The sequence below is a fragment of the Vitis vinifera genome, chromosome 17, assembly GCF_030704535.1.
Source record: "Vitis vinifera cultivar Pinot Noir 40024 chromosome 17, ASM3070453v1".
NCBI classification, from domain to species: Eukaryota; Viridiplantae; Streptophyta; class Magnoliopsida; order Vitales; family Vitaceae; genus Vitis; species Vitis vinifera.
Window position 1 is genome coordinate 5,882,732 of NC_081821.1, and position 121,896 is coordinate 6,004,627.

At 34.3% G+C, this 121,896-nt stretch overlaps 10 protein-coding genes, 1 long non-coding RNA gene, 3 other non-coding genes and 1 pseudogene across 34 annotated transcripts in view; 9 read left to right on the plus strand and 6 right to left on the minus strand.

The window, feature by feature from the left end:
- The window catches only part of LOC104882323 (F-box protein At5g49610), an 11,901-nt gene extending 3,816 nt beyond the window's left edge, over window positions 1–8,085 (minus strand). For 3 of the 14 annotated variants that reach the window (XM_010665176.3, XM_010665175.3, XM_010665170.3), the window contains exons 1-2: window positions 7,857–8,065; window positions 3,355–3,549 (exon numbers count right to left, since the gene is read on the minus strand). In XM_010665176.3, coding sequence (XP_010663478.1) covers window positions 3,355–3,358 — 4 coding nt within the window. In that variant the 5' untranslated portion in view covers window positions 3,359–3,549; window positions 7,857–8,065. The other 11 variants (XM_010665179.3, XM_059734095.1, XR_009464587.1 and 8 more) reach the window with 10 other exon arrangements.
- A 10,864-nt stretch (window positions 8,086–18,949) lies between these two features.
- On the plus strand, window positions 18,950–26,912 carry LOC100260293 (squamosa promoter-binding-like protein 6). Of its 3 annotated transcripts, none has more exons than XM_010665168.3 (5): window positions 18,950–19,107; window positions 19,483–20,469; window positions 21,028–21,164; window positions 24,827–25,694; window positions 26,440–26,912. In XM_010665168.3, exons 2-5 carry the CDS (start codon window positions 19,805–19,807, stop codon window positions 26,441–26,443), a joined length of 1,674 nt encoding a protein of 557 aa, XP_010663470.1. In that variant the 5' UTR covers window positions 18,950–19,107; window positions 19,483–19,804; the 3' UTR covers window positions 26,444–26,912. The 3 variants fall into 3 exon arrangements, with proteins under 3 accessions (XP_010663470.1, XP_010663469.1, XP_010663471.1); XM_010665167.3 differs by lacking the exon at window positions 18,950–19,107 and adding an exon at window positions 19,114–19,264; XM_010665169.3 differs by lacking the exon at window positions 18,950–19,107 and adding an exon at window positions 19,114–19,264 and having other exon boundaries at window positions 24,836–25,694.
- Window positions 26,913–27,536: 624 nt separating this feature from the next.
- On the minus strand, window positions 27,537–30,454 carry LOC100246811 (UDP-arabinopyranose mutase 1). Its single transcript, XM_002263454.5, has 4 exons — window positions 29,929–30,454; window positions 28,486–28,736; window positions 28,228–28,396; window positions 27,537–28,066 (listed from the first exon to the last, which is right to left on the minus strand). Exons 1-4 carry the CDS (start codon window positions 30,244–30,246, stop codon window positions 27,728–27,730), a joined length of 1,077 nt encoding a protein of 358 aa, XP_002263490.1. The 5' UTR covers window positions 30,247–30,454; the 3' UTR covers window positions 27,537–27,727.
- A 4,552-nt stretch (window positions 30,455–35,006) lies between these two features.
- On the plus strand, window positions 35,007–35,118 carry MIR3633B (microRNA MIR3633b). Its single transcript, NR_127887.1, has one exon. It is a non-coding gene; the product is annotated as a microRNA MIR3633b (primary transcript).
- Window positions 35,119–35,346: 228 nt separating this feature from the next.
- On the plus strand, window positions 35,347–35,501 carry MIR3633A (microRNA MIR3633a). Its single transcript, NR_127885.1, has one exon. It is a non-coding gene; the product is annotated as a microRNA MIR3633a (primary transcript).
- A 962-nt stretch (window positions 35,502–36,463) lies between these two features.
- On the plus strand, window positions 36,464–36,580 carry MIR482 (microRNA MIR482). Its single transcript, NR_127860.1, has one exon. It is a non-coding gene; the product is annotated as a microRNA MIR482 (primary transcript).
- A 2,210-nt stretch (window positions 36,581–38,790) lies between these two features.
- On the plus strand, window positions 38,791–42,545 carry LOC100241693 (COBRA-like protein 4; annotated as a pseudogene). The gene is made up of 4 exons (XR_009464635.1): window positions 38,791–41,248; window positions 41,348–41,485; window positions 41,563–41,832; window positions 41,916–42,545. The product of XR_009464635.1 is annotated as a COBRA-like protein 4 (transcript).
- A 2,232-nt stretch (window positions 42,546–44,777) lies between these two features.
- LOC100250060 (COBRA-like protein 4) lies at window positions 44,778–47,600 on the plus strand. Of its 2 annotated transcripts, none has more exons than XM_010665165.3 (6): window positions 44,778–45,597; window positions 45,880–45,959; window positions 46,056–46,512; window positions 46,602–46,749; window positions 46,835–47,112; window positions 47,207–47,600. In XM_010665165.3, the coding sequence occupies exons 2-6, from the start codon at window positions 45,933–45,935 to the stop codon at window positions 47,488–47,490; spliced, it is 1,194 nt and encodes a 397-aa protein (XP_010663467.1). In that variant the 5' UTR covers window positions 44,778–45,597; window positions 45,880–45,932; the 3' UTR covers window positions 47,491–47,600. The 2 variants fall into 2 exon arrangements, with proteins under 2 accessions (XP_010663467.1, XP_010663466.1); XM_010665164.3 differs by lacking the exon at window positions 44,778–45,597 and adding an exon at window positions 45,623–45,783.
- Window positions 47,601–50,226: 2,626 nt separating this feature from the next.
- LOC100244921 (uncharacterized) lies at window positions 50,227–53,249 on the plus strand. Of its 2 annotated transcripts, XR_009464637.1 has the most exons (6): window positions 50,227–50,419; window positions 50,548–50,591; window positions 51,917–52,005; window positions 52,165–52,257; window positions 52,340–52,447; window positions 52,547–53,249. XR_009464637.1 is itself a non-coding variant. In XM_002264258.4 (4 exons), the coding sequence occupies exons 1-4, from the start codon at window positions 51,811–51,813 to the stop codon at window positions 53,072–53,074; spliced, it is 924 nt and encodes a 307-aa protein (XP_002264294.2). In that variant the 5' UTR covers window positions 51,541–51,810; the 3' UTR covers window positions 53,075–53,249. The 2 variants fall into 2 exon arrangements, 1 of the variants encoding a protein (XP_002264294.2); XM_002264258.4 differs by lacking the exons at window positions 50,227–50,419; window positions 50,548–50,591 and having other exon boundaries at window positions 51,541–52,005.
- A 1,772-nt stretch (window positions 53,250–55,021) lies between these two features.
- Window positions 55,022–57,650, plus strand: LOC100258803 (COBRA-like protein 4). 2 transcript variants are annotated; one of them, XM_019226581.2, is made up of 6 exons: window positions 55,022–55,262; window positions 55,362–55,441; window positions 55,752–56,208; window positions 56,329–56,476; window positions 56,579–56,847; window positions 56,953–57,650. In XM_019226581.2, exons 1-6 carry the CDS (start codon window positions 55,118–55,120, stop codon window positions 57,237–57,239), a joined length of 1,386 nt encoding a protein of 461 aa, XP_019082126.1. In that variant the 5' UTR covers window positions 55,022–55,117; the 3' UTR covers window positions 57,240–57,650. The 2 variants fall into 2 exon arrangements, with proteins under 2 accessions (XP_019082126.1, XP_002264378.1); XM_002264342.4 differs by having other exon boundaries at window positions 55,032–55,262; window positions 56,576–56,847.
- Window positions 57,651–57,800: 150 nt separating this feature from the next.
- Window positions 57,801–61,560, minus strand: LOC100263971 (protein COBRA). Its single transcript, XM_002264564.5, has 6 exons — window positions 61,301–61,560; window positions 60,197–60,276; window positions 59,594–60,050; window positions 58,986–59,145; window positions 58,564–58,841; window positions 57,801–58,440 (listed from the first exon to the last, which is right to left on the minus strand). Exons 1-6 carry the CDS (start codon window positions 61,401–61,403, stop codon window positions 58,148–58,150), a joined length of 1,371 nt encoding a protein of 456 aa, XP_002264600.1. The 5' UTR covers window positions 61,404–61,560; the 3' UTR covers window positions 57,801–58,147.
- An 11,022-nt stretch (window positions 61,561–72,582) lies between these two features.
- LOC100267233 (cleavage stimulation factor subunit 50) lies at window positions 72,583–89,351 on the plus strand. 2 transcript variants are annotated; one of them, XM_002265313.5, is made up of 14 exons: window positions 72,583–72,756; window positions 73,106–73,189; window positions 73,277–73,407; window positions 78,422–78,494; window positions 78,588–78,671; window positions 78,744–78,836; window positions 82,065–82,135; window positions 83,096–83,147; window positions 83,257–83,314; window positions 86,910–87,010; window positions 87,115–87,269; window positions 88,291–88,399; window positions 88,832–88,888; window positions 88,969–89,351. In XM_002265313.5, the coding sequence occupies exons 1-14, from the start codon at window positions 72,637–72,639 to the stop codon at window positions 89,122–89,124; spliced, it is 1,344 nt and encodes a 447-aa protein (XP_002265349.5). In that variant the 5' UTR covers window positions 72,583–72,636; the 3' UTR covers window positions 89,125–89,351. The 2 variants fall into 2 exon arrangements, with proteins under 2 accessions (XP_002265349.5, XP_010663465.1); XM_010665163.3 differs by lacking the exon at window positions 72,583–72,756 and having other exon boundaries at window positions 73,103–73,189; window positions 73,287–73,407.
- A 2,345-nt stretch (window positions 89,352–91,696) lies between these two features.
- LOC100262070 (small ribosomal subunit protein mL104 (rPPR9)) lies at window positions 91,697–93,727 on the minus strand. The gene has a single exon (XM_019226495.2). It carries the CDS (start codon window positions 93,428–93,430, stop codon window positions 91,832–91,834), a length of 1,599 nt encoding a protein of 532 aa, XP_019082040.1. The 5' UTR covers window positions 93,431–93,727; the 3' UTR covers window positions 91,697–91,831.
- A 6,772-nt stretch (window positions 93,728–100,499) lies between these two features.
- LOC100854971 (uncharacterized) lies at window positions 100,500–105,373 on the minus strand. The gene is made up of 4 exons (XR_139865.4): window positions 105,067–105,373; window positions 104,904–104,977; window positions 104,101–104,206; window positions 100,500–100,795 (listed from the first exon to the last, which is right to left on the minus strand). It is a non-coding gene; the product is annotated as an uncharacterized LOC100854971 (long non-coding RNA).
- An 8,120-nt stretch (window positions 105,374–113,493) lies between these two features.
- Window positions 113,494–115,972, minus strand: LOC100253660 (cytochrome P450 78A5). The gene is made up of 2 exons (XM_002265274.4): window positions 114,867–115,972; window positions 113,494–114,398 (listed from the first exon to the last, which is right to left on the minus strand). The coding sequence occupies exons 1-2, from the start codon at window positions 115,839–115,841 to the stop codon at window positions 113,796–113,798; spliced, it is 1,578 nt and encodes a 525-aa protein (XP_002265310.1). The 5' UTR covers window positions 115,842–115,972; the 3' UTR covers window positions 113,494–113,795.
- Between the last annotated feature and the right edge of the window lie 5,924 nt (window positions 115,973–121,896).

Consider the following 121,896-nt stretch of genomic DNA (forward strand, 5'->3'; position numbering starts at 1 on the left):
TAGAGACAAAGGCAGAATAGGATGAAGATAATTGATGGTAGCTCAAAAAATTATAAATAGGATGAGGGTTACGAGTAGATCGATTACCTTTCCGAAGAGCAATAAGCAAATGGTCAGTAGATGACAGGGTCGGGGTAGGAGAAATAAGTGGGACAGGAGGTGAGTCATCAGGTACCTCAACTGAAGAGAGAGGAGGAGCAACAGCACAATGTCGATGATGATAAACTTGAAGAGGATGAGAGAGCGCATCGAAAGGGGGGGATATATAGGGAAGTGGCAATACTTCAGAAATGGGAAGAGATTTAGAGGATAAGAAGAATGGAGACTCCTCAAAGAAGGTGACATCAGCGGAGAGAAAATAACGATGAGTGTCAAGGGAATAACAACGATAGCCTTTCTGAAGTTGAGAGTATCCCAAGAAGATGCATTTCATAGCCTTGGCGGAGAGCTTGTCCTATCCAGGTGTGAGAGTATGAACAAAACAAGTACAGCCAAAGACACAAAGAGGAATGAAATAAAGAGGTTGAGTAGGAAAAAGAAGGGAATGAGGGATTTGGTCATGTAATATAGATGAAGGCATACGATTAATCAAGTAACAGACTGTAAGAACAGCATCCCCCTAAAAACGAAAAGGAACATTACTATGGAAAAGGAGGGTACGAGCTGTCTCAACTAGATATCGATTTTTACGTTCAACAACCCCATTTTGTTGAGGAGTATGAGCACAAGATGACTGATGGAGGATCCCATGTTGGGACATAAAAAAAGTAAAGGGTGTAGAAAAATATTCCCGAGCATTGTCACTGCATAACACTCAAATAGAAACATTGAATTGTGTTTGGATTTTAGCATAAAATTTATGAAAAATAGAGAATAACTCAGCTCGATTTTTCATTAAAAATTACCAAGTACATCTTGAATAGTCATCAATGAAAGTGACAAAATACTGAAATCGTAAAGTAGACGTGATCCGACACGGACCCCAAACATCAGTGTGGACAAGTTCAAAAGGAGATTTTACCCGATTATTCAAACGCTTTGGGAACGAGACACGAGTATGTTTCCCAAGCTGACACGACTCACACGCAAGCGACGACAAAGTGGAAAAACGAGGGACCATCTTCTGGAACTTGGAGAGACTAGGATGACCCAAACGACTGTGAATGAGAAGAGGAGCATCGATGGAAATACAAGCTGCAGGAGATGAAGGTGATGTGAGGTGATAGAGGCCTTGAGACTCACGCCCTATGCCAATCGTCTTCCCCGTACTCCAGTCCTGCAAGATCATAGATTTATCATAAAAAGTGATAGAACAGTTAAGAGTGCGAGTTATTTTACTGATGGAAATAAGATTAAAAGGACACTCAGGGGCATAAAGGACAGAATGGAGAGGTAGGGAAAGGAGAGGATGAGTCAAACCAATACCTTTAGTCATAATTTGGGAACCATTAGCTAAAGTAACAGTAGGTAAGGCAGAGGTAGTAGTAATAGAGGAGAAAATGTGTTTATTACCAGAAATATGATCAGATGCTCCAGAATCTAGAATCCACGGGCCAAGAGAAGGAGACTGAGTAAAGCAAACTAAGACATTATCGGTCTGGCAACAGAAGCTGATGTAGCTGCCTGATATCGGAGATAGGCATCATAATCACTACCAGTAAGGGTGATACTCTGAGATGTGGAGCTCGCAGCGGAGTCAGGTCGAGATAGCAGAGGATCAAATGACTGAGCAATGTGGGCAATGCGAGGAGGCCGTCCATGTAATTGATAGCAACGATCTCGAGTGCGACCAAGCTTATTACAATAGGTGCACTGAGGACGTTGTCCTCGATTGCCACTACGTCCTCCTCGAGAGTTAATCTGAGAGGCTAACACAGATAAATCTGAAGGACCATCAGTCGACAAGGTCTGAGTATAGGAGAGGCGTAAGAGACGAGCGAACACATCATCTAAAGATGGTACTGATGGACTAGCAAGAATCTGATCTCGGACAGACTCAAGATCTGGACGGAGGCCAATGAGGGTTAACACCATAAAGAACTTATTAGTTTGTATTTGTTGAGCTTCAGCGCCATTAGTGAAGGGAATCAAAGTTAAGAACTCCTTCTTAAGAGACGCAATCCGGCCAATATAAGTAGACAGATCCATGTCCTGCTGTCTCACAGGAACAGTATCAGAAACCACCTTATAAAATCGTTGAATATCATTCGTGTATAATCCTTTAGCCTGAGTCCAAAATTTAAAATAGGTTTTGTAGGCACGAAGATGATGGAAAATTTTGGGATCAACAGATTGCCATAATACACTGCATAATTGTGCATCGATCTTCTTCCATTGCACTTTGTCAACATCAGGTATAGCATCCTCAGGTGTAACAAGATGATCTTCATAACCTTGTCCCATAAACCAGAGTTCCACGGACGCTGACCAGGAGAGATAATTCTCACTACCAATCAATTTTTCCGATGTGATAGTAGGAGATCCAGAGATGACGGATGTAAAAATGGGATTTTTAGTCGCCATATCCACTTCACCTGAGATTGAATCACGTTTGGATCAAAGAGAGCCCTAAAGGGAGGTCGGATCACAGCGGTGGAAGAAGAACCTGGTATGTCGGGACCCAAACAAAGGAGAAAAGTGACTGGGGATGAAGAAGAGGCCTTCCCAAGGCACACACAAGTCTTGGCCAAGGAAGGGAGCTACCATCGGAGGCTGAAAGAAGACCCGCGGAAGCTGAAATGCCAAAAAAAATGGAGAAGCAGGGTTCGGAGAGGACTGACAGAGGCTTAGACGTGCAAGACGGCGTGGGACGAGCCTGCTGGAAGAAGCTCGGCACCGGAAAGTGGGCCACACGCCGGCGCGTGGGATTCAGGCCGTCGGAGAAGAGTGGCGTGTGGGAGGCGCGTGGGTGGTTTTTTGGCTTCGGTGCTTTGAGAAAAGTTACAGATCTCCTCTTTGCGCTCCTGATGATGTGGTCGGTGTCGGAAATTACCACTGGAAAAAAGTCGCCGGAAAAATGTTGACGGTGATGAGGGTTTTCTGACCATGATATGGCTAACCGGAAAACTTTGGGAGATGGAAAAGGTGACTGGAATGAAACATGGTCACTGAACGGATTCCCGGAATTAATTACACGGGTAAACCAGAAAGAATAAAGTTTTCTCCCTTGACTCTGATACCATGTTGAAAGAGAGAGAAAAAAAAAACCTTAATTCTCATTCATATTCTTAACTTCTTACAATAGAGAAATACATATACAAGGCTAGGTTGAACTAACTACCATATGTGACCTATATTAAGAAAGGAAAGAAACTTGTACACTATAAAATACATTATATTCAACAGCAGCCATACTCATTCATGTCATCCACAATGATCTTAGGGTCCCTTTTGACTTCTATATACTTGAGTTCATTTCTGAAGCCAGCAGAGGGCTATCTCAAGGCAAGAACTTCAGCTACAGTTGAGATTGCCAACAGAATTAGTCCCAGCCACCCAGATTGAGCATTTCCATGCTCTAAGTCTCCACAAACACGTTTTCAAGTAGATCTGAAACCAGTCAATTTTATGTTCGTCAATCAGCAATCTCACAATCTTATTTTGAGTTTTACATAAGAGGGTTAGCAACCAAAGTTCAAATTCTAAATGGAAACTGCAAGCTTGGCACTTCTGGTTGTGGTTCTATCTATGACTAGTCATTAGTCTGAAGCATTCCATGTCCAACTAGAAAATTAATAGTGGAATCATTGAGACACCTATCTCCTAATGTCATTTTTCTTAGATTTTTTGGTCTGGTTCTCCCTATTCATTCATAATTGATCATATATTAGAAATCAGATTTTGCTATGGTTTCACCATTTACACTTGATCCCTCCTAGCCCAAAAAGAATGGTGCAGACAATTACAAAACAAAGCAAAAGGACTATGGCACGGAAATAAGAAGAAGAATTAGATTCCAAGCTTTCTTAATCACCACCCCAACAAACTTTGCAGTGTAATTCAAACTTAAGAATCTATCAATTGCTCATGGTCAGAGACGATAGGGAAGTCACATAGAAAGGAAAAAACCCAATGCTGCTACAGCTAGGATGCATGGTTAGTTTCATTTTTTGTTTCTTATAGAAAAAAAATTTTAAAAAAAATTGCACTGTTTAATTTTTAGTTCCTCGTACAATAGTTTCAAGTTGGTCAAACATGTTCACAAATTTGGCAAGAGTAAGGTTCATTTGTCTTGGGTTAAACTAGCCAAGTAAAAGGATATGTATTGAAATGACATGGATTCTTTTGCAAGTAAAATGTGCAAGATGTGTATACGATGAGAAAAGATACGAGAAATATGTACAGTAGTATAGTATATTCCAGCCAAGGGTTGAAGAGTCTAAAAAGCTTCTCCAACTTGAGCCTGTCCTTTCCAGATCCCATCCTAGCTTCTATTAGCTCTTATTCGGTCTCTCTTACCACTGGCTACCCACCTAAAGCATAATTAATCATTTAAAATCAAATTCATTTTCATGGAAAAAGACACTTTTTTCCTTCCACTTATGCCATATGAATTTCCTCAACTGGTACATGATAATCTTATCCACAACTGGAAAACAGATTTCTAGGAGCCACACAGATCCTAAGTGTTGAAAAAGGTGGCAACAGCTCAAACCAACTCTGCCTCAGTTAGGAGTATCCTGATGCAAGCATAGGTAGAAGTGCAACAACAATCAATTAAAATTTACGTGATGATTACAACCATTAACCCAGTTGTTAAAGTTTGTTTAGAATAGTAACCATGTTTACGTATTTGTATCCTTACAATTTCCAAATCCATATAACATAATCCCTATTAATCCAATAGCTTAAATGCATAACAAGGCAACAAAGTTTGCAATTTTAGGTAACTTCCAAAGTCATTTAAAAAGAATCGTACATTCATCAAGATGCATAAGGAAAATGACTTTGAATGATGTATCAATAAATTTACCTCTAGATACATTCATAGGTCAAAAAATTTCTACACATGAAATAAAAATAATGAACCAGAGAGAAGAACCTGTTTAGTGAGGAAGTGAAACCTCCTAATTTCTGGCATTTAAGTGAAATTCAAGCATTCTTTTCAAAAGCAACAAATAGCTTATATCTGTATTTATATTATACATTATTTATCAAATTATTATACTAAAGGAAATCCTTGATGGATGTACATGATGAATAGAATACCCGCGTCAACTTTCAATGGTTCAATAAAAGGAGAGTAAAACAATGATTTGTGAAAAGTAAAAAGTTTTCAACTCACCCACTATTCCCATGACATGGAGAGAGGCACAATAATATCAGGTGAGCAAAGTGCCTTCCTAGTATATGTGTATTACATTAAAGTAGCTCCTCCTATGGATTTTCTTTATAAGAAGTAACTATCCTTATCCATATAACACATGAGTCACTAATAATCCAGTCAAATTTCTTGGTTGAAGAAAACAGTACCAGAATGGTAATTTTAAAAATTCAGATTTTTCTGACAAACCCACCAATCCTACTGAATAAATTTTACTACTATTCAAACTTCCCTAACAAGGTGACCAAAATATAGCTAAATGAAAGATAATAAGGATAATATAACTTGTGAAGCATGCATAACACACATGCCATTGAATCTAAATATTATGAACTTGCATGTGCAGATGTACAATATGAAACTAAAATTTACCTGGAAGTGCAAGTTTTATATCTAAAAGATAAGGAGGATAATGTAATTTGTGGAGCATACATAACATACATGTCAAGGAATCTCAAATATTATTAAGGCAAATTTTATATGAGAATGTACAACAAGGAAATAAATTTAGCTGAGTCTAAGTCTTATATTTAAAGAATGAAGGTGCAGAAGATGTATAAATTTCCCTGGTTCAAGTTTAAGTTCACTGAATAAGTTTTCAACTCTACTCTTCAACCCTAACTAAGAGTTGAGATAATTGGCAATATGGGTTTTTGGCATTGTGACCAAAATCATTGCTCCTGTCAGTTTGATTTGGAAGTTAACTTGAAATTCCAATTTAGTACATTTTTTTATGAATGCTATAAATGTGGAATGCATAATTTCTCGGTAATTTAATGTTTACTATAAATCCTACCCATTTCTCTTAGAGATAGATATTTAGGATGGAAACGGTTATTTCCGTTAAAGGTGACAATGAATCCGGTGATGCTTAGATTGAGTGCCTATGCAACTAAACATGCACAACTAAAATCTTAACCATTATTTCCGCTAAAGATGGCAATGGATCTAGTGGTATGTGAGGTAGATTGAGCCCTTATGTTAGTGTTACATGTGTAACCAGAATCATAACTATTTTCATCAACAATTAGAAAGTCAAACAGAAAACAAAACTCATTTAGTGAACTTAAATATAAACATGATCCATTTAATGCATTTATTTCCACTATTTTTGTTTTCCCACAGATATGATTTAAAAATATGTACGAGATGATTTTAAAATAGTTCACTTATAATTTAAAATAATTTTATGGAACTCTCCCATGAGCATTCTAATTTAAAATAATTTAATGGAACTACTTGAGTTCAATAAAATATTTTACATCTTATACATATTTTAAATCATCCCTATGGACAGTAAAAGTAATGGAAATAAATGAATTAAATGGATTATGTTTAGATTTAAGTACATTAAAAATAAGCTTTATTTCTAGTTTGGTTTCCTAACTAATTGAAAACTGAGTTTTGGATTGATCGATAACAACAATTAAGCTACCCTACACACAACCAAACTCATTGTCATCCCTAACAAAAATAAGAGTTAAGATTCTAGTTGAGCATGTATGGTTGCCATGAGTGCTCAACCCATGCCATAACCAGAACTGTTGCCACCCTTAACCGAATAAGGTCAATATTTTGGTTGTGTGTGGATAGCTGCCATAGGTGCTCAACCTATGCACCACCAAACCTTTTGCCACCCTTGACAAAAATAAGGGTTAGGATTCTGGTTGCACATGGATAGTACCATAGGTGCTCGGCCAACACACCACTTAGACCTATTGTCATCCTTTAACAGAAATAACGGTCAAGATTATAGTTGCATGTGGACGGCTACCATAGGTACTCAACCTAAGCACAACCAAAACCATTATCACCCTTAACGGAATAACTGCTTCCACCTTGATAAATATATCTCCAAGAGAAATGATTAAGATTTATACTAAACAGTGAATTTACCCACAAATTCTGCATGCCACATTTATACCATTCATAACAAAATATACTAAATCAGAATTTGAATTAACTCCCAAATCAAACCCCTTATACAATCATATCTCTATTCCCCAAATCAAACCCTAACGAAAATTCAACAAACACCCAATCCCAATACTCATTCCAATCATAAAAAATCTAACACCATTCATGACCATAACATAGATTTTTTGTCATAGTCCGCAACAAAATCCATCATAGAAACGAATGATCTTTGTATTGATTTTCGAAACCACTTCACAATTTTGGAAGACATTGAACCCATAAAAGTAAAAGCAGCCATGATCAGAATGGCCATAACATAGACAATTCCGTCATGGTCTGGAACAGAATTGACCATAAAAATGAATCATCCTTGGCAGTCATTTTGTAAACCACTTCAGAATTTGGAGAACACCCACAAAAGTAAGAACACACATGGTCGATAAAACAGCTACCTTGAAACAAAATTGCACCAGAAATGATCACGGAACAGTGAAACAATGGTAAAAACATCCAAATTCAGCAAACGCAGATGATCAAACTTCACATAGCTTCAAAAAGTGGAGAGAAATGGAGAGATTACGATAGAAAATTCATAATGGATATAGAAAAATCAAACCTTTTCCTGCGCTTTCAGTCTCTTCCTTAAACCTCCGTACGTTTCTCACTTGTAACGTCCACAGTTCCTATTTGATTCTGTGTGCCACCGCGGATCCCAAATAAGATATGAAACTTGATTAACTCGATATGACAAGTCCGGACTTATGGCAAGTGTAACTGTGTTCTATGCTTTTCAGATTCGGGTGGGCTAAGGAAGATAAGATTTGTAAAGCAGGACTCCACAGGGTTTCTATAAATGCTCCAAATTACTAATATCATTTAATTAATATTGTTATCTTCTTTAAAAGAGCCAACAAGATGTCATAATTCATTGATAATATTTTTCAACACTTACTAGTGATTTTTAATTTATATATATGGGTTAAAATCGTCTCACTTTTATGACTTTTCATAGAAAACTTGAATTTTGAAAATGACGGGCCCTAATATGGACTTGCTTGAAAACCATGAGAAAAAAGACGATTGAGAAATCTTTTGTAGGGTATGAGTAACATCGTTTGACAATCTAGAATTGATAATATTTCTCATATAATTAGATATCTTTTGGTAATAAGTTTTTAATTAGCGTTTGTTTATATATTTAATTAAGATTAAATTCTTTTTATTATTCATTTTATCTAAGATCAATCGAAAAGAAAGACTAATAAATAAAACTTTTAAATTAGGTAAGTCTATAAAAAATCGATCACTTTGAAAGGTTCCTTTTTGTTTTTAGACGACAACTAAATATGGTTATTCCTATAGAGACAACAAGTATTAAGATCTCAACAACTAGAGACCAAAGTGTTTGCAATATCACATTCAATGGTGGGGCAAATTTCCTAGCAAGAAAAGTATCTACGGAATGAAAAGGAAATTACTTCTTCTTTCTCTCTTTTTTTCCATTTCTACATGTGTTAGTGACTCCCCATAAAGTCTTTGGTTGTAACCGGCGCATAGACCTTTAAGGATCTAGAATTCCCCATTTATTCATAATGCTTAGGATATCATGGGCAAGAACTCTTCAATTTTTAACCGTTAGATGGTACCTTCCCCAACCATTCCTCTACCATTTTCCTAAAGATATGGGTGACACATTTAATGGTGAAATTTATCATTTTTTTGTAAGTCTTTTTCACATGTTTTTTTAGTCTACTTATACTTTCACATCCAATAGTCTTCTTCTTCTCCATATTTGATGTGTCTCTTTCTTCACAACTTTCTTCTTTCATGTTCTACAACAAATTTAGAGTCATTACTTTCCTTCAAGTTCTATGTTCCCATTTTTGCAACAAGATGCAGGCTTACTAGTAAGGTCTTGCATTTTGTCTCACTAATCGTATTAAGGGACTTTAGTTGAGTAGCCAAATTACTTTCAGTTCTTTTGGTGAGACCAACACTACTCTCACATCAAACCCTTTTTGTAATGCCTCCATCAACTTTTAGCTTCAAGCATCCTACACAATCATCTTTAAAGTCTAGCTCATTTATGTTGCTTACTTTAAGGACAATAACAAACTCCACTACAAAGTCTATCAAGACTTGAGATTTCATGATCATTTGAGATGCATAATGATTATCAAATTTGCTAAGCTAAATATATCATTTTCACCATTTTACCAAAAGGTTCGATTTATTAAGTTTTTTTATAAATGCTCAATTACCACAAGGATGGCATGAGATTGAAAATAGGGGTACAATTTCTAGGCTAACATTAAAAGTGTTAAGGCTAACTTGTCAATCTTCTATTATTGTGTCTCAATGTCAATGAAGGCTTTATTGATATAATACTTAGGTTATTGGGTGCAATGCTCTCTTTCTCATGAGAAATAATAATAATTCTCCTTTTCTTTCAATTCTTTCAGTACTAATGGGATAACTAGTATCATTTTAGCTCTTAAAAGGTGAAACAACACCCATTCATCCATCCAATTTGTTTGCTCTTGCTCTTTTTGAAGAGACAATAAAAAGGCTAGTGTTAACTAGTATTTCGAGCAATAAATTGTCATAGGGCCTCTATGTGCATGTTGGCTTCTAAATATCCTTAATTTTTCACAAGGTCAACATTTCAAGTATGATTATTGTTTGATCAATAGATGTTAGTTTCTATGTCACAGCGTTATACCATATATCCTCGAGAACTTACCTAAACTCGCCTAAATAAACCTTTGATAGTGTTCAATTTCATTTTGTACTTTATCATGATGACCAAGGCTTTTGAAGGTCAAACTGATGTCATTTTCTCTTGAGTCTTGGAAGAATTGTGGTGTGCACTCATTTGTGGCTCAAAAAATGAATATCTCTACCTTTCCTTATTTTATTTTTTAGAGATCCATATTTAATATTATCTATTAGAATAATTTATAGTTCGCTAAGTTGGTCCAATAAAATGAAATGTACAAGCTTCATATATCAAACAAAAAAAAATAAAAAATAAAAACTCAATCCAATGACTTTAATAGAATTGAACGGGAATCATACGAGGTGAAAATCTCATTTTAGACTCTATAGAGTGGAAGTAAGAATGACTTATCTATCAAACCAAGATAAAAGGAAGAGGCATAATAGAAAACCAAAAAAAAACATAGATAGAGCAATTGTTTATTTAGTTAGAGTGATAGAGGCATAGATAGAGTTAGCAACAAACCTTGCGACAAGGCTATAAGTCAACAATTGTATTGATATAGAAGATCTTGTGCTTGTAGGAGCAGCTTATCCTATAGCATAAAAGTGAAAAACATCAATTGATGTTGATTTGATAATGTCCAATTACAATCAATGTAATAAGATAAAATCTATAACCTCATTATCATGTTTCTCAATTTGATTCTCCACCAACTTTTGAATTTTTTCCCACCAAAACATTTAAGAACTCAACATTCTTCAAGGGTTCTTTAAGAAATTGGTTAACAAAAAAATAAATAAATAAATAAAATGTTTTTAATCTTTTTAACACTTCAATTTTTTATTTTTTCAAATATTAAAAATGTTAAAAACACTTTTTACAATCACTACCAAATGCATACTAAGTGATAGATTTTGATTTAGGATTAGATTTATTATTCAAATTCATATTTTAAAATTTTATTAGATTATTTTGATTCCATGTTTATCAATTTAATCGCTTTTGTACTAATTCATTTTTTAAGATTCATCTTAATCTCATATACAAGCAATCAAACATCAATGGAACAAAAGTAAGCATTAATTGTCTCTTGATTACGAGAAAATCATTCATAGAGACCAATATCATTTCAAGTATAGCGAAACGCCTAATGCCATAGCGTGCTGAAGTGATGAATTATTTTATAAAAATATTTGATTAAAAGCGATGGAAAAATACTCGCATCGAAAAAGAAATTCCATATATAATTTGATTTTGACATTTTTACCCTTAAATCATTTTCTTCAACAAATATTTGATACTTTGATATGAGATATGGATTTAAAAAATCATGGAATGGTATTTTCACCCAAAATAGGTAATTTAAAATAGACATCATTTTTCCAAATTTACAATTTTAGTGTCCTTTTCAATCAAATAACCCTAATTTATAAGCTTCAATATTAGGTGTCAGCAAGTAATATCATTTATGAAGTCCAAAATGTATTGATGGATGTAAAGAATTAGATATGGGGAGCACCAACAATGTTTTATTTAATAAGGGTTCGGCTATTGGGCTGAAAGTTATTGCAAGTTGGGCTGACCCAAGGTCAGGCCCAATACCAACCTCCTCTCCGTATTTCCAAACCCAAACTTAGCCCAAATCTGCAACCATCCTATTCCAAAAATTCTCAATCTTGAATTCATGACTTTATAGTCAAGTCTCATTCATTTATGTTCTTATTTCTTGGTTTTACCTATTTTTATTCATTTATGTTGTTATACATTGATTTTGCCTATTTTTATTTTTTGTAGTCATTAAATGTCCATAAATTTATTTATGCTTTCTTTTGATGACCTAAATTTTACACATGGCTACATAGAAATCAATTTCATGCTTGGCAGATGGCAATAGGGATGACAATGGGGGGGATTTTTTCAGGTACCCGTCCCACCCCATCCCTAATGGGATGAAGTTCAATTTTAATAAACGGATTTGAAATGAATTTATGATTTTTTTTAAAAACCCAAGGCGAGTTTGAATGTTGCCCCCGCCCCACCCCGTCCTATTTAATTTTTTAAATGGGACGAGGATGATAATTATTTTAAATAAACAAAATAGGGTTGAGATGAGGGCAACCCGTTCCGAACATATTCCATTGTCATTCCTAAATGACAATGCATCTGATAGTGGGTTGCAAGGGCAAAAGGGGTGAAAAATAAAATAAAAGGAGTGATGACACATTGACACCCAGCTTGAGAATTTAGACACGTCAAGTAAAGGCATGATGGGACAAGAGGACAATGCATCCTCCCCAGACCCTCACTTCCAACTTCAGACTGGTAGAAAGGAAACAAAAGAAGGGTAGCCCATGGCCCCACCCTCAAGCCCCTCCATGGCCCCATCCCCACACCCACCAGCACACACCCAAAGTGCAACACCATACTGAGGGGTCTGGCACTGCCCTTTTGTGACTCTCAATGAGCCGAGGGTCCCATCTGGTTTAAATGCCTCTGCTTTTTTCTTTCTTTCTTTTTTTTTCTTCCCTTTCCTTTTCCCATCCACAAGATTTACAGTTAAGATCTTTTGAGAGGGACAAACACAATTGCATGGAGGACTCATTTTCACTCAACATAGAAAGGAAAAAAAAAAAAAAGAAAAAAGAAAAAAAAGAAAGCATATTGATGTAGTGGAAGTGTGATTGCTGCCATCTTTCCTAAAAGTGGGACTGCCCCTTGCCCCAGTGGGTGGTGGCATCCACGTCTGTTGTTCCCTCTCCACCCATCAAACACCTACTTGCCTCCAACCTTCCATTTTAAAATTTTCTCAGGAAAGGGGCCATTAGGAAAAAGATCGAAATGAAGAAGATATCTTCACCATTAAAGTGTGGTTGCTACTTGCTATTGCTTTTAAGACCTCACCTCCCACTCTCCCACTTCCCCACCGACTCCTCCAACCATAAACACCCACGTTTTACACAAACCAGAAGTCCAACTTTTCTGCCCTTCTGGCTTCTGCAAGCCCTCCCTCAGCGCCTGTTCTTCACTTCTTTCTACCTGTCTGACTCACCCAGTCACCCCACCTGGGTTGCTCCTAACAAAAACATATCATCCATCAAATCAGATTATTCGAATTCAATCCCTAATCTTATTCATTTATATCTTAATCTTTTTTTCAATTAGGGATTAGATTTTTGTACCGACTTCTGACAGTGAGGATTAGAAGTTTGATGGGTACTGGCATGGACTTTATTTACACAGTGAGTAGAGATTTTTTATTTTTCAACTGGATTTAGAATCTATCTATTTCTGATAAGAAAAACATGCTTCACCATCAACTTTTAGAAACTGCTTTTTCACTTATTTTGTCCGGATAGATCAGTAGGCACAAATTTTTTTAGTGTTGGGAAAAATATGAACATGTCAAATAATTTAGAACCTTTTTAAAGATAGAGACATTCATTGCTTTTATTTTTATAGCTAGAAAACAATTTGCAATAAAAACACATTATATATGTTGTTGGTCTATTAATTATTTAATTTTTTTGTTCGAAAAGAAAAACAGTACTTAAGGATGACAACGAGGTAAGTTAAAGATAGATAGTCCCTCAGCTCTTTCTGTTTCATTTATAAAATTAAATTGGCGAAGGTAGGGCAAACCCCATTATGTTAAATTTTTCTTTTAAAAAAATTGTTTTTAATTTTTTTTGCTACTTAATTTTATTGAAAAGTGATTTTTTTTTATTTTATACATATATTAAAAATATAAATTAAATTAAATTAATTTTATATATGATCTGGATGTGACGAGACAAGATATGACAATACTCAAACTTGTTTCAAAGTATGAAATCCATCCCAAGTTTAAAAAAAATCTCAAACCTATTCTTAACTCATTTTAAAAAAAAATTAAATTTGTTTTATTAAATGTGAATGGGACAAGTACCCGAAAAATCTGGTCATATCTTCATCCCTATTATTACCTCAATTTCTATTCCAAGTCTAGAGGCATTAGAATTTGATAGCCATTCATTTCTTATGACTCATGATTCATTCAAGTTATGTGATATATTTATTGTGTCTATTCACATGTTGCTAATTTGATCAATTTACATAAAATTTTAAACCCATTTTATTAAAGGTGAATGGGATAGGTACCCGAAAAATCCCATCATATCGTCATCCCTATTATTACGTCAATTTCTATTCAAAGTTTAGAGGCATTCAAATTTGATAGTCATTTTTTATGACTCGTGATTCATTCAAGTCATGTGATGTATTTATTGTGTCTATTCACATGTTGCTTATTTGACCAATTTATATAAATATCTCGAAGCAAAATGTTTCAAACGTGTTTTAAAACCTTGAGAGTCCATTAGATCTGCAACAGAGATCTCCGAAAGATGTCAAGTTCACTTGCATTCTTGCATTTTGACATGTCCAATTAAAATTAAATTTTGCCAAGAGCACAAGGCATTGGTTACAAGTTGGTGCAAAAATTAGGTAGTGGGGAAGAGAAATGGTAATGGATGCCAGTGCCCATTAATATAACTTGACAGTTGACAGATACGCCACTCCAAATTAAAATTCACAACTCATATGGATTGAGACACCTCCAGCCCCAATCCCATCAGGAGTTCAAACAACTCAACTAAATGCCACTATTATTAGCAGAGGGAGGGACCCTGGACAACACACATTATTTAATCCTCATCCCACATCGCCTGTGTTAATTGTTCCAAACTTCTTGGAACAGTGGGCAACAAAAAAATGATTTTCATGGGCTTGTTTGGTAGTTGAGAAAAATGAGTGCCTAGGGCAGGAATATTCACTACCACCTAAGTAACTCATGGGTGTTTGGCAAATGGAATAAGAAAAAAAAAATTATAAGTAGAAACAGATATTTTTATAATAATATATGTTTTCTTTTAAATAAAAATTTCTATTTTAAATTTTTTAATAAATTAAAGTTTATTTTTAGTTGATTTATATTAAAATCTAATTTCTTTATTTAATATAGTAAAATTAGATTTTCAAATAAACTATATCTAATTTCTTTAAAAGATCTAATTTTTTATTAAAGGTTTGATTGAAAATGATGATGAAATAGATTACGTAATATATCATTTTTATTTACTATAAAGTATTTATGTGATATAAGATTTTTTTTTTCTATTTTATTGCAATTTTTATTTTATAATTTATTTTTATTGATTTTCTTATTGTATGTTACTTGAAAAAAATACTATATTAAATTATCAAAAAAATTAAAAGGAAATCAAAAGAAAAAAATAAAAGGAAAGAAAACGATAAATAAAACTTCTTTATTTTGTTATCCATAAAAACTTTGAGATAAATAAATTTAAATTATTAACAAATGCAATTTTTCAATTAAAATTTTATTCTTATAATTAAAATCTTGAAGTTAAAACTATAATTACAAAAATCAATTATTCTAAAACTACGTTGATGGAATATGATAGGATAAGATATGATATACATATTTTAAGATATGATTTCTTTCGTTATGATATCTTTGAATATTATATTTCATATAAATAATATTTTAAGGTAATATATCAAATGAGATGTGTTATATTATGTTTATATTTAATTTGTAAAATGAATTAAAAAAAATAAAACATAATATATATATGATTTTTTAATATTTAAAATAAAAATGATACTGTATTTCAATATTTTATATTTTTTAAAAACATAAAAAACATCTTTATATTATATATGTTATTCAATATATAAAAATAAATTATATATTAATATCATTTTATAAGTATTTTTTAATTAAAAATTTAAATTTATCATAAAATTTTTATTTTATAAAATAAATAATATAAAAAAATGACAATAGATAAATTTATGATATATGAGATATGTATATCATATATTTTACTTTAAGATTAACACATCATGTGTAGAAGATATATAAAAAGGAAAGTGGATAATATATATTATCATTCATCCTATTACGGAATCAAATATGAATACGATATATTATTTTCTCTCTTATCGTATCATCTATCATCTTTTCTTTGTGGTCCAATAAAATAGATATTTTTCCTAGTAAATATTTCATACGGGCACGTGTAGTTAGCGGATGATTTTACTAGTAGATATTTCATATGGGCGCGTGTAGAATGAATGTACTACTTTGGCATAAGGTGTAAGGGGGACGTCTGCTAATGGTATGGATCTTCTTAATCGGCAAGTCCATGTGTCAAAAATCGATTGATTGACTCCAATGCAGCTAACATCTGACACATTTATCCTTATTTTCCTTCTTCTTTTCCTCCCATCCATTTGTAACAACTACGGTCATTGACTTGATCATGCGACACCGTTTGTTTTTGGGAAGCCATTAGAGGACTGTGAAACTGGTTGGTGCACCCATGCAATAATCAATGGAGTTATGAAGGGCATATTTGAAGAGAATAATTAATTAAATCTAGCACCCTCGGGTTTTCTTTCTACACACTAATCAATGAATAAGAAATTAAGAAGCTACAAGTTTGATTCACTTCAATCGACAAGAAGTATTTGTTAATTGAACCATCTTCAAACAACTCAGAGAAAATTCCAAATTTGAAATGTCTATATAAAAAGAAATTAGTAAAAAAAAAACTTCACAAGTACTTTTTTTAAATCACAGAGAAGGAAGATTATCTTCTATTAAAATCTCTTATACTAATATAATCTAAGCTTCTTTTATATCTTTTACGACATATTTCTGAATAGAAAGATATATTAAAAGAGCTATGTTTATATTTTTCATTGTCATCCTACTCTTTGAATTATTTGGAGAAAATTTGAGGAAAAAATAAATAAGAAAAATAAGGGAGAAATGAAATTAAGAAAGAGGGACCATGTATAGGGTGGTTGGGCAGAATACAGCTTTTCTTGGAAGAAAGGTGGCTGGCTTTCTTGTTGGTTTCCATGAATTTGATGGGAAGGAGCTTTCAAGGTCTCATCATAAAGATGGGCTCACAGAATTAGTGGGATATGTGCAGGCTCATCCTCATCTTAATCCCCAGCCCCTCTCTCCTTCTCCTCTTAGTGTTGCCACGTGGGCTCACCACCCTTCACTCTCATGAAATTACGTTTGGAAATTGGAATGCATGGCACATTAGCACATTAGCATGTGCCACAATTTCACCCAGTTGTGCTCCCCAACTCACATCACATGTGTCATGTGGCCATAAGCCAACATCATCTTTTTTCTTTATGAATCATCATTATTGATCAAGACTCCAAGAGCCTCCCCATCTTGCCACATGCTCATATCTGGTACTTGTTTTTTAACCATGATTCATCTCCTTTTCCCTGTAATTATGTTTGCTCTGTACTCTGACTCACTAAATCTCTTTCTTTTCAGTAAATTTTGATTCTCTTTTTTTCAGTCAGCTTGGATTTTGGCAATAACAATAAATAAAAGAAAATCAAATTATACTTATTTGAAAAAGTCTTTATACGACAAATTTTGAAGGATTGATCAAACCTTTTTCTCTAACTTCTTTAACATGCTTAACTGTTAAGCAATTCAAAGGTACAGAAGGGTGCTTTCAGAGAAGAGGCTATGGCAGTGGTTCCTCAGTGACACCTTCCTTTAACAATGGTCACACATATATGATAATAGTAATAATAATGTATAGGATATATACGTTGGGAAATAGTTGGCAAAGGATGGCCAAACCACCGACCAACTTCACCGACATTTTCTGAGAAAATCATATGATTTTTAAGGGAGGTATGAAGGCTAAATTCACCTATAAGAAAAATTAGAAAAACTCGTAATCACTTTTCCAAATTGGGCTTAAACATGTGCTTAAACAATAGGTATGGTTGAGCCCCACAATGGTGGATCGCTTTTTCCCAAGAAGCAACCCCCTTGAAATACATAAGGTGAAGATGCCTTGTGTGGTCTCTATCATTTGTGGGGAAACTTCCATTCTCATCAAAGAGATGACCCCACGTTGATAGACTAGTCAATGATGGGTGAGCTAGCTCAAGGCTTCAAAGCCCTCTCATCTTAATTCGTGTGTGTGTGTGTGTGTGTTGGGGCCTTTGGGGCTCCACTGACACCCACAAGGGTGTGGAGGCCAGCCGGCCCAGCCCCAACCGAAAAGGACTGAAAGCAGCTGTATTGTTAGGTGAAGTAGGATATAGTTGTGAGTGGCCTTGGGTGTGGGGCCTGTCTTGCAAGATCCCAACATTATTGGGTCTCTAATTCTGCATACACTGTTCACCCCCTCTGCCTACCTTGGTCATTCACGTTCACATATTTGGCTGGTTTTGTTGGCTCATTCTCACACTCATCTTTTATATTCATTTTTTTTTTCCTTTTTCTTTTGTGGGGTTGCTGACCACTACTGACTTTCCTTGAACCTTCATGGGCTATAATTGATCCTCTCCCCTTTTGGGGTTTATGGTTTTCCTTTGGGAGGGTTTCTTTGTTTTTATTGTTTCTAAGTTGCCTTTTAAGATAATAAATTAGATGTCTCCCTTTGGAAGCAACCAAGCCATTTTCAACAGTGTCACTCCCTTCAATATCTTGGTGACAAATGATTATAATAAGGCCCCTTATATGAAAATGTACAAATAAATCAACAAATAGATACAATGGGTCGATTGATTAATATTTTTCATTTTTATGGCTTGCAAAGGGGTATAAAATTACAATTTTCTAATCTTTATGCCTTCAATAAGCATGGACACACTGGGCTTTTGAAATTGTAGGACCAGGATATTTATATTTAAAAACTTCTATTAAATTTTAAAAAGCCATCCAAACAGGACCTACCAAGATTGGGTTCAAGATTCTACCATGGTTAATATATATGGAAAAGGGAGGACAGTCTAAATTTTGATAGCAAATGATATTGTTGTCAAAGCAATGATTACTATATATACTGTCTACATTCAAGGGAGATTGGGGCTTAGTCTTTTTACTTTAGGCCTTTGGCCATTGTGTATATTTTTGGTTTCAGTAATTCTTTGAACAATGGAAATTTGAATAAAAATATGCTAAAGACTAATAGAAAAAGTTGGATGGAGGGTGAAATCCTTTTAGACTTGGATGCAAGGATTTTCTTGGCAAGGTAGGAATCCTACAAATATCAAAAGTGGAGTGGAGATAGCAATTCCCTCACTGGTAAGTAAGGCAGAAAGTAGCAAAACTTCCATGATTGTTTCTCTTTCACTTTCTCTCTCATACACACTAAAAAAAGAGAGACTACAAGCTCTTCCATGGAGTTGGGGTCTCTTTTGCATTGAATAGTGTCTACTGCAACCCTCTCGCTTTAACTCTGGTAAAGCAAGCACACACACATACACTCTCTCTCACATCATTTGGGCTGCTCTGAATTTTCCTTTTACAGTTACTGAATCACTTTCTCACTCTGTTTTCTGAACTATTCTTTTCTTCTTTTTGCTTCTGTGTTTCCACTCATTGACTGTACATTCAATATATTTTCCCTTACTTGGTTTTTTGAGTGCTTCTTGATTGATTTCACGTGGGGTGTTTCAGACATTAACTGCGGCTCCAGCGCTGTTTGGTGTCTTGTTTAGTGGATTTTCTCAGCAAATGAAATCCTCATGTATTTGGGGTTTCAAAGAAGACAGTTTGTGGGTGGGAGGTTTATTTCTTCCTTCTTTCACTTTGTGATGAACTGGGTTCTTACGAGTTCTGTACTGTGGTTATGAGGATTCTTCACCATGTTCTGTTCTGTGGTCATTTGAGATTTTGGATGTAACTTGGTTTTTGGGCAAAAGTATTTGAGAGGGGTAATTTTCTTTCTTCAGTTTTACTGGGTTTATATGCTTCGTAGCCTGTGATTCTGTCATATGTAATGGGGTCTTGGAGCTACGTTTCACAGGAAAAGGAATTTGTATCTGATGCGACCGATTTGCAGCCCAATTCGTCTGCAAGAAGTAAAAATGTTTTCATGGGTTGGGAATTGAAAACCCCATGTGGTTATGGAAACAGCATTTTAGTGTCAAGTCAACAGGTCATTCAGAATCAGGGTTTTGGGGAATTTGGTATCCCTGAAATGGTCAGAAAACAATTGCCAGACAATTCAATTAGGGATGTTTCATGTGGCAAGGGTGGTGATGGAATAATGGTTAATTCGATTATGGTATCCCCAAATGTCTTTCCCAGAGATGACGAGTCAAGTTCGAAGCTCTCTAGCTCTGTTATGGAATCTAACAGCCAGGACTCTTTGCTCATCGATTTGAAGCTCGGAAGGTTTGCTGATCATAGTGATTCCCAAAATTGTAAACCATCCAAAGCAAACCCCAGTTTGCCATCGGCTGAGTCCTCTACACCAGCAAAGAGAGTTCGAGCTGTGGGGTTGAACTCTCAGACTGCCTTTTGCCAAGTTCATGGTTGTAACAAGGATCTTAGCAGCTCAAAAGACTACCACAAGAGGCACAAAGTTTGTGAAGTTCATTCCAAGACTGCCAAAGTCATTGTGAATGGCATTGAACAAAGGTTTTGTCAGCAATGCAGCAGGTTTGGTTTTCATTCCCTTTGCCTTCACAATTATAGACAGATTGGTTTCCAAGAAGGAATAAGAAAAGAAAGTAAAGGAAAAACTTAGAATCTTACACAAGGGAATCCAATTACAGCCTGTTAAAAGATTCCAAATGTTTTTTTCTTTTCTCTAGTCTTCTCAGCAATCAACTGGGGAATTGAGTGAATTTTGAGTTGCTCAGCTGTAAATTTTGTTAGTTTTCTCAGTGCATAATTTCCTGAAAATTGGATTCTCTTGCTTTGTTTTGTCCTTGTCCGTTCGATTTTAACTTTACTTCTCCACTACTTTTTTCTTTGCGATAGGGCCAGCTGATTCTGATCTCTTTATTTCCAAAATTCTTTAGACATTGCAGTCAGCTTCATGTTTAAATGAAATTCTGAAAATCAGATTCACCTTTTAAGGAAAAACCTACATGTTTAAACCAACTTACTTGTATTCAGTATATGATGGAGATTTAGTCTGCTAGTCTAGTTTTCAAGGTAAAAGTGTCAAGATATTGTCTCAGATATAATATGCATTAGCTTTTGGCTGTCTAGGTTTCATTTGCTGGCTGAGTTTGATGATGGTAAGCGCAGCTGTCGCAAACGCCTTGCAGGCCACAATGAACGTCGGAGGAAACCCCAAGTTGGTATTCACCCTGGCAGGGCAGGGAGGTTGCTTCAATCATATAACGGTATTAAAATTTACCTTCTCTCTAATTTGGAAACTCCTTGAAGAACTATCATTGTGTGTGTGCCTGGGTGTACATTTGCTTAATTGAATTGCTAATTATCAAGTTACTTTATATTGATCCTTAAATCCCTTACTAATATTTCTGAGAGAATGTAATTTTATTGTCCATATTTTTTTTATGAGAAACTACAATGTTATATATTGAATTAGGAGTTAGAAGTACAAAAGAAGGATGGGGAATCCTCCCACAAATAAAAGCTAAACAGAAGGAATACCAAAAACAAAAAGCCATAAGGTAATTACAAAAAGCAACCTCTCCTTACTAACCCGCACCCTTGGAACTACACATCGCTAACCAATTGAGTTGAACCACATTAAGGGGAATCCCCTTAAAGTTGTGGTGCAAGAGGCCCAAAAAGAAGCAAGGAAATGAATGGTATTCCAAAAAACCTTTAAGGTCCTTGCCTTGTCCTCGAAAATCCTAACATTTCTTTCCCATCACACAACCCAAATTTTATTGTTCACATCGACAAGCTAAAATTTAGTAAAAATTTCTGGACAATAACTATTGACTAGAAAGCCTGCTAAAGGTATCTGGATTCCATTATATTGTTGTTAGTTTTGTTGTTGTTGGGGAGTTGGGGGTTTGACTGTATTAGAAATCTTAAAAAATAGAAACATTTTCTTGGCATATCAACATCTCTTAAGAAGCCTCCTTTGAACTTTGAGTAATCTTGTATTGATTTTGTTATTTAAGCAGATGTTCTGATTCTTCCAGGATTTTCTAATTCCTTTTTCTCAAACTTCAATTTGTGAATATTAATGCATTATATTTTTTGTTTCAGTGTCATCTTTTTTCTTTATTTATATAACTTCTTCTCCTTGGAAAAATTTTCAGAACCAAGCCTTGCTGCCTTGGGCCTCAATGGAATTAGGAACACATGCCCAGTAATTATTACATAAGGGAGTCACAATATTTTAAAATTTTGTTATTTTGGATCTTTAGATGTCATGGTCTTCACATTCCTTCTAATATATTCTTGAAGTATGTCATTACTTTGAAAACCTTCCTGTAAAAATCTTAGGCAACATTGTACCAGTCATCTCAAAATTGCAACCTTTAGACTGTAAGGTACTTCTTGTTGATTATTGATGTCACTGGACCTGCATTGACATGATGCACACCTTCACATGCACACATTATGATTTTGTACAATTACCGAAGAGTCCACCTGTTATGTACTTAAAATTTGTGCAGAGGAAGAGGTGTAGCACACCTTCTAGTTCCAGATTCTATTTTAAAGTTGTCACTTTCTTTATTCACCTACTCTCTATGGCTCCCCCATACACTCATTATAGATAGCCTGAAAGGTAGCAGGTTGGAGAAGGCATTCTGCTCAAAATGATGGGTAAGTTGCCTTAGCTCAAGGCATGAATAGGGAATCTTGAGAGAGAGAGAGAGCTGGGATTAGGAAGTGAGAGTGGGATGATGAGTTGCCTTAGGCAGAGGCATGAGTAGGGAAACTCGAGAGGGAGATAGAGTTGGCATTAGATAGTCAGACCATAAATATCAGCAATATAGGTACTCAGTTTAGGAGTTAAGCCAAGGGGGAAAATTCTTTCCAAGGAATGGGTCTTAATGAGCTCTGTATAGATCACCTGGTATCTGTTAAGACTGTGGCTATCATGTAGGCCTGGTTAGATTGAGTTAGATCATCCTGATGATCTATTCTATGGAATGTTTTAGAGGGCTGGATTGGGCTTGGGATGGTACCAAAGGGTTGGGTTTGGGCATATGTTGATTCAGCTGAACCTAACCTAACCCTGAGTCTATAGTGAATTGAATATGGAGTATTTACTTGTGAACACTGGGTATTTTCTATTGCATTAAATAAAAGAAAGACGTAAAAATAATAAAGGATAACAATTCCTTCAGAAAAAGGCTCACAGGTACAGAGCATATATCGGATGGACACAAGCAGTTTAACATTTAAAAATAGTTAGACTGGTCCAAGTAGCAATAAAACCCAAAACAGGATGCTCCAATACAAAAGGGTATGACTGTAGCTGGGAATGAATCTCTTTGCATAGTGTATTGATTTATCAATACATTTCTTTAGAAGAATCCACAAGTACTTCTATTACCCAGGTGGAACTGAAAGCAGCCTGAAGTCAAAGATTATTTCTTTCTTTCAATGAATTGGGTTAGGTTATTGTGTTCTATGGGTTTAGTTTGATTTAGTAGATTGGGTTTTGGTGGACTGGCCTTTGCTCAGGTCAATCCTTATACCATGAGAGAGGTCTCCCATGCTGCAGAGGCTATTTCGTTCAGAATCCACAGAGCCAGCAAGCCAGACTGGGGACATGAGCAAGTCAGGTGTGGGTGAAATGCTGATCCATCCCAAAATGGCAACTGTCTCCTCATTAGTGGAGCAGCTGGAGTTGCACTCCCCCTCAAATGGGTCAAGGCAGAAAGAATTGCTCTCATGTATCAAATGGCACTTATTTGGCTTGATTGTATCCCCCTGCTTTAGCCATGAAGACTGCCATACCATCCATAAGACTGGGGGTGGGGAAGCAACATCTCACCACATTTTCAACGGTGGAAGCTGTTATATTGCTCCCTTCTACTGGCTGCAAGGTAGCTAGTTTTTCTACTATCTTCACCAAGTTTTCTCAGAGCTTCGTAGGACCAACCTCCATCCAAAAGAACTGTCAAGCACCATAGAAGTGACCCTTTGTTGGAGTGCCTAAGGGTTGTGCTTAGAAAATCTGGTGAGTTATGTCACTTGGCATCTTTTCATATGGCATTCATAAGTTGGTCTGCATAGATCACATGGCAATAATTGGTGAGAACCACATGGTAATTGGTTTGGGTATCCAAACAGCTTATTCTGATGAAGGTATCTACAGACACTGACTCGCACAAATAAATATATGTATTCAGTAGTGAATTCATAAAAATACACATCAATTCACCTCATATTTAGAGTTTGGGCAATTGCTGCATCTGGCAACTAGTATCTATGATGCAACATGATGCCTTGTCCGTGTTCATAAGATAGTGCTACAAGCACTAGCCGATCAAGTGTTGGGTCTAAGATCCTAATTCATCAATAATTTTGACTGGCTTGATATAGTCCAAATTTTCCCTCCCCCCTTCCTAGGAATTACATTATCTGTTTAAATCCATAGCATCCATGATCCTTATGCTAATCCTAATTCTGAAACCAAGTTTGCTCAAATTCAGAAATCATAATTAATATCCAGCATTGCTAACCACTTCTCCAAAAAATAAATTAAGATAAATAAAAAGCTATATGAAATATTAACAAACTTTTCATCATTTTTCTGTATGAGGAATGAGAATTCTTTGACACCTATCTTTGATGCCATAATTTTCTGTACTTTTAGTTGTGTATGTATAATTCATGGTTTTGTTGCACTTCACAGATTAAGCTCTTTTGTCAAACATGATAGCTTCTGAACTCCAATTGATTCTTGATTGTTCCTCATTTGATAACGTTATTTTCTAGACTAAATGCAGAATTCAAATAACTTTTAGCAATGTGCAATTCTCACATCCCCATCTTGTCACTGTGATCGCACTTGCAATACATCCTCAGAACTATCTGTTTTACAATTTTCCCTAACATTATGCAGGCTATGCAGGTAATAGATTTCAGGGGACTACACTAACAACCGCATCCTTTATATGTCAAGATATACTCCCCAGTGGTCTATTGCCACCAGAGAAATATGGGATGAGTGACTGGTGCAAGCGGATAAAAGTTGAAGATGGAACTGACTATAGTCCTCAATCAACCATTCCTATAACCAATGGGCACCCACATCCAAAGTCCCTATTCCCTACTTTTGAATTTGAAAAACAATATTCTTCCTTTCAAGACAATGGAGCTAATACAGGAAGTATTTTCAGTGAACACAATAGCCGATATCCACATGATCTTGCAGATGCAAATTCTGGCCCACATTCTTTTTTCCAAGACACCTCATTAGGAAATGAAGACTTGTCTGTTTTTGACGCAGGATCTACTGTTCAGGCCTTATCAGGGATTTCAGACTCTGGTCGTGCTCTCTCTCTTCTGTCATCTCAATCACAGAACTCTTCCAGCCATTCATCAGGAATTCCCATGATTCACCCCCTGATCATGCCTGGCTGTCATGCCCATTATAATATAGCTCAAGTCTCTGAGAAGTTCTTGGGAGTCAGCCCCCAGGTTTCAATGAGTAGGGTGCCAAATAAGTTTCTTTCATCTGGGATGAATTCTGCAGAAGGGAATCACCTAGGTCCTATACTAATTTCTGATTGTAGTGAGCCAGTGAACTTTGAAGTGACAGATGGGATTTTCCAAGGATCAGATTTTGTAAACACTAAGGATTGTCTTCCTTGTGAAACTGGACCCACCATTGATTTGCTTCAATTGTCATCACAACTCCATCGAGTTGAGCATCAGAGGCAATCGATACATGTCAAGCAGGAAAATGATACTTTCTGCCTCCGGATAACGTAAGCACATACCTTGAAAAATTTGCTTCCACATATTTCCATGTTTATCCAGAAACATTGGGGACTTTATTTTATATATATACATGTATTAGAAATTTTGAAATGTGAATGCATTGACAACTGTTTACTCTCATGAAATTACTTGCTATCACTTGGATGGAAAGGCAAGGTTTCCAGGCCTATCATATTGAGCTCAATATCATCTTACATGATTTTGGTCCGATATTGTTGTTTTGAAGCAAAACAACAGTGAGAGCTAATGGCAGAAAAATATATAAGCACATCAGCCATATTGTTGAGTGCCATTGATGCTAAAATTATAAGCACATCGATTGTGAACCCACTTATGTGGTTCCATTGCCTTCTTTTTATTCCCTACTTGGTCACTTGTTTCTTTTGAATAGCAACGGTTGAATAAGGTTCTGTTGGGCTTAATTATTTATGGAATGTGGGTGGAAAAAAGGATTTTGGAGAGAAATTTAATACTGCATCTGTTATTCATGTTATATTATTTGTTTAGAGACCACAACTGTTGTCAGGCTCATGATGTTACATCCAATCCACCACCTCCACTGCTCTGATACCAGGCTCCCAAATGCTACTATTATTCTATGTACTACACCAGGCACCATCTCCACCATCAAAAGAGCAGCTGCATCCCTTGCCATCTCAACTACCATGTAAACAATATTGAACCTCATTTTGTGTGGAAGATTATTGAACTTTTGCACTTGTATTGTAACAGGTGAAAGGTGCTAAGACACGGGGAGATTTGGGAAGTAGCATGGACTGAAGCACTTAGGAGCTGGTTAAAAGAAACTTGGCTTCTATGCTACTGTTTTTCCACCTGATGCTCATCCTCTATGATCCTATCTATACAAGCAGGAAGTCATTCCTTTTCTGACAGTAAATAGCTAATGAATCCAGATTTGCAATCAGATTCACTTGTATACAAACTCATCAGTTTTTTAAGCATCCTGCTCGGAAATGTACACCTCTATATGGTAAGAGACAAAGAGGGTTTATTCCGGTAGTCCTAATAATGTAAGTTGTAGTGTTTTGGTCTTGTGGGTAAACATTCACACTGGTATACAATCTCATCCAAAAGCATGGATGCACAATCTCTTAACTAATTCTGCCTCCCAGGTGGGTGAAGCCCATGTGTTGTATTGTCAACCTGGTAATATGACTAGCATGGCATTTTCCTCTTCTCCATTATCCTAGTTTTAGTTATTGTTCCTAAGCTGTGTAACGTGAAACCTAAATTGATAGTAGTATTTTCAAAGGCTGTAGATCAATGCCCTTTTGACTAGGTGTTGAGCATGATATTATGAACTAGGCAAGAGTGGACCAAACAGCATTTCCATTAGCCTTGTTGACTTGATGGGAAAGTTTTTGAGTCATCAGCTTGACCTCAATCATGAATACTGCTTGAGTAGACTTCTCATTTTCTTCTACATGCACCTTCTTAAATCTGTTTTAATAAAATTGACTTGGGTTAAGATCGAAGTAACTGTGCAAAACATATAACCTAATCTTTGAAATTTGAATCAATGCATTTTGCCCCGTGTTTATCCCCTTTATAGTTCATCGAAGCAAAAAGTCACAAAATGCCAAAAGCCAATATCCATAAACAAACTGGACATTGCAGCTTTGAAAAGTCTGTTTAGGCAGTGGAGATCTCAAGAGGAATATTGATTTCCACAAGGCAAAAGTTCTTCATTATTTCTTCATTCTTTACCTTGACTGACAAGTTGGGGCTTCCCTTAGAATTCAATGCCAAAGAAGGAAGGAAGTCAACAAGACAAAAAAAAGAAACCTAACACTTAACAACCAAACAAATTTTCTTGGCCAGTCATCAAAATGCTCAATATATGTATCAAAACAAAATCCATCATCTTTTATTGTCTCGACTATGACTAAGAAAAATAAATAAGCATACATATCCTTGCATCTGCAAAATAATTACTCTGAAGCTCTGACAAAAGGGAAGTCAAAGATACAAGAGGGCAATCACCATTGTTCAAAATTTTCTATTTTGCAGGACCATTGCGTACTTCAGCAGAAGCTCCAGATGGGTTGAGCTCATCCCATGCCTCAATCCATGTGACCATGGCATCAGCCAGCTTGATAAAGTATTCATCAACTTTCCCTAGCTTTGCCCTAACTTGCTTGGAGAGTTCAATGTAGCATTTTTGAACAGTAGTGCATTCCTTCGGAAGAATAACAGACTGGAAAAATGGGATCAGCTCCTCCTGCCAGTAAATACCTTTGTACTCCTTTTTAAGGTTCACAAAAGGGTTGCTTGCTTTGCTGTGCCAGATGTAGGGCAGACCTGTCTTGATTCCCAACCCCATGTGGTCACATATGATCTACAAGGAAACAAGTCATATGCTCAGCAACAGAAACAACAACAAAAGGGACAAGGAACTTATTGATCTCTAGGGCAGATTTAGAGCAAGTGTGAATAGCTAATTAATATGATGGCTAAAACTAGAGTAAGAAAGAGGTAACAATGGTTGGTTCAACATACCTTGGTGCACCAGCCAGCCCACATATCATCGTAGCGTCCAATTGGCTGACCATCACCCATAAGTCCAAAGTACATAGCAGGGCCAATCAACTCTCGGTTGAAACCCAGATTCATACCACACATGGGGAAAAGAGTCCCCTTTGGTATTGTCATAACGGCATCTACATACCTGAAAGAGTATATGAGAAAAAAATTAGAAACAGGATTAACACAGCATACACCAATGTAGCCCAGTGAAGAAAAAGATAAAGGATGTACCTAGTATTTCTCTCCCGCGGCTTGACAAGCTGGGTGGGGGCATCATAATCTGGGATGTTAAGCCAGAGGCCATGAGAAACAGCTGTTGGGACACCCTCACGGAGACTAAATGGGTATCCACGGACAAAATCTGCACCATCACGGTAAGGATCATACAGGGTGTTGAAGAAAAATGGGGTGGATGGGGCCAGAAGGTTCTTTATGTGCTGCTCAAGTGCATTAATGTCTTTGCCAGATGGATCTTTAGCAACCTGGGGAAAAATAAAGAATTCACAACTTAAGATTAATATAAAACACCTCTACCGCGTGATAAGTTCCAGGTAGCAATAATAATTGAATCAATAAACTACATGCAAAGCTTTCAAATCCTGACAAGAACAATTCACAAGACAGATCAAGCCAAGCAGATAGAACATGCATTTAATCTTAGTATAGTAATATACAATGGCAATGCATCCTAAAAAGAATCAAATATCACACAAATTTCAATGCATCACTGTAAAGCCCAATTAGATATGAAGAAATATGTGGGGATTGAATAACAGAAAAGATCTCTCTGTATGTGTCAATTAGCAGAGGTTTTCAACTTTCACTTCAACAAACAGATCAATTGACCCAAATATGAATTCAGGAAGAACCAACTCACCTGTCAAGTGTCCTTGCCATAGAGTGATTTCAAATTGCATTAGAAACATCCTAAAGTCTATTATGGAAAATGTTATGGGAAGATAACAAAGCCATTATTATTTGGTTGCACAAAATTGGATTTGATTTCAAATTCCAGCTGTGGAATTTGGAAATCTGGCTTTTCAAATGGAACTGTTCCTTAAATTTCAAGCCTACAGATTTCAAATCCAATTGCAAATGCTCAGGTAGATGGAGCAACCAAAAGTGTAAGTATCATGAAGCTTCCAATATCCCAAAAGGCAGAAGCCCTAATTTCACGCAGCCCAATCAAGAGGTTTATCTCCAACAATACCATAACAGATCGACAAAAATCAATAATTCCTAAAGACTACAAATACATATAGCAAAAATTCGCAGTTTAAAATTCATAATCAGGATCAGATCCAAATTCGAAACTTTAAAGGCCAAAACCACAGAAATGGCAATAGAAATACAGATCAAAGTCATGTTAATACTAAGAAAAAATAGAAGAAACAGATCCAAATTCATCCATTTTTCCAAGACCCCAAATTGCCCAAACCACCAAATCAGATTTTCATCAGTCCATCTCAAGAAAACGAAGTACCCACAAATCAAGTCAAGTCAAACCCAAAATCACGTCCCAACAGATCAACACAAAAACTAAATTTCAAAACCCGGAACACGTCAAGATCCAAAATCAAAAACCCAAATCCAGAACAAATTGTAGAACAAACAAAAAGAAAGTAAAAAAACAACCCAAAAGAGTAAAGCAGAAGAAAGGGGAAAAAAACTTACGAAGCAATCGTCATCAATAGTGTAGATGTACTTCTTCTTGGAAACCAAGTAACCGAAGCAGCGACAAGCAGAGTCCTTGAAGGAAATGCAAGAGGCCTTGGGACCCAGAATTCGGTTAATGTCGTTGCGGTTGTAGAGCTCGTAGTCAAAGCCATCAGGAACCCTGATGGTCTTTGAAGGATCACCATCTTGGACGATGATGAGATGGTATTGCTGGAAGAACGGCCTCCACATCTCCAAGAAATCCAAGTTTCTGATCGTGGGTATCACGATATCCAGCTCATCTTTCAGCAGAGGGGTTGCCGGGGTTCCCGCCATCACAGATGCAGAGATAGAGAAATCAAATTCCAGAAACGAAGACAGAGAGAGAAGGTTGGCTTCGCTTCTGTGCTGTGGAATGTGGAGCCTCTTCGCCTCTATTTGTACTCATATTTGGTGACCTCTTCTTTCACTTTTCAACGCTCCTCCGCCCTTTCAAAGAAATTTCTATTTACATTTCCCCCATAATGGAAAAAAAAAAAAAAAATCTCAGTTAATCTCAATATTTATGTCTCGATATTCATATTTTACACCAGATTTTTTTTAAAAATAAATTAACTTATATACTCTAAAATAATAAATTCCACGTATACCCAAAAAAAACTAAATACTATTTCCAATTTTCCATATGATAACAATTTTTCTAAAATCGAACGTTATTTTGAATTTTAATCATTTATAATTTTTCTTTAAAATTCATTTCATTATTTTAACATAATTTTAATAAAAACAATAAAAAATTAGAAGAATAAATTATTTCCCAAATTTTAAATTTGAAAACTGAGTGGAGGGCGGCTCGTAATGGACTCACGTCTTTTCCTGCACCATTTTCTTCGAGCGAGTTAGGCTGCCTAAAATCAAAAAATAAAAAATAAAAAAATAAAAAAAGCAGCCAACGGTGTTGTGGAGCATGAGCTGGAGCCCGGGCGGGACCCAAAACCCCCTGAAATACTCCAATACCCAAAAAAAAACAGGAGAAGAGTCCGGCGGGGTCGGCAGGGGGAGTCGACGTGTAAGAAGGGGGTCCTGGTGGAGGGGTGGGGCGACTCCCTCAAAGTCGTCGGTGGTTTAGGTCTTTGTTCACTTTGTTGCCTTTTTCAAAATTTCAAATTTGAATTGATCCGGACTGCACCAGCACCAGCTTTCATGGGTTCTACTCTTCATGGTCAACACGTTCCGTGTTTACATTGGTGAATCATTCTTGGGCACGTTCTTATTTGACCAATCTGTGATTACTATTTCTTTGAACAAATCCATGTGTCTTGCTAATTCTTCTAGTAAATGCCCGGCCGTTATGCGTCTTTAAAATATCTTCAAGTAGTATTAGTTAAGACATTTCGATGATAGATTATCGTCAAGCATCTTGGTTCTTAAGAATAGGTCATGTGTGCATTTTTATTGAGCAAAAAAGGTTCCATTGTCAAAATATTTGATCCTCGCACTAAAAAAATAATATAAAAGGTCAAGATGGATGAGTCGACTTTGAAACTAGAAAACACATCTCGATAACTTTTGACATAAAACAATTTTTAGGAATTTGTTCCAAAAACATATTATTTTTTAAAAATTATTTTAAAAATTATTTTAAAAATTTTCAGATCATACATACGTATGTATGTAGTGTCTTTATAGACAACAAAGTCAAAAAATACTTGTTTTCATATTTGGAATTGCAACGACACATGCTACACTCCATCAATCCAACCTAGGAATGATAACGGGACGGGTTCGGGACAGGTCGCCCCCATCCCAACCCTACCCCTGTTTAACTTTTTTTTTTTTAAAAAAAAAAAATTACTTTTAAATTTTTTAATTATATTAAAATAAATATATTTTATAAATAATAAAATTATTATATTTTTTGTAACTTATTTTATTAATTTTTTTATTATTATCTATATATTAAAAATAGTAAAATAAAAGTTTAAATTAAATTAATTTTAAAATTTAAATTTAATTTTAATTTTAAAATTAGTTTTATATATAATCGGGGCTGGATGGGGCAATACCCGAACCTGCTCTCGGTTTTAAAAAAAGCCGTCCAAATACAAGTGCTCCTCAAGTCGGCCCAGTCCACTGGTCCATTTCAGCTGCTAAGTTCATCCTCAGGAGAGCTTTTGGGCCTAATGGACAATTTGATTATGGGCTGCATTGGGCCTGACTCAAACCTTTAATATAAGATTTCTAAGCCAGATTCACATGGATGAGATTCTTGGGCTTTAAGCCCACGGCATATTCAAAACAAAACTTCAATACATGTTTTGGGCTCAAATGGGAGAATGGTCTTCCCTTCATTGGGCAAATACAATGTCACACCATTGAATTTGCCATAAAATAATAATAATAATAATAATAATAATAATAATAATGATAATGATAATGATATGGTTCTTTAGCCAAAATTTAAAGGAAAAAGAAAAAAAATCCTAGTTGAATATACTACTAAAACTAGCAAGTGGTTTGAACAAGACTTTTCGCAAGTGATAAGACAAAAATTAATTCAAATTTATGAAAATATTAGACGAAATTCTAAGAAATAATGAAACATATTGAAATTATTTTAAAAAAAATTATTTAGACATAAAAAAATTATTTTATTGAATTTCATTATTTGAACAAATATTTCATTTCGATACCTAAAACACAAATTTAAAATTTAAATTTATAAAAAAATATCTATATTGAAAAGCTAATTTAAAGTATTATATTTAATATTTTTTAATATATATTTAATATTTTAAAATTAAATAAATTTAAACTAAAATTACTTAAATTTTTATAAAATTTCTTTTCACCATTTATATTTATTTATTTGAAAAAAAATTCCTCTCGATGAAACATTAATTTCATTGAAATATTTTTATTATATTTAAAGTAAGAAATTGAATAATTCAACTCATATTAAATATTTATTTTTAGAAGTTATTTTTAAAAGCCTAGTAAAAAAATTATTAAAATTATTGAAACTTATATTTACAATTTCCCTTTTCTAGGCACATAATCAATTCTTGGTGGAAGGTTTAATGGAAATGACTCTCTGGTACCATCGAATCTATTGATATAGAATCCTCTAAGGAAGGTTGGATTTGCATTTGATTATAATCCAACTTGAATTAATAAACATTTAATCTAAACTCGGACCAACTAGACCTTCAATTCAATGTGTTTAACCTAAGGCCAATCCATTCCTAGTTTTTCAAACTCGGGTTAAATTTGGGTTAGACGAATAATCCGATTTCCATAAGTCAAAGTCAAGTTATGTGAAATTGAATCCAGCTATAATAATATTTTTTAACATTATATTTTGTATATTTATAATAAATTTTAAATAAGAAATAATACATCATTTTGAGATTATAAACAAGTTATCTATCTTTATAAAAAAAATAAAATAATATACAATAAAATGAAAAGTATGTTTAATTGTGATTTTAGAAAGTGTTTCTAATTTTTTTAACATTTAAATTTTTTTATCTTTTAAGTATAAAAAAAACTAAAAATACTTCATAAAATCATTATCAAACACACTCTAAATTTGACATAAGATATTTGAATAGGCTCGAAATCTTAAGTTACACTCTTACCATAAGATAAAGATTAAAAACGGTTTGATATGTAATTCTATTCCAAAGAAGATATAAGATGATAGCATGAATACTTTTTTGAAATTATCGATAAAATGTAATGGTGTGATGATCATTCCAATAAATTTCTTAATTCTTCATTTAGAATTACTTACTTTACCTATAAGTATATTAAAAATAAAATAACACATTTTAAATAATAGATAATGATAAAAGACAAATAAAAAATAAAAAGCATATAAATAAATATAAATTAATAATTAAAAAATTATGAAGGATAATCTCTTTTGGAGATATTCATTTGTTGTTTTGTTAAACACCATTTCTTCTATTGTCATTCATTGTTTATTTCGTACACTCGTTAACATGCAATATGCTTGTTTTTATCTCACATTAAACTAAAAATTTAACAATCGACCAATCAGGGAAGAAAGATTAATAAGTTATTGAATTTTTTTTCTAAACATAATAGAATTTGTATATCCTAAATATCATATCCATTACATAGAAAATACATATCTTAAAATATAATTTTTAATTAGATATGATATCCTTAAATATTAAATTTAATAAATATGATGTTATAAAAGTAGTATATCCCCATGAAATATATTATATTATGTTTATTATCTAGTTTTTAAAATAAATAAAAATAAAATGAAATATACTATATAAATAAACATTAAAAATACATATATTAATATTATTTTATAAATACTTTTTGGTTATTTTTTAAATACAAATTTAATTTTATAATAACAAAATTTTATTTTTCAAAATAAAAGATTGATAAAAAAATTAATAAATTTATGACACATAGTAGATATATATCTTACCTCGTAACTTGAAATTAATATATCTTAATAACCATATGATAGAATATGATATCTCATTTCTCTAATGTAAATCCAACCGATCAAACATAGATTAAGAATTTGATTTGAGAAACGGAATCTCTTCAACACAAAAATTTATTTTTCCTAATTTGCATTTTTTAATGTCCCTCCTAATCAAACAACTATATGAACATATATTTATATTTTCACAAGATTATAAGAAAAGTATAATGTTTTTAAGTTATTGTAAAATCAAGTGTAATGGAGGGTGTCAAGGGCCCAAGGCAACACTCCACACAAGGGGTGGTGATTGAATCCCAAATTGAATCAAATCAAACAAACGAATCAAGACGTTGCCAGACACGGAAACAAAATGATGATTCCCATCTACCAAACGAGTCAAGTCACTGAGGAACTGAAAGGGACCACCGCCAGCTCACGAGTGGGTGAAAACCAGAAATACGGAACTGCGGAAACCATGGGCGAAGGTGGTTTCTGGTTTGGAGAAAGGGAAAAACCCAAGAGTGAAGTGGTGAATATAAAAAGGGGAACGGGGGCACCACCGCCGCCTCGTGCTTTGAGCCAGACGCTTAGGGTTCATGAGAAATGGGAGTGGTCCTCCCGGAGGCCCATGGGAATGGGTGGCTGGGATCTAATGTTTCTTCACATCATGTAGATGTGTCAAAAAGCTGAGTTGGTTCCCATGCCATCCATTCCTATCGTTCCCGGGATTTTCTCCCTTTTCTCCTTTTCCCATTTCAAAAAAATTATTTATTTGGTTAAATTCTTGATTTTGAATGACTCGTGGAAACTGGAAAGCTGGCATGGTGGGCCCAATGTTGTGAGTGGTTTTGAAAAACCATGGGCGAAACAAAGGTGGTTTTAGAAAACCACCTCGTCTGCTCCCATATAACGAGTGAGAGAGAATGGGTGGTACTTTAGGTTTTGGCTGCAGGTTTGAAATGGGAGATGAATATTTCGAAAGCAATAGGAATGGATGGTTAGGAGAGAACTCCTCTTATATATTTCTTCATCTTCTCCGCCGGAGATGTGGAAGTGCAGTTGGTTCCTATACCACCCATTCCCTACGGTTTTCGAAATTTTCTCCCTTTTCTCTTGGTGCTCGCTGTTCACAGCTTCCAATTTCTCTTTTCCTTTTTTTTTTTTTTTAATCTAATTTTTTCATTTGATTTTGTTAGGTGTTGAAGTTATGGAGATTTTTTTTAAATTTATTTTTTTGTTGTTTCTGAAAAGAATTTTGACATCTCTGATCTAATACGAATGACGCAAGTGATTTTTTATTTTTATTTTCATGTCAAAGATATAAACTCCTATTAAAAAAAGGAAAAAAAAAAACCAATTTTAGATTGGTTTCATCCGTCGAACGCACACCCCTTCAGGCTTTGACACAAAATAAATAAATAAAATAAAATAAATAAATAAAGGTAAAACTGAAAATTTGAATAACAAGACTGTGGACACGAGCATGCCCAACAAAAAAACAAAAGACTTCCTTCAAACCTTAACCTGGTACTTGGAACCAATAAAATATTTTTATATTTATTTAAATCATAATTATCACAAGTTATAACATAACCAATAAAATATTAAATTAAAGCCGTTGATGATAAATGTTAAATAAGAGTAAGAATTGAAAACCTTTCTGGAAGGAGACATGGCACGTGATGTGCATCACGTGATATTAGGTTTCAAAATTCTGGCATCACGTGTATTAGGTTTCAAAATTCAGACAAAAATGTGATTATAATATTCCACAATTTACAAAAAAGCTCAGCTCACGATGAGTGAAAGGATAAAATCAGTGTATGGATGACAAAAAGAAAAAGAAAAAGACCAAATAAAAGTGAGGCCATGACACGTGAAAAGCAATAGACCCTGAAGCGGTTTTGCAAAACCATGTGCTGTGATCCACACCGAAAGGCGGTTTTGTAAAACCACTACCACCAGGCCTGAAAACAAAGTTTTGTATATAAAAGAGGGGATAAGCAAGCGGGATGATGGTGAGCTCAAGAGACGGATCGTGGGTCTGAAGTGTGAAGTCGTTTGTTTCCTGAGAATGTTTGGGAATTGGAGAGTAGGAAAGCTTAGCCATCTATTCCCTTCATGGTTTCCTCTCCATGGATTGGGGGTCTAGAGCTAGTCTTTCCTACTCCTCCCATTCCTATTGTTTTCGGGGATTTCCGTTTCTCTTCTCTTAACAATTTTTTTTTCTTCTATTACTATTATTATTTGTTTTGATCATGACCCATATGTTTTCTTCTTCATTTCTGTTTTGTAGATCTCGTTCGGGTTTCTAAGAGATTTTTCTGGGCTCATAAACCAAGCAAGATCTACTTGACTGGACAGACCGGCTGTGATATCTTTGTTTCTGTGGACTCAGATCCTATGCCGGTTTTCAGATTGGGTTATGATTTTTATGTACATGTACGATGAGAAATTTAAGGAAGAATGGTGGATTCATTAATAACAACGTATTGAAATTATCTTTGCTGTATGTGTAAATCTGTAGAGTCTTTTGTATAGTAATCGCGCTTTGGCAAAGAAGAAATTAATTAAAGAGGATGAAGATGGATTTCGAACTAAAAGGCACCAGGATGGGATTGAAGATGCAGGCATATGGGATATGGGAGAAATGGGGAGCGCACTACAGCCACCCATATTTGAGGATGAAGAGGGCACTTGGTGGGGGACGCTACCCATTCAATGGCTGGTCACCCCTGCAACCTCACTGCCAAGTGAGGCGGCAGATCCCTATTCGACCATCAAATTATTGTGCCCCATTAGTCGCCTTGAGGCATCTTTTCACCTCCATTCAATTGCCATATACACTCAAAAGAGTCATTTCAAACATTTTTGTCTTTGCCTATACTGAGTCGTTCTTTTGTATCAAGGAGAGTTTAATTCCCTTTTCTGCACTATTCTCTGCACTCAAGATAACTATTCTTTGATGGATCAAGCATTGATGTTGGACCATAGATGCTTTGCACGAAGGATTAGAAGAAATAAATGAACCCCTCTCACAACTTGTGAAACCATGATAGGGCGAACCATGCAAGCTAGTTAGGAAAAATCTTGCAGAAATGTGGTTCATTAGAAGCTTCCAATATCATAGCCCGTCTAAAATGCAACATATGATCATGGGAGTGAGTGCTTTCATTAAATAGATTGAACTTGGGCATGGAAAAGTCTCTTAGGTGCTTCTTGAGTTCTGATTTCCTAAGAGAATGGTGTTTGGATGAGACGAATGAAGTCAGCCATTAGACACAATACCTGTATCTCTAATGGAGCAATGTGTGTCTTTCAACTTGGATTACGTTGACTATGTTTTTTTGACAAGGCTTGCTTAGAGGCTCAATATTGGTGTTGCTCATCAATGATGGTGGTTGATCTTAAGAGTGAGTGGGGTGACCAAATTCTTAGCCAATGCTTTAACCATGATCAAAGATGTTCATTCTAAACATGTAGTTGGTCCATAGTTTAGTGCAATGATTCATATTAGGCAAATTCCCATAAGCAAGGCTAATAGTTTTGAGCAATGACTTTCTAACAAAATCTCTCCCTCCATAGCTTTTGCTCTACAACCTCGCTAACAAATGACACAACTTGGCCCACTAATGAATGAGCTATTGACACGTGGGTTCATCCTTCTTGAGATGTGAAAACTATTAGCAGATGTCTGCTTATAATCTTCAAATGATACCAACATCTTAACTTTCGTGCATACATGCCCTTGTAAAGTGTGGTACCCGCCCTAAACGGAGTCCAATAAAGCGATGGTTACTTTGTCTCAACCCCATCCGAAGCATGGGTACTAAGTGAATGATCAAAGGAGTGGGATTTTTAAAATGCTGTACATCCGAAAATAATTCCATTTCTACTACACTTTTGAACACTAGATGAGTGGAAAAAAATAGTATTTTATATTTGAAAAAAAGTGGAAACCATTTTCACCTAGCCCCTTTTTTTCTTTGCTTTCAAAAACGATGTTTTCAGAATCTGATCATCTAACGGAAAAAATTATCGATTTATGGTTCACTGATCAGATCGGCAGTCAAATCGGTGACATCATAAATATGTAATTTATATATTATTAAAATTAAAAATAATTATAAAAATTTTAAAATATATATGAATAAATTAAAATTTAATAATATTATTTTATATCTTTAATATTATCAAATTAAATCATATTAATATTTTAAATTTTATTAAATGAAATATATATAATATTTAAATGTAAATATATTAAAAATAAAAATTTAAACTAATTTTATAGTTTTTAAAAATATTATAAAAAAAATTAAAATCCAATATATATTATTTTATTTGGCAAATTAGATAATAAAAGGCGTGTAGCCGAGTGGTCCTAGGTTGGTTACAGTATCTGAGGTACAAGTTCAAATCCTTTGGGTGGTGTTAAATTTTTTTCATTGATGAGGTTGGTTAGCAATCCCACATCGGATTCTGACAGGAATAAGGATGCAAAGATGCCTATAAAAGCTATCCTCATTGCGGGCCAAGGCGTCACCTCATGTGGTGGGGTGTGGGCTGTGTCATAATAAGACATGGCCCAAGCTTTTGCCAGAATTTTTCATAATATGGGAGCTTTCCATGCCTGCAAAATGGCCGGTGCTCCCATGCTAAAAACTTATTTTGTCCTCTGCCCGAAAACCCATTTTCTCGCACGTTGATCGGGAAGGAAGTGAAGTGCAGATCTGAGGCGCCATTCACCCCGGTTGTTTTCTGTAAGTTTTGTGGTTATATTTGGTGGTCTGGTTGTGTTTGGTTGGGAAAGTTAAAAAAAATTAAGTTTCGTTTTTTTTTTTTCAATGAAACCGAGTAGACTAAGAGAGTTTTGATTTTTTTTGTGGTTCGGCTTGTTATGATTCTGTTTGGTTGCCAAGAAAGTTTCGGAAAGTTGAAAATTTTGTTTTCGTTTTTTTATCGGCCGGGCTCCGACACAATATTCGTTACCGATTATCGGTCGAAGGAATTTTCGGTAATTTTTGGGAAATTTCCAGATGTTTCCTACCAGTCCAGCCCCCGCGCACAGGATACAAAATCTGTCCATTTTTTTTTATGAAAAAAATAAGATGCTATTTGGTAATCTGATCATGATTTGCAGGGAAAGGTTGTGTGTTTCAGTCTGGCTCAAAAATCGTGGATTTAGGGTTCGTGAAATTTAAATCCAATGGCACAAAAGCAAAGAGACCCCTAGAACAGATCCAGAAAATACAGGGAGCAAAAAAAAAAACGGAAACTTTTTTGGTGTTCCTTGGGGGGCATGGATTTTCTCGGAAATCAAACGAGGATGAATTTTCCCGGAAATCGAATGGGGGATGGATTTTCTTGGGAATCAAACGGGGGTTGCAAAAAAAAATGAAAAATAATAACATGATTAGATTAGTACCTGCGAGGATTGAGAGTGGCAGAGGAAAATAGGGCCTTTTCAGGGATTCTCTCTTCAGGAAACTAACCCAATCGAATATGGGTTAGATTTGGCTTGGGACATAATGGGATGGACATGGGCTAAGAAATAAGTAATCCGGTCAATGGTGGGAGCAGCCACTGACCAGGGATACTGTTTCTTGTTCCATGGAAACATCCCACACTGAGGATTAGTACCTGCGAGGATTGGGAGTGGCAGAGGAAAATAGGGCCTTTTCAGGGATTCTCTCTTCAGGAAACTAGCCCAATCGAATATGGGTTAGATTTGGCTTGGGACATAATGGGATGGACAATGGCTAAGAAATAAGTAATCTGGTCAATGGTGGGAGCAGCCACTGACCAGGGATACTGTTTCTTGTTCCAAGGAAACATCCCACACTGTTGCAGGAGGAATCCAACTGTTATTGACTTTCTCCATGGAGCCCCTTACACCCAACAGATTGCTTGTTGCTGCAAGGGTGGTGTTCTGGCATCACAGGGACATGATTCCAGAGTTGCAGTTTCAGCTTAGCGGTGGGCTTTCGGGCACTTCAAATGAAACAGTGAGACTGCCCAAGAATTTCACTTTGCTGGGTCCAGGGACAGGCTTCACATGCAGCCAAGCAACCATTGAAGCTCCTTCACTTTCCCTCTCCTCTGATGGCCGGCGAAAAACTTACTAAGTTAAGTATTTTTCCTTCCTAAGCTTAAATGCTAAATTCTAGTACCATTTCAACTCATATCTTCTTGCTTTCAATTTTTGTTTGCAATGACGGAGTGTGAAGTGCACCTACTCACAGCTGGTGGCCTTATGGATTCTCTCGTCTGGAGGGCAACTTCAGAAAAGGGCTTCTTGATGCCCGAGGAAAATAGGGCCTTTTTCATGAGGGTAAAATGGGATTCTTCACTGGTTTGCAACCTGGAACCAAATCCAACGAGATTTTGGAGATTATGGATGGTGTAAATGATTGGGTTTGGGAAAATAATGAAACTAACCCAACTGAATATGGATTAGATTTGGCTTGGGACATAATGGGATGGACATGGACTAAGAAAGAAGTAATCTGGTCAATGGTGGTAGCAGCCACTGACCAGGGATACTGTTTCTTGTTCCAAGGAAACATCCCACACTGTTGCAGGAGGAATCCAACTGTTATTGACTTGCTCCATGGAGCTCCTTACACCCAACAGATTGCTGGTTGCTGCAAGGGTGGTGTTCTGGCATTACAGGGACATGATCCCAGAGCTGCAGTCTGACTTAGCGTTGGGCTTTCGGGCACTTCAAACAAAACAATGAGACTGCCCAAGAATTTCACTTTGCTGGGTCCAGGGACAGGCTACACATGCAGCCAAGCAACCATTGAAGCTCCTTCACTTTACCTCTCCTCTGATGGCCGGCGAAAAACCTACTGAGTAAGTTAAGTTTTTTTCCTTCCTAAGCGTAAATGCTAAATTCTAGTACCATTTCAACTCATATCTTCTTGCTTTCAATTTTCCTTTGCAATGACGGAGTGTGAAGTGCACATACTCACAGCTGGCGGCCTCTGCAAAACCAAGATGCTGCGTCTCCTTCTCGTCTTTTTGCAGCGATATCATCACTCCTTGTCCATCTTGTGCTTGTGCTTGCCAGAATGAGAACAACTGTGTCATGTAAGCCTCTTGTAAAGTTTCAATTCAAGGATTAGTTTGTCTTTGTGTGATACGAATACTATGGAGTGTAAATGCAGAAGTGGTTCAAAGATTACGAGTAAGGTGGAAATGAACACAACTATAGAGGACGCCGAGCTGAAGCTGAAATGCACACAGCATATGTGTCCAATCCGGGTGCACTGGCATGTGAAGGCCAACTACGTACAAGGAGTATTGGCGTGTGAAGATTGCCATTACCAATTTCATCTACAAAATGAAGATTGCCCTTCTGCAGCATCCAAATCTCAACAATGTTGCCCAAGTTTACAGCTTTGTGTACAAGCCGCTAGTCCCATACAAATCCATTAGTAAGTGCTTATGACTCAATGTCCTTGATTTTGTTGTTGGTTGAAGCCAATCGAGCCTGATTCTAACTTGTATATATATGCAGATGACACTGGTATATTTTATGGCATAAAGTACTATAATGACATTTTAAGGGAAGCTGGACCCCAGAGGGGAACGTGCAGTCAGAGTTGATTTTTCGAAAGGACATGGGCATATTTACATTGAAGCAGGGGGGTGGGGTGTTTCCGCATAAAGTCTATTTCAAATGGGGATAAAGTCTATTTCAAATGGGGATGAGTGCATGATGCCAGCTCCAGATTCAAATCCACTCCTGCCAAACTCTGCTCGTGTCAATCCAATTTCTTATTCCACTCTGCCTGTGTCCGTGGTACTGATACTGCTACTCATCAGCTGATCATACCACTTGATACGTTAACAAGCAAGAGGGGTTTTACTACCGCCTCGGAACATTAGGTGAAATTGTGCATAAGCCTGTAAATAGAGGGGAACCAAATCTGTACTAGGTAGGAATGGTGAATCTGCAAAGAGAAGCAACTTGGAACACTCGTTTACAAGGCTTCCCATATGAATGCATCGAGTAAGAGAATATCCGTAGGGCCTGTTTGCTTCACCGAACCGAACTAGGCATCAAGAATTGGTCTCGTGTTCACATTCCGTTATCAAACACTGATTAGAAGAGGGATGAAAAGGGAATGGAGGTTTTTCATTTTCATTTTTCATTTTCTAACATACATATAAAAAATTAAAGTTATTTCTCATAAAATTATTATAAAAAATTATAGTATTTATTTATTTACAAATTATATTTATTTTTAAGTTAATTCAAATTAAAATTTTGAAAGTGTGAAAAAATTGAACTTAAACGGGCCAGTATGGGAAATTCTTGTACCCCCCACTTCATTAATTTTAATTTTTTTGAGACCAGAATAAAAATGCCTAAATAATCAGGATGATATTGGGATAGTAATGACTCATCCTAGAAGTCTAGAAAAAGTATAAATTTAGATTTGTTACAAATTATTGTAGACAAAAGTTTATTTAGACTTTTTTAGAATTGTTGTCTAGTTACCAAGGTAACCTTCACTAGATTACTAATTACAATTATAGCGCTACATGATTTGATCATTCATCAAATGGTGGATATAGAAACAACTTTTTAAAATGTAGATTTGAATGAGAAAAGATACAAGGACCAACCTAAATGATTTATAGTGTTTGAAAAGGAAAACAAGAATGTATTAAATTCTTTAATTTATTCCTAATGTAGCCTCCCAAACAATGGTATGAAATTTTATTTCTACATGATTGAAAATGACTATAAACCAAATGAGCGTGACAGATATATCTATTATAAATCATAGGAACATTCACATGTTAGCTTATATGCGGATGATTTTTTGTTTTTTTGACTCAAATTTGCATATTATCAATAAAAAAAAAAAAAAAAAAAAAAAAGGCTTAACATTCATTTTAATATGAAAGATCTTGGTAAAACTAATTTTATTGTGGGTATAGAAATTACAAAGATATGTGATGATATTTTTTTAAATCTTTTGCAATATATTGAAATTATTTTGAAGAAATATAATTGTATTGATTGCAATCATGTATTTACTCATTCTGATTATAGTATCCGATTACTTCCCTATTAAGGGTGAAAATGATATGAAATCAATATGATTATCCTGGCATGATTGGTAACTTTCATTATGCAACTGATTGTAGTAGACGTGACATTGTTTATTTATTGGCACAACCTAAACAAACTTTAGAGTACTCTTTAGTTTTTGAAGGAAGTTGTGGGTTCTTATTTATTGGGCTTGGAATTCCTTTATTATTTATATATGATTCACCTTTTCATGTTCAGGCTTCAGTTGGGAATTTTGGGAAAATAACTATTTGGGCAAATTATTATCGGTAGAAACTAAGAGTTCATTTGGTAGTGATTCTAGAAAACGTTTGTAATATTTTTAATACTTGAAAATTTTTATTATTTAAGTGTTAGAAATGTTAGAAATATTTTTTAGAATCACTCTCAAACACATTTTAAGAGTACGTTTAATAGTAATTTTAGGAAGTATTTTTAATATTTTTAATTTTTACAAGTTAAAAATTTTAAGTATTAAAAATACTAAAAACGCTTCCAAGAATCACTATCAAACATATTCTATGTTTCACAGTGATTCTAAGAAACGCTTTTAATATTTCTAATATTTGAAAATTTTCATCATTCAAAAATTAGAAATGCTAAAAATACTTTCTAGAATCACTCAAAAACGTATTCTAAACATACATAGTGATATTACCATTGTTCTCTTATATGAGTGCATATTCTCCTTTTGCCCCTTCTTCGAGGTGAATGCATGTGACCATGGTTTCTAAAGGCATCTTCTTCTACTTGAGATGCATACTTTTATGAAGCTTCCTTTATAATGTTGGTAACTTGTTAATAATGTTAGCCACAATCAAATTATCTTACTACTAGGAGAAACTAAATATACTTTAGTAGTAATACCATTATTATCTTGTATGAGTGCATATTCGTCTTTTACTCGACGAGTATACTTCAGAAAAACATCAAAGAAAACTTTATGAAAGAAAAATACTAAAGATCCACCCACCAAAGCAAAGGTGTGAGCCAAAAAAATTCAAGTAAGGCTTTGACCGTATCATTTAAAAACTAATTGGTTTTTGGTAAAAAAAAAAAAAAAAGGTTAAATCATTTTATAATATTTGATATCATACTCATGAGGAGACTTGTATTATTTCAAGATATTATATTAGATAATATAATAAATAAAATCAATATTTATATTTTACGAAACAACATCATTGATTATTTTACAAGGATAATTATATATTTTAAGAATAAAAAAATGTTTAATGAATTATTTACACTTTAAAATTAATAAAAAAATATTTAATAAGTTGCCTTCATATTTTTGTATTTTGTAAATGCATGTCTCAATTTAAAAATTCATGTACTAGATTGTGTTGAAAAAAATATTATTTAAATTAATTATTATTTTATTTTTAGTTTTATCATGTATAAACTCTTAACAAAGAGATTTTTAATTTTTTTCCAAATTTTTATGATGTACAAGCACTTGCCTCAGAATTGAACTGGTGGAATCAGGGCTGGTGTTCCTGCATTGTTGGCACAAGTTGCAGGCCAAATAATGCATTTACTCCAGGCACCAACCTTGGAGGATGAAAAATCCCTGTCCAAGTTAGTCAAATGTATGGCTTTCCATTAAAAAAACCCAAAAGTCAGAATCAATGATTCATGTAATGTTAGGCATATTTTTGTGCATTCTTGGAAATTAGTAGCCTGTTTTTCTTCTATATTAATCAGGCCTAATTTCATCCTGTGGAACTCATCATTCAAAATGATTCTCCAGTTGGACATTTATTTGCTTGTATGATTTGGCTCATCAATTCTCCCAGTAGCCAATAGAGAATCCCTGATGGGGTTGTACATGAAGATACAGAGTCTGTCTTTATCATGATCTTATATTTGTACAATTTGCAGGGGGGGTGATGTGCCAACTGCAGAGTAGGTGTTTGCTCTTTGCATATAAACCATATTAACTTAACAGCCTAATAGGGACTAGGGAGGACCTGATCAATGCTAATTTTTTCTGTTGAAGCATTCTGGTCTCTGGCAACTGGTAAAGTGTCTTCATCAGTGGAGAGTTGACCTGTTCCACCTTGCTTCTCAAGATGTCCCAAAGATGGAGATGGACTTTGTGGAAAAGGATTAGGTAACAGTCTTTTTTTAACACCGATTTTTCTACTTTTTGATCACATCTTTTATAGAAATACTTAGCCTATGAAATAGTCTTGAATTTTCCCTTGCTATCTCATTATGCTTCTGAGAATGGAATTCAATAGAGTTGCATACTCAATTGTCTCAGCTGTCTTCTTTAGTATGGTCTTATCTCCTGCAGGTGAGGCACTAACTCAAGAAATCTAAATTAGGAACTTAATTTGACTTCCGTTCTTCTCATATGTTTTTCTTTGGGGGTTCTCTGTTTTGATTCCAGTGGCATATGATCCGCTGGATCCAAATGGGAACATAACGATCAAATGGGATGTTATGTCTTGGACCTCAGATGGTTATGTGGTGAGTACACTCAATTTGGTGACGTTTTCCTTCCTTCTAGCAAGTGATCATCTAGCTCTCATCACATGCAAGCATCACAATTTGATTACTTCTCAGGCAGTGGTGACAATGAGCAACTTCCAAATGTATCGGCACATCATGAGCCCTGGTTGGACCTTAGGATGGATATGGGCTAAGAAAGAAGTAATCTGGTCTATGGTGGGAGCGCAAGCTACTGAACAAGGAGACTGTTCAAAGTTCAAAGGGAACATCCCACACTGTTGTAAGAGGAATCCCACAGTGATCGACTTGCTGCCTGGAGTCCCTTACAACCAACAAATTGCCAATTGTTGCAAGGGAGGCGTTGTAGCATCATGGGGCCAGGACTCGTCTGCTGCAGTCTCATCCTTTCAACTGAGTGTCGGGCTTTCTGGCACGTCAAATAAAACAGTAAGACTGCCCAAGAATTTTACTTTGCTTGGTCCAGGACCTGGCTACACTTGTGGCCAAGCAAAAACTGTGCCATCCTCCATCTTCCTCTCTTCAGATGGCCGGAGAAAAACTCAGGCATTGAGTAAGTCTCATTCTCCAATATTTAACTAAATATTCGTCTCTAGTCCTTAGTCCTTACCATTAATTTTTTTTTTTCTTCTGCTTCCGCAGTGACATGGAATGTTACATGTACTTACTCACAGATGGTGGTCTCCAAGTATCCAAGCTGCTGTGTCTCCTTCTCATCTTTTTACAACTCAACAATCACCCCTTGTACATCCTGTGCCTGTGGTTGCCAGAACAAAAACAACTGCATCATGTAAGCCTTCAATTCAGTAGCATAAATGTAAGAATATGTGCTTGTTTTTACTCATAAATGTTTCTTATTGGGGGGTACAATGCAGGAGTGATACAAAAATTGAGAGCGTGGTGGGACTACACACTCCAACAAAGGATAATATGCCGCTGCTGCAGTGTACTCAACACAATTGCCCAGTCCGGGTGCACTGGCATGTGAAGGTCAATTACAAGGAGTATTGGCGTGTGAAGATTACCATCACTAATTTTAACTACAGAATGAACTACACGCAGTGGACGCTGGTTGCTCAGCATCCCAATCTGAATAATATCACACAAGTTTTCAGCTTTGCTTACAAGCCACTCATTCCATACACGTCCATAAGTAAGTCCATACATTCCCATAACACAGCATTATGCTACATGCCATGTCCAACTGAAATTATGAGGGCATAACTCCTGCTATTTTGATTGGGCAGATGACTCAGGTATGTTTTACGGCATAAAGTTCTATAATGATGTGCTAATGGAAGATGGGCCAGATGGAAACGTCCAGTCTGAAATGATTCTTCAGAAGGACAAGAACACATTCACATTGAAGGAGGGTTGGGCTTTCCCTCAGAGAATTTACTTCAATGGTGATGAATGCATGATGCCCCTTCCTGACTCGTACCCTTTGTTGGCGGGCTCTGCCCCTGCAAATCAAATTGCATTATCAACACTGGCTTCCCTAGTACTTTTGATATTGCTAGCATTTCAGTGATCATTCTACTAGAGTTGGAAGGATTCAAAGAGGGAAATGTTTCCTGAGCTATTTCAGATATGACATTCTCAGTCATGTAATCAGCATATATATATATACATATTGTTCAAGGAGACACTACAAAAAAATAGGTTTTTAGTGACGAATCTTTGGTCACGGCCACAAATATAGTGACCAAAGATATTATTTTGTCACGGCCAGGATAAAGTTGTGACTAAATGTGTTAATGTGGAAAAAAAATATGTTTAGTCACGGTGATTTTATCAACCGTCACCAAAAGTATTGATGAGAGGGTATTTTAGTCACGGATTTTTTTGAAACCGTGACTATTTGTAAATTTATGGAGGGAAATTTTGGCGCCAATAATTTTAGTCACGGTAATTTTATCATCCGTGACAAAAAGTGTAACGAAAAGATGTTTTAGTCACGGTTTTTTGTAAAACCGTGACCATATATATATATTGTGACTTTTAGTCACGCCATTGATTGACCGTGACTGTAGGGGAAGCTATAGTCACGAATTTCTCATGACCGTGACCAAATGCATAGAGGTTTATTTTAAATATTTTGAACCTATGGTCACGGGGTTCACATAATCGTGACCAAAAGTCTATTATTTATTTTAAACATTTTTTGGGTTATCTATTATAAGTTTTTAGAAAATTATATATATATATATATCATAAATAGAAATTATCATTAATAGTAATAATAATAGTTCTTATTAATTATAAAAAGTTTAAAGTTATATTACTATATTTTTTTTAAGTTAAGAAACAAATTAGTGTGTTACCTATTTTTCTTTAGTTAAAATTATTTAATTTCCTTGTTATGATTAATGTTTTAATAAGAAGCAAAATAAAGTTTAATATGTTAGTTTAAAAATATGATGGTTCAATTTGATATTATTTGATAAAAAGTTTAAATGCAAGTGAGTTAGCAAATTAAAAACAATTTTGATTTTATATATGATAAATAATTCTTATTATATTTAAAGTATCAATAGTCGTGATAAATAAATTTTACTACGAACAATTACTAGTAAAATTGTTTATAGTTTTATTTAATTTTCGATCATAAAATATTTTTTAATCTTTATGATTTTTGCAATACAGAAATAGTTTATAACTACAAAAATAACATTCTTTGTTTATGATTAAAAATAAAAGTTCTAAACTTTTATAATTCTTAAATTTGTAAAATTAACAAATTTATAAAGTTAAAATTCATGGAAAAATATTCTTAAACGCACCGTTCTTTGTTTATGTTTATTATATTTAGTACCAAATGGAAGTCTGAAATTATGTTGTCCAAATGTATGATGAAATTAAGCTACAAGCATATGAGATAAGGTAGAAATTAATATCATTAAATATGAAAAAATGATACCATATGATAAAATAATAATAGATTGGTATAAGATATAAAGAGACACGTGACTGAAAATAATGAAGACAGAGTAGGAGTAGAATGCACATGTAACATTTCCTAGCACCTAAGGCCCACAAAAATACTAATAAATTATAGTTTTATTTGTGAAGTATTTTGACATTTTCATAAACAGTTATACAAAAAACAGTTTTTTAAAACATTTTGAAAAATTTGTTAGCGGATGTATTTTAAAATAAAAGTCGATTTAGAAACCTATAATATTTTCAATATATTTTTTATGTTTTTAAATATGTTTAAAAAATAACTTTTATATGTTATATTTTATTTTTGATTATTCTTTGTATTTATATAATTATTTTTGAAAATATCTTTTACTCTAATAAGTGAAAACAATTTAAGATAACTAAAAATATTAATATTTTTTTAAAATATCTTATTTTTTGTTTTTAAGAACAAAAAATTGTTTCCCCTCTATGGTTTACTTATTTATTTATTTATTATTAAGAATAAAAAATTGTTATAATTAAAAGCTCGTTAGCAAACACTGCCTATACCTTTGAATTATTTTAGAAAAAGAACATTTTATATATGATAAATAATAGGTTTTATAATAAGATAAGTTATTATTAGAAGATTTTATTAAATTTTATCATCATTAATATTAACATCACTAAGAGCAGTTATTTCTTTTTTAGTAAACTTAAATTTACTAAACATGTTTAACTATTAAAATTTTAAAATATAGAACTTGATAAATTTCTAATATAAAATTTTAAAATTTTAAAACTTCATAAAACTTTGAAAATAACAATTTAAAAATATAAAACTTGATAATTTTCTCATACATAATTGTAAAATTTAAAATTTTAAAACTTGATAAAAAAATTTAAAATATAATACTTGATAAATTTCTAATATAAAATTTTTAAATTTTAAACTTGATAATTTTAAAAATTGAAAAACTTTATAAAACTTAATAAAAATTTTAAAACAACACTTTGAGTAAAACATTGAACTTTCAAAATTAATTTTAAATTTTAAAATAATTGTAAATTTAAAATTTTAAAATAATTGATAATAACCACGGCCAACATTTTAACTCTTAAAATGTTAAAATGAGATTTGATAATAACCATATATAAAGCCATGAATATAAAGTCTCACATACTTACCAATATAATATATCACTTTCCAATATAATATTTAACTATGTGGGCCTTAACCATTGACTTTCCAATATCAAAGACACAGGCAACGTTTTTTTAACCCATTTAACCATTGAGTAAAAGCCTTCTCCCAAACATTTCCAATATAAAAGCCCCTCTCTTCTGCCAACAAAACTTAGTTTCTCTTCCTCTCCAAAACCCACGGCCATAAAACCCACAAAATCTACCCACAGCCCCCATTGCTTGGAGGAAGCCATTTCCCGAAAAAGCTTATGGAAGCCATGCCGAAGAAGCCCCATGGAAGCTATGGTCCGTAAAGCCAAAGCCACCTCCAAGAAACTCCCGTAAAAATCGTTTCTCTCTAGGTTTTGGTGAGTTTTGGGATTTTTTTTTTTTGAGTTTTTTTAATTGGTATTTTGGAAATGTTTGTGATTAGGTTTGAGATTCCATTGTTATTGGGTTTATTTTCATTTTATTGGGTTTATTTCCATTGTTATAGGGTTTTGGTGCTTTTGGAAAAACCACACTTAATTACTTCCTAAGGTATAATTTCTCTCTAGTTTCTTTCTCTATTTTTTCTATGATTTAATTCTAATTTCATTGTTATTGGGTTTATTTCCATTGTTACTGTGTAATGAAAGAATTTTTCTTTTGTTTGTTGCATTCTCTTCAATTGCCTATTTCCATTGGGTTTAATTATTGTGTTGAAAATTTGATTAGTTTCCAACAATGTTGTTTTTTCTTTGTTTTTGTAGCTTTGAGTTTGTGAACATGTTGATATGGATTAAAACCATATATTCCACACTCCACGTTTCTGTTGCTTTGTTTTTTTTGTCCTATTTATGAGTCTCACAAACAATAATATTTTACAAAATTTTAAATATTTTATTTGTATATCAAATAGTCATACAATTAAGACACATCACTTTTATGAATATTATTTTCCATGTAAGATAGATTTTTATACCATATGTCACACTTTAGTTAAGGATATGGTAATTTAAACAAATATTTTTTAAGATAGTCCTAAAAATTATTTTAAATTTTATGATACCCATTAAGTGTATTAGGAAATTGCCTTTTCAATTAAATATTAAAATATTTTTTAAAAGACAATTTTAAATTAAAATTAAAATTATCTTCTTTTTTTTAAAGTAATTTTAAATTGCCTTTTCAATAATATTTTTTTAGCTTTGGGAACTCATATTACCAACTATCTAAAATCCATGATATTTTAAGAAGATAAAAAAAATAGAAAGTAGATAAAAAAAAATTATAATTTAAGAACTATTAATTATATAATAAGAGATACAAATAATTATGGAAAAGTTTGTATACAAATAACTGTTTAAAAAAATAATTATATAAATATATAAAATAAAATATTATATATAAAATTTATTTTAAAAATATTTTAAATTTTTAAATATTCTTTTGTTTTATTAAACATAATTATTAAAACTCTTTTATAAAACTCTTTTTAAAAATAATTATCAAACATGCTATTAAAAATTTTGAATCATAATTCTTTCTAAATAAATTCATTATACAATTAATAATATAGAATGAAACTTAAGTATGTAATAGCTCCCACCATAAGTCCCCTAAAATTTAATGATTTTCCATGTGGCATGACATCATGTCATAGTCAAATCATTTCCATCCTAAAATAAATAAAGAAATTTACAATAGTGGTGCAAACTAGATTGCAATGGTGGATTAATTAAAGTTAAAGTAAATCCCTCAATGCATCCAAACTTACATGATTAAAGAAATATGTAAGAGCTACATTCTTCAATGTTGTGGAAATTTGTTTAGAAGCTATAGAAATAAAATGAAGGCCAAGTATTATAACCCTTATAATACAGATGAGGAGAGATTGTGCCATCGACCTCCACACTTATCGGATGATGATTGGAGGTGGCTCATCCACTTTTGGGGTACACCTGAGGCCAAGGTAAAGATAATGATCTTTTCTTGATAATGTATCTTATGATACTCATATTCACATAAAATGATATTTATTAGTTATATCTAACCTAATACTTCATGTATATAACTTTTATTATGTTTCTATTACCTATATAGGTAACTTGCTATTTTTTAATTGATGTAGGATATCTCAGAAAAAAACAAGGCAAATAGGGCAAAACAAGTGATAAAGCATACATCGGGATCAAAAAGTTATGCTCAAATTCGATATGAACAGGTTGAAATTTATTATTAATATGATTTGTTTGTACATAAATAATTCATCATAAATAACTCAATTGTTTTACTTATAAGAATAGGCACAAAAGAAGGAGGATCGAAGTGAGCCCAATAGAATTGAGATGTTTGCCCTGACACACACAAGAAAAGATGGGACGCCTGTTGATGATCATTCTAAGGAGATTATGGTAATGAAGTAAATAAATTTTATATACTTGTATCTCAGTCATAGCCTCATACTAAATTATTTTAAAAGTCTAACAATTTTTTATTTTTTATAATTCCAGGATCAATTTCAACAATTACTATCTCAACCTGAGGGGACATCTTCTTCTACTTCTGCATCATCTGGAGCATCTACATCTGTATCATCTACATCTATAGCATCTACATCTGTAGCATCTACATATGTAGATGAGATATATACTCAAGTCATGGGTCCAGAGAGGCATGGTCGTGTTCGAGGGTATGGATTTGGTCCTACTCCTACCTCAATCTTTGGTTCTACTAGTAGGAGACGATTAGGAGTTATTCTTTCAACACAACTTGAAAACGCCCAAGAGATGTTAATAGCTGCAGAACAAAAGTTTACAACTGCAACTGAAGAACTCTCAAATGTGAAAGATGAACTCTCACATGTGAAAGAAACATTTGAAGAGGTGTTGATAGAAGTTCAAAAGAAGACACGTGAAGAAGTGAAAGAAGAGTTTGAAGAAAAAATGATGGAAATGCAAAGAAAAATGCAAGCACAAATGCAAGCACAAATTCAAGAACAGATGATGCAAATGATGCAACAATTTCAGCAAAAGCAGTAGACATTTGAAGATTTTGCTATATCTTTATATAATAGATTCTCTTAACTTTTTTTTTTAAGATTATGCTACTTATTTATATGATAGATTCTCCTAACTTTTTTTGCTTTCTATGACTATTATGTGATGTTTGGTTGGTTGATTTGTTATATTATGTTAGAATGTGAAACTAAATTTAAATCTCTTTGTTTTTTGTTTGTTTGTTTTTTTTTTTGTTATATTATGTTTTTTTTTATTTAATGACTTATATTGATATATTAAGTTTTTAACTAGCTTGGAATAATTGATTGTAATATATTGAAATTGGTTTAATTGTTTAATTGCATATACAGGTCTAAAATGGGTTTGTTTGGGTTTATAACAGGTTTGGGAAATTTTAATTCATAAAAAACCAATGTCCAAAATATAACATATTTTAGTCACGGCCACTAAAAAATTGTGACCATAAGTGTGCTTTTAGTCACGCTTAAAATGAATCGTCACCAAAAGTTAGGGAGAGCGGTCATAATACACTTAATGTTTAGTCACGGTCACTTAATTATTGTGACCATATACCTATATTTAGTCACGATTAGGGGCATTGACCGTGACAAAAAGTTGGCATTTAGTCACGGTTAGGGGCATTGACCGTGACCAAAAGTTGGCATTTAGTCACGGTTAGGGGCATTGACCGTGACCAAAAGTTGACATTTGGTCACGGTTAGAGGCATTGACCGTGACCAAAAGGTAACATTTGGTCACGGTTAGAGGCATTGACCGTGACCAAAAGTTGATATTTAGTCACGGTCATTTTATTAACCGTGACTATAGACTTACATGTAGTCACGGTTAGGGTACTGACCGTGACCAAAGGTTAAACATATAGTCACGGTTTATTACCTGACCGTGACCAATACCTTTAGCTACGCCTCATACTGTGACGCTCGGTCACGGTTTCATAAGACCGCGACAATAGGTTTTGGTCACGGATATATACGATTTGGTGACGGTTGGCGACCGTCACCAAAAATCCTATTTCTTGTAGTGAGAGGATATGTTCTATGTAAGATTGTCCATAACTATTGTAATGGCTTGTACTAGCTGTTACCGCATTGTTCCTTGATTGAGGTATTATCTAGCATACATCAACTAATAGCCTGTATTTTCTTTTCCTGACTATTGAGAGGTCTCTTTACATAGTTGGAAGATCTTTATCAGATGGGGAGAGACTACTTGTCCCGGAAAAACTAGACCCAAGCTGCCAACCCACAAGTCTGTTCATGGATTTGGGTTGGCATGGCATACTGCACAAGGGCTAATGGAAGTAGGTCGACCCACCATGCATATTCCTTTCACTGGTTGCACACAATCTGATTGTTCCGGATTTATTATGGGGATTTAATTCATTAACCCAATAACAACCCAAATCCAATTGATCTATGAGACAATGAGTGAAGGTTATAAATGACATAAACCTAGAAAAATAGTACTTCCTCTCGTCATTTTAGGTGCATTAGCAAATCCAGTCAACTATCTTGCTGTTAGCTATGGAGGAATTACTCTAGAATCAGAGACACAAAATTGATCCGAATAAAAAGGAAACCTGATTTGATGAATGAAAAAGATGGAAATTGAGTCATTTCCGGTGTATTTTTGTTGGGATTTGGTGGTAGTTGACCTTGCATATCCATTAGAGATTGAATGATGATCGAATGGGCTCAAGCACACAGAGTTTTAAGTACCAGTCTTTGTCAGAGAGTAGTATGCATGATTTTAACATGTTCTCATGCTCACATGAACTTCATACCATCTGATCATCACTGCCCAGGACATGACCCTTGAGCTGTTTTGTTCAAACGTCTAAGACGCTTCAAGATGCAGGAACTGAAGCAAAGAAAAATGAGAGAGACATGAAAATGTTACATGATGAAGTACCTAACGCCCATTAGGTGAGCCATCTCCATACACTCATTTTCTTTGTAGACTCCTATTCCCTTTTTATAACATACTGCTGCCTTCTTTGAGTGTCACCGGAGAGCTTTTGATCTCGGTGAACTTATTTTTGTCATGGAATTCAACAATTCTGCAAACCCAGTTCACCATACTCCCTTCGAAGCTAAAGATCGTTGCCAATGGCAGGACTGTTACTCATTCAGGGAGTTGAAGCACATTTTCTCAGTTGTCATATTTTTCATGATGGTTTCTCATGCAAGTAAGGTTCCCAAACTTGGACATTAGATTTTCTTTTCTGGCAGTGGCTTACATTTTTCTATCTGTTTGTTCACTCTTTCTATTGCTTCTGTGATTTTAGTTGCCTATGATCCACTGGATCCAACCGGAAACATAACAATAAAATGGGATGTTGTGTCTTGGACCCCAGATGGTTACGTGGTGAGTAAATCTCTGTTTTGATGGTCTGTATCATTATTTAGTATCAAACAACCAACTTATCCATTGCTCGCTGGATCTATACACCAATTAATTGTCAATATTCTGGAGCAAAGTCTAAAAGCAGGTAAAAAATCATCCAACAAGAGAACTTAGAATTATGCAACAACCTTCAGGCCCAATTATGAACTGTAAATTATAGTTTCTTTTCCCACCTCTTTCTTGGCAATTAACATGGCTTTCAAGAAGATCCCAAAACAATTCTTGAACAAATCACCAACGAATCAAACATCATTTAATCGAGTTCTTCCAGGCTCTGGTGACTATGAACAACTTCCAAATGTACCGGCACATCATGACCCCTGGCTGGACCCTATCATGGTCATGGGCTAAGAAAGAAGTGATCTGGTCAATGGTGGGAGCCCAAACAACAGAGCAAGGAGACTGTTCCAAGTTCAAAGCGAACATACCACACTGCTGTGAGAAAACCCCAACAGTTGTTGACTTGCTTCCTGGAGTTCCTTACAACCAACAAATTGCCAATTGTTGCAAGGCTGGTGTGGTGGCCGCCTGGGGGCAGGATCCTGCAGGATCAGTCTCCTCCTTTCAGGTGAGCGTTGGGCAAGCTGGGACTTCAAACAAAACAGTGAAACTTCCCAAGAATTTCACTTTGCTTGGTCCAGGACCAGGATACACTTGTGGCCCTGCCAAAATTGTCCCCTCCACCATCTACTTGACTCCTGATCATAGACGAAAAACTCAAGCAATGAGTATGTCTCTTCTTCACTGATCTTTTCAGATACCTATCCTTTTATTCTTCTTTTATTGTTTTGAAGGTCTTCTGACTGAAAATGGAAATCATCTGTTTGATAATATTTTCCATTTGGCAGTGACTTGGAATGTTACCTGCACCTATTCTCAGTTTCTGGCGTCCAAAAACCCCACCTGTTGTGTTTCCTTCTCAAGTTTTTACAATGATACCATGACCCCATGCCCATCCTGCGCGTGTGGTTGCCGCAACAAGAACATGTGTATCTCGTAAGCCTCTCATTCAGTCTCATGCAGCACAGCACAATTGAAAATGCATATATATGCTTGTCGATCTGCTTTTCATTGAATATAATTGTGGATACGCAGAAGTGACTCAAAGAAACTGAAGGCGTTACACAATCCAAAGAGGAGCAATACACCATTGCTACAATGCACACATCATATGTGTCCCATACGGGTGCACTGGCATGTCAAGCTCAACTACAAGGATTATTGGCGAGTGAAGATCGCCATTACTAATTTTAACTATCGGATGAATTATACACAGTGGACACTTGTTGCACAGCATCCCAATCTCAACAATGTCACACAAGTATTTAGCTTTGATTACAAGCCTCTTGTCCCCTATGAATCCATAAGTGAGTGCAAACCTACTTCAAATGCTTTTTCATCCAGAGCTGCAAAAACCCAGATTCAAACTCAATTTCTAATAAGATTTTCTAACTAGTTCACGGTATTTGCAGATGACACTGGTATGTTCTATGGCATGAAATTCTACAATGACCTACTAGTGGAAGCCGGACAGCATGGAAATGTCCAGTCTGAGGTGCTTCTTCAGAAGAACAAGGATACATTTACTTTCAAGCAGGGATGGGCATTCCCTCGAAAAGTTTATTTTAATGGTGATGAGTGCAAGCTGCCCCCGCCTGATACATATCCATTTTTACCAAACTCTGCCCATGCAAATCCATTTGCCTTTTGGACAATGGCAGCTCCTCTGCTTTTGATGATACTGTACACCATTTGGTGATACTTCTAAGAGAAGAGAGATAGCTTTTGGAAATCTTTGAGGCAGAAAATGCAGGGTGGTTTTGAAGGTACGGCACTTTCCTATGGCAGGTTTATGATATCACAATGTCCATAAGCTGTAGAAGAGATTTTCAATTGGATATTTCAATCATACAGATGTTACATGAGAGAGTTGAGCTTGCAGATAAATAAACTAAATCAAAGCTCCATATGAAATGTCCAAGAACTCTTGAAGTTTTTCATGGTACACCATTGACAAAATCAACCCTTCATTTCCTGTCCTTGTTTCTTTTAATTTGCAATTTGGATGTGGAAGTTCATTAGCTGCCCCTTCTTTTATGTAGTGCATGATCTGATTATGTGTTTGGAACTCGAGAATGAAAATGGAAATAAGATTAAGATTGTGAGACTACCACCTGCGTCAAATACTTAACTAACCCCATGCGACCGATAATCAAATGTTCTTGAAGGTTGGAGAACAAAACTCCAGCAACTCCAAAAGCCTGACTGGCAGAAATTATGGCAACAATGAATATCAAGTTAACAAAAACGCAATGGAATATATACTAAACCATATATCAACTGTCATTTGCTCGTGAATTTCCTTATTACAATGCTAAGAATATTTTCGTGGATATGCTACAAACAAAATTATCAAAGGTATAAATAAAAATACATAAACATACAACACAAAAACTAAATCTAAGCAAAATTAAACTCACCCCCAATGCATAAAATAGATAACAAGGCAGAGTTTTTTAGTGACCTGCATTAACCTTGAAACACAGCACCAACACATTCAACCCCCCATTGGTGAGATTTCCACGACTTTTTGTATGATCTAAACCAGATTGAAGTTTGTGAAATTTCCAGAACAGGTAATTTCTTGGATTTTTCCTGTATAATTCACTAAGCATAAGCCAATACAATGACAGAAACTGCCAAGATTGTCAAGATTGAGTAAAGGAGAGAGACAGTGGGTCGGGAGCTGGCATTTGGCAACCATGGGTAGGCATCTGGTGGAGGCATGACGCAATTATCACCATTGAAATAAATTCTTCGAGGGAAAGCCCATCCCTTATCAAAAGTGAAAGTTGCTTTATCCTTTCGAAATAGTAGCTCTGACTGCACATTCCCAAGAGGACCAGCTTGAGAGAGCAAATCATTGTAAAACTTGACTCCCCATAACATGGCAGTGTCATCTGTATAACCAAAATTCATATTCACAAGATGTTAGGATTAAGACGAACAGTTGCATGTTTTTTATTTAAAAAGCTGGCAGACAACAACTTTGCAAAACCAAATCTTGAGAAGATATGACGTACTTATGGCTGCATAAGGAGTTAATGACTTGTAATTAAAACTGAAAATCTGTGTGAGATTATCAAAGTTGGGATGTTGAACAACAAGATTCCATTGGGTGTAGTTCATTCTGTAATTGAAATTTGTGATTGTGATCTTCACCCGCCAGTAATCCTTGTAGTTGAGCTTAACATGCCAATGGACACGGATTGGGCACATATGGCTGGTACACTGGACGAGAGGCTGATAACTGGTTTTACCTGAGCCTTCAACGACTGAAGCTAAATATGGATTGTTTGGGCTGTAAAACAGCAACAAAAGAAAAGGAAAAAAAATCATGAGAAAATCATTACTGATTGCACTGACAACACTGAAAATGCAAATTTAGAAAAGAAAGAAAAATGGTGAAATAATGGCAGCAAAAAAGACACTCAATGTAACTTACTCTACACAGCTCCCTGGATGAGTTAGATTATTTTGACAGCCACAGGTGCAAGTTGGGCAGGATACTATAGTGTTATTATAGAACGATGACAATGAGACACAACATGTAGGCGTCTTCTGAGCCAGGAATTGTGAATACGTGCAAGTAACATTCCAAGTCACTGCCATAGGACAGGAAGATTAGATTAGTTAAATCTTGAGAACTCTTTAAATGCATATTAAGAACACAAATTATCCATTGTCAATGTGTCTTGCCATCCTGTTTCAGCCAGTGGTCCATTTAGAAGGACTACTCGATGAACATACTGGAATATATCTAATATTTGTTGACTAATGAATAAATACCGTAGCAGCTGCTCACCTGTTGGTCTATTTATACAAGTTGCTATATGAACATATTTGCATTTATCCATATTATTGGCTAATGAACAGGAGTATCATAGTGTCGGCTAAAAATCAATTGCACGACTACTTACGCAAAGTTCAAGGATTTCACCTGTTGGTCCATTAGATGAAGTGCTAAATGAACATACTGGCATATATGTACATCATTAGCTAATGAATGGGAACGTCGTAGAACTGGCCAAAAGCACTAGTGAGTTAACTTACTCAAAGCCTGAGTGACTCTCCTCTGATCCGCCGTGGTAAACTTGGTTGGTTTTACAATCTTGGCAGGCCCACAAGTATATCCAGGCCCTGGAGCTCTCAACGTGAAGTTCTTTGGCAATTTGACAGTTTTGTTGGTAGTCCCAGCTGCACCCACACTGACCTGGAATGAGCTTGCTGCATTAGCTGGGTCCTGGACCCATGAGTTTATAACACCCCCTTTGCAGCAATTTGCAATCTGCTGGTTGTAAGGAGTTCCTGGCAGTAAATCCACAACTGTTGGATCCTTTTTACAGCAATGTGGTACATTCCCTTTGAATCTTGAACAATCCCCTTGTTCTGTTGTTTGTCCTCCCATCATACTCCAGATTACTTCCTTTTTGGCCCATGACCATCCAAGTGACCACCCTGGTGCTTGAATGTGGCGATATTGCTGGAAGTTGAACATTGTAACAACAGCCTGCCCAACATGAATAAAAAGATTAGATCATAACTAGAAAACAATTGAAATGTAAGTGGAATCCATTCATGGGCAAAGGCAAGTGGATGCTTGAACAAGGTTCACTATTGCAATCAAAATATTTTGTAGTTTAATATTTTACTTACAACATAACCATCTGGAGTCCAGCTCATTACATCCCACTTGATGGTGATATTTCCCTCTGGATCAAGCGAATCGTAGGCTTCTGCAGAAACATCCACCAAAGAAAGATGAATACCTCAATTCTTAAGATTCTCATGACATTAAATTTCATAAAGGGAGAGTTCAATCTTTTCTTTTTTTGGTTAAATTACACCTCAATTTTCTTACTGTGATGTAAGAGTCAAAACAAACAAAATAAATATGCTTGAGTTGCATTGATACTAGATCTCTGATATACATGAAAATTCATGTATCGACCCTCCATAAAAACCATTTTTCTACTCTTTTACATCTCTGTACAGATCCAAGAAACAATTGAAAAATCTCCTTGGGTAAATGAAGGAAATGGGAAATGCACCCTATTTGAAAATCTCTCCAACTCCTTTTTCTCTTCAAAGATTAGTAGTGAGGATTTACCAATGATCATGAAATAAGAAAAGGGCAATAAAAATACTAGTAAAAAGAAGTGAAAATAAGAGAGAAAAGCATGTATCTGTTTCTCTGTTTCAAGTATATATATGAAAATTTCACTTTCAATTACAATGATCACAATTCCTTCTTCTCTTTCAATTACTATACCACAAAATGCATTCTTCCATGCAATCAGGAGATAATTGTCCAATTTTAACCACAAACAAATAATATAAGCAATATAATTCCAATTTTAAAAAATAAAAATGAAAAAAATAAAAAAACCTCTTGCTTGCTATATGCAGCTCACTTAGAATAAAAGATCTCGGTTGTTTTATGTCTCAACTGAGAAATCCCCAAGCTAATTCCCCAGAACTAACTGAATTTTTGCCTTCCTATGCTTATTTCCATTCATTTATGAATCAGATCAAACTCTGAATCAATGAAACAGAGCTTCAACTCCAATCCTCACCAACCCCACAAATTTTCCACAACCCAATCCTGCTAACACCCTTCATTCCATCCATTCCCATACCTATCTTTTATTTCTCCTACAAATTCCCCCGAAAAATGGGATGGTAGCATAGAAATAAGAAACACACTTCCAAAACACAATATTCGAAAAAAATGGTAAATGGTGGCATCTGGGTCATCACCTGTAGAAGTGAAAATGGAGCAAGAAAACAACAACACAAGCAAAATGGCGTAACTGCTGAGCTTGGTGATGGATCTGGCAATGGATGTGAAGAAAAACTCCATTCCTTGTTGCTGATTATGCTCTGAGCTGTAGTTGATATTCGAACTGAGAAAGAGAAAGATGAGAAGAGACAGTGGCAGTGGATGGTGGTAGCCTTCTTTCTCACATGGTAAGTGAGCTTTTCATAGCTAACGGGACTTTAAAAACCCACTATAATAATCTCTGCCTCCACTCCGCTCTCTATTTGCCTACAATTCAGTGTCCTCCACTCTCCAATTACAAATTTACCCTTATTCACTAGTGAAAATTACCACCTAGAACATTGAAAATAATAATAATAAAAACCCGTAACATAAACAAACTCCTAAAATGAAATGTATTTAAAAATATTATCAATCACAATGTGTCATACGTATAATCAAGTCTCATTGTTCAATATCTTAATTTTATTTTTCGCTAATTTAATTTTATTAATTATATCAGTCTTATTATTTTATAGTTTCATCTTAATTGTTTATATTATCATACAATAACTTAAATTTCATTATGTACTTTCAATAGTCGAGATAATAACTTTAATGAATACCGATTTGATACCGTAACATTTTCTTAATATAATTACATTGATTATTACAATCATAAGACATAATTTAAAGGAAAGTAATCATTTTAGGAATTCATGGGGGTAGAATTGTCTATTGGGAAAGAGTTGGAAAAAAAAAAAGTTGTCCAAACTATATGCAGTGCCAAAGAATTGGGAATACGCAATTGTTTGAAAGAGTGGTGAATGATGAATCCGTTGGGTTCTTTCTTTCACAGTTGGTTCATTGCTTACTTGTCTTGGAAGGTTGGCACCTCCAACAAGGCAAACCAAGATTAGCCCTTTCACTGTTTGGTAATAAGTGGATTTATATAGGGGCATTTCTGGAATACATGCAAGATTTTTGGAACATAATCATCAAAAGCAAAAACAATTATGTAAATGGCAAAATGTGACTGTCGGTGGAGAGAGACAGCGAGAGGGGGAGGGAGAGCGTCCTCTCTATTTCCAGATTGTCGATTCTTGGACAGCCCACGGCCCAGGCCCACCAACTTTATTTATTTTTATTCTTTGGGAGATTTCTTCGGCTTGTAGCGGGCCCACCCTTTTATTTTATTTTGTTTTTATTATTTATTGTAACAACCACATATTAAGAAAATAGGTTTTTTTAATTAATTTATAATCACAATTATGTGCAGCCGACATAAAATTAGTCTAGGTTTAATCTTGGGGGACCCACTTATTAATTGTTAATACGGTTGATTGTATTTCTTACGTGGACTCTTTTCTAATTAGTTTGGTGTAACTACTATTTAAGATTTTACGAAAATTAATTAATTAGAAGATTATGTTAAATAATTCATGAAAATCAAAACTTAATTTGGGATTAAATTATGAAAATCATAATCAAAGGAGACCCTTGTCTTGCTTTATTGCTTGTCCTTGTCCATGATACTCACACGTTTGTTAGTGTCGGTGGTCCATGGAACCTTCGTTTTTTTTTTTTTTCTTCCTTATTGTCCACAATTAAAGAAATTTTAATTATAATATTTTGAGGGTATAGAGGTCAATTAGTTGCAAAATGTGTGTTGGTTTTGATTATATGAAGATTCAACCGACATAAAAGATATTTGATTAAAAGTTTGTATTTATTTAAGAGTATGTTTGAGATTGATTCAAATACAATTAGTAGTGCATGCTGTAAAAAAAATTAAGGATTTGTTTGATAATTGTTTTTAAAATAATTTTGAAAAATGGTTTTTGAAAACTATTTTATGATTTTTGTAGAATAAAAGTTTATTTAGAAACCTAAAATATTTATTAATATTCTTAAATATGTTTTAAAAATAATTTTTATATCTAGCATTTTATATATTTGTATAATTATTTTTTAAAATAGCCCTTTAAAAAAAAATGAAAATAACAAGAAACAATTAAAAGACGTTCTTTAAAAACACTCCGTTTTTTATTCTTAAGAAAAAAAAATAATTTGTGGTTGTCAAACGGGTTTTCTATATTTTTTGTTTCGAAGAACAAAAAAATGTTTTAAAAAATAGTTCTCAAATAAGTCCTAAATATTTGACAAAATTTTAAAGAATCTTTAAGGTGATTTTAAAACCACCCTTGATAAATACTATTTTTAAGAACAACCTTTTTAATGTTACATATTTCTAAAAAGATTAGGATATATATGTATATGGCACAAATTAAGAGAATTTTTTTCTAAAATATTCATAAATGTGCCTTAAATCCATGAATTTGGACAATTATACCATTGTAAGTTTTTATTAGTTCTAAAAAAAATATTATCTAGAATTAAGAAAAGATAAAGAAAGTGATAATTTTTTTTCAAATGTTCAATATTTATTTTTTCAAATTTTGTTGGAGATATTGTGCACATTGCTTAAATCAACCTTAATTTGGAATAAAGAAATCATTATTGTATTTATAGGAGCTCAAAAGTTATTCTTCTTAATTCATGTCATTTTTTTTCATTTTTACCCTTCTTAATTCATCATTTCCCTTTTTCCAAACCATGGCAGCTCTACATGACCCACACTTCCAAGAAAGTATGTTCTGGTTATATACCAAGTGGACAAAAGAATTGGAATTCATCTCCTCCACATCCTTAGGACCCTAACTTCATCTTCAAGATCACCCTTCATTATTCTCATTTCCAAGCTAGTTTAAGACTTCCTTTCACCTTTTCATATGATGATTCAACCCATTCTTCTAGTTTTTTCATGTCAAATCCGTTATAATATCATCTATCTACTATCATGCCCTCGGGGCATGACAGTCATTTTATACCTCAAACCCAAAGACTCAAAGTAGAAACGACACAAACATTTATATTGTAACTAAAAATTTATCAATTACCAAATTCATGTTCAGAGTAGTAGGACAAAATTCTAAAATCTCCAAGTATCAACTTTAAAAAAACTAATATATCAATCAAAGTGTTGTTATCCAAATAACCCCAAACTCAAATAATTCAACAAGAAATAAGTTTTAACATCTAAATAATGTACAACATAAAGAGAGTTTAAACAAATGTCCTAATAAAGCCAAATTTCTCTCCTAAGAGTCACTTATCGCCCGAACTGAGGTTACCTGAAATATTATCAAAAAATGGGATGAACTCAAAGCCCAATAAGAAACATTAATATAGTTTCCTAGATAAAATATTTTCAATCATGCTTGCAAATAGGAGATATAACATATATTTATTTTCATAAAAACTTTTGAGTTCAAAATACTAATACATTCAAACTTTTCAACAAAACTTTCTTATATCCATTTCAAAACAATTTCTTATCAAAACCAAATCGAATACATTCAAAATATCTTTACTCTGGTTATCGTATGACAAATGGTGTCCAATTAGGTGGGACTTCACAATTAAGTAACTAGTTTCAAATTTTCTCAATTTAAGGTGAATAAAACCAAATGTCAACAATTATAACCCGTTGACTAGGGTCATAAGGTCAACTATTATAACCCGTTGACTAGGGTCATATAATATCAACTATTATAACCCGTTGATTAGGGCCATAGAAATGTTAACAATTATAACTCGTTGACTAGGTCATATAATCTACAGTCAAACGCTTTATATCATTAATTCACACTTACAAAACAAAATATCATATATTCTCAATTTTTCATTTTTCATAAACAAATAAAATTCTCAAATATACTTTCCATACAAAACAAATATTTAATCCATGTGTAAAGATAAAAATAATATTCTTACACATTTCAAAATACAATATAAAAAGAAAATTATTATTTTGTTATAAAAATCTGAATTAATTCCCCTTACTTTGAAGAAGCACTCAAAAACTTGAAATATTTAGTTTGATGAATTTACTCATCACCTAACATAATATCATACACAATTATCTAAATGTAAAAATTTGACAATCTTAAAAATAATTTATTTAGTGTTAGGGATCCTAATTAATTTCTTATGCTAATATTATTACTACCCAATATTATTTTCAACTTACTAAAAAATAATAAATTAATTTATTGGGTTTCCAAATTATTGTAAAATTCATTTTTTTTCCTAATCTTACCCTCACAATTTATTTCTTTATATACTTAAAGTAAATTAAAACCTATACAAGAAACTATTATTATTATTATTATTATTATTATTTTTGTTATCATAAACCAATTGTCATTTAACCACAATTCCACCCCCACACCCCATTATATAAATATATATATTATTATTATTTTCAAAGACTTTGCAACACCATTGCTCCAAGTCACCAACTACACTCATTATTATTATTATTATTATAATAACATTTTTTTTTCTTTTTTTTCTTCATTCCTCGACGTCCATATGCATTCTTGTTTTTTTTTTTTTTTTAAAAAAACCCTTTGTTACACGACACACATCTACATTATTATTATTATTATTATTATTATTACTATTTTCACCGTTCCATAAAATCACACTATTTTTATTATATATATATATATGTTATTATATACATATTATTGTTTTCAAAGACCCTACAATGCTATTACTCCAAGCCACCAACTACACCTAATATTATTATTATAATAATAATAACACTTTTTTTTTTCTTTTGTTTCTTCATTCCTCAATGTCCACACGCATTCTTGTTTTTTTTTTTTTTTAAACCCTCTGTTACACGACACACATCTATATTATTATTATTTTCACCATTTCATAAAATCACACTACTCTTATTTTATTTATTTATTATTATTATTTTTAGATCTATTCATTTGAGTAATCAAAATCTCTTGATCTCCATTAATAAATCAAACTATGTTCATAAATTTTTAATCTTTTTGACCTATAAATGAATTAAACGAACTCTAATCAAAATTGAGATATTCCAAAAAATATCTAAAGTGTTCAAAACTAATTAACGAATATAAAATATTAATTTAAGGATTAAAAATCTTACTTGAAAAATTGATCTTCAAACCCTAAACTTCAAAATCTTCATCCCTATGCTCTCTGATTTTTTTGATCTCTGTGTAAAACGGTTTTCGAATAGAGAATGTAGGAAAAATCTAATTTATATCTAGGGGTTTTAAATACGAAAATACTTTTTTACCTTTATTAAATTACTTTAATTAATTAATAATTTTTAAATCACAAATTTACTTCTAAATTGGGTTTGGGGCATTACATCTACTTACTAGTTGCTTGATGTTGAATTATTGATTCAACCTTAACGTTAGATTAGGGAATATCCCTCTCGTTTATATTTTAAAGAAGATTGAAAAAGAGAGTACCTAGTTGTTCTCCTCTTTGAAGATGTATTGCTCCCCCATTTTAAACTTCCTAGACTAGAATAAAGGTTAGGAGAATGGGTACATCAAGACCACAAAATGATGAGAATTTGATTATCAAGATAAAGACAAATTGTAGGACATCTCTCGATTTTTTTACTAACTAGGTGGGTTTCTGATTAGTTTTCTCTATTATCCTAAATACTAAGCCTAATTACATAGTAACTCTAACTAAGAAAAACCAAAGGAAAAATTACTATGACTTTTCTAGTACTCTACATATCATTATTTGAGATTAACTTAAGGATTCAAAACTAGGACAAGAAGATTGTTTTTTATATGATCTACTAAATTAAGAACGTATGAAAATTGAGTTGAATGAAATTTGAATTAGCTAAATAAATCTAATTTAAAATATTGGAATGAATTGATTTTTTATTCAAATGTTTCAAGATTGGGGGTTCCACAATTCAACTTCAAGTTTAGGGTTTTAGGTGAAACAAGAGCATTTATTTTTTATTGATCTTGTGGTGATCAAAATACAAGGCTACATATAATCAATTTGAGTTATAAAACTTAGGATTGCATCCTGTTAGCCCAAGGGTTCTCCTAATCAAGTTTTGATGATAACAAACCATGGTTAAGTTATTAATTGACTTGATTTATATAGAATTCCAAATGTTAATTTGAAAATTCATCAAAGAACCTAATGGATGCAAGATCAAGACTTTTGGAAGACCTTTAATAATAGGAAACATATGTAAGATGAATGCATGAGTGCACTTAGGATTTACATATCATTTCATGCATCTTTGAAAAACTCGGTTTATCCTTTAAAGTTACATTTCCATTAAAATCTGAGATCTATCAAATGAACCTTAGGCAAAAAATTTCAAAATTGGCATATAATTTTACTTAAAGAACTTGTCTAAGTGTTAGAAGCAAAAAAACCAGAAAAAGATAGGTTTTAAGGGTAAAAAAATGGTGAATCAGTTAAGGCTCTATCCAAACCGGCTCAACCAGTCAGGGTATCAATCAACCGGTTCCTTCTTTTTGGTCGAGGTCTGGTCAAGAGGTGAAAAAAACACTCTCTCTTCCAATAGCCTTTTCTTCCCGGTCGAAGGATCTGCTTTCCCAATCGAGGTCCAGCCGAGGTCAGGTCGAGGTCTGGTCGAGGGTAACGGTCACCTACCAAACATTAAATGCTCCAACGGCTAGTGAATCGGTCAACCCCTAACTCGACCGGTTGAGGCTACTCTTTGATTTTCCTGGCTCCTGAGGTTAAAAACCTATAAATAGAGAGCTTCACTTCATTTATGAATAAAAGAACACATGCGTTTATTTGTTTACCTACTTGTTAAAAACTTTCATTTATTTTTTTGGTGCATTAAATCTCCATTTGCATATCCTTTAGTGCACCTTTATGATTTATCCTAACCTTGAGTTGTATTTGAGCCTTTGTTGAGCTAAGTGGAGAGATTCATACTTGTTAATTGAGTGTTAAAGTCTTCAAGTGAGTTGAAACTTGAAGAGATTGTGTAAGAGTTCATTGGAGTTGGAATCTAAGTGTAAAGGTGATTAGAAGCTTGATTGTAGCTTCAAGTTAGTGAAATCCTCACTCGATTAAGAGCTTGAGGAGAGTGGACGTAGGCAAGAAAGTGTCGAACCACTATAAAATCCGAGTTTGATTTTTCTAACTCCATCTCTTTATATTTGCTTCTCTTTGTTTAAATTTGTTGTATTTAAAAAGAATTTGTAAAAACCCAATTCACCCCCCCCCCCCTCCCCCCCTCTTTCATGTTTTTCTCTTTTAAGATTGACATTTATTTACTCACATCCATTTCCAACTTTTAATATTTTATTCCATTTTGAATTATCTATTAGATAAATGGAGATGAAACCTAAGGTCTAGGTTTAAGATTTTAAGCCTTTTAACACTCTGTGTAGATATATGCCTCAAGGTAGATCATAATAGCAAAACCTTAAATAACTAGGGATCAAAAATCATAAAAAAAAAGTCCTTAATATCAAGGAATAGACGATTATACCATCCCATTAATGCAAACTAGCATTAAAGGGCATTTACTCTTCATACCAATGCCTTAACACTTACTTTATTCCATTATTAAGTTTAATTATTCTCATTGTTTCCTCTCAAATCCTAACCCTAGGTTTTCATACTTCATACCCCAAGAAAGCCCTTTAGTATCTCATGGGTGTGTTGTCACCTACACAATCCATTAAATAAAAATAACAAATCATTATTGAAAATTAAAGAATTCAAAAATAATGTATTGATTGATAATAATGGAAAAGAAAAACAAATCAAGATCTCCTTTTTATATTTTTCTCCTTAACAAAAATTTGAACTCCTTTAAAAAACCCTAAAAGTTGAGTTTTTATAGTTTGGATAAGAGCCCTACATGTGATATGTTCCTATTGTCTGCTTATTTAAAAAAAAAATTTACTTAAAAAACTAAAAATTAATAAAAATATAACTTTTGAATGTTTGAGCCCCATTTTGGGTTTGAGAAATGTCAAAATAAGTCAAACCTTTGAATTCGCAACTGATATTGAATTGGGCTGGCTCATGTCGAAATGGATTGCGACATGCATTTCGACTTTGTGAGTTGTTGAATTACGACATGGATTTTGAAAAATTTTCATTCCTACAAAAAAGTAAGTCAAAATGGCTATGTAATTTTGACATTGGGTGTTGCTTTTACACTATCTATTTCAAATGGCTATGACATTCATTTCAGCTTCAATTTATACATTGTTTAAAGCATTGGATTCATGACTTCTTAAGCTTCAAATTAGTTGTGGCTTACTAAAAGATGGCCACAAGAAGTCTTCAAAATTCACGTTAAGGTAAAAGTATGTGCAATTGCTAGGTTTTGAACTCTAATTTCCATGTTGATCTTCAAACTATGGGCTCCAACCTTCTTTCTTGTATTTACATGTCCTCTATCTTTTTCCATAACCTTCATTTCTCATCTGTCATGTTGTGCATTACTCTATTTGTATTTGTTGAAACTCTTATCAAGTTTTATACTTTTGGAGCTTCTTTTAGGTATATTTATCTCATTCTTTACCATGGTTGTAAACAACTTTTGTAACTCATATCCTTTAAATTTGAGATTTAGCTCAAGATATATGTTAGATCCATGACTAAGGTTTTAGCAACAATTCGAGTTTAATTAGATGAATTAAGTCTTTATATTGCATAATTCATTCTCTATCTGTGCCTTTTTGACACATTTTGTGGCTTTAATCAATTTCCCACCTGCAAAATTTCAAATTCATACTCCTTAAATCACAATCTCATTAGACAAAATTGAATTGAACCTAACTTCTTCCGTCAACTTTGGATATGAATCTTTTCGACAATTTTGATGCTAACCTTTTAACTTGATATTATTCATTCTACCTTCTTCTTCATGTGCAAAAGAGCATGACAAATTTTGTTATAATCAAGAGTGAGTAAATTAAAGTCTTAATGACTACGTTAAAGAAATCAAGTTATGAAGAAAATCAAATTTTGTGAATAAGGTTTTGTCACTACTACTCCATATGTCGTTCCTTCCACCAACTCTAAGTCCTAGGAGCCTCCTCAATTCCTCAAGCAACTATTGCCCAAGTTTAAATTTAGCAAGCTAACACCACTTTGAATGGCCTCTTGAAGACACAAATTGAAATTTTCTTTTTATTGATTTTTATGAACAAACATCCTAGTTACACACACACACACACACACACACACACATATAATTTTATTTAAAAAATCAAGCTTTCGATAACCCTTTAAGGGCATTTAGAGAGGGATCTAGTCAACAAAGTTCAGACTTTTTCACCATTTTTTAGTTTTTTTAAGGTCTTCTCTTCGTAAAGCCATCTTTGGACCAATCTCTTTTAACAAATAAGACAAGGATAGACTAAATAGTATTTTTTTTTGAAAACTTTCAACTTTTGATAACATTTAGTTGCCATTTAATCCCACCCAAGTACCATTATCAGAGGTTAATTGAGTTATCGAAATACTTATCATTTAGAATATGGGTAGAAACAAAATGTCAATCAAGCTTCCAAAATTTATCAAGATTCTTGTACATCACAATTAGCTACGGGTAAGGTGACTACAAGAGAATCATTATGGGGAGATGTTACTTCATCAAATGGAATCTATTAAAAAATGAGGTGTCCAAAATGAGGTTTTCAGAGAATTGTAAGTTGAACTTTCACTCCCACTTGACTAAAGATTCTTTGTTATCATTCTCTTATGAATTGCTTAGAAAGCTTCTAGTACTTCCTTGTTTTAGGGAAATTTTCTTGCTTCTTAGTGAAAAATTTGAAAGTTGTCATTTCCTTAGATACATCTCCACAACATGTTTGAGACTCTTGCACTCTTCCATTATATGCTTATGTAACAACTCACACCCAACTATATAGATATTATCCGCTCTAAACCCAAAAGGGTCCTTACGACTTTAAAACGCATTTACAATGTTAAGAGGAGTTTATACATATCTAGCCTTAAAAACTTTTTCTCATATGTTAAATATTACATCCTATGAATATAATGATATGCAAAATATTTACTTTTTTCTTGTTTCATGGAATCTTCTTTTTGTTGGAGCCACCAAAAGTTTGGAAGTTTTCCCAATTCCTAAAACTCATGGGGTCTCATCCCATTATAAACTTGGAACTTTGGGAACATGAACATGTAGGGATTTTACTTTCTAATATACTAGTAGCAGATGGGCTAGAAATCAAACCATGTACTATCTGAGTTACTACCTAATGAGATAATTTTCCTTTAATCGAATGTACATGCACCTTTAACTCATCGAGATGTATTTGCAAAGGTCCCTTATCTTTGACAAAACGAATTGTTCCATTTTGGATTGACTTGTCCTCCACATAGTGGGGTGAGTCATCTTGAAGTGGTTGCATAATTGCCAAAGGAGTGCCAGATGAGGCGAACATAGGGAATATAATTGTTGTCGTAACTCTTGATTATCCTAGGCCAGTGTTTAATTATGCTACAAAGAATGAATCATATATTCAAAATGCTCTTGTTGTTATTGCAATTAGTCCTCCAAGCATCTTAATGGATCCTTTGCTTCATTATGCTCCTTTGCTATCACCCTCAATATTTGCTCTTGTTGATGAGATATTTTGTTCCCACATATGACACCAAAATGTAAGAGCTCAAAACTTATTCTTCTCATTCATGGATCTGATATTTAAACAAAATCTTCATAGGTAATTATGCGAATGTGCACATGTAGCCCCAAAACTAACCTTTGAGGAACATGTGAGTCGGAAAAACTTGTCATTCCGTTCTTATTCATTTTGAGTTAGGGAACAAGGTGATAGAATCTAATTCCGAATATTTTGCAATGTGACAACCAATTGATTTTCTTCATAGGGTGTTTCCACATTTTGTGGCCTTATAGTTTTCATTTAGTCTCCATTTTCTACACTTTTGTATCATAAACTTGATGATGGACAATCATTCAGTCAAATTCGAGCGGTCATTCCAATATCTATGAATATCATTAACTAATCATATTTGAAATAGCTATTAAAAAAAGATTTTTTTTTCTTTGACTTTTATCAATGTTTAAGCAAATTAAATACATTTGCTTTATTTATTTATTTTAAAAAAAGTCTAACAAAAAATGAAGACAAAATAGTTATCACAACTTTCTTTTTGTTTTTTTTTTTTAAACTTGTATGAGAAAAATATTTCATAGTTAATATTTTTTTAAAATGATATTTTAACTTCATTTCAAGAAAAAGTTATTTGCGTCATTGAACCGGGACCTAGGCCCAAGTTCGTCCGGGCTTCAATGGGCCATGCTTCGCTCAACTCGCAAAGATTTAAGACTTTCGAACAGATCCAAGCCCAAATTTCCTCCCTCTCTCTGTCTTTCCCTCCCAAGTCCCACCTCAGCGATTCCCAGATGGATGAATTGCAAAGGAAAATGGAGCCAAACTTGGAGCAGACACTGCAAGAGGGAAAGCTCTATCGCCAGATCAATGCCTTAATCGTTGCCTATCTTCGCGACTACAATCTCACTCAGGTTCACTGTCTGTTTTTGGAGAAAATCTCAGCTAACAAAATTAGAATAGTTTCCTTTTCTAAGCTCTAAAGTTTCATACAGTGCTTGCCGTAGTTAAGCAGAATTAGAGCCCTAGTTTATTCTTTTGCTTTCTCGGCTACCTAATAGGGTGTGGAAATTTTCTCCTGGTGCTCCGTTTGGTTGGGAGAACCTTGAGGGAAATGAATCTAAGTTCTGGTTTCCGGGAAAGTAATTAAGTGAGTTATTTGGTTCGTTCGGACTAGATAAGAACGTTCAAATTTATTTGTGGATGAATAATTTGGACTTCGAATATTGGAACTGTGAAATTCAAGAATCGTGTTTTTTGTAGGCTGCAAGTGCGGTTGCTTCGGCGACAATGACGCCGTTGAATGTGGATACTCCTCCCTATAAGCTTATTGATTTGGTTGCTAAGGTTTGAATTTGGATTCTTAGGCCTTTTGTTGAAATTTGATTGTTGAGTTGGAAAAAGGAGAATTTTTCTGGTCTAAGATGTTAACAGGGCCTTGCAGTGGAGAAAGATGAGATGTTAAAAGGAGGGGTTCCTTCCGCTGCATTTCTTGATTCAGGTGCGGTCATGCCTGTGACATATGGTTCAATCCCAGCTCCTCGAACTGTGGCCGTTGATTTTGGGCAAGTAGTTTCTTAATGTTGCTTTCTTTCTAATTTACGTGCCTTTGTTTTTAGTGCTTCATGTTTTGATTTTTCTTTCAAGTGCTTTGTTGGACAAAATTTGTTGCTAAAAATTAAGGATGTTGATTAATATTGTTACATTACATGTAGTTAGAATGTTACGATATTGGTATAATATTAAATGAATTCAGACCAATAATATTAAATGAATTCAGGAGCGTGATTAATGAAGAGGTTGGGGTATTGGAAGGGAGATGGTCCAATAGGGTGTGACATTTGGAAGCGATTTTGGAAAGCTTGGGATGTTTCTAACCAGTGTTGTCAAAGGCAAAAGGCAGTGCCAAGGCGATAGGACCCCTTTTAGCCTGAGGCAAAAGGCGAAAATTAAGGCAATCACCTAACTATAATAAGACAATAAAATAGTATATATATTTACCATTTTACCTATTCTATACTCAACCAATATAAATATTCTTCAATATTCAATACTACTAAATTTTCATCCCCTATGATGCCTTATAAAATTAAGAAAATAGTAATAATCATTCAAAGTGTTAAATATAATACCACAAATCATAAGAAAATCCATACTATTTAGATAATTCATCATGTCCATATGCATATTCTAATGTTCCAAACATCCAAAAATAAAAATAAGAAACAAAATAAGATAATGAACGTCCTAAAGAAGCTTTAAGCATTATCGTTGTAGTCATCATTGAAATTAAAATTGTCATCACTTCCATCAAGACTAGATTGGTATCCCTCCATCTCAGTATCATCCTCTTCAATGTCCTCTAAATTGCTTTCTTTCTCTTCAAAATCAGGTTGTGAAGTAGCAGCCACTAAATTCCCCTTTAAACTTGTCTTTGATCTTGGTCGAAGTCTAGTGGAAATATTTGCATCTCCAACACCTGATGCACTTGCCACTACACCCCATGTCAAGCTATCATCCTCAAAAACCAAGTCATCCTCCGCATGAATGGTGGTGTCTTCTTCACTTATTTTTCCAATCAACCACTCATTACTTTCATCAATATCTACTAATGAGATGTGGTCAATGACGTTGCATCTATCATATTGTGCTTTAAGAGCTTGGTTGTATTTAACAAACACAAAGTCATTTAGCCGTTTTTGCTCTAGTTTGTTCCTCTTATTGGTATGAATTTGCAAACATTTATTAGTAAATGTTACCACAAGCTACATTAGTTATAACAACTTAGGTTACTTAACTAATAAAAATTCTAATTTTATAAATTTACATATTATATAATCAACAAAGTATTAAATACTTACATGCTCAAACACACTCCAATTACATTCATAACCCGATGCACTACAAGTCAAGCTAAGAATCTTTTTGGCTAGTTGTCGTAAATTTGGGGTTGTGTTGCCATATAGTTTCCACCATTCAGCTATAATGTTTCAAATGCAAACTAAAAATTAGTAGACTACCAAGTAATATTTTATCTAATAGCTAACAAAATAAGTTATTTAATATCTTATTTAGAAATATAAACTTTCTTAAAGTACTTTATAGTTTATACCTAGAGCTAGTGTCTTCCTTGATCTAATGGCTATTGGAATACCAAAGTGACCCTCTGCATTCTTATAAGTCAACAACTCACGAATGATCTTATCTTGCACATCAATGTCAAAAACTAATCTATCTATACAAGAATATAATTCTGATGTTACTTCTTTATCAAACTCCACACGAGGGTTGTCATAGAAAAATTCTGGGTTTAAGAAGTGACCGCAACCCACTAAAGAGCCCTTGAGAAGGAAGGGCCTCTCTCACTTTCCTCCCAGCCTCTTTTTAAAAGAGATTCCACCCCTTGCGGTTAGGCTTCCACATGAATAGGCCCACTTCTAACCTCCCCAGGCCCAATTCTGTTCTGGTCCAAATGAACAGACCCACTTTTAAGCTTCTCAAGCCTAATAAATTGCCCACCTAGTCTGTTGACACCCCCTACTCCTTGACCCCTATTCACTAGGCTTCCTTCCCCAACAACTACCTCAGTGCCATTGACAGTCCCCCCTGCAGAGGATGCAAAAGAAAAGTCTGCTATACTCTTTGAAAAGCTTCCAAAGGATGACATGTTTTGTACCCCAACCTGCACCTTGAACTGAAACTCCTTTTCCAGCAAGCTTCCACTGTACACAGCGTGTGGTCTTTCCCCAACTTCATCTTCATCCGCTAAAACACCCACCCCAAGATATCTTCCCACTGACACCACCTGAGAAAACCAAGGCAGGGTTTCCCACCACAGTTAAATGGAGAAACTCCCCGACCCAACCACAATCTGAATAGAGCTAGGTAAATCCCTACCAACCAACTTCACCAAAATTCTAGCCCATTGCAACTCTGTGAAGCCGTATTCTCATCCACTGCAATGAAACATCCACAACCATCTCTTATCAATTTAAACACCTCGCAGCTCCAAAGATGAAGAGGGAGACCCACCACCCTCACCCAAGCCTCGTTAGCGATGGCTCCATTACAAAAGCACCCCACCTCCGGGTTCCATTTTTCCAAAAATAAAACGTTCTCCTTAACTCTCCTCTTGCTTCTAGCTAGGACTCGCTTAACCTCACTTAACAACTCAAACTCAAATAGCAGAAGTCCTCTTCCCAACACAGCTATGTTCAAACTCCCTTTGAGGAGCCAATTGTGATAAGCCCAACTCTTTAGAAAATCCAACTCAGGGAAAGGGATTGAGAAGTTTCCCCACCGGCCCACCAAATAGCGATCCAACTGTTCCAATCTTCCTTGCATCTCCCTCCTCCCCAACTCCAACCAGATTTTGTCTCCTAACCTACCCGTTTTCGATTTTGCAACATCCGCAAAAGTCCTTGGTTCCAACTCCTTTTCCTTCCTAAACACCTCAAGGGATTGAGAATCCTTTAAGCCTCCAGAGGGAACGACCCCAGTCTCTCTCAACTTCTCTGCCAAGATATTCCAGCTTCCAATCAACCCCTTCCTTTCTAGAAAAATTAGACAAAATCTTTTTGCCTCTAGATCATGAACAGAGCAAAGAAGAAATCTTCCCGCCTCGTTTGAGCGACGCTCCAGCCTATACTTCCTTCCCCCCTCCTCCCAAACGAGGGACCAACTTCTATTGTCACTCCTTCTACAGTAAGTCTCAACTCCATCCAACAAACTACTAAGGCTTGCATCCCCAAATCTGATCCAGGAAGGTAGCCCTCTGCATCTCTCCCAAATGCACCTTCTCAACTTCCCTCCTACATCGTCAACCAAAAGCTCAAAAGATTTGGATTCCACAGCAAACCATCTTCTTTCACCCGTGTGGCCTTCCTTCATCTCCATACCCTTCAAACCTCTATATTGAAGTACCAATTCTCCAAGGAATCATAATCATATTCTATTGCTTTATCATTCTCCCCATTATTATTAATGTCCACCTATTCTTTTTCTTCATCCATCAATTGCAGTGATATTTTTCCTCATCCATTAATAATAAGATAATGATTATATATGAGCTCAACCACTAGAGTGGCCAACAATTTTCCTATTTCTTCTATTAAATCATTCCTTTTCCCTTATCTTTAAAAGGTTAATTGGAAGTTAACTAAACCCTTATTTTGTAAAAGGTTTTAACTCAAGCCTAGACCTAAGCCAAAACTTAATTTATACCAATAGTCCACAAAAGCATAAAACCATTAAAACTCTTGAATAATAAGGATTAAACCTCCTATAAAATATATATATCCAAAAGCACACAAAGGTCCAAAATCTATTAAAATCCTTTGAATATTTGATGCTTAGGCCTCAACAAGGTGAGGCTTAAGCCTTAATTGCCCTGACTGAGGTTGTAGCTTCAAGGCTAATTTGGAGAGCCTCCCATTGAGGGTGGCCTCAAGGCATACGCCTCAATAACTTTTTAAAACACTAGCCTTCATTCACAATTAGTTTTAGGAAGGATGGGGAGGATTCTTTTCATTGGAAGGTGTTTACGAAGTGGTGCTTCTTAGAGAATCTTTTTCAAAAGTGCTCTCCCTGAACATCTATTCTATCTTCAATTCTTCACATTGTTGGTGGTTAAGGGCTATGATCGCTTGTGTAAGATGGGGTTTCTTGCTTGGGAAATGTGTTTTGTTGTGATTGGAGATTCTCTCCATTGCTTCTCTCTTGTGTAAAAGGAATAACTATGGTGAAATTGTTGCTGTTACCTGGCATACCTGCAATTCATAGCTCCTTCATTACAACATTGTTGAGTTTTTGTAGGCTTTGCTATTCTCTATTTTTAGCAGATAGTGGTCTTTTTTTATGTTTTTTCTTTCCTTCTGCGGGAGGATGCTTTAGCTTGTTGAAATGGTAGTTGTGCTTGAAAAAGCGCAAAGGAAAGTGTGGAGATGGCACTACTGAAGTATTTTTTTGGTGTTGCTGTGAGGAGCATAATAAGAGGAGTTATGAAGGGGCAAAGATGTCTATTGTTCATCTTTGGGGGAGCTTGTCTTTTCTTGAGTTCATTGAGAGTTGTGTGTAGGGCTAACCTTGTACACTTGTTCCACTCTTTCTTTTTGTTGTATCCTTGTATAGTTCCTTTGTACTAGGGTTTGCCCTCATAATGGCACTCTGTGTGTGTGTGTGTGTGTGATATGTAATTTTGGACAAGTTGATGAAACTTCCTAGAAGTTGGTTCTCCAATGTTTTGCAAAATCTGTTAACATCTTGATTCTCTATATGTTCCCTTACTGCTTGCTATTCATTTCTGCATATTTTCTCACTAAAGATGTCCTCCCACTTGCAGTTTGTTAATTGTCTTCAAATTGTATTCCCAAGTTGCATTTTTCATATTTTTCCTTTTTGGGTCATAATTCCAGGGTCCACGTCATTATCTCATGTTTTGTGGTTGCTATGCTTGAGTTAACTTATTTGCATTAGGAAATATGGGCCACCCATATTCCCAAATATGATAAAGGTCAACTGCAATATCTGATTATGGAAATCCTAAAATGAAGTTGCTAATGCGTTTCTTTTGCCTACCAGTGCTGTGCATGATACAAAAGGCTCATCAAAGAGTTTTCCAAAGCATGAGACTCGGCATGTTTCAGAGCACAAGGTACTCATGTATAGGAAAATTCTTACATCATATGCTTTCTCTGCATTAGAATGCTAATTGCTTGCTTCTTGGCTTGTTAATAAAATTTTGTAGAACTTAGCCAGATGTGCAAGGTTTAGTCTTGATGGGAGGTTTGTGGCAACTGGGAGTGCAGACATGTCAATTAAGCTTTTTGAGGTATGATTATGTGCTTAGTTTCCATTCAAACTTGACTATATCTGAGTTCTAAACCACTATTCTCTTCTTCAGATTTCAAAAATTAAGCAAATGATGTTGCCGGATGCCAATACAAGGGATGGTCCAGTGCGACCTGTCATACGAACATTTTATGACCATATACAGGTAATCTTAACATCCTGAATTGGTGTTCATGATGGGCAACCACAATTACCAATCCCTTGCCATAAAAATATTTATCTAAGCTGAAGCTGACCTAAAAATTATTATGCTGAGTTTCTTGTAACTACAGGGGAATTGTTGTGGATCTTGGTTCACCTACCAGTTTAAGATTTAAGCCCTGTTTGGGAGAATTTCTTGAATGTAAAAAAGTAGCATTCAAGCAACCTTTAAGGATGTTCGAATTTTGAAATGTGAGCACCACATTACCAACGTAATTTATCAATGTTTTGAAAAAAACCAGAGAGATCCTTGGCCTGAAATATATTTTTATTTAAGAATGCAAAAATTATCCTTATTTTATAAAAATATTTTTAAGGCATAGTTCCTAAATTTAAAATTAATCGTGTAGTAGAAATAGTTACTTTTGCTTCTAGCTTTTCTATAATTAGAAGCAAAGGTTAAAATCTATCCCAAGAGACCCTTAATCATGGTGACATCAAAATTTTGGCTCTTAAGTTGTTTCTACAAGAGTGTTTCACTAAGTGTTTAAGTCTCTCATCCTGATGCTAGCCTCAAAGGTTAAAAGCTATCCCAAGGGACCCTTAATCATGGTGACATCAAAATTTTGGATCTTAAGTTGTTTCTACAAGAGCGTTTCACTAAATGTTTAAATCTCACGTCCTGGTGCTAGCCTTAAGGTTAGAGAAGGTAGCTTGGAGACTATAACCTTAGTACTAGGGAATTGAGACCTAAGCTTCATGCCCTCAAGGTAAGAGGTAGCCTAAAGACCTTAGCCCTGGCGCAGGAGGGTTGAGGCTTAAGCCTTACTTTGTTCAAACATCCAACTTTGAGGCCTACACTTTCCCTCATTTGGGCAAAACGCCTCAAGAACACCTTTGGCCTTTTAAAACATTTGTCTGTAACTTTATGGATTGGTTTGGTTGCATCTGGAAACAACCCAAGTTCCTTAATGTGAATGTTAAACTAATTGAAGTGTTTTTAAATGTAGAGGTTATTATAGTTGTCAAAGTGGAAACCAAAACTGAAGGTTCTATGCACTTAGTTTTTTTAGAAATTTCCACTAAAGAATTGGAAAACATTCTATTAGAGTTTTGCTCAAATCTAAGCTCATATATTGATGTCTTGATTGTGATAACCTTATTTTGTTAAAAGCATCTCTCTCTCTCTCTCTCTCTCTGTGCCCCCTCCCCCCTCTCTCTTTCTCTCTATCTCTGTGTGTGGCTGTGCGCATGTTTTCAAATTGCTTTTTTGGGTTTAGTTCAAAATGTGGTAATCTTATTTTCTCAACAACCTCTCTCCCCCCCCTCTTTGTCCTTCCCCATGGTTCAAAGTCACAATATTGGTTGTTGACTAAGGTGGTCTTGAAACACATTAGTCTCGGTGTCTTGGATCGATACTGGTTATATGCAATATATGCTACTATAGAAGCTCAAATTTTTTTAAAAATTATCGGAAAAAAAAACAATTAAATAGACTAAAAGATTAATAAATTTAACTTTTATTGGATTTAATATTGTTTAAACACTCATAAAAGTATGTGTTCAAATCATTATTTAATATTGTAAATTCTTTTATTTCATAACTTCATGTTAAATTTAATTAATTATAATTTTTAGAAATTAATTATGACCTTTTGATATAATGTTGATACAAGTAATTGTTAATTTCTTAGTATTATTTTATCCTATAAATAAAAAAATTAAATCTGCATCCCTTATGTAATTGTATTAAATAAATTACAACTAATTTTATGTAAAATGTAATTAAATTAAAATTATGACATTTTAATTTTTATAATTAGTCAATTTTCTTTAAGTTGAACATGATCCATTTAACTATACTAATTAGCTAACCCTCAACCACTAGCCCAATATCCATTTCCTATTAAAACATTATCATGCCTATTTTTATATCTAATACAATATTTTGACATTAGAAATTGTAACTTGCTAAAGAAAAATTATTTTTTTATAACGAGTTTGTTTGAAAATAAGTATTTTAAACTTTTTGGAATATTTGTCCAATTTTAAAAATGCAACCATTTTAAAGTAATATAATGTTTAAAAAAGAATTAACTTCATTTTTCCACTTAAAATAAGAAAATAAAAACTTATTAATTTTACTTTTATTTGAATTAACATAATAACCAAACCATAACAACCCAAAACCTGTTACCCATTTCTGCCTCACACATTCTCTGCAACTGGGTTGAATAAAAGTACCTTTCCTGATCCAAGAAAGTAAACTCCATTTCTAAATCAAATATTTTCCCTTCTTTCCAAGTTCCAGGCTCCTCCTCATTTGCATTGACCCACACCACTAACATGATGCGCCAACAACTCAACTGCCTGGAACTCCAACTCAACTAACATTTTCCCTTCTTTCCAAGTTCCAGGCTCCTCCTCATTTGTATTGACCCACACCACTAACATGATGCACCAACAACTCAACTGCCTATGCTGATTTTACTTGCAGACCTGGACATCTAGGCTCTAGGTGATGTTTAAACCAACAAATAGCATCAGAAAACCAGAGATGTAGCATTTCATCTTCAAGTATAAGTCATCTCTGATGCTTGTCTGTGACCACCAAATCATCTGTGAAGTAGACTGAGTCATTTCATTATTAATCAAAATACTGAACTTGGATATCCATATCATAATGGGTTTGGCCGAGGCAGATACGACTCATCCAAGTCACACTGGTCTTGGTTGATACTTTTAACCTTGCCACTCCTCTCTTTCTATCTGTGTGTCTCCCCCCTCTCTCTTTATCCTTGTCTATGTGTGTGTGTGTGTGTGTGTGTTTAGATTGTATTTTTGGCTTTAGTTCAAAATGGGGCAACCTTATTTTCTCAAAAGTTCCTCTCTCCCTCTCCGTCTTTCAACTCTTGTGTGTGTGTGTGTGTGTGAGTGCATGTGCATGTTTTCAAATTGCATTTTTGGCTTTAGTTCAAGTAAATTGATCAATGGATATGTTTCACTTAAAAACTGCTCAGTTTAGGAGTTGCTGGTACTTTAATAACTATAGCTATCTTAGAAACTTAAAATATTTCATGCATATTGAAATACCTATATATATGATGTCTCCAAGAGTGCTAAACTCCATCAAACTTTTTGTTGTCTTTGGCTTGAAATTTAGTTATAAGTTATAACTATTCATGATCTGGATTTCTGTTTCTGGTCTAATGCTTTACTGATAGAACTGCAGCCAATCAATGATCTGGATTTCCATCCTCAAAGTACTGTACTGATATCTGGGGCCAAGGATCACACCATAAAGTATGATGTTTACAATATAATTGTACTTATTTCATTCACTTCCTTTCTTCATTATCTTGTATATTGTTATTTTTATTCCTTGTTAAATTCTACATTTTTATAATGCAAATTTTAGAACGAAGTTCCTTTTCCTTTTTTCAGTCTTCTTTTAGATCTATATGTTAAATCCTTGAAAATTATATATTCCTCTAGTAATAAAATGGGATTGGATTCATGGCTCATATTTATGGTATTGGTTATTGATTTGGCAAGTCCCAAGGCACATTGATCTCGGTACCTCAGATCGATATTAGATGATATGCATGATATGCTAATTAAAAAGCTCAAAAAATTCTAAAAATTTAATGAAAATTTTTTAGAGAAATAACTATAATTAGATGAACTCAATAAATTAATAAATAAATATTTATCACATTTAGCATTATCTAAATAGTTATAAAAGCACACATTTGAATTGATTTATGATGGTGTAAAGAATTAAAAAAGTTTAAAACATTACAATACTCATTTTTATGCCTATTATCAATTTTTGATCATTGGTATATTGTGAAAATAAAAAATGAAAACGATAAGATGGTGATTAGTATGTAAAACTGTTTGAAAAAAAAATCAGTTTGAATTTTTTGTTCTTACTCTAGTATTAAGGCATCTTTTCTTAATTGATGAGGGGAATCTCTAAAATATTTAGACATTACTTATTTTTTTGCTTCCATTTTCAATAGATTCAAGTCATGGTGTTATGATTCCAAATCATCCCATGAGTTGGCAAGTCAAGTGATTCATATTTGAGTTGGGACTGAGTTATTGCTAAATCGCATGATACCAACTCATGTATCAAACTCGTCATGGCTATGGTTGAGACGGATATAACTCGGCCGATTTGTACTAGTATTGGCCGAATGCTTTGAAAGATGATTGGATTTGCATCTTTTATATGATGTTTTCGTTTGCACTTTTCAGGTTCTTTGATTTTTCAAAAACAGTAGCAAAGAGGGCATTCAGGGTTATCCAGGTTTTCTTGTCTTCTTATCATATTCAATCATGGTTCTTGACCTTAACAATGGAATGCATGATTCACCCATATTACATCCTTTCTACAAATTTTGTCTTTAATGATTCAGGATACTCACAATGTGCGGTCTGTATCTTTTCATCCTTCTGGGGATTTTCTTTTGGCAGGTAAAATTTTCTTTACATTTATCAATTTTTAAGATTAGTGGTACCTATTTGAATTGGATATTTGTTTATTGTTTTATCTAAACACCATGACAATTGTGTGGATAATACACACACATGCTTGTTCAAAGAAATTAAACTTTTAATCATCATGCTATTCACTTGGAACTTCAACTTGTATTAGGCTTATCACACATCTATACTAAAAGGCTAACTAATTGTGAGCTATATTTGGAGATTTCACTATCTCATAAGAGTTATGTTTTTAACATTCATTGAGCAGTGTTTGGGACTAAAAACTTTTTTAGAACTTTTTAAAGTGCTTGATTTATATTTTTTCAATACTCAATTTTTTATCCCCATCATTTTTTGTTCCAGTTAAATGAGAATTCTTTTAATCATCCAATTCAATCTAAGGCTGATTTTGTATTGTTGCAACTTTTAGGAAAATCACCTTTTAGCTATGCTGAAAGAAAAATCAGCTATGTCGAAATGCAATTGAGCGTTTGGCAAACTATGGTTTCAAAAGTGTCTTGACTTTCAAAAGTAACATTTAAGTGTTTGATAAACCAGATAGCTAAATTGTTGTGAATATGTGTGCTAACAAAAATAGGTGGGCTAAAAATCAATTATTAGTATTTATATTTTTATTTTATTTAAAAATACTCTTATTTTTCTCTTCTTACTAAATTCAAATAACATATTTATAATAATAGTTTTTTATTTTAAATTTTACAATCTGTGATATAAAATATAAATCTCTCAGTAAATGAGGTTTTGGAGTAGAAGAGGATAAGAGAGGAAAAAAATTGTAAAGAAATTGTGAAAGGAAATTATTTAAAAATATAATACTGATTTTTGTAAAATCTCCCTTTGATCTACTTCTAGGAAATGCTACTAAAGTGGGTCTGATTCTCTTATAATAACTTTTTATTTACTTTACCAAGTAGATTAGTAGTAAAAAAGTGTTACAAAAAGAGTTTTTGAGGGGGGCTTAAAATAGATCCCAAATGGGCCCTAGGGTTATAATGTCCAATTGCATCCTTGGTAATCTAGTCGCTTCTAAATTTCTTTGCCCACATCATCTTTTGGTCCATCATCCTTTTGGCTCCTGTATGAACCAAATCACTCATCCATACTGTTGCATTTCTAAATCTTCGTTGCCCATGGCTGAACTGTCTTAAACAACTTCATTATCCTTTGGTGCCACCTCTAACTTCTTGGTGAATATACTGATTTCAGATTTTCATTTTGTGTATTGTCATTCATCCATCTAATAATCATTTCCAAATCCCCTGGTTTTGTTAATTTGTTTCTTGATTGTCCAACATTCTATGCCGTAAATATGGCTGGTCTAGTAGCTGTGTTTGTCAAACTTTTCCCTAAAGTCAATGGCTGTTCTTTCTCCTTTAAGTTAAGAGCTGGTCTTAAGCTGTGTGATAAAATGTTTCCTTCAAGTCAGTCAGTATTTTCCTATCATATTATACTATAGATGCTCTTCTCCACTTCATTCAACCAATTGTAATTTTATTTGCAGGCTCTTTCTCCATGTCCACTTCCTTACAAATAATCAATCCAAGATGGAACTGTCACTTTTAGGTGTCTTCTGTTCATCATTTTTCTTCCCTAGACTCTTGCTTCTTCTCCTGGTTTTACTAATATTCCATTTCGCATATTGTTGTAGCAATGCTGGTGGGGACTATATCCTTAAAACTTATGTTTGACTGAGGAAAAGAAAGGAAAATTTCCAGATAGGCCTAACTAGGAACCAATGGAGTAAACTTGCTTACCCGAAGGAAAAAATTGGATATTTAGATAATTGAGATTTGAGAATTTGATGAATTATATGCCAACACATGCATGTGTCTCCAAGCTAGTATTTAGAACATCATGTTGGTATGAACCTACCTCACCTAGGTTCATCAAAAATATAATAATAAAGACATCAAGTAATAGTTACAGGTAGTAAGTGGAAGCTAGAAAAGTTCAGCCTGACATGAAATCAAACAATCCTTCTAAGTCACAACCAAGTCCAAGAAGCCTTTAAACCTACCCAGCCTGATTGTTGACACAGTTAAGAGTCATTTTATGTATCTCCGTGATTTTGGGGAAGTGGAAGTGAAGTCTGTTCTCAAGTTATGAAGGATACTCAAGGGGGTAGCTTTTTCAGTACATTTTACAGGGCAGTGATTTTAGATTTAGAGCTGCAAATCAGCAGTTGGAGTTCTCAATGTAAGCACAACCTGAGATTAAAACTTTCCAACACAAAGCCTGACCCACCCAAACTTTTAACCCAATGTACTCAAATTACCTAAAGTTCCAAATTCAGTTTGTGTGGCATTGCTCAAGTTGATTGGATCAAGTGGGTATGAACTAGGTTGGGTTAGGTTGACCGCCTGCTAAAGGTGTCAAATGTAGACACTTGGTCTAAGAAAATGCATATTTGCATTAAGCATGGATAATGTTATTTCAGAGATAAAATCATTAAAATATGATATAATCCTTTTCCTTTGTTAAGGCAACAGCTGGCTCCTTGTTTTACTGGAAATTACAAAACAGATGGAATCGGATGAGAAACAGATCCCTGGATGAATCATGTACAGAAACATCAAATTAGAAAACAAAGGAAAGAAGGAAGCACCCTCAAGGTGACAATAACAAAAATGATGAGATTCATGTGGAGAAAAGAAATGGTGAGATTGTGGTGTATAAGCTACAAGAAGATTGTAGCTTGTGAGGTTAAGGAGCTTTTGCAGTGGTGTTGTGGAGTGGCGGAGGCGGTGAAGGAATATGGGAAACTAGGAAGAGATTGGTGGAGGTAAGGAGATAAGAAGAGAGTGTTAGGGGTTCTATTTTGAGTGCAGTGGAAATGGTGGATGCATGTGGGAGACTAGGAAGAGAGGGTTAGAGGTTCTGTTTTGAGCTTTTCCTCCTTTTTTTTTTTTTTAAAAAAAAAATACATATTAAATTTATATAAATTCATAATATATATATATATATAAAGTATAGAACAATATATAAGGTTTGAAGAAGAAAAGAACAACAATAATAAAAGAAACAATTGGGTTGGGATTCAACTTGGTTGATCAAGGCATTGGCTTGAACTTGACCCGAATTTATTTTGGGTTAGAAAAAAATCAACCGAAGTCCAAAACAATTGATAAAAAATGATTGTCTAGAACTACCCAGAGGTCGAGTTGGGCTTGAGTTGGGTTTGGCCAACCTGGCCAACTTGCACCAATATCTAGATTTCCTTAAATAGTAAGATATAATGATTGATAAGCTTGAAACTTAGAAAACTAGAGCCTGTTCACCACAAACTACTCCTATCAAAGGGGAACTTTTGTGAGACTGGTTTGGGCCAGATCATAAGCTTTGACTTCTTTGCTTTATCACTATGATGATAAACAATTAACTCTCTGTTTGCTCCATTTTTTCTTCCCTAAACAAAAATTTTCTTTTGTTTTCCCTTGTTCACCGACTTCCATCAAGTATAACATGGATAATAAAGTTTACTGTTTTTGAATTCCTATCATGCAGCACCTGTGTTTCCTACTGTGAATTGGCTGCTTATGATGTTAGGGGAAAAAATGTACAGGGACTGATCATCCAGTTGCACACTTGTATGATGTCAACACTTTTCAGTGTTACCTATCAGCAAATGTCCAAGATTTAGGTATTAGTGCATCCATAAATCAGGTATAGTCAAACACCCTCCTTCAGATTAAAGTATTACTCCTTTATATTTTTCAGTTGAATCTAAAGCCATTGAGGCAATTGTTTCCATCTATTTGGTCTTGCAGGTGAGGTATTCATCTAATGGTGACATGTATGTGACAGCTTCCAAAGATGGTGCTATTCGGTTATGGGATGGAGTGACTGCAAATTGTGTGCGATCTATAGTTGGTGCACATGGAACAGCAGAGGCCACCAGTGCAAGTTTTACAAAGGATCAAAGGTAGGGATTACAGAATATATATATATATATATACGCCCTTGAGGCCTGGCTCAAGTGATAAAAGGTTGGGGAGGGTTTGTGGGAGGTTCCTGGTTTAAGTCCCAGTGGGGACAAAAAATTTACCTATCAAAAAAAAAAATCCTACATGCTGTCTTTTTTTATGCCTGTCAATAATTTTTTTGGAATCTATGTTTTCAAGTTCTTTTTTTATTAGGTATCCCTGTCATCATGCATGCCAAATATCAAGTTGATCTGAGCTTTAAGAGCTGCACCATCCTGACAGTGCTCTAAATTAGGCTTTTATTTTTATTTTATAATAAAATGTAATAAATTTATGGTTTGGGCAACTACTAAACTCACTTACCTTGATGTTTGACATGTTTGACGGGCATCATAGAGTTATAAAATTCAACAGTGGGGTTGGCCAAATATGAGTTCCATCAAGTTATTGAGACCAAAACAATAAGATCTAAAGAGGTGCCATTTGATCTCTTGATTAGATTATAATTTTAGGGAGTCAAGTGACTTTCTTATGTGGATTGTACTAGTGCAAGCATGCTGTTTGATGGATTATGGTTAATATATGAGTAATAAATGGTCTGAAAGAGCTTTTATGGAATGTATATAGCTCTAAATATGCTGGATTTGGAATAAGGAAGAGTTTGATTTGATGATTATGCTAATTGACATAAGGGGACATGATATCAACAGTGGCTTCAAATTAATTTGTGTTATGTTTTCCAAGTCTTGTCTTTTGATTTGAACATTATCAGCAGCAAGCAAGTAATCTTTTCTCTTATAGCCAAGGTGTATTTACTTTGTGCGTGGATCAGATAAAGGACTGAAAATATGGTCAATGGGATGTATTTTAGTCTGTGGTAGTACATATAAAGGCATTAAAACTTAAATTCTTAAGTAAATATTTGTCCCTGCTTTATGCTTTCAATTCAATGAAGTATCTGCTTTGACCAAACTTGTTGACTAAAATATAGAATTTACAACTTTCATGTGCTGTTTCTAGGTTTGTTCTCTCTTGTGGAAAGGATTCTTCTGTGAAGCTTTGGGAAATCGGCTCTGGAAAGTTGGTCAAGCAATATCTTGGAGCTGCACATACACAGCTACGGTGTCAGGTATCTTTCTGACAAGGCCTTCTTGGAGAGTTTGTGTTGTGCATTGGAAGTTTGCTTGTGCATGTATGTAGCCTCATTTATTAAATGCTAAAAATTAAGCATCCATGACTGAGGTTTTACATGACCAAGGGAATGAGAACGTTCTGCCATTGGCTTTGCATGTTGGATGACGCTGCATGGCCTCTTGCAAGTACTTCCATTTTATGATTTGCTAGTGCAGGCCCAATGCAACAAGTGTTATAAAACTAGTTGTGTGTTATAAGAGAGATGCTATACATCTGGGTTTCTCTTTGCTGTTTAACCTTAGCCCCTCCCTTGCATATAGCCACACACTTCACTTTAATTTGAAAACTGAATGTGTCATCTACTATGCAATTAAGATTTTAATGAATCTTGGTCATATCATCAGATGCTTAAATCTACTCTTTGCAGGCTGTTTTCAATGAAACTGAGGAATTTGTACTATCCATAGATGAACAAAGCAATGAAGTAAGTTGAGTTTCTCAGTCAACAATACCCATCGTGTTAGTTTTGTTCATTTGGATATAACTTGTAATTATGGTTTTCAGATTGTTGTCTGGGATGCTCTGACGGCAGAGATAGTGGCAAGGTTGCCTTCCAACCATATTGGTGCGCCCCGTTGGCTTGAGCACTCACCAACAGAGGCTGCTTTTGTTTCCTGTGGAACCGATAGGTCAGTTCGGTTTTGGAAGGAAATTCTCTAGGTATTTGAAAAAGGGATTTGCCACCTCAATATCAGAATCTGGGACCAAAGAGGGAAATGGAAATGTTGTTCCCTTGGGAGTATACTTTTATTTTTACTGTCCTTGGGGTTGTAATTTATACATGCATTCTGCTGGTAGAGCATTAAATGTTGAGGGGAATGTCCCCAAAAAGATTGTGAACCAAAAATGACTTTCACGGAGCAAATGGCCCCCTTTTTCCATGCACATATATTTTTTGCCTTTAGATTCACATGAAGAACCAGTGGTTCACCAACCTTATCTCCTTTTTATTGATAGCAACAATATTGACGGACCAAAAACAGAAGTCAGCTAAACGGGTTTTTTCCTCAAGCTGTGTGGTGCGTCAAGGGAAAGGCCATTCAATCAAAACCTGTTTTTTGGCATTGCCTAGTAAGATCATGGCATCTTCAACAACATCCTAGTATGATGGGTAAGAGGCATAGGTTTGAGTCATGAGGGCGTCATGCTGGGCAAAGGATTTTTGAAGTGCAATAATGTTGATCTTAAACCTGACAATCACCCAAATAATGGTTATTAAAACAGGTCCATGGAATGTAATGTCAAATGCCATAAAAGGCTTGATCGATTTTCATTAAACATCAATTGGTTTTCAAATGAGACAATCAAAGTCTAATTCAAGAATAGATGTTGAAATTCACGATACATCTTCAAAGTTGAATGCTCTATATCAAGTTAAATTCATTTTTTTTTAATAAATTGATTTTAATATTATATAATAATAATAATAGTATTCAAATCATGCAATAAAGGTAGTTGCTTTAAATGATTTGTTTTTTTCATTTTTATAATTAAGACCTTTTTATTTTATCAAAAATCACATAGAGAATGATTCTCATACCAATAGAGGTAACCACTGTTCTGATTAATCCTCCACTTATTTTTCGTTTTGGCCCCCATTGGGACTCAAACCTAGAACCTCTCAAAAGCCCACCTTACCAATTGCCAGGCCTTTGAATTGAGAACAATGCACACGAAAAATGAAGGTGGTTGACAATCCATTGATAATACAATTTAAAGAAACTTTGAATCAGGAAAATTTTTTCATCAAAGATGAATCACCACCAAGGGATTTTCCAAGTTTGTCTCCTCTTAGCCTAGCCTTTCATGGATGCCTAAAAACCCAAATTGTACATTAGTTGCCCAAAGTGAGAAGAGAGAGAAGAAAAGGAAAGAAGATGAATAATGCAGCTGGAGCAATCAAGGGCTGGGACTGAGGATCCACACACGTGTGCCTTGCAATCTTCTGCAGTCTGCTTGCAGTGCTCATCCATTCTTGCTTAAGCCATTTGTGCAACTGTGCCTGCTTCCCAATGCTCTTTCTTGCCCCTAACTTCCTTAATCTCATCTCCCGAGTATCATTACTCCAAACATCTAAATTCTGAAGAAAAATCAGCAATACATTTTGCGTCCTTCCATAAAAGCTGATAATGAGCATGCCAAGTAGATTGGGATGTTTGGTTGCATTGAAAGTGCAAGTAATCCATCTATTTAACTATGAAATTGAGCTCTGTTGAGCAACCATCATAAACTCTTCCTAGAAATAGCGTCTTTTTCCTCACTGCCTCAAACCATTTGCTTTCATCCTTCCTCTTGTCTTTTTGCCCTCAAATTCACTCAATGATCATTGCCATACATGCTTTCCACTTTGTTCACTCAATGATCGTTGCCACACATGGTCAAACTGACGACCTCAAATAATTTTGTCTCATGTTGTCCCTAGAAAAGCCACCTCTTACTTCTCATGACAGCATCCATTCATTATTTAATTTTTATTCACTCACCCATATTAACATCCCCATTCAGTTGCACCCATCAAGGAACAAGTTGCTTCTAATAGTCGAAGATTATATCTTGTAACTCCTAAAGTTTTTAATTCAGCTTGTCACATGTACCAGGATCAGAATACTAGAGACATTTCACTATTTCATCCATCTTGCTCCAATCTATAGGCGACATCCTCTTCAATCTCATCTCTCTTGTTAATAGTCAATCAAGGAAATGATCGCTTTTGGGAATCTCTTGACCATCAATTTTTACTATATCATCTCTACTCCTAGTGTTCAAATGGATGACACATATATTTTTATGTCAAAAGGTCAGAAGTGGTTTTTTAGTTTGAAATTCCAAAAAATAAAAACAAAGCAATTGAACTTGCAACATATAGGAGACAGAAAACATTATCAGTTAAATCCATAATTGAGTCTACAAGGGATCTTATTCTTATAAAGCAAACATGATAGGGAGGCCAATAAGAAAATAAAGCATTTGATATACGGAAGACAAGAATCAGAACTTGAGAGGAAGTTGTCTCAACTGATTACCTGTTTTTTTGGCATCAACCCATACTATCACAGGAAGTTCTACATTGTCTACAATCTGGCGGAAGCTAATACAGCTTCCAGCAAGTTCTCTACTTGAAGAAGGAACTAGAAAATGAAACAAAGAATAATACACTGCCATTGGAGTTCTTGCTTAGAACAGCAATGTCGATATTCATGTTATATGAACCAAGTTATGAGTCAAATCAATCTACTTTAAGCACTGTTTTATTTCAGGTGTTGCCAACAGTAGCATCAGAACAACAAGCATAAAAAATAAATGATCACAATGATAAATTCATACCCTTTGAAACTTCCAACATAGCCCAAGCAAAATTTTAATGAGATCAAAATGCTCGCCGCATTCGTTTAGGCTTCTTCACAAAACTGAGTCTGATTTTTCTAAGGCGCCTCCTCTTCCGGGCCATTTTCTCAGGCAATGTTTCTCGTTTTTTCTCCTTCTTTGCCACTGTGGGTTTCTTCACAAATCTTGGATCCAACTTATAAGCCTTGGATTCCACAGGTACCCCTCTATTCACTGCTTCACTGAAGAGTGCATTTGCTTTATCAAGGCGACCATGAGCACACAACTTCCCCATCAATAAATCATATGTCTTGATCCCGGGTTTGCATCCGTCCTCCTTCATCTTTGAAAAAAGACTCATAGCATGATCGATCCTCTCAATCCCACATAAAATTTTTATAAACTCATAATATGCCTTCTTATCAAGTGCATTCCCGAACCCAGCAGATTTCATCCTATCAATCATCTCATCACCCTCTCCTACCCTTGCTGCCTGATATAAACTCCTTGTCAAAACAAGAAATGTGGTTTCATTAGGGTAACATCCCCATTCACCCATTCTATAAAACAACTTCATTGCATCCTCAGTCTTCCTAATCTTACATAAATTAGTAATCAAAACATTAAAAGTTTCCACGTTGCGTGGAACCCCAGCAACATCCATGTCCACCAAAATCTTCTCTGCCTCGGATTCAAGACGAAATGGATCCTTTTTCCTACAAAGCTTACAGATACAATCCAGAATCGAATTATAGGCCATTGTACCAATTTCAAACCCTCCTCTAAACATCTCCTCTGCCAACCTCCTAGCTTCATCAAGCTTCCCATCAACACACCACCCCTTAATAAGCAAATCACAGATCGTTTCATTAGGAAAAATCTCATTGGCCACATTTTTCACCACTTTCTCCGCATGACTGGCAAATCCATGTTCGCAAAGCTTCGAAACAACCATTGTCAGCGATTCTCGGTCTCTCCGGAATCCATAATCCACCTCCATTCGATCAAAGAAGGAAACCACCTGCGTGGCCCGGCCCGCCCGGACAAGCCGGTCGATTGCCGACTCTAGGGTTTTAGCACCGGCGAAGTTGCGACCATCCATTAGTACCTCGTGGATGGCCTTGAAATCTTTCCGGCGACCGAAATAATCGACAAAGAAGGAGATGGTTTCATCAGAATGAACAAATTTTGGGTTCGAGGAGAGCCATTTGTAAAACCCTAAAACTGTACGGCCAGCATCAGGGGAAGTATTAAGTGTTTGGAGGATAAGGGGAGGAGAGGGAGTAATGTGAGAAAAGCTGAGCTGGAGCCTTTGGATAATGGGAACAGGCTCTGAATCCGGATCCTTAAGGAGTTCAGAAGAGAGAGATTGAGCGATTTGGGAGTGATCATCATCGGCACTGTTGTTTGGTTGGGATGAGAAGCGCCTAGAGAGAGGAAACGAAGGAGAGACAAAGTGGCGTTGTGAGGAACAGAGACAGTAGGGATCTAGGGAGAGAGTTGGGCTAAGGCAATAAGACTGTACTAAAGAAGAAGAAGAAGAAGAAGAAGAAGATGATGATGATGATGATGATGATGAGAAGCAGCGAAGAAGAAGCCTGCGGAGTTGGAGAGACGTTAATGGCGTCGAGGATCTCCACATTTTCAAGAGAAATCAGGAGGGAAGTGTCTGTAGAAAGAGAAATCAGGAAATGTTCAAAACCCTAAAAGAAGAGGTATCTGAAGCGGAGGAACCAAGTGCAGTCCATGGGCCCAGGTTTTGGGTGGGTGATGTGGAAAATATATGATTTTGATAACCCAATTTTACGTATTTTAAAATTAATAATGTAATTAGAAAATATTTGGAGAATCATGCCCTTTCAGCTTATGTGTATTTTAATGCCAAAAATACCCTTCACCTTGCCAGCTAAGCGTTCCACATCTGAAAATCAGAAGAGAAAAAACCCATTCTCAATCTCAGAAACCCAAAATGCTGTAAAACCTAACCTATTTCATTTCTGTAACATTCTCGTCTCCCATTTTGTTGATAAACATCAACAGCCCAAAACCTAACTTTCCCAAAAAAAAAGTTATAATGCTGCGGAGGAGAAGAATTTATCAGGTGGATGTGTTGGTAAATGAGAAACGAATCAGAAGGAAGAGACACGGGACTATGGGAGGAAACCGGGAAAGGTGATATCCTTTTTGTTCCCAAATTACTTGATCCAGAAACCCTAATTTCTGAAACGAAGATCAGATCCGGGGAAAATTGGTGATCGGAATTAATGGTGGGTGCATCGAGCTCATGGTCTCGCGCACTGGTTCAGATCTCACCTTACACCTTCTCCGCCATCGGCGTTTCCGTCTTGGGTGCCGCTTGGTACTTTCTCTTCCCTTCCTCCCTTGTAAAATCCACCAAAAGAAAACAACTACTAAAATTTTTGCATTCTTGTCAAACCAGCGGAGGTTTAGGTTAAATTGATACATTATATTTGTTTTTTTTTTTTTTTTTTGTTGGATCGTTGTTTTGATGTTTGCGTTATTGCTGCATTTTTAAGGGAATTTATATAACTGCATTTTTTATGGTTGATATTCTATAATATTATTGGTATTCCTCATTTACTTTGATGAGTTGAAGATTTTTGTGCTCATTTCCTATGCAATACTTGCTTGTTTTGAGCTTAATTTGAAGACTCATTCAAGATTGATGCTAAATTCACAAAGTTTCGGCACTATAGAATTGTAATAGACTTTGTTTTTTTTTTTTTCATTTGGATTATAGCCTGTTTGTTTCTTTGGATTATTCCAGCTACTTCAATGTGTTGGAATTCATTAATATTGAAACCCTAGTGTTTTTTAGCGGCCATTTATTCTTTTTTTTTTTTTTTGTCTCTTGCATTGTAGATATGTGCCTAGTGGAGTGAAGGCTGGTTCTTATTATAAGTTTTTATGCATCTTTGAAATTCTTGTTTTTCTCTGTCATCCAAGATGGGTACTTGTTGACTGTTTAAGTACTTGATGTATTATCATATGTGGTATGCATCCTCTTAGAAGGTATAAGGTCTCTGAAAGAAGAAATAGAGTAATGAAGAATATGCATAAAGCTTCTGGTCATAGCAGTTAAAACATCTATTGAAATAGGTCCAGAACTATATTTCAAACTATAATTCCCTTTGTACTTCATCTGAAGTTTATGTTAGACAATACAATGCCTGTAATTGGAATAATAAGAACTTCTTAATTTCTTTGGTTGTATAGCCCCTAGTCGTGATCTGAAGGGAATATGATCATAAGTTATTATAATCAGTTTCTGATAAAAATTGAGACGTGGACAAAAGAAGTTAGAAAAATAAATAATAATAATATTAAAGTGGCTGAATACCAAAGCAAGCTTAAAGTGGCCGAATACCAAAAATAGCATGAAGAAGAAATAGAGGATGAGAAAATTACTAAGAATAAATTGACAAAGTCTACATAAGCTTAAAGTGGCTGAAAAGTCTACACAAGCTTAAAGTGGTTGAATACCATGCTGAAAAATTGCATGAGGAAGAAATAGAGGAAGAGAAACAAGAACAGAGCAAACTCCTTCACAGTTTTATCAAATAAACAATCTAGTCTATTTGATGTAGAGCATGTTAACAAGAAAGGAGCAAATTTATTTGTTGGGAATACTTTTTGTGAATAATTGCAAATCCAGGGCTGTGATAAAAGGAAAGATGATGGTGCGAGTTTTGGTCCATATAAACAAAAGAGTATGGCTATAGCCTGTGCTAGCCAATAATTTGGCAAAACCCCTGTAAGGGTTTCACACATTTGAGGCATAAATCAGTGTATGACCTATTGGATTTCAAATCAGGGTTTGACTTGAAATCATTGGAAAGTGCTTGAAATTGAGAAGATGGTGTCTTTGGTTGTATTTGATTGGGTTCTGAGCATTAGGATTATGGAAAGTGAATTAGGAATGCTGAGGATTGAAAGGAGTTGAAGAGGTTGTCGTGCAGCCATAGAATGAGGCATGGCAGAAAAGAAAGAGGATGAGGAGGGTTTTGAGAATGCACCCAGGGTAGTAAAGGGGTGGTAAGAGGTCCAGAGGAAGAAGGGGTAGAAATGTTGTATACATGCCAAGTTCATTTAAGCTATCAGGGAATCAGCCCCTAGGGCAATAACGGCTTTCTTCACCATTGCAGTTAGTGAAGAAAGGATTGTCAATACTTTGTTCACAGTGTTGTTTAGAAGAAGAGGATGTAAAAAACCTTGTTGCTTTGCAATATTGATAGGAGATGGCTTTTTGATGGTCATTCTCACAAACAGTGTCAAATTGTGAGGGCAAAATAATTCTCCTGACAATGATAGAAATTAGTAGGAAAAATATCATTTATAACTAGAAGAGTTATAGCATAGGAAACACATCCTTTATAACTAGAAGAGTTATAGTATATAAAAACTCTCTCCCAAGTCTATTTGAAGATTCATCATTTGTCTCCGATGGAATAACCAACTATAAATTACATGGGATATGAGATAATGGGGATATAACTATTAGAGCATAGTTAAAAAATAGTGGAATCAAATCCAAAGATAGTGAGGATCAAATGCAGTTATATTGTTGTAGTTATCCTCTTAGTACTCAGATATATTGCACTTTTTGTCTTTTGCCTTGTTGGACTCTTGGTTTCCTTGGACTCACATTTTGCAAAGTTATGTATACAACATTGATTTCAATTTTATAAAAAAGTCATTAATAAAAAAGCCCCCCCTTCACTTGCTAATGATGGTCAGATATGAATTACCACCAGACTAGAGCTCATATGCAGTGAGTAGTGCAATTATTTGTTCTCCCTTGTGCCAGCCTTGTTCCCACATGTTTACTTAGAAATTGATGAAACCTCTCTAATGCTTATGTGAATGTCTCACATTGCCGATGCTTTGTAATTTCACTGCAGGAGAACAGAAAATGAATAAACTTCTAGCTATCAAATTGACTAGGTATGCTTCATGTTGATTAATTTTATCCCTGGAAATTGAATTCTAATACCTGTAGCAAGATATTTTGGAACCTTTAACTAGGGCCCTCTGATCACTGATATTGTATCTTGCAACTTCAATCGATTAAAACCTGAGTTCATAAAAGAGGCTTGGATTTGGCAACTTCGGTTGAGTTGGGTTTTAGACAAATGAACTTCATGTTTAGATTGAGCTTGGATTGATTTTCAATCTGATATGACCCACCAGAATTGCACCCTAAATTTTATGCCATCTTATTAGTAGAGTTGTTATTGATTTCCTTAAATCAGTTCCAACTTTTTCTATCAACTGATAAACGAATTGATCAAGAATGCCTATCATAAAAAAAAAAAAAAAAACAACGAATTAGATGCTAATGGTTCCCTATTCTTACAGTATTTTATATTGGTGTAACTAATCCATTAATATGTAGTACAACATAATATATTTAAACTATTGAACATGGGAACCTGTCTCAGGTTTTGAGTAACTGGCAATGTTCATAGTTTTTGGAATCTGCTCACAAATATACCAGATAATAGGAGGATCTACTGTGTCCCATAGAGTGCTACTAGCCTACCACAGTATTCTTTATCAGTTTTTTATATAAATAAGATATTCAACTGCCAGGATTAATACATCTCAATGGTTAGAATTTTCACTTAATCATTATACTAAATTTCTGTTTATGTTGCTTTGCTTTCAATCAAAAAGTGGTGTGCTAAGTTTGCTTATTATCATATTATCATTTGAGCTCTCTCTCTCCCTGTACCCCGTTTCTCATTTATTGGGATGTGAGAGAACAATTTTGTTGACTTCTGGTCAAATCTGAGTGATATTAACATTCTGATTCCAGTGTTCTTTAGCTTTCAGCATCATTCTGCTGGAAATTATAGTTGATATAAAGTTGTTTATTGTCTAATTGTTTGACCTGTTCTGTTCTCAAATCGGAGAGGCTTGCTAATCCGGGATTTGCAATTCCACTAGTTTTTTTTTTTTTTTTTTGTGTTTATGATCAAACGAGCTAATACATTAATCTAATTCCAATTAATTTACTTGAGTGATACTAGTTGTTTCAACATGCAATACACGATAAGTTTTTGGTAAAAAATCTTTAGTTTTTGTTGACTTTATTGCATAGGTCTTATTTGGTAGATTTCTTTGTACTTTTAAGATAATAACTATTATTTTTTCTTTTATTTGCAGTGAACAAAAAGGTTTCAGCTAACAAATTGAAACAACAGGCGGTCAAGGCTTCCTACAAACATGAAAGGCAAAAATATGTTGAAACTTCTCAATCAATACCTTCTTATTCTTGCCCAAATGGGGGTATTATTTCTTCTCATTATTTTCCTTGTTAATTTGGTTACAATTGAAGTGCATTGCATTAGCATTGAGTCCATAGTTTTGATTCTTATTCCATTGGTTTTGAACTTTGAAGTTTATTTAGACAGTGTAACTTGTCCAAAAGAAAAACAGTGGAAAGTTCAAAATTCTGAACCATGTTTACTTCATCCTGGAGATCCACCTGGAAGACTAATTTTCACCCAAATGATTAGATGTTGTCAAATATTATTTGACTATGTGGCTTATTTCTACAGGTGCAGCCTTATAAACTGTGGATTGAAATGGAAAATATTGAGAAAGGGATTGTAGAAATCATTGCTCAGAATAATATAAAATGGCTTGTTATGGGAGCTGCAGCAGATAAATATTATTCAAAGTATTAACCATCTATTACAAGTTCTTATTGTTGACTGCATTGATTTATTTGATATTGTTGTAGAATTACTCGAGGCTTCCACCTTAGGCATTTGGGATAAAAGTTTTGTTGAATTTAGTGGAATTTCTTGAAGCTTCTACAAGAATTATCCAATATTAGTGCACAAGTATTGTTGCTCTGTAGGAGGCCTCTTGATGTAGCCTAGTCGGTTATAAATTGCTATGAAGATTAACCCAATTTTAAGTCATAAAAGATCAGCTCCTTGTAGTGCTATACTTTTCTTTTCAGCATTTGAGGAATTAAATTGGCAGACATATCTTTTCAATATATTTCTCAGGCAGTTGATAAAGTTGGGTTATTTCTTTTGTGTTAGAATCAATGTTGCTCTGGCGCTTCAAAATATGTGATACATGTAGAGGGTTATGGATTGTGAGCTATCAATGGGAGCATCCATCAAAGAAAAGAGGAACACATTCCTAGTATACAGGAAGTTCCACAGTATACTTTCTTAATTTGTTCCTCTTTTGAATGATATCTCAAAACAAGCAAAGCACTCACATTGCATATGCTATGTTGTTTTAACAAATCATTTACCCAAGCTATGAAAAAAAAAAACAAAAGGAAAATCGGATGCTTTGATAATTTAGCCATGTCTTTATATTTGAGGATTAGATGAATTGATACCTAAACACATTGGAGATTGATCAAACTTATGTATCTAATTGAGAAACTTATTGGTGTTAGAATTATATAATCTTATTGTGAACCTTTTATATCATTGCCTTCTAACTAGATAACTTCATCCTCTTAGTTATTTAATATTTTATAAATATGAATTCTTTAAAAGAATTTGAAGACTGTAGCATGTAACAGCATGATTGAGAATGAAAATTTCAGCAAAAGGAAGAAAATGTTTATTTAAAGTTAAGTCGCTTGTTGTCATGATTTTAACTCAAGGCATTAGCTTTGGTATGTGCCTTTGCAATTAATTATAATTAAGGTATTGTTTTTAGGCCGATAACATTAAAATGCCATGATAACCTTAAAATGTGCATATATCAAATAGGTAAAACTTATACCAATTTAATTGAACTTGCATTTGCTTTCAGTTTCTAAATTTACTGATCCAGACTCATGAAGATTGCAGGAAAATGGTTGAGGTCAAGTCATTCAGAGAAAAAAGTGGAGCCTGAGGCATCTTTTGAAATTTTGACCAACCCAGCGTGGGTGGTTCCTGCTGAGGAGAAGTTCATTAAATTTCTGGAAGAAAGCAGATATGTCCCAGGGGAAAAACTCATAAAGAAAGAAAAAAATGTGCATTTGTGTTGAGCTAGTACAACATGAATAGATTTTGTAACTCTTTTGTATTAGTGAACTATGTTTTGTTCTTCACTTACCTTACCACCCTCTCCCCCACATTTCTCAGAAGCAAAATAATGTTCTCAAATCTCTCCCTCATTGTAACTGTGTAAATGTGGATCTAATTGAAATCAGTCTTGTTTGTTTCAATCCAGTAGCTTGATTTTTCTTCCTGTCTTTCATGATGGGTTATGATGTTGAATGATGCTCATATGATAGAGTGTGAAGCAAATCCTTTTGTGTGCACAATTGGGGATAGATAGTTTTCATTGAAAACAAATCTCTACTCTCGAGTGCTTTAAACTTTTTCATTTCTTTCACTTTGCTGAGAAATTACTGTTTGGGATTCACTTGGTTGTGTGTGTGTCTGTTTGGAGAACTGAACATTGGGTACCTCTCTGCAAAGATGCTCTGAAACAATTGGAAGACAATAGCTTTAGATAATCTTTTTGGTTTCCAATCACACATCACCACAAGAACAGAATCTCAGATAAGAGATGATGAACTTTTGAGCAATTTTTTATTTTGTTCTGGCCAATAGGAATATCTCTGATGGTATTGATAGGGAAAAAAAATAGATACATTTTCCATAGATATAGTTGTTAGCTTTATATTTCAAATAAAACAGATTCCAAAGCTTATGATATGTCTAAAATTTGAGTTGCTATTGATATTAAATGGAACTAGTCATACCATTCATATTTTGTTTCAAATTAACTATTGCTAAGAAGAATTTCCTGAATACACAATCCAAGCAATGGGGAAATATTTCTTTAAATTGTCTCTTATCATTCCATATATATTCTGAAGGAACGTTGTGAGTTGCTGTTTAAAAAGAAAAGCTGCATATTTGGCTTCAACTTGTCTCAAGTCATCCAGTCCACCAAGCACCCGACCATTAAGAAATGAGAACCCAGCACTTTGTGGAGATGCACGAAGCCCCTAAAAATGTAAGGCAGCAAATGAGAAAATAGAAACATAAACAAAAAAGGAAGCTATATTAAATGTCCTGGTTGGTGCCCAAGATAAAACAAATCCCATTTCTTAGTTGATACATCCTCCCAAATAAAGAAACTGATGTTGATCTCCTATTAATTTTCAATCATTCTTTAAGGGCCCGTGTTTCTCTTGCAGCCTAAAAAACATAGACAAAGAATCAACACTAACCTTCATTCCTCACTCACAACGAGTTTCATGACAAATGTGCTCAAATAATAAATTAATATTAAGAAAAGTAAACTTTCAGCTATACTCATCCCTATACATACCTTTTCAATTATAAAATTGATATCACTTACCCCAAACAAATTTTATTCCCTATGCATATATTACCTGATAGAAATCCTTTGATATTTCTATTTTTGTTTTAGGACTTTATTGTTAGTGTGCTATATTGTTAGTATAATTGGTATTTCTATTCAAAATCATATTACGATATTTATGAAATAGTATAATTGGTTCTATTCAAAAGAAGAAAATGAAAATAAGAATATTTTGCTCTGGTGAAAATGGTTACCTTATTCAAATTATAATTTCATATCGTTTAGTCAAGAATAAAAGTCATCACTTGCAAAAACGGAAAATATTTTCTATGGGTAAAAAGACTATCTTATCCTCTGGAAGTACTTTTGAGATATTAAGATTTAAACTCATCATATGGGGAGGAAAGATAAGCCAAAAAAAATTTAAATATTAAATTTAATTTAACTAATTGATAAAATAAAAATATATAACTCATTTAAAGGATCTTATTTTAATTTTACCTTAATTTAATATCATACTGAATTATTCATATAAAAGAAATTTGAAGAATAAAAATGCAAATTAAAAGTTTTTAGTTCCTAAAAACCACTTATTATGTTTTACCTTAAATGAAAAAAAAATCCCATCTACTTAACAAATTAAATGGGTTTTGATCAAAATTAAGTGATAAGTAGTATAAAATTTATGTCATAAGATAAAATTCATGTTATCAAACATTATTATAAAATGAAATCTATGGATTTTTCAATTTTTAATAAGTAATTGTTTTATTAAATACCCTCTTAATTAATATTTTATATGACGTTAAAAATATTTGTGGGCAATATGTATTCAAGAAAAGAATGATATGCAACTATTGTTTAAATTATATAATGTAGTTGAACGATCTTCAATGCACAGTCATAATAGGAAAAAATATTAAAAAAATTTAGCACCTAAGGGCCCTTAAGGTAGTACCTAAGGAACAGTAGTAAAAAACCATTGGTGGACCACATGAGGACTCAAGAGAAGCACATAATGGCATGGTCTAAGGGTCACAAAGGAAGACCCGAGGCTTGGGAGAGGTTGAGTTCAAGTTTAGCTAAGGTAGTACCTAGGGTCCCTTAAAGTAGTACCTCAAGGCCACTAAGGTAGTACCTCAAGGCCATTAAGGTAGTACCTAAGGAACAGTAGCAAAAAACCATTGGTGGACCATATGAGGACTCAAGAGAAGCACATAATGGCATGGTCTAAGGGTCACAAAGGAAGACCCGAGGCTTGGGAGAGGTTGGGTTCAAGTTTAGCTAAGGTAGTACCTCAAGGCCATTAAGGTAGTACCTAAGGAACAGTTGCAAAAAACCATTGGTGGACCACTTGAGGACTCAAGAGAAGCAGATAATGGCATGGTCTAAGGGTCACAAAGGAAGACCCAAGGCTTGGGAGAGGTTGAGTTCAAGTTTGGCTAAGGTAGTACCTAGGATCCCTTAAGGTAGTACCTCAAGGCCACTAAGGTAGTACCTCAAGGCCATTAAGGTAGTACCTAAGGAACAGTAGCAAAAAACCATTGGTGGATCACATGAGGACTCAAGAGAAGCACATAATGGCATGGTCTAAGGGTCACAAAGGAAGACCCGAGGCTTGGGAGAGGTTTAGTTCAAATGTAGCTAAGGTAGTACCTAGGATCCCTTAAGGTAGTACCTCAAGGCCACTAAGGTAGTATCTCAAGGCCATTAAGGTAGTACTTAAGAAACAATAGCAAAAAACCATTGGTGGATCACTTGAGGACTCAAGAGAAGCACATAATGGCATGGTCTAAGGGTCACAAAGGAAGACCCGAGGCTTGGGAGAGGTTGAGTTCAAGTTTAGCTAAGGTAGTACCTAGGGTCCCTTAAGGTAGTACCTCAAGGCCACTAAGGTAGTACCTCAAGGCCATTAAGGTAGTACCTAAAGGCCATTAAGGTAGAACCTATGGTACAGTCCCTAAGAAGCGATACTACTTCCCAAAATTAGCTTTTGAAATATTATTATTGTGCCAAAACTTGAGGTGGGTCATTGGATGAATGGTTCTGTAATTGAGAAGTGCTCACCAAAATCATCAAATCAATTTCAGCCCCATATGTAAAAGTGAGGCTTTATTTATCTACTTTCCCAAAAAGACACGGAAATGTTCATGTTGTGCCAAAACTTGGAAGTGGGCCTTTTGATGGATGGTCATGTATTAGAGAAATGGTCAGCAAAATGATCTAATCTAAGACCTTTTTTTCCCAAAAATACAGTCAGAAGTTTACATGGGTCATTTCATCAGTAGCCATATAGTTAAGAAATGCTCACCAAATCATTAATCAGATTCAAACCCATGTGTAAAAATGAGACATTCTCCCAAAAACACATTCTCAAATTTACTTGTTATGCCAAAACTTCACCTATGTCATAGGAAGAATGGGCTAAAAATACAAAAATGTTCATCAAAATCCTCAAACCCACACCCAAAAGATAGAATTTTCCCTCAAAATTTGAACTGGGATATTAGATGAATGGTGACCAAAATTATCAACCGAATTCGTACCCATGTGTAAAAATGAGATATTTTACCAAAACAGATCCGAAAATGTACTTGTAGTGCCAACAAAAATCGAAAGTGGGTCATTTGGATATGAATGGTCAGCAAAATGCTATAAAAATTTCACATCTCAGTAAACTTCAGAAGGAGTTGAATTCTGAAATAGATCCCATAGCACAGAACCATATGGGACTGCAAGCCCTGGTTAATCTAATTCCACGTATTACTACTATGTCCTCTACCTTTATGAGCTATTTCTATTCATATTCAGAGTGAGTGTACAAGGTGATCAGTGAGGAGGGAAAACTCAGTAATATGGGGTGAACAGACGATGCTTTTCATACATGGTTAGGTCAGATCCAAATCCATATGTAAAATGACAGCCCTTTGCCCAAAAATCAAACAAACACCTAAGGTAAAACCCACTGAACGGAGAACCACATACCTCATGCCATGTTTCCTCTGATCGGGTTCTTTTCGGTTTAGATTTGAGTGCTGATTACATGGCCAATTTTGGAGACCCGTGGCTGCTTACATGGAGACCATGGTGGCTGTTGACAAGGAGAACAAAAGGGCAATTTTGGAATAACTTTTCCAAACAGTAATTAGTGCACAAAAAAAAATATATATTCTAATCATTAATGGACAAAGCCCGTATTCCAGGTTCTATGGGTTTCATTCCCATATAACCTTCAAATGGGCCTCCTAAAACACAACTTCCCCCTTAATTTATCAATATATGACGAGAAAGGTCCAGTCCTACAAATTTTCTACCGTACACTAAAAATTCTTTCTCAATATAGGCCCACAAATTTTCTGATTTCCCAGTAGAAATATAGGATATTTTTAAGCACCACAACCTTAGTGATAGCATTTAAGATCTACAATTTTTTTGGTACACTTAAAATGATTCTAACATCATTTCAAGTGCTGAAAGAAGCAACGAACTTATTCTATATTATAAATAATTGAATTTATTCCCAACATGTTTCTCCACAAACAAGTTCTTACTTTTTACAATTCCAACACATAAATTTAACACAACCAAAACATCATCCATTTCGACAAAACCCTTATTAGAATGAACCATCAAATCTTAATTTACAAACCCATCTCAACAATTAGATCCATCCAAGAAAACAGAGAAGTATAATTTTCACATAACATCCAAAGATGAAATAGATATCTACAATTGAATTTAATACGAGCAAACAAATAATAAAAAAATTAAAAGAAATAATACAAAACCTGTAGGAACAAGAGGAACAGAAATTAATATTGACGGTGTTGCCGAAGCCAATACCTCAAATACCACTCTCTTTCTGCAATTCAAAAAAGCAATCGAAAATTAATCAAACACCCACTTACATAAATACGGAGAATAGAAAAACGGGTATCAAGGAGAACAGACCTGTGTGGGGAAATCTAAAGAAGCCGATTGGGGTTTGGGTTGGGGTTGCTGGTGGTGATGACGATGATGGTGATGATGCGGCGGTGGCTTTGGAGGCAATGGCGTGAAGAGATTTATGATGTATGAGAAGAAGAGAAACAGAGGTAACCCTACCAGAAGAAACTGAGCTTGATCCATTGGAAAAGAAGGCTGGGTGATTGAGCGAGTGAGACTCTGTTTTGTAGGCCTTCTGATGTGGACTCTGAAGTGGCTGAAGAGAGAGGGCAATTTCGGAATGAAATAACACCTCACAGCAGAGTGCATGAAATCCCTAATTTTTTTGTCATCAGTGTACATATTTTTTTTTGTGGAAAGTTGGGTTTCGAAAATGTTATTATTTTGGGATGGGCAGCCCAAAGCATAACTTTCCCAAGGTAGAATAAGTAGGCCCATTGTTTATAGGGTAGAATAAGTAGGCTCATTTTTTATAGGGTAGAATAAGGAGGCCCATTTTCCAGATGACAGGCCCAGAAGGCTATTAGCAAATGTGTCATGCACACCAATTCTTCAGTTCCACTTTGTGGGACTCAGTTTAAGTTGCGTAACTGAAGGAAATCAATTCTCATCATGTTTGGAATGCTGGAATAGGGAATGGGAATTCAATTCATTACGACGGAAATCAAATCCCACTCTTGTTAAGATGATTTTGGTTCCTCTATTCTACGTCATTTCTATCCTATTTTCATTCATATTCTCATTCTCATCCACCAAAGCAAAGGCAGGGGCAGAGTTGTGGAGTTGAAGGTTTAGATTATCACCCACTGGCCTAAACACACGATAGCAATAGCCTCATTACCACCAACTTACACTAATAATAATACTCCACCACCTAGCCTATGTCATCTCATTTTTACGAGTTTAGGGTCTAAATGGCCCATTTTTGAAAAAAATTGTAACATCTAACCCATTTTTTAAACTTATGTTCAAATTGGCCTCTTTGATGCCACATAGCGCCACATCATTAAAAAAAAAAAAAAATTTCATCATTATAGTGAAAGCCCCAATTGGGAAATGCGACTTCATTTTTATACTAAAACCGCAGTTGGGAAACGCGGCTTTATATTTGTACTAAAGCCGCAGTTGGCAAACGCGGCTTCATTTTTGTATTAAAGCCGCAGTTGTCAAACGAGGCTTCATTTTTGTACTAAAGCCACGGTTGGCAACTACGGCTTTAGTTAATTTTTATTTAAATTTAAAATTTAATGAAAAATTATTAAATTACAATTTATGAATAAAATTTAAAAATATACTTAAATAATAAATTATTTATATTTATATTTAAAATTCTAAAATTACTTCAACAAACATAAATTGATAAATAGAAGATATTATAAATGAATATTTTATTTATTAATAAATTAATAATCTTAAAATAATAAACTTATATAACATATAAATAATATATAAAATTGTATAATTTATTAATTTAAGATATTTAATTTGTTAATTTTTAAAATATTAATTTATTTGTATTATGATAAATTTATCTTTATCGAAATAATAGTATAGCAGTTGATAACTGAGATTTCAATTATAATATTTTTTTTTTAGTTTCAAATTTAATTATAAACTATTAAATTACAATTTATGATTGAAATTTAAAAAATATATTTAAATAATAAATTATTTATATTTAAACTTAAAAATCTAATATTATTTCAATAAATGTAAATTAATAAATAGAAGATATTATAAATGAACGTTTTTTTATTAATAAATTAATAATCTTAAAATAATAAATCAAATATTCATTTATAATATCTTCTATTTATTAATTTATGTTTGTTGAAGTAATACTACATTCTTAAGTTTAAATATAAATAATTTATTATTTAAGTATATATTTTTAATTTCAATAATAAATTGTAATTTAATAGTTTTTAATTAAATTTGAAAGTAAAAAAAAATTATATTTGAAATCTCAAACTTAAAAGTATACTATTATTTCGATAAAAATAAATTTATCATTATACAAATAAATTAATATCTTAAAAAACAACAAATTAAATATCATAAATTAATAAATTATATAATTTTATATATTATTTATATGTTATATAAGTTTATTATTTTAAGATTATTAATTTATTAATAAATAAAACTTTCATTTATAATATCTTCTATTTATTAATTTATATTTGTTGAAGTAATACTAGATTTTTAAGTTTAAATATAAATAATTTATTATTTAAGTATATTTTTTAAATTTCAATCATAAATTGTAATTTAATAGTTTTTAATTAAATTTGAAAGTAAAAAAAAATATTATAATTGAAATCTCAGTTTTCAATTGCTATACTATTATTTCGATAAAGATAAATTTATCATAATACAAATAAATTAATATTTTAAAAATTAAAAAATTAAAAATCTTAAATTAATAAATTATACAATTTTATATATTATTTATATGTTATATAAGTTTATTATTTTAAGATTATTAATTTATTAATAAATAAAATATTCATTTATAATATTTTTTATTTATCAATTTATGTTTGTTGAAGTAATACTATAATTTTAAATTTAAATATAAATAATTTATTATTTAAGTATATTTTTAAATTTCATTCATAAATTGTAATTTAATAATTTTTAATTAAATTTTAAATTTAAATAAAAATTAACTAAAGCCGCAGTTGCCAACCGCGGTTTTAGAACAAAAATGAAAGATTTAGTACAAAAATGAAGCCGCGTTTCCCAACTGCGGCTTTCACTATAATGACGAAAATAAATATTTTTTAATGACGTGGCGCCTACATGGCATCAAAGAGGCCAATTTAAACATAAGTTTAAAAAATGGGTTAGATATTACAATTTTTTTCAAAAATGGGTCATTTTGACCCAAAACTCCATCTTTACCCACCCTCTCCACTAACCTTACCTTTAGCTCTCCATCCTTATCCTAGTTTTATCCCCTTTCTCATCTCTCAGCTCTTTCACCTCTCCTCTTCAATCTACCCCCACCACCCATAGGCTGCAATTATCATGACACACAAAATCAAATATTGAAAATGCATATTTTTGGATCAAAAAATAAATGCGAGAGAATCAACCCAAAAATCTTGATGAGAATTATGAATATGAAAGTCATGATGGAAGCATGAGTTTCTTGTATTGTAACCAAGAAGCTTGACTGGTGACCAGCCCTTACAGAACAGATGAGGAGATGAAGAGGGAGCCAGGGGGGCACAGAAAAGAAAGCCCCATTGGATTAGAATAAAGTGGTAGTTGAATCAAAAAAGGTGACTCTTCTTGAACTAGTTGAGGATTATTTATCTGGATGAGAAGAATGAATCCACTCCCTGCATTTCAAATTTCATTCTCAACTTCCACTATGTGCTCAAATAAAGGAAAACACGCTACCAAGAGAAATCTTGAGCATAATAAGCTGTCAACGAAGAACGAGAGCGACATTAATAGAATCTTGGTTCTGCTAAAACCCAAAACCAAATCTCACAATGCTTACTTCTCTTGTTTCCCCTTTTATATGTGGGCACTCAAGCAACAATTTAGAGCAGTAGCCAGTAAATAAACATGGATATCTATGGACTTGCTGAAATATAAAACACTATAGGATTATATGGTTTTATCCTGACCATCATACACACCCACTAATTGATTAAAGACTATTGACTCAACTTTGGAGCTTGGCATGGGATGGTATAGCTCAAGCCTTTAATTGTAGACAAGATATGGTTCCCAGAATGTAAACATTGGTTTTTGATGAAGGTATAATGAGCTTTGAGACCATCCCCATTTAGATCAATTATCAAACTTCACTAATTCACAAATTTTTCAAACAAAATTAGATGGAGAAAGCTACTGCTAGGTGTGAGTGCTTCAACATGGTTCCTCTGTCAAATGGATCTTTCAGAGGTGGGTTCTTTTCTTTTTCTTTCCTTTCCTTCTATTTTTTTGGGTGGTGTGGGGGGCAGGGAGATGTTGAGGGGCAACAAAGGGTTGACAACAACTGAGGCTGTCTCCTTCAGATGGAAGAATATTCTGTCACTTTGAAAAGTAGTTTTGTCCCATCTGCTAGCCATAGCCAGAACAGAACAGAAAACATCCCAACCAACCTGATAAAAGGTGGTATTTATCCTAGGTTGCTTTACAACCTTTGCAAATGCTAGTTGCATTTCCAGAGCGAGCTAAGAGCATTCCTTGGAAGTTGGAGATGCCAAACCTTGCACTTGGAGGGAGAGGCCTCATGCAGCTTATTAGTGTCCAAAATATGTAACCTGCAGTAGCTCCCTAAGTATTTGCTACAACTAGCATGGTCCTTTCATTGTATTGTTGCCCTCAAAATGCAACCCAAACACTAGACAACAAAGGTGCTCTAATAATCCTTAATAAAATCCAATACTGAAATTTATTGAGGGAAACCCTTGGCATATGATCAAACTTCTCAGGAGTGCCTGAAGCCCAGTAGGTTTTATGATGTTCTTGGCAGTGCAAGTGAGCATGCAATAGGTGTGCTGAGTTATGGCTTTATTGAAGCCACTACCATCACTGGGTGATTCTCGCCAACTGGAGAGATACCAACATGATTTCATTTTGGATATCCTTGTCTTGCCACAAAGCAGTAGCTGAGAAGAATAAATTCACATGGTTCTGGTCCATGTTTCACATAAAAAACCTAGACACAAAATTTGAAATTAAATAAAGCATTCCTGATTGCCAGCCCCCTTCCAATAAATTTCCTGCAATCTGCTCAGCCACTCACACCCACAAGCTCTGGCTTGGTTAAAAGCAGTCTACCTCGAGATGTTTATTGGCCACTCAAAACTCATCCAATGTTCTTACACATAAATAAAGGCTAGCGTTTTAAATTGTCTGAAGCTTCACACTAGAAACTATACCAATGGCTTCCGGAGCCTTATATTTCTAGTTTTCATATGGGAGATTAAGATTACTGATCGATTTTTACCATGTCTACTGGCAAAGTTTTGGTACCACTTGTGAATACAAATACAAACTGGAATGGACCTCCCTATGGCACAAAGAGCACAGATTCACAATGTTATGGGCCATAGAGATCAAAATTTTCTTGCAGCCAGTCAATTTAGATAAATACAAGACCTTATAATAACAATCACAGATCATACAGTGGCAAAGCCACATCCAGGATCTCTTTTGCTCCTATATGGGACCATAAGGCAAGTGCAGACTGGTTTTCTGTAATCCACACATCTGCCATTACTTGTTTATAACCAAAAGTCTTGCTGGTCTCCATGATTAGGAACATTGAATTTTTCCCTTCTTTAGCATGTTGGAGAAGCATCCAACAAAAGAATATAATGATCACACATGATAACCAAATCATCCACCACTTACTACGCATTCTGAAGAAAGAATGTTCTTGGCACGTCATCTTTTCATACATGCATAAAGTCAATTGAAATTGTCTGCCTTAAGGGTGATGATTTGCTCACATGCTTCTTGTAGGGGTCTCAAAGGTCAGAGGTATACAGCACCAAGTTGCTATTCTTTATTGTAACAAAACCACCCAAATCATAGCTTCCACATGGAAAGAATTAGGCTCATGGTGGGCATCATCTGCTCCTATAGTGATTGTCAGTTTCAAACTTTTGTTACAAGTGCTTTAGGCATCAACAGATTAAGCACTGCATTCCTGGGTTATTGTTGTCATTTCGTTGGTTCTTTCTCAGGGTATTTTCACAAGCACCTCCTGTAATTCAATTTTACATGTAAAAAATGCACTTAGGACTCTCGAAAAAAAGATGACAACGTTTAGTTTCTGGGTGATGCAGAAGTGTAATCCCAACTACTTTAAATTGTCAAATATATTTGCACTCCTAAACAAAACACCTACAAGGAAGGATGAGTTCCTCTCTTAGCAGTAATATATCTGTTAGTAACTATTGTAAAAAGTTAGAAGCAGGTCCTTTTTTTTGCTCTTTTTCTTTTTTCAACTTAATCCCGCCATCTCATAAGGTGATGCTGATAGCAATGGAGCACAAGTGCAGTATTCACTAGAATTACTTATGATGTTTTATATTTTGTATTCTCTTCTGGAGAATGCAAAAAGTGATTGAGCATTTAATCCACCAGAATATTTCTTTAGCCTCTAAAATGTCCATTTCTAACATCTATCAAAAGTGGTTGGGCACGCATTAATTTAGGAATCATTTCTACAATGATATCGATTGAAGACATAAAGTACACGTCCCCATACCTTGTTATGAAACACAAAACAGCATTGTTGTAAACCTGAAAAATGGAAAAGTTCTAAATATAAGGTGAAGAAAATCCAAATAGAAGCCACAGAGAACATTTTTAATTAACTATAATGATTCCATCAAGAAAGCTTAGAAGAGAAGATGGAGACAAGAAGATTTTAAGAAGAAACTCAATTGGTGAGCAAAGGAATAATCTCCCTAGCAAAGACTATTTTCTTGCACTAAGGCAACCTACATTCCCATTGCCACCCTCACATCAGTCACTGAGATGCTCATAGATGATTGATATTTCTCTTTGAAACTTTTTTACAACCACTATTCTCTCATATCTGTTGAAGATGTTGAAGTTCTTTGTATCGAAGATAAGATTTATCAAAATCATGATGCTACACATGGCAAGAAAACAGCAGAATCATTCAATAAAACAAAAAATAGGCAATTCACTTTCATGTTGTGTGTACACCTCATGTACGGATATGCTGTGACAGTATATATCTACTATCCATAAGACATAGCTACCACATATTTCTGCATATGTATATTAAATTGAGAGTGAGAAGGAAGCAAAGGAATATAAAGAGATGGGTGTGACTGAGAATCAGTTAAAAGAACCCAAAGCAACTTGCATTGATTTGGATAAAATATAAAAAGAAATAGTGTTAGTCTGGATATTCAAACCCCAAATGCATCTTTCTTTATAGGTGGGAAAAAGGAGAAAAGCTTTTTACAAGCACAGCTTCTCGAAAAATATATTCTTGGGGGAGGGATTTGGATCCAGCCAAAAGAGATGAGGCATATCATTGTTGGGCTTAGGTTCTTATTCCTCAATCATTTGAAGTTCCTGCATTGTGAAGATCAAATCAAATTAAAGAAGAAAAAATATCATCTACTAATCAGAACACTTAAGCTAAGGAATCTTTGTTTAGTTTAGTAAACATATACAACATTGTTTTTGTTCAGGTTCACATTCGAAAGGCAATGTAAGGGATAAAGATGCACAAAGCATGTAAGAATAAAGATAGATTGGAGGGAAAGGAGAGTCGAGAGGTTAATAAATACCATGACAACCAATGGTTGAGCTTGTGAATGTAGATAAAATAAAGAGAAAATTAATATTTATGTAATTTAACAATGTGGAAGTCTAGGATACCCATTGACAAGCTGTACTAGATGATTCCCAAGAAAAGTTCTTGGTCATGCATGCAATTTGATCTCACCCAAGATATCTCCACCACAATTTAGATTGGATTACATGACCACCTGTGCCCCCTCTCCCACTAATCAAGGTCTCCTGGTAAATTAAATTTGGTATTCATATTTAATAAACCCAATTCTAAAATAAATGATTAGTAGCACAGTACTTCCTCATTCTTTAGTCATAATCTACCAAAGAACAGTGGGAGATCTTGAGAGAAGTACCTCCAACGTCCTCGTCAGGCATCAAGGAAGAATTGTCCAAACTTTGTGCCAAAAACCCAATGCATAAGTTTGCTACTATTCAATACCCTATGGTAACAATTTGACTGCAAACAAATCTTAGAAAGGTCGCTCCTTTTCACCTACCTAATACAAAGGCATGAATTAATACTACTTAAACAAAATCTGTAATATATAAATTATTCCACTCTTGAACTGAGATAAGCAATGAATTATAAAATAATAACACACAAATATTTGATCCACAACCATTGCCCTGTTAATATTGAAAGTTTCATTGAATTGAGATTGGCAAGTGCAGCTAATAAGAAACATTTTATCCACAACCTAAGAGCACCTCATATCTGATCCACCCTTTGCAAAAAGCCTCCTCTATCACTTAGACCACCCCTGTCAATATCAGGAGGGTGATATTTTATTCTGATAATATCAGTCAGAAGGGTGATACTTTTTCTCCGCCAATAACAATGTCAAATTATTTCATAGGAAAAGGGTCCCTTGATTTTTTTAATCTTCCTAGCTTATTAGTGGTCAATAGCCGAACATTTCCACCCACATGACCGTTAATCCTGCTAATAAAATTCCAAAAACTAATATTCTCATCTACAACCCTTGCCCTGTTAGTTTCAAATGGTTCAGTATTAAATTCAACAGGGTCCAAATCACTTAACCAAGTTGATTACAGCACAATCCAAAATATATGTATAGCTGCAAGCCCTCAAATATAAACTTACGCACAAGAAAGATGTAATAGACAAACTTATAATATTGCTTTCATATATAAGCAAAAAAAGCCATGTACAATGCATGGATCTCCATTCCTAGATATAAAACTACAGAACCAAATCTCGCACCTAACCAGAGCCAAGCACTTTCATTACACAACCACGACCTTTCAAGCCAACAACGGTACTGTTCTTATAACAAGGATATTAAAACGCTAAGGAAAACCATAGTAAGTAATCTGTTTGACCTCACCATACAAGGCTTCCAAAATCATGGATGAGATCACACCCAAATCATTGTCAAACCCCATCATCAATTCATATTTCAAGAGAACCTAGGAACAGCCTTGCAAACCAAGGACTGTTTCATCTCCATTGAGAGCTTGAGGCACTCAGACAAGTCCACACCAGAGTCACAAGCAACCCATTTGAAGTTTTGGAGCAATTGAGCCAACCACAGTTGCACAGTTGCTAAACCCATTGCTTTCCCAGGACAAACCCTTCTTCCAGAGCCAAATGGTGCCAACCTAAGATCAGAACCCAAAATGCTCACATCCTCCTCCATAAAGCGACTTGGCTTGAATTCCTTAGGCTCATCCCACACAGCATCATCATGGGTTATTGCCCACATATTCACCATAGCTGTGGTGCCTGCAGGGATGAAGTGCGAACCAATGTGGGTATCATGAATGGAAAGGCGTGCCCAGGAAAGGAGCGGGCCAGGTGGATGCATGCGGAGAGTTTCCTTTACTATGGCATGGAGATAAGGGAGTTTATGAATGTCTGAATCAGACACCAGTCGGGTGGCTCCAACCACTGCATCTATTTCAGATTGGGCTTTGGATTGAATATCGGGGTGTAAAACCATTCTTGCAAGAATCCACTCCAACAGAATTGCCACCGTGTCAGTCCCTCTAAAGATCATTTCCTGAGATTGCAACATATTTCCAATTACACAAACGTGTGAAGATTAAATAAAACACGATGATAATAAAGAAAAAGTCAAGGAAAAGAAATGCATCACCATGACAAAGCATAAATTGTAAAGCATAAGAAACAAAGACAGGAAAGAAAGAAAAGAAAGAAAATGAATCTTATCACGGTGAAAAGAGAAACTATTCAGATTCTCAATATCTATGGATGCCCAAAAAAACAAACTTAAAGAAAAGACCTGGCTATTTCAAGCATCAATGTAACAGTAACAAAGAGGGAAAATGCATAAAAAGGCTAAAAACTAAAACATGAAAAACCTAGTGAATGCAACCACAAAAAAAAGGTCTAATGAGAAAAAAAAACCTTTGTCAAGATGTGCTGGGGAAGCACACCAAGAACAGAAAATGAACATATTTCTACAGTAGGTGATGAACCTGACAATAGAATGTTTGAAGGCGCTTACCCATAAAACAGCAATCATATCAGAGTCGCTGAGCCTGCTTTCCTTTTCCAAATCGAGTAAGACGTCAACAAAATCGCCTGAACTGTCATCACCATCACGACCCACTTCTCCATCACCAACCCTCCTGAGCCTGTGCTCATCTATGATCCTGGAAACAAAAACGTTCACCTTCGAAACCAACTTTTTGCATCTCTTTCTCACTCCTTGCAAGTCCAACCACCCGAGAAGCGGTAAGTGGTCACTCCAGTTGAATATACCAAGCAGTTCGTACCCTTCACTCACCAGGCTCTCAAGCTCAACCGCATCACCAGAAACACCTTTTCCAAAGTCGTAGCTCCTTCCAAACACGCTCATCATCACATTGTTCAAAGACCCAAAATGCAACACTTTCTTCACCTTCACCTCACCTTTCTTCTCCATCAAAACCCTAATCTCATCCACCATTTTCAACCCAATAGTCCTCCGAAACTCCCCGAAACCAGCGATTCTCCTCGGACTGAACAAATGGGTGGCCGAAATCCTCCTCAGATTTCTCCAGTACACCCCGAACGGAGCAAAACCCATTGCTCGGTGGAATAAAAGCTCATAAGCCGACTCCTTCACTGGTCGGTCCGCGAACGCCGAACTGTTCAGAATCTCCTTGGCTGTTTCCGGTTGGCTGGAGATAATGAAACGAGTAAAGCCAACCGAAAAAGCCATCAATGGCGCAGCTTCAGAAACACGAGCCAGCTTGGCCAGAACCCTATGAGTCAGAGAGCCAGTGAAGGCGAAAACAAGACCTATCAGAGGTAACCCAGAAGGGCCAGGAATGGCGCTACGTGCTTTAGCCTTGGACATAGCCCAAGCTAAACCACCAGGCACAAGCCAGAAACCAAAGACGCCAACGAACAAAACCACACACAAGAACAGTTCCAAACTTAGAACTGGCGAGGACCCAGTTCCCGGAACGAACGAAAAGTAGTTTTCCGACGACATTTTCACAAGGTAGAGCCGTAGAGCTCCCCGGGAGAGACACCAAGGGAAGAGGATAGAGAAACGAAAGAGAGAGAAGTAGAGAAGTTGCAGGAGACGAAGTGCGTGGCGAGGGCGGTTAAATAGAAGTTGGAATGGCGTTCAAAAAAAACAAAACGAAAAAAGAAAAGCTTAAAAAATTAACCTCGGTTAAAATGGAGTTTTTCCTTCCTATTTTTTTCACCGTAGTTAGTAAAGACTGTTTTGACCCTGATGGGGGTCCTCTAACCACCATTTGCTTTTTCTGCGAATCAACTTTGGGATTTGGACCGTCTTTTTCAATCAAATTAACGATTCTGCCACCACCCGGTGCCAAGTTGTTATTTTGGGCTGTCCACCACCCCAAAGAAAAATGGGCCCATCCTGGGGACAGAGTAACGACACAGAAGTGCTTGCCGGCTTCAAATGGGTCCCATTTTGGATGTGAATGATGTCAATTTCAACCTGGTAAGAAAATCTCAGCCATTGCATCCTTTCCTTTTTTGTCCCCACTTTATAATCGGAGTTTCTTGAACAAAAGTGATGTTTAAAAAAATTATATATGATAAGACGAATCGTATGGTTTTGAAAGCAAGGGTATCTTTGGTAAACATTTGAAAATCGAAAGACTACCTAAAGTTGTTTTTTTCTTAAATTATTTTAAAAAATAATTATATAAGTATATATTACATTTAAAACTAAAGTCTTAAACATAAAAAATTATTTTTTAAAATATTAAAAATATATCAAAATTTTAAACAAACTTTCATTTTATAAAATATAAAAAAATTATTTTTAAAACTATTTTAAAAAACAATTATAAGATAAAACCTAATTATCAATGTAATGCTACGTAAAGATGAGAAATTTTTTTTGTAATATCATAACATCCACGTCACATCTTCCATGCGACCCCTTTTTTTTTTCAAATATTCAAGATTTTGCAAAATCAAATTTCAAAAGATGAATCATATGATTATTCCTCCTTATAATGTTTTTAATGCGAGAATGATTCTCGATGAGGTGAGGTAATTAACGAGTCATGTGTGATTCAATCAAATAATTGGAATCATTCCTTGTTGTAATTGACCGGTGCCATCATAAAAAGTGAAAGAGAAATGTGGTGTGAAAGTGAACGACAAATAGGACGATCTAGCTTCAAAGATATGCATTCTTTAAATATGACAATAATGTTGAAAAAAATCCCCGGTATGATCAAACTATAGACAATAGAAAATAATAAAATCCACATCATCATTATAAAATTTTCTTCCACCTTCATTAAACACAACTTGTACTTTAAAATTTGCATGTTGCATTTAAAAAAAGCTAAGACGCAACATGAAAGATATGCAAATATCATAAAAGTAGAACCAAGGTTCCATCTTGGACCACCCATTTGGATTGTTCTTTGCTCTTTCAAGTTTCATGGCTCTACCATCCTTCATCTCAACGCATTTCTCTATTGCTCTAGATGGAAGTTGGAGTCCATTCATATATATAAAATATTGAACTTAGGACTCCATCCAAATGGTCCAAGAGGGCATTTGAAATGAGCCCATAGTGCTTAGCCCTTGCCCTTACCCTAACCCAAGTTTCATTCAATGCTTAAAATGTCATGTCCTTTCGTGAGACTGGACTGTTCACTTGTTTCTTTGTTCTTCTTTTGAGGTTTTTTGAATTGAAAACAAAAAAACAACTACCAAGTTGGTTGGCGTTAATACATGAAATGGACCCACCAAAAGCTTCAAGTCATCATATGAAAGTCCTTTAGTGTCCATGTTGTGAACATTAAATTAATTGAACAAATATTAATTCATTTTAAAATTGGCAATTTCACCATCCATGGTCACTAATCTAACAAAAAAGGAGAATTCTCCCAAACAAGTCCTTCAACTTGGATTCAGAAGTCTTTACACATATTTTTTTTGGGGGGGGGGGGGGGGGCAAGTGGTGTTTTGTCTTGTGAGAACAAGTTGGCTAAGGCCTTGGTTAAATGGGTATTTCTTATTTTATAATTCACCTAATATCTTTTCGCTTCTACAATATATTTTATTTCTTATTCACTTGACAAGTGGTAATCGAATGTTGAAACATTCTTATGCTTAATGAATATTAAATTTTTTTTTATATATTTAAATAAATAAATATAATAAAAAGTGGTAGTATTATTTTGTAGGACAATTTTAGACGTTGAGCTTAAAAATTAAGATTTGGTTCATATAAGTTCACTATTTAAACTCAAGACCTAGAAAAGGTGTGAAAATTGAAAAGAAGGATAATGATTTTTTATCTTTTAAAAAATGACCTTTATTGATTATGAAAAAAAAATTAAAAAATATTAATTTAAATTTTATTCATTTTTTAAATCTCAATAAAATTTAATTTAATTTAATGATTTAAAAAAATACACAATTTTTCAAAAAAATGAAAATATGTCAAAATTATTTTTTTTAAATGATACATTTTTAGAATATATATATTTTTTAAATTAGTTTTCTAAAAATAATAAATTTTCAAAATAATTATTAAAAAAATTAAGATAAAAAGTTTGTTAAATATTGTGGTAGAAAATACTGAAAATAGTTTTGAAGGATATATTGGTATTTTCATCTTTTATATCATTTTCATCAATTATGCAACTTTTATGGGTCAAATCTTAATTTTTGGAAACACAATTATCCTTTATTTTTTTTAACAATTTACTTTTATCTATAAATACCATGGAAGTCAAAATGAGCTATAATTTGATATTTAATACGAGTTAATTTCATTGATTTTAGTTTACTAGTATTCTCGTTGGATGTTTTCGTTAATCTTTTATTTAATTTAAGATAAGAGAGATATTTGATAAAATTTTAAATTATTGAAGGTTAATTGTAATTAGTTAAATCTTAAGGGTGGGGAGTGAAATTATTTTTATTTAATATTAATAGATTTTAAAGGAAAATAATAGTAATGAAAGATAATGATAGCGACGAAACTACCGTTATAATGGTAATGGTAAATGTGGTGCAGAGTGGTCAAATGTTGGTTAAGTTAACCACAGTTAAAAACAAGGGGGAATTAATAGCAGGGGGGGGCCAGCTGGCCCAGCTCACATACATGAAACAACGCAGAAGCCAAAAAGATGCCACGTGGAGAAGTTGTGGGCCGATTCAGCGGAAGCACGTGGAGGTCTAGCATGTCTAGTGAGTAGTGAATAGGGGTTGGGAGGGGGAGGCGTAGGGTCCGAGTCACTGACATGGGTAGCTACAGCGTCGTCTAGGCCTGCGCCACACTTCAGAGAGCCATGATTGTTGACACCCGTTACGGCGCCGCCTTCCATTTCAGTCTTTCAGATGCTTTTTAACGGTACGACCACGCTTCCTACGTCCCTCCGGCTGTGCGTGGGTCCCACTCTCTTCAACAACAACCATGACATTGGCCCACCATTCTTTATTTAAAAATAAATAAATAAATACGCCTGATTTTGTCCAAAATATTATTATAAACGTGTGATTCTATTTTTCAAAATTGATCGTCCTACGTTTATAGTTTGAAAAAATGTCAACTGCCTACGTGTCAGGTGAGATATTTATTTTGAACGGAGAGTGGGCCCCGAGGGGATGGAGGTGGAGAACAGTGAAAATGGTCCGTGAAAAAGGGTCTGACGCGCCGCTTACGGTAGGGCGTCGTTTCAGAGGAAGGTACTAAAGCCTGAATCTGTGGAGACATCAAAGATATGAAATAGCTGTTACAATGATTCTTCTTCTGTGAAATGAAGATTTTGTATCTGCGCCCAAGTAAAGAAAACCACCCCCACACCTCTGACTCCGGTCAACGCCACCACACCGCCACCATCTCCGCCTCCACACGATGCCCCACCTACCTAGTGATAGTGACATCTCTCACCTCTCGTATCATTTATGATTCCCCTTTATTTTTCCCATTCTCATTCCTTCTTCTAATTATGTGAATATTTTGTAGGATTTCCATCACACAAAAATACTTTATTTTTTAAAAAAATTAAGATAAAATCAACGTAAAATATCAAATATAAATTTTTTTAATAAAAAAATATTATATTATTTTATTTGTAATAAATAAAATTGAAGGTGTATTTTCCAAAATTCAAAATAAAGACAGTTGAAAACCCAGCCATACAAGACAAATTTCTTGTCTTGAATGGAAAGCAAAATCAGGAAATCATAAACCAACCATACACGTTTTACTCAAAGCAGGAAAATTTCATTTTCCTTGGTAATATAAATTCTTTAAAAAATGTTTTCAACCTGATAAAGACATTTGATGTACTTCACACACCAATACTCTATAGCAAAATTGGAAGTTCCTTGTTTGTCCATTTATTACTATCATTTTTAAGGGTAGAAGGGTAAAAAAAGGAAAGTCGAGTTTGGTGGAAAAATAATTATTTTTGAAACAAAAATCTTACATTTAGATTACTTTTCAAAAAACTCACCAATTTAATATTTCAATCACATAAAATTTCACTTTGTTATAATCTATAGTTTTAGCTTTAAATTTAAAATCACGGTTATCAATAGTAATTTTTAAAATCACAGTCAATGATTATGGTTTTAATTTTAAAATTAAAATTTTGATTATTAATTATAGTTTTAAAATATAAAAATAAAATAAAATAATAATAAAGCAGAAGTTCTATGGTGTGAAAGCATTACTTGGACAAATATTTTTATTATATTGAATTTTTTTTAAAAATGTAATTTGATTGCAAACTTAGGAAATAAAGGAAAATTTTGAAGAGACAATTTAAAAAAAAAGAAAAGGGGGGAAGTATTCAAAGGTGTGTTAAAGCATTCTTATCCATACTCTTGTCATTCTAAATGACTCTTCACCTACCTACAAGCCTAAAAAAGGATCCTTGAAGCATCACTGCAAGTCTATACCCATCAAATGAAGTGAACATGTGAACTTGCACTAAAAAATTTCGCAAGATTCCATCTCTTTTTCCTACTAGAATTTACAGATGCTGTTTCCAAATCAGGTTGGAATTTCATTTATGGATTTCTATTTGAATAATATTGTTAAAATGTATTTTTTTTTTAAATTTAATAAAAATATAACATCGTAAAATCGTCTTTTCAAAACACGGTGTAATTATATTTTCAAAATAAGATTTTAGAATTAATATAATATATAAATTTGTAAGAAAATAATCATTTCAAAAAATCATCTTGACATTAATATAAAGTATTGTGTCGTTTCAAAAATAGATTCATCATTATCATTATTTTAGATTTTTTTAAAACACATACAATATGCAAAAAAAATCCATTCATTTTCCTCAACTTTATGTATACATTTGTTATCTTATGTTCTTCTATCCAATGTCCAATAATTTTGAAGAATCATATGGATTATTCTTTTTAGATAAATACTTTTGGGTTATGCATTTTATGAAAGGTTTATATAGATATGTAACCATTATATCTTGGTGCAGATAAGACTTGTCATGTTTATAACGTTTTTTGTAATAACTATTAAAATATTTTATTTGGTAATTATTTTTAAAACAATTTTTTTATTAAAAAAAACTTTATTATTTTTTATTTTTGAAAAATAAATATTAGAAAATGAGGCACATAGTTTTTTTTTTAAACACATGCAATATGCAAAAAAATAAAACCATTCATTTTCCTCAACTTTATGTATACACTTGTTATCTTATCTTCTATGTTGAATAATTTTGAAGAATCATATGAATTATTCTTCTCAGATAAATATTTTTGGGTTATACACTTTATAGAAGGTTTATATAAATACGGAACCACTATATTTTGATACAGATAAGACTTGCCATGTTTATAACGTTTTTTGTAATAAATATTAAAACTTTATTTGATAATTGTTTTTTAGAATAATTTTTTATTTATTTAAAATAACTTCCAAAACTATTTTTTGTTTTTTATTTTTATAAATAGAAAATATGGTGTTTTTGGATAATATATTTTCACTTGTTTTCCAAAAATTGTTTTAACAATAATTATACAAACATTTAAAACAATTTAAAATAAAA

Bases quoted from the DNA above. Each gene is read 5' to 3' on its own strand.
- LOC100260293 (XM_010665168.3), top strand. From the start codon at position 19,805: ATGGGGTCTTGGAGCTACGTTTCACAGGAAAAGGAATTTGTATCTGAT. The intron at 20,470-21,027 runs GTTTGGTTTTCA...TTGGCTGTCTAG, and splicing joins TTTTGTCAGCAATGCAGCAG to GTTTCATTTGCTGGCTGAGT. The intron at 21,165-24,826 runs GTATTAAAATTT...AACATTATGCAG, and splicing joins GTTGCTTCAATCATATAACG to GCTATGCAGGTAATAGATTT.
- LOC100246811 (XM_002263454.5), bottom strand. From the start codon at position 30,246: ATGGCGGGAACCCCGGCAACCCCTCTGCTGAAAGATGAGCTGGATATC. The intron at 28,737-29,928 runs GTAAGTTTTTTT...ATTTTTCCCCAG, and splicing joins CTATTGATGACGATTGCTTC to GTTGCTAAAGATCCATCTGG. The intron at 28,067-28,227 runs GTATGTTGAACC...GTTTCCTTGTAG, and splicing joins GGGCTGGCTGGTGCACCAAG to ATCATATGTGACCACATGGG.
- LOC100250060 (XM_010665164.3), top strand. From the start codon at position 45,702: ATGCTTCTGAGAATGGAATTCAATAGAGTTGCATACTCAATTGTCTCA. The intron at 45,960-46,055 runs GTGAGTACACTC...ATTACTTCTCAG, and splicing joins GGACCTCAGATGGTTATGTG to GCAGTGGTGACAATGAGCAA. The intron at 47,113-47,206 runs GTAAGTCCATAC...TTGATTGGGCAG, and splicing joins CATTCCATACACGTCCATAA to ATGACTCAGGTATGTTTTAC.
- LOC100244921 (XM_002264258.4), top strand. From the start codon at position 51,811: ATGATTAAAGAAATATGTAAGAGCTACATTCTTCAATGTTGTGGAAAT. The intron at 52,258-52,339 runs GTTGAAATTTAT...TTATAAGAATAG, and splicing joins CTCAAATTCGATATGAACAG to GCACAAAAGAAGGAGGATCG. The intron at 52,448-52,546 runs GTAATGAAGTAA...TTATAATTCCAG, and splicing joins ATCATTCTAAGGAGATTATG to GATCAATTTCAACAATTACT.
- LOC100258803 (XM_002264342.4), top strand. From the start codon at position 55,118: ATGGAATTCAACAATTCTGCAAACCCAGTTCACCATACTCCCTTCGAA. The intron at 56,209-56,328 runs GTATGTCTCTTC...TCCATTTGGCAG, and splicing joins ACGAAAAACTCAAGCAATGA to TGACTTGGAATGTTACCTGC. The intron at 56,477-56,575 runs GTAAGCCTCTCA...GTGGATACGCAG, and splicing joins AACAAGAACATGTGTATCTC to AAGTGACTCAAAGAAACTGA.
- LOC100263971 (XM_002264564.5), bottom strand. From the start codon at position 61,403: ATGGAGTTTTTCTTCACATCCATTGCCAGATCCATCACCAAGCTCAGC. The intron at 60,277-61,300 runs GTGATGACCCAG...ATGTTTCTGCAG, and splicing joins CTCCATTTTCACTTCTACAG to AAGCCTACGATTCGCTTGAT. The intron at 60,051-60,196 runs GTAAGTAAAATA...CATGTTGGGCAG, and splicing joins GGACTCCAGATGGTTATGTT to GCTGTTGTTACAATGTTCAA.
- LOC100267233 (XM_002265313.5), top strand. From the start codon at position 72,637: ATGGATGAATTGCAAAGGAAAATGGAGCCAAACTTGGAGCAGACACTG. The intron at 73,190-73,276 runs GTTTGAATTTGG...AGATGTTAACAG, and splicing joins TTATTGATTTGGTTGCTAAG to GGCCTTGCAGTGGAGAAAGA. The intron at 78,672-78,743 runs GTATGATTATGT...TCTCTTCTTCAG, and splicing joins TGTCAATTAAGCTTTTTGAG to ATTTCAAAAATTAAGCAAAT.
- LOC100262070 (XM_019226495.2), bottom strand. From the start codon at position 93,430: ATGTGGAGATCCTCGACGCCATTAACGTCTCTCCAACTCCGCAGGCTT.
- LOC100253660 (XM_002265274.4), bottom strand. From the start codon at position 115,841: ATGTCGTCGGAAAACTACTTTTCGTTCGTTCCGGGAACTGGGTCCTCG. The intron at 114,399-114,866 runs GTAAGCGCCTTC...TTGCAATCTCAG, and splicing joins ATATGATTGCTGTTTTATGG to GAAATGATCTTTAGAGGGAC.